The sequence below is a fragment of the Lygodium microphyllum genome, chromosome 14 (assembly GCF_053477565.2).
Source record: "Lygodium microphyllum isolate KBCC chromosome 14, Lygodium_microphyllum_v1.1.10, whole genome shotgun sequence".
NCBI classification, from domain to species: Eukaryota; Viridiplantae; Streptophyta; class Polypodiopsida; order Schizaeales; family Lygodiaceae; genus Lygodium; species Lygodium microphyllum.
The window spans coordinates 46,317,677-46,461,855 of NC_141148.1; the positions used below are offsets into that span (position 1 = coordinate 46,317,677).

A 144,179-nucleotide genomic window follows, 5' to 3' on the forward strand; every position below is an offset into this window, starting at 1 on the left:
AACCCCTTTATATGGATGAGTGGACTCAATTAGATGGATGGCTTGCTAAGTTATTGTTTAGGATTAGAGCTAACTAACCATAACTACCAATGTAGTAAGATAGGATCCAAACCAATGTTCTTTTAGAGGAATCGAGAGTGACTATGTCATGGAAAAGGAATTGACATATTTCTCCCCCTTGTTTCACTCTCCTTAAACCAAGTCTGGTCTTGGCCACTCTCATCCTTAAGACAATGCTAAGTGCTCTCTTTAGGAGGAGCATTAGACTTCTATTTTAGGATGACTTTAGAAGTCAAGAACCTTCAAGATTGATCCTTTGATGAGACCTTTATGTTTTGTTGCAAGATAGAGTTGGAGACAACATAGCTAACTAAGTCTACATATTGTATGGGTTTGGATGGTGCCACTCCTTAAGAGAGTTTTGACTAATCTCACACACATGCGCTTCGCATGTGCTATTGGACCAAAACGAAACAAGCAGTGTAAGAATAGAGTAGAAATTGCCTTAGACATTGAGTTTACATACAAGTCAGTTGGAAAAGTAATAAGATTATCAATTTCCATGGCTTTTATCTCACAATAAGTTGTCAAACATATCCCTTACTTAGAGTCCTTAAGGAGAGGAAGTACATGCCCAAGGAAGAGCATTAAAATTTCCTAGACCGGTTAGATTGGATGATGAAGATCTAGGGAGAACATTATTGATTAAATCAACATGGTAGACTTGAGTTTAGTAACTTGTAGTAAGGATTTATCAAACCATTTCCAAGATTTTAGGATTTTAGAGTTGTAAGTTTCTTACTAGATTTGGAATGAGAATGTTTAATAAAGAGAACACTTCTAGGAAAGAAAGATGAATAAAAGAAATGAAGTTTCAAAATTAGTTTTGATGGTTTACTTGAAATAAGATCATGTGTTTTCATGGTCACGCGAACTAGGTTGTCTACACATGAATAACCAAGATTTGGTTTGTGAAGTACTTGCAATTTTTTTGATAATATTTATTTTTTCCTATGGAGCAAGGGTTTTCTGGATACTTGTAATTGGAGAATGTTTAAACCCTATCATTTTTAAGTTTTATTAGAGGATGTATGACTGTGTGTCAATAGTATACTGTTAAATTGTGAATAATTTTTTGATAAAGGAAGAGTATAAGGATGGTCATGGAAATAGGAAACCATAGACTAATTAAAATTAAGTAGGCAAAGTGAATACGAGAAATTAGATCTAGAATGCTTGTGAATAGCTAATTTTTTTGTAGAGAAATGATAGATATGGAAGAGGCCACATAACTAGTATGCAAGCTTATATTAAAGATCTTACTCTAGAAGAAGAATTGATTAATCCTTGGTACATCCTAGTTAAATAATAGTCCTTAGAAATCCTACCCTATGTTCTTTCAAGATAAGGACATCTCAATTTTTTCAAGGGGGAGTATATGTAGTGTATCCACCACCTTTGCACTTTAGAAGTGATGTAATGCTTAATACTTATAATAAAAAATGGTATAAAAAATGTTGCATGTCTTGTTGCAATGAGCATGTTTTTAGAGTGAGTATTTAGGAATTTGAAAAAACCTAGTTTTTATTATTGAAATTCTTGATGGAAAAGGATATGGAGATTAAATATTGACTTTCTTACCAATACTTGAGCACTTAAGAAGGTATGATTGTAGAGCTCATCACTAAGATTCAATGTTTGCATCCAATCTAAGTTTCAGATTTTGGATCAAAAGTTGTTTGAAGTTTTGTCCTGAGTGTATCATATGCCAGATGTGTGTGAGCACAAATAAGCACATTTTTTTGCCTTTTGGGTTTTTGGAAGATGCCACCTTACTTTTCCTCCCTCTCACAAACCCAAAATATTTTATGGGCCTTAGAGCTCTCTATCAAAAAATGTATAAAGGACCCTTGATGTTGTATATTATTTTCTCCTAAACAGGTGCCTTATAGGCGTTCTTGAGGCTAAGCCTGAAGAATAAGAGCTTGAGCGCATGGTATAGGAGACCGAAAACAAAAGTAATCAATGTTGTGGTGTCTCTTTTCAACTATCTTGAAAAAGCTCTATTGAATATCCACCTAATTGTTCTTTTGAGTCTTCCCTTGGCAAGCCAATCCAAGTGAGATCATGGCTATCAACTAAGAAGGGTACATTGCTACCTCACTTAGGTATTGTTATTGTGAGTGCCACAATCAAAAAGGAGATGGCATACATCAACATGGAGACTACCAACCTCGATCTTGTGAATGGAATGATCAACATGCAAAGTAACCAAATTATGAAAGCCCAAGTTAAGAATGGTTGTCATGTGCTAACAATTGAATTAAGCCAACATTCAATATTATGTGGAGAAAGGATGATCTGATGGAAAGCAAGGAAAGTACATGATTAATTTCTTTGACAAACTTGGAAGTCTATTTGAAAGTACATGATTAATTTCTTTAGTGTACTTGGAAGTGCATTTGATGTCATGAAAAGCAAGAAAAGTACATGATTAATTTATTTGATATACTTGGAAGTCTACTTGAGAATATTCTCTCTTCTAGCTTCCTCCCCTATGCTGATGTAGCCAGGAAGAGGCATCAGTAGGAAGTATTTAGGGTACCCTCATAACTTAGAGAATAACATCATTGGTGGAGAAAACCATGATCACCCTAATGGAGTCCCTTACGACCAAGCTACCAATTAGATAACTATTCTATAATGAAGTTGGCAAGCATTGCGGACATACACAAGATGGTGATTGAAACCCTCCTCACCTCCCCATGTCCAACATCTCTCGAATGAGAAAAAGAATCAAGGTTGAGTCCAAAGGGGACAACCAACCAACTTGATGCATTGTTGATTATATATGATGAGGTGGAGAGTCCCTTACAACATTATCTAATTAGTGGAAATGAAAGGTCGAATCACTTGTTATCAACAAAAGTAAGAATCAATCACCCATGAAATGAATCAAGCTATCAATTGGGCAACACAAGTTGAAGCTAAATTTACTTGATTTTTTATTAATACTAGTGAAAAGTGCATTATTGATTAAATGATGTGTTGTACTTTTTGAATTATATGTAGATATAGATGTATGGTTCCAACAACTCCATCTTATGGATGGGTGAAATCAACTTGAGTGGCGTTCTATGGTATTATTTAGGATTATCACTAATTTACCATGACCACACGTATAGTAAGATACAACCCAAACCAACATTATTTTAGGTGACGAAATGTGAGTATGCTATGGCAAAGGGGTTAATGCGTTGCCTCCCTCAATACATTCTCCTTGAATCAAGTTCAATGATAATTACTCTCATAAGAGCCAACCGAGTGATCTCTTTTAAGAGAGGTGTAAAAATTCTTGCTTTAGGATGACATTAAAAGCTAACACCCTTTAAGCTCAATTTTTAGGATCAAGCCTTACATTTCACTACAATATACCCTCAAAGATGATTGGAACTATTGAATCCATGTGTCCTATAAGGTCTGAATGATGCTATATATGGAGAGGTGTTTAAACAACTATTGAAGGTTGTTTTGTTGCCTACTGGCTAGGGACAAATACCTCACATAAGAAGATCCAACTACCATCATCATTATAGATTGGAGCCATTATTCCCACCACAAGAGAGACTTAGCCAAGACACTTCAAACCTCCCATGCTAGAGCACTTACTACAACAACCAATGAGAGAGATACTAAGATGAGCAAACACTACATTAGACATAGACATGATATCTTTACTGTCTTTTAGAATGTAATTCTTTCAGCTTCTTAACTTTTCATATTTTCCCACTTTTCATATAGCCATAGACTCTTTTGCTGTAACCTTTATTCATACTTTGATTGTATTCTTATGACAAGACATCACTACATTGAACTATATGTTGAGGTTTCAAAATGATCTTTTGCAACTCTCTCCACTTCATTTTGTGAAGTGTACCAAATTAAAAGAGTGATGTGACAAAGTGTCTCCACACACACACACACAAAAAGTGGCTATCCTAGTGGTAAGCAACACATTTTATTAACCCATTGACCTAGGTGCAAATCTCCATTTTTCTACACCTATACTAGATGACCGTGCAAAATGTAAGAGTGGAACCCAATACCTCGTTATCAAGAGTTCAACTTAACCCATTGAGCTACATCAATTTGGTCGCTCTCTCTCTCTCTCTCTCTCTCTCTAGGAGGGCGAATGGGCACTTTATAAACAATGGCAAAGTCATCAAAGAGTTCGTAAGGCCTATATCACCAAGTTACTTTGGGTCATAATGCATTAACTTATAGCTTGAGTAGTTGGATTTCTTTTTGGTGCTAATGGCACCTTGCCATGGGTTTCTTTTTGTGATGATAGCTCTCCGAATTGCATTGTAACTAAAAACTTGGATTTGTGTCTGTCCTATACTCCTTTAAGGGATCTAAAAGGACATTAATACAACTCTCTCTCGCTTTTTTTCATAAACAACTCTCTCTCTCTCTCTCTCTCTCTCTCTCTCTCTCTCTCTCTCTGAAATTTGTGTGTGTGTTATGACAAAACCAATTGTCTTCATGAAAACACAGTTCCAAACTCCCTTCACTGTCATTATCATTGCCAAGTACTGCTGTCATCATGCTCAAGTTCTTTATTTGGACAAGACGACATTCATGCTATATTGAATTTTTCATTATACAGTGTCAGACTTCCTGTGATTCTCCTGCTAAAGAACTCATTTAGGTTCAGTTAAAGAAACCAATAAAGCCCTCCCTGCTCAAAATTTATAATACAAGGGAACGTGCTCTTGATAAGAGATGTGACTGATGTCATGTAGCAGGCCTCATAACAAAATCTGATCTACATGAGTTATGCCGGAAATTTGTTGTACCAAACTGATGCCACTCAAAAAAAAACCTATAGCTTCTACCAGTTAATGAATAGTGATCATACAAGCCTGCAACTACCGTGCATCAATACTTTCTTCGGGAAGATGCTGCTGCTGTTGTACAAAGAATGCACCGCATATTTGATCTCTGGTATTCATTTGCATATAAATCACCATTGTCTTGTGTACTTCTTGAAGTTTGTGTTTGAACACCATTAGGTATAAAATACTCTTTTCTAGTTCTTGGCTGCTCAGGCTGTAGATTATCAGCTGAGTCAGCAAGGCATGTAACGTGATATACATGTGTGCAGAAAAAGGCAACCACAGAAACATTCTGCAGTGCAACTGGATCAAGACATATACAACATCTTCCACTCCCCCCAGTATTTGATGTCACTCTACTTCCTTTTGACCCTTGGCTTGTCGAGCTTACAACTGGCTGAGCCTTGTGTTCTGCATTTTTTCTTCCATTTGCACTTGATGTCATGCGATCATCCCTGCTTCCAACAAAGATAGCATGTCGTGCTTCATCATAATACTTAATCAGCAGATTAACACAATCAGCCTGTGAATAGAAAAAACTGAAGTCAGCAACATTTACTGAAACAACTGGAATACTAGAATTCATGTCTATATGCTTATTGCATGTAACAGTGCAAACAACCCAAGTAGCTGAAGTAAAGAATAAATCTTGTATACCTTCAAGATATCATTACAGCCATGCCGAAGAGAGGTCTCTGTTCTGTAATCAGTAATAATTTTTACCAGACGATTACGCAATCTGCACAGAAACAGACAGTGGGTTTGAAGTCATAAATGTTCAGCTGTAGAGGGCCTTCTCTTAAGTTAACTCACCGTGGAATGTGCATCCCCTTTGGTAATCTGTTTACTAGGTGCAAGGGATCAATATTTCCCACCGTAAATTCAAGCAGAGCACCTATCTGCAGGTCACCTAAAATACATCAGAATGTTGTAACCAGAAACTCTAGAAGTAAATAGCCAAAGAGTCTGGAACAAAATACCATTTCTGGGCTTGGTAAACTCTGAGTAATCAGTTCTTCCCACAAATCTTCATCATGTTGGGAAGCAACAAATTCAATAGCCTGCAAAACTCAGCTGAGTATACAATCAAGTTTCTAAAAGGAGCTCGTAGAATTACTTGTGATGCAGGAAAGTTACCATGCTAGAGAAGGTATGGGCACATAATACACATATATAGTAACTATGTACTGAAGTGACTCAATTGTAGAAATAACATGTCATATTTTATCAAGACTATGCACAAGCCTTTCAAGTTTAAGCAATCTTTTTGAAATCAGGTTTCTCTGACTCGGAACTTACTTTTTGCCAGCCATAGACACCAGCAAGAGGGGGAGGAAAACGACAGGCGCATTCATCTATCACCACATTTGGCAAGCTATCATTGTGATACACATTGTCTTTTTTAATTTATTTCTTTCATGATTGAGTTTTGCATTATAGATTATAATTTAATGATCATGATTCATGATTTGTGAAGCCTTTCTCTATCTCTCTTCCCCCTAGCCCTCTCGCTCTAGATTCTTGAATCTTTTGAGGCTCAACTCTCTCTCTCGCAATATTACAAACAATCCATCAAATTGTCGGCACATGGGCCATTTTCTTGAGACAGTTCCCGACGATTGTGTGGACTCCATGTGCAAGTCATTGTTTGAACTTGCTCATGGAGGACATCCAGAAGCTCAAGTGGGTGAAGAGGGTGGTCCACAAAGCTACATCAATTGTTACCTTCTTCACAGTAAAGGTGAAAGTGCTTGCGATGTAGCACAAGCATAGCACACTTGAGATGAAGAAGCCTTCTTCAACTTGGTTTGCTTGCATATGGTTGTTGCTTGAGTGCCTTTATGAGGTGCAGTCCACAACATAGTGGTGTCCATCCTATGGAATAAGTGTGATGAGCATGAGACAAAGACCAAAGCCATGCAATGCTTGTGCCTAAATGAACAATTTTGGCAAAAACTTCACACCGTTCTCATTGTTGTGACTCCCCTTTATAGGATGTTGTGTATGAGTGATTGCAAAGAGCCCACCATGGAGCTTCTCATTCACTTCTTTAGAGCGCCATTGGTGGAGGCACGTGCTTGCACAGTGATCACCGAGACACAACGTGCATATGTTCTAAAGATAGCACAGAGGAGATGCATGGATACATAAGCCCATCCATGGTTTTGTAGCATTGTATATTCGACCTACAAGTCATTGGCGATCATGGACAACAGAGAACTCTATTCGGACCAACTTGCATATTTGACTCGTACGGTCCCCATGGATAACCACAATGCAGTGTTGCAAGAGCTAGGATGCCATGCAGACTAGAGAGGGCATGTGGCATTTGCTTTTCCCACTTGGAGGACAAAGCCACTTGTGAAGCCTCTATTTTGGTGACAACACTTTGGATACATATTGGAGACCCTTCAACCCTTAGCCATGAGAGTCCTTGCTCAAGATTACTCTTCATGTACATACGAGAGAAACTAGAGAGCTTATTCTCTCATTTACGCAAAGATTCATGATCAGCTTAGCACATGACAGTTAGAGCATCCAGACTATATAAGCCATCTCCTAGGCTACGTGTTGATGCCCTTTGATCCATGATCCGAGCTCCCTAGACATTTAAATTGTCACTAAATGCAATTGTTGCCCCTAGTATCCTAGCCACTAGCTATTGCCATCGCGCCAGTTTTCATTGCCCCAACGAGTGGTTGTCAACAGTTGGACGTCACCATTTCAACCATTGTCACCGCCACTCGGTCATATCTTCAACACTTTGTCAGGCTAGTCCGGTACCCCATCAATCTAATCGTTGCCTTGAACCAACTTACTACCAATTCTCAAATCTTCTCTACCCAAGCTCCTTGGTCGTTGTTGATAGCTCTAGCATCTATCCAATTTGCCACTAGTGGTCCCGCCTGCCTGTCGATGATCTGCTAACTTGTGCACAGGAGCTTGTTGAGAAACCCTTTACCCGCAATTTGCGTTTTTGCGTTTCTACGTTTTGCGTTTAGGGTTTGCAACCCCAAAAAGGGACGCCATCCTAGACTAACTGTGCCTATTTATAAGCCACTCTCTCATTCATTCCTTACGACTGATTCATTCAATCTGTCACCTCTTCTCTCCTGCCTCTCCACTACCCTCACACCTCTTCAAGAGAACATTGCAATTCGTGGTTCATGGTTTTCATCATCTTCCTTGTGCCATGGCACCCTTGTTCCCTTGTATCACATTCACTCCATGATTCAGATCTTCATCATTCCATTCATCAGAGTTTCTTCTCTCTTCTCTTCTCTTCTCTTCTCTTCTCTTCTCCATGTTTGCCAACTTCACTCTGTGTTCCTCCCCGCAAACCCTACTGTCTCGCTCGTATGTCATCTTTTGACATGGTATCAGAGCTCGATTTGCTCAAACAGCGGTAAAGATCCTCCACTCCAGTGACGGCAAAGACTGGTGGCGGGTTCGGCATCCACTTCTCTTCTTTGTCCGCTGCATCAAAATCTTGTTTCTGCAGGTTTTAGGTGTTTTCAGATTGCTGCTCACACCCCTTTCGTGGAGGACATTGCAGTCTCAACTGTCCCTTGCTGTCATCTACAATCTGGCACCTATTTCCAGCCTTCCACCCGCAGTTTGCAGCTATTTACAACAGAGCAACTGTTGCTGATCACTCTCCATTCAGAAAATAATCTCGTTTTTGCAGATTTCAAGTATTTCAGCTCGCTGCCCACACCCCAGACGCAGAGGACATTGCGGTCCAAGCTGGCCATTGCTGTCTACAACAGTCTGGCGCCTGTTTCCAACCTACCACACACTGTTCGGAGCTGATTTCAGCATACTGATTGCTGCTGCTGGTTTTTTCTGCGTTTTTAGTCTTTCTCTCTCCTCACCTGCGTTTTTCTACTCGTTGCAACCTCTTACTGCTGGTAGCATCCTCCTCCCACTGCCAGTTCACTTTCAGCCCTTCCACTACCCTCCCACCCCTTGAGACAGATATTGCGGTTCATGCTTTGCATTACCCTCACACCCCTTGAGGCGGATATTGCAGTTCATAGTTCGTGGCTGACCTCTTCCTTCTTCAGCAAGGCACACTGGTATCCATGGCTTCTTTACCAACAAATGACCAGTTTATTAGGTGTTCCTACTGCAGCACGAACGGTCATCCCACCAGAGACAGTCAACATCGACCTTTGCTTCCCACCCCTCTGGAGTATATGCGTCTTCCACCAAGCACTCCTTGTGCCACCTCTCCTTTCTGGACCACAAAGATCGTTCTGCATCGGCTATTAGAGTATTATGCTCAAGCCAATAAGCTACACCCAACGCGCACTAAGTCCTTTTAAGCACATGGAGGCTCTAAGACCTTACGAGGTGATAAGCCCTCTCGGAGACCACCCCATTGCGAGGAGGTTTCCCCCACGCACTTCCGAGTACAGTGGCTTCCACGGCCCACATCTCCTCCACAATCCACCCTCTTGAGAGCGCGCGACTATTCCCCACCCTTGGCTCCTCCTGAGCCTCCTTCCCCACCCTCTTCCACTCAAGTTCGAGAGGCCACTTCTGGGTGCTTTCCGGCTTCTTCTTCCAAGCACCAGATACCTTCTTCAGCACAACCGGCCGCACTTCGTCGTCATCAGATACTTCGCAGTCCATGAGCCATGAGTGGTTAGACTCCCTTTCTCTCTCAGACTGAGATTCAGAGGGGGATTTTCTTACTTCGCCCTCAGAGGGGGCTTCCAGTTCTTCTTCGGCTTCAAAGAGGGCTCCTACTTCTACTCCTTCCAATTCAGAGAGGGACCCTATGTGCAATGAAGTTCTTCACACACCACTACCTTTCACTTTTGAGGAGTGGCTCTCCTTTGAGCAATCATTTCCTCTACTCATACCCAGGATCTAGAGGATCTACCTAGATCGGGGCCCTTGGGCCTTCAACAGCGACTTGTTGGCTTGGCCTTTGTATTCCTTCTAACATGGAGTCACGGAGCTAGTGGTTTCTCTCCCAAGGTTGAGTTTCGGGTTCTATAGCTCATCCAATCTCCTAACTATCTTCAAAGGTCTCCTTTCAAGTGGTATTCTCAAATTACAGGGTGGATCTTCTTTGTCACTTGGTCAACATGGAGCCACCTCCCGAGATCAAGTACAAGCATATCCTTATGGTTCTCGACACCACACAAAGTCCGACATTCCTCCTATGCATTGCATGTTTTCATCATCTTTGTACTAGGGTGCTTGGGCAAGTGAACAATTTTCCTACGAGGGACACTGTCCAAGTGGCACCTGCTACATGAGCATTCTTCAACATGTAGCATTGTATCTCCACCACACTCTTCTCTTGTTCCCTTTTTTGGGCCTGAGAGGGGGTGTTGAGAAACCCTTCACCCACAATTTGCGTTTTTGCGTTTCTACGTTTTGCGTTTAGGGTTTGCAGCCCCAAAAAGAGGCGCCATCCTAGACTGACTGTGTCTATTTATAGGCCACTCTCTCATTCATTCCTTATGGCTTATTCATTCTGTCCGTCACCTCTTCTCTCCAGCCTCTCCACTACCTTCACACCCCTTCAAGAGGGCATTGCCGTTCATGGTTCGTGGCTGTCATCATCTTCCTTATGCTATGGCACCCTTGTTCCCTTGTTTCACATTTACTCGATGATTCAGATCTTCATCATTCCATTCATTAGAGTTTCTTTTCTCTTCTCTTCTCTTCTCCATGTTTGCCAACTTCACTCCGTGTTCCTCCCCGCAAACCCTACTATCTCGCTGATACGTCATCTTTTGACAGAGCTGCCTTGTCATTGCCCTATTAAACTGCTGCTAACACTAATACCTTGACCACCATGTTCCTACTGCTACTAACCCACGCGTCTTGGAGCACCGCCAAATAAATCGACATCGTGTTGCATGTCCGCCTCATCATCAACCTATCACGTCCCAATCAACACACACTCCACATCAACTGAAAAGTCTTTTGAATCCCCCCACCTCCCCCCCGTGCGGAGGGCCACATCATGCTGACCTACCATCTTGCTCCCTAACAACATTAATATCAAAATCTTTAGGGAAAAAAAACATTTGTATTCTTTTAATATTTCAACCAGCAAGCCCCAATTCCCTACATCTAAGCATACATTTGGGTAAATTTGGGCATTTTCATCAATATCACAAAATCTCGTCCAAACTTCATTAGAAATTTGGCAGTTGTCATCAATTTCCCCAGTTTCTTTATCAAATTGGAAAAGTTAGATACCCATCATCAACACACTTCGAGCTTTTCACTGAGCTGGTCAAAATTTTCCAAATTTCACTAAAATTTTTGGGGCTTTTCAAGAATTTGGGACTCCTCATAAACATTGAAGCTCAATTCATTATCTTGCATGACATTTGACACCATTTGGGTAAAAATTTCACAAAAATGTTTGAATTCCTCTTCAATTTCCTAACAAAATTTGGGGTTTTTTAATATTTGAGCTCAGTCTCACCCCAACTTCTTCGGAAAATTTGGGGCTCTTCTTAAATTCATCACATTTAATCAAAATTGAGACTCAATTTACCTTGAGGCGTAGCATTCAACAATAATTGGGTAATAATTTTATCCAATTTCTTCAAATTCTCTTCAATTTTCTGGTTAAATTTGCGATTTTTGCCCAATTTCACCTCCAAGGCACTCGAATTTTGGGGCTTTTGCCTCAAATCATTTTCTTTGGCCTTGATATGCTAAAAAATCATATTATTTAGCTGCTAGCCCTAATTTTTCCCCAACATTGAAGACAAATTATCTTATTTTGGCACATTTATTGGGTGAATCTACTCAAATTCTGCTGGTGTCCACATTATCGGAGAGTCTCAGCCACTAATCTCTGATTTCAGCATATTGCTGATTGCCGCCTTGATCGGGTAATATTTTATTTCTGAAAATTTTTATTTTCTGCATATTTTTCTCTCTCCTTAGCCGGAAAACAGCAAGGAAAAGTTATTCTTCATCATATTATTTGACTTCATTGAGATAGGCAGCATCTCTTCTATCAATGGCTTATTATTATTATTCAAGTATCTATTTTCTCTCTCTTCACTTGGAAAATAGTATTTTATTGCTGATTTCCACTCATGGCCAACAATAATAATGATTTGTTGGGCATGCTTGGCACCGACAACAAGCTCAACAGCACTAATTGCCCAATGTGGGCTCATATGATGCAACAAGTTCTTGTCGCGAAGAATCTATGGCATATTGTGAACAGCACTGAGCATAGGCTGGCTTCTCCAACACCTGCACCACCTCCTGCCTCTGCATTGCGAGGTGGCTCTCATGATGCCGAATCATCTTCCTCTTCCACAACACCTCCCACTCAAGATCAAATTCGATGGGATGGACATGACGCCCAAGCGTATGCCTTAATTGCTTTATGGGTGAAGAGAGGCATCATTCCACACGTCTCATCATGCAAGACAACCAAGGATGAATGGCAAAAGCTTGCATCATTATATCAAGTGCACAATGGAGCACGCATTGCTTACCTACATAAGCAACCAGGAGATTGACCCTTAAACACCCCTTCCCTAGCAGAGTTCCATAACCCTCATCAAGGTGCCTAAAGGAGCTTTCTATATCATGTTTTTCTGTAAGTGCATTAGTGGTCTGTCACCTCCAATTGGCCTGCCAGAGATGATGCCTCCAAGGCCAGCACTGTCTTTGATGTTGAACTCTACTCCACAATGTACAGGAAAGTATTGGCTGTGGAAGCTGTGGGTGCTGCATTCAAGTCCCTTGAGAAAGAAGAGGGACTGGCTACTGTGTAACAAATTCAGTTTTCTTCATTCTGCTGATGGCCAGTTCTTGTCTCTAAATTCTCTAAACCTTGCTAGTCTTATGCTATCCCTTGTGGCGAAGGAAGAACTTAAGAAGAGAGGGCAGAGCCGCCTTGAAAGTGTTATGCCAATGCAAGGGGAGTGGATTCCATGGTGGGCCTGGCAGGAAAGGCAGGCAGGACAGGCGGCAGGGGACATAGATGGACAGGACAAGCAGGCGGGCAAGATGGCATAGCAAGCTGGCTGGAGTAGAAGGAAGGGAGGAGGCAAAGCAGGAAGAGAAGGGCAGGCAGGCAGGAGTAGAAAGGGGGGAGGAGACGAAGCGGGAAGAGCAAGAGCACGTGGAGAAGGAGAGGAAGCAGAGGCATCTGGAAGAGGGAATGGGGAGGAGGCCGGCAAGGCAGGAGCAAGCAGGGTCACAACGGGAGGAAGGGGCAGCTGGACCAGTGCAGGGGGGAGGAGACGCAGCTGACTGGGGCAGCTGGACTGGAGGAGACGGCAAGGGGAAATGCAGGTAGCAAGAGTGGCACTGGTGGCACAGGAGTTAAGCTACAGGAGGCACACGGCAGGAGCAGGGCCACACCTCTTCAGAAATCAAGAAGGATGGCAGGCATACAAGGGAAGCATTTGAATTAGCAGACTATGCTGCAAATTAGCACATTGGAGCCTGGCAGTTTTAGGCTAAGGAATGTCCTAGGCCTTTCTGATGGATTTCTAGAGGACATTGGAGGATAGTTTAAGGCCAACGAAGATATCACTATTCTGCCGGCTATGAATGCATTCAAGCCTGGCAGTAGGCAGTTGGCTGGAAGTTGGCAGAGGCCTGGCCGCATGCTTGAGAGGTATCTCAATGGTGACTACCACAGAGGGGTTGTCCATAGAATTTCGCTTCTTCGGGAAAAATAAACTAAAAGTAAGACTTGAACAAGCTAAGCAAAACTTGGCATGTTAATAGTCTGTTGTTTCAAACTTATTTGACTGATATTCTATGATTGATTGAGAAGTTCAAATCTAATCCTTAAGTTCTGAAAGGAAATACCTCTTGCATATCTTTTAACTTTGTGATTATAAGAGAAAGGGCCTCGCGACTATTCCCCATTCTTCCAAGAAGATAAACTCTTTCTCTTGTCAGCGAGCGCCTGGTGCAAACTTCATATGCCTGAAATGCCATGGCTCTTTACTAGCTATTTCTACAACACATGAACATTTACAGTTTGAAAGAAAAAATATTTTTTCCTGACACAATAGTTACTACAGTGCAGACAAAAATAGGTGATGTAGTTTTCTCATCGCATTAGTTACTACAGTGCAGACAAAAGTAGGTGATGTAGTATTCACACCTTATCAGGTGGGTAATTCTGGCTGCTACGAAGGAAAGGAAGAAGCAACCGAGGTTCATATTCCGCATAAAGCTCCACCTACAACAGCTTATGTTAGAATTTCAACCATATGCAACTGGTTGGTATCTTGTTACAATGGTGCCTTGTATTCTATCATAACTTTCTAAAGGACTTCTGAAGCTGCTAGTACTTATCTTAAACCATGATAAGATTTAAATTCATAACCTGCAATCCGTGAAAACTCTCTCCAGCCTTAGGATCATTTTCAAATAATTCGTGTAGGTATAGATGCAAGAGGTGTCTGCAATCTGTCCCAGCATTTTGTAGCTGAGAACAAACATCGGCAGGTGAAACTTTGTCACGGTGTTGCACAAGCAAAGCAACTCCTTTCTTCCCATCCAAAAGCATTAACTGTAAGGCCTGCAGCTCATGCACAGAATGTCACTTTAATAATCTCCAAGAATTACAACTGCAGGCTTGTGTTCTTTGATGGTTCCACAAACTTGTGATTTGGGCAAGGCAAAGATGAAATCAATAAAACCAAAGATTTGATCTGCAGTGCATTCAATGAGAGACGCAACATGTTACATGAATAAAAGGAATACAAGGTCAGCAATGAATAAATGTTTCTCACTTCTGAACAGAGTTTTCAAACCCTCATGATACACAATATAGCTCTTTGTCAAGAGGAAAAAGCAAAGCATGTCTCAAGAGAACTTTCTTTCTTTTCAAAGGGAAACAATTAATCATATATAAACATCCACACATGCTCATTTTTAAGCACACAAGTAATGCAATTTGTGTTTGCGGACAATTACTGCAAGTGACGGATCTCAATAAGTAATGTTGCCTTTTCAGCTATTTCTAGCATAAATGTTCATGAAACCTAAAATGTAACAATGTTGCTCAAAATCAAGAAGGGTAAAAGGCCTCTGGAACAGGATGTTACTATGTTGACAAACAGCTATATTTGGCACAATCACAAATGAATCAACCATAAAATCCAAAGAAACCCAAGAAAATCTGCAGCTCTTCCTAGTTCTTGGAGGCGGCGCTTTTAGAATTTCCATACTTCTCTAGATCCATCTTGATTTCATATTGAGATGTGGCATCAGAAAGATATTTGACCTGTTCTGCAAGAATCACACTCAGATTTTTTGTGTAAAGGAAACTCTCTTAACAACTGAAGCACCTTTCTTCAGGTTCCAAATGTTCCTTAGATTTGCCATAGATAAGGATATAAAGAAAGACTACAACAAATTGGACCAAAGATGTCTAGGTCTTTTCGTCTTGGAGCTCCAAAGGTGCCCCATGGCACTACTATGAGACAGGAGATCAGCACGCCTAGAGGGACCCAAGCAGAGAGCAATGACGGATTTCTTCCACAAACAAGATTCCACAGGCACTACCAGTTTAGCAGATACAAAGTCATCCTGCCAAACTACACCTACCCCACACCGTGGAGTCACACTAGACAAGGCCATTGCACTTTGCCAAGCACAACCACCTTGACCACTTTGTCAACGACTAAGGGGGCCATACTACAATCAATTTGCCCCGCCATATTCAAAGTCTAACAACATCTTGTATAGTGAGATTTAGAGTAGTGTTGAATTTGTTAAAAACAAAAAATATATATACAGTTTGTCAAGAAAAACTAAAGTTTCACATTTAAAAAAAGAAATTTTTGCATATTAAAAAATGATCAAAAGCAAAGTTTATGTAGAGGTGAATTTGTGCAAACCCCTCCTCTTCCCAATGGATTACACGACTTCTAGGATTGTGCAAGGGGGGTCATGGCAAGAATTTGATTGTGAGGTGCTAGCATGTATACAAGGGAACCCTCGACCATTTTTGCAACCATCAATTGTAAAACAATGGATTATATTCCATGGGCATTGCAAGGCCCCAAAGACCCACCCCTCAACACATCAACAAAGTGGCCCTGGACAATATTGTAGATGGGATCATGTGCTAACCTTGAGACTTCGAGAGGAGCTAGTGTAGCTAGACATCTTGTACATATACTTTTTAGACTTTTTAGAATTTTAGACTTAGATCCTTAGATGTTAACCTTATACTAGGATGCATCTCTCTTTTTTTCGTAAAAGGTAATTGTATTAATTACGAAAAAAAGTACAAGATTACTTGATTACAAGATACATGACGACAATCTAAGCCATCATGTGAAGAGGTTCTAAGTACTACAAGTTACAACGTCATGGCAAAGATGCAGAGGAAATTGCCATATGCCAGGGACGTAAGTCCTCCCTAGAGAGCAAATCAGAATGCTAGCGATCCTCCGCTGGATGCCACTGAGCCTTCTGGAGGACCTGTTTCCAGGAACATACCAAATGAGTAAGCAGCGACGAAGAAGAACTGGAGAACCGCGAATCAACATTAAGAACATGCCACCGAGAACTCCGGATTTGGGTATTGCCATACAGAAGCCCATGGCCCTCAAGGAAATAACGGACTATATCAACCCATGGATGATGATCCGAGCACATGGCGCGGAAAAGAGACCAACGGAGTGCCTGCATGGCTCAGTAATACCTCCGTTCAGCATGACTCGCGAAGACGCTGCAGCGCTAATGGTGTGTATTAGACGAGACATCCGAGGACCAAAGCCCATAGCAGACATAAGTTCAGCAACAAAAGACCAGTCCAGATAGTCAAAAGCCTTTTCCAGGTCCAGTTGAATCAGTACTATCTCCTGATTAGAATGCCTTGCATAATCAATTGCCAGTTGAGCATTCAACACATTGTGCAGAATATTTCGGCCCTTAATGAAACCATACTGTAGAGGGTGCACAATGGCGGGAGATGCTTATGGAGCCGATTCGCCATTACTTTGGAAAAGATTTTGTACATTGAACCCATCAAAGAAATTGGGCGCCACTGTGTCAACTTAGATGGCGAAGGAACTTTTGGAAGCAGTTTAATAAGGCCTTCTTTCCATGAGGAAGGCATGATCCCTGTTTCCCACACCTGCTCAAACAAAGCTTGCAATGGTTTCGCCAGTTGGGTAGCAAAAGCTTCAAAGAACTCATTGGTGAGACCATCCCAACCCGGACTTTTATCCTTGGGCAAGTGTAACAAGACGTCCATAACCTCTGCCTCACAAATATCGGACTCCATAGTAGCTTGCATGTCCTGCGGAAGCTGATTGCGGACCAGGTCATAAAAAACCGAACGGGCCTGAGTAATTTGGGCTGAAGGTGGAGAAGTGGAACCGAAAGGTCACGGAAATAATTCCTGCACATATGCACAATAGTCTGCGGATCCAGGATAAGGTGGCCTTCTGCATCCTCGAGTCTGGTCATATTCTCTCGAGCAGGAGAGGCATGGAGAGCTCGAAAGAACTTATGGGTCTGGCATGCTCTATCTTGCAAAGTCTCCATCAGATGTTGCAGTTTGGCCTGCTGATATGATTTCAACTGGAATTCTTTAATAAGATCAGCCACCCGCATGGCCAGTGCGAGCAGAAATGCATCATCCGGAGTGTCCACCAGCAGAGAACTAACCAAAACCAGCAGGTCCTCTGCTGCCTTGCGACGCTGCCGACAAAGAGAGGCATGATAGATCCCATACTGCCGAGCAACCCGCTGCACATTAGAGAGCAATCTTTCAAATGACGCAGTGCCCTGAGAAGAGGAGTCCAAGAAGAATCTGTCAATCAATTGCTGCATATAGCCCTGAAAGATTGCATGCTTCAAGTAAAACGAGTTGAAACGCAAAGGGAGTCTCTCCAGAAATTGCTTGAAAGGTGCAATGGGTTGTGCAACGCTGCCGACAAAGAGAGGCATGATAGATCCCATACTGCCGAGCAACCCGCTGCACATTAGAGAGCAATCTTTCAAATGACGCAGTGCCCTGAGAAGAGGAGTCCAAGAAGAATCTGTCAATCAATTGCTGCATATAGCCCTGAAAGATTGCATGCTTCAAGTAAAACGAGTTGAAACGCAAAGGGAGTCTCTCCAGAAATTGCTTGAAAGGTGCAATGGGTTGTGCAAGCAGCTCGAGCTGCAGAGGGAAATGGTCCGACAAGGCATATTGCTGCAACACTTTTATTTCGAGCATCTCGGGAAGAAAATCATCATTCTGCATGATATATATACGCTCCAATCGCGACCATGTTGTTGCATACTAAGCAGAATGGAAAGTAAACCCTGTAGAAGACGGGTGTAGCCAGGACCAGAGATCTTTCTTAAGAACAGCAAGAGCCAACTCATGCCACATACGACTTTCCGGCGCATCCATTACCGAATGCTCCGATGTGGCCTGGGAAGAATCAACACACATTGAAATCCCCCATGAATAAGCCCCGTCTGCCAAGTGACAAGGAGGTCTGCAAAGTCTGCCAAAGCTCCTGACGAGATAACGAATCATTCGGAGCATAGAGGCCAAGTAACCATAAGATTTCCCCTTCGAATAAATTTTCAATCACCAAAAAGCGGCCATGAACATCATTTTTAATAAGAACAGGCTGATATTTGTCATGTACAATCATGAGCACACCCGAATAATGCATGGCCTGTGTCCCTGCATAAAACAATCGAAAGCCATGGCAATCCACCACTTTTCCGGCTTCACCGTGACTCTTGTGCTCAACAGCGCACAGGACATCCCACTGATTTTCATGCAATACAGTCCACATGGCATGTTGCTTGTGTCGAGAACAAATTCCTCGCACATTCCACGTAGCTATTTTCATGTGTATTTATAACAAAATCAGGTACGAGGCACAGCTTGCCTCAATTTGACTTTGTCGGCGAGAATGTCCAAGACTCCCTCGTCCAAGAAATCCGCCAACACCGCAAAAGAGTTCTGAGGACCAGATTTGGAAGTAGATGGCATATCTGCTGGCTTGGGGTTGGAAGGGGGATAACGACGGTCCCACGGGGTAATGACGTTACCTCTGGTATCAAATGCCAGCTTAGCAGGGGGACCCTTTGGACGATCCGAATACATTTGCAGAGGAAACCATAGCAGGAGCAGAGCGCTCGGAAGACAACATTTCCTTCCTGCGCATATATGTACGCATGGAATCTTGTGAGGTAGTAGGCACAGTATTCTCCATGCCAGCAACAACCTTGTTGCCTTTTTTTGCACGTACTTCAACCCAATCAGTGGCACGGGAATCCAGGGGACCCGAAACCTGTTGTTTACCTTTGGCCAGAACTTGGGGCTGGTGGATAGTATCCAACGACGGGGCATCACACACCATATCTTCCATGGGCGGCACAACATGGCCAACATCGGAAGTGTGTTGCTGTTCCGGGCATTCGGCCATAAAATGCCCCAACTGTCCACAGGAAAAGCAATGCCCTGCAAAATTGCCCCATTTCAAACGAAAGTGTAACGGATGCATGCCAGAGCAATTGAGGCGTAACCAAGCAGGCCTTTTTCTTGCAGTGTCCCATAGCATACACAAGCAGTTGCGATTCATAGCCCTGAGACTGGGAGGGACCAAAACAGTGCCCACAGCCGCCATAGCATCCTTCAATAGTGGCCAATAAACAGCCGGACAATTTTCCACTTCTACCCACACAGGGCATTCACGTTGCAGCAGACGCTGAAAATCTGCCATTGGGCACCATGGAACCACATGAACCAACCGGCGTTCAAAAAACAAAGGCAATTTAGACAGGAGAGCAGCACGGTGCGTCTCCGATTTCAACAAGACCTCAAAAAAACCTCGAGAGCCAACAAAAATCTCTTCAACACATTCCCCTTGTAGCAGACTGTGCAGCCACTGGCGAATACGGGAAAGCAACGGGATTCGACCAATGAAGAAGAGTATCACAGCGCGATCATAAAACATCGAAAAGGAGCGTAGGACAGTTTTTGGGTCCACGGTGGCTTCCAGAACATCGTCAGGTGCAGAGTCAGAAAAAACTTCATGATTATGTTGAACATAATCGCCAAGCAAAGTGTTGGCAAATTCTAGCAAATGCTCCCAGTTAACATCCTGAGAATCCACAGAATCCAAAGCAACCTGAGCATAGGAACGATCCTGATGAACACCTATCTCTTCCGAAGTATGCTTGGTACGTTTACCCGCAGGCTGGATGTCAGGACCAGGGGGCATCTCTTCGTTGCACGGAACCATATCCTCAGGTTCCTCAGCATCAGAATCCGGGCCAAGTGCTGCCACTGTTTGGTCTATGAAATCCAGATCCAAACCAGCCATCGTGTATGACGATTTGATCTCGAAGGAGGACTGACCCTCTCTCTCTCCCGCTCTCTCTCTCTTCCTCTTTTCTGTACAGAGGCGCTGTCCAGGGGTGTACTCTGCAAGGACAGCTAATGAAAGCGGAGCTTTACCTGTCACCGTGCAAGGGCAGAAGGGCGAAACAAAGGCCTGGCGGTCTCAACGGCAGGACGGGACAGGCTGGGGCGCCGGGCAGGGATCCGTCAGCAGCGAAACCCTAACTGACAAGGCGAAGGGGCGAGAGGCAGGCGCAGAGGTCGCAGCGCAGGTGAGTGTGGGGCGCAAGCGATGGACCGTCCAAACGCAGGGCGGGGGACGCAGCGGCCGTGGACAGGGCATCAGGGGCAGGCGACCGTGGACAGGGCATCAGGGACAGGGCGTCAAGGGCGGCCGTGGACAGGGCGTCAGGAGCAGGGCGTCAAGGGCGGCCGTGGATAGGGCGTCAGGAGCAGGGCGTCAGGAGCAGGGCTCTAGGGTTTCCGCTGGCGGCACAGGGACAAGATGCGAATGGCGGGCGAAGACAGGCGGATCTGCAGGCGTCGACGGTGCGAACAAGACGCGAACGACAGACGAGCAGAGGCGGAACGTCAGGCGACGATGGTGCGGACGCGAACGAGAGGTGAAGACAAGCGGGTCTTCAATCTTCGACAGCGCAGGTCGAGGCGACGGCAGGGCGTGCAGTACCAGGCGATGGCAGGGCGGCACGAAGCAAGGGCACCATCGCGCTCCGACAGGTCTCCTCCCTTTAACAGCTCTCTCTCTCTCTCTCTCTCTCTCTCTCTCTCTCTCTCTCTCTCTCGTTGCATTGATTCCACCAGGATGCATCTCTCTCTCTCTCTCTCTCTCTCTCTCTCTCTCTCTCTCTCTCTCTCTCTCTCTCTCTCTCTCTCTCTCTCTCTCTCTCTCTCTCTCTCTCGTTGCATTGATTCCACCAGGATGCATCTCTCTCTCTCTCTCTCTCTCTCTCTCTCTCTCTCTCTCTCTCTCTCTCTCTCTCTCTCTCTCTCTCTCTCTCTCTCTCTCTCTCTCTCTCTCTCTCTCTCTCTCTCTCTCTCTCTCATGATGAGATGACATTAGATACATAAATATTTTAGTTTTATCTCACAAGCCACATTGGCTATATATATCACAATGCCTCGTTGGAGTTGCAATGGAACATTCTTACTTGTCATTCATGATACATCTCCGATTCACCCATGAACAATCTTTACACAGCCACAAGTCAGCCTCCTCTCCTTGATCCACCAACACCTTGCCCAAAGACATCCACTTTCTTTACAAAGAGCAAGGTCTGGAAAGCTATTGGCAAACTCAGTAGAGGTAAGACACAAGATAGTGATAGTTTAGAAGCTAAGCACTTGATACATGCTAAGGATTTATTGGCAGGTTACTAGCATACATGTTTAACAAAGCCATGTATGAAGGCTTTCTAGAGAGCTAGAGTACTAATATTATTGTGCCCATCCTCAAGGCAGGTGATCCTACCCTACCCAATAACTATCAGATTATTATGGATGGTCACACATTGGCCAAGTTATATGCCTCCATTCTTGAGCATTAGTTGAGTGGCTAGGCAGAGAGATGGGATCTCAGAGCACAAGGACATGATAGTTTTAGGATTCTTCTCTACACTGGATCACATCCTTACACTTAGCGATTATTGAGGAGAGCAAAGCTCATAGTCGACTAATCTATTGTTGCTTTGTGGACCTCCACAAAGTTTTTGATCCGGTAGAGACAAGTTGCTACACACTCCATGATATGGAAGTGCCTAAGGACTCATTTGGGGATTTGGTGCTATACAAGAGAATTATTGGTAGAGTAAGTACCCCTGACGGCTTATCAACACTAGTTTGCTCCACCATTGGGGTGAAGCAAGGATGTTCTCTTTTTTCAACACTATTTGGCCTATACATTGATGGGATTTTTTATTCTCTCTCTCACAGAGGAGATAAAGGAGCTCCACTAGCTAACACTTGAGTGAACCTTGGTTTTACCAAGGTTAAGGTGCTTAATACCACATCACAGTGGGTCAAGAGATCAACAGCTAGGTTCACTTATGGATGGTGGGAGAAGATGGGGTCTGTACACATATCGGGGAGTTCTATTCATAGGCCCCACTCTCTCTATGAGAGAGGTAGCAAATACTAGGTTGACATGAGGATATACAGCACTTGGTGAGGACGTACTCACAAGTACAATTCCAAGAACCTCACACTAAGATGTGGCTATTTAATAGATAGGTCACATCCACATTACTCTATGGACTCCAAGTACGAGGGCTTGCTCTTGATCCCCATGACCAATCAGATCATACTTATGATGGATGGAGATTGGTGGAGAGACCCCTTGTATCCATGATCTCCATGATGATCAGATGTAAGGCCTCATTAGATGAGATCATCAGAGTTGAGTTAGGGGCTACACCAATTGTAGTAGAGACCCTCACCCAATCAATCTAATTCGTGCACAACCTATGGGATCTACTCAAACATAGATATGCATAACTGGCTCTTGATTCCTCTGGACACCTTGCCAGAGAGGGAGATGCCTCATGTTGGTATGCATAGATGTCAACCTGGTTTGAGCTACATTGCTTTAGCATGGATAGTTTAACCCCCTTTACACATTCCCTTGATGCACCATCTCTTAATCTGAGCTACTTAGAGATTTCTAGGATCACCAAAGTGGACCTCACCCAAATGGATATTAGGAGGACATGACTAGCACCAGTACAAGAGTTGGGGATGAAGATGGATTTCTAATGAGAGCATCTTCTCCAAACCACAAATGATGGCTTTATCATTCATCCGAGAGACATGGACACTCACCTATCCCATGAGATTAGATATGCTATTGGCCAATTGCATGTCTCTTCATCTTGGCTAGAGATTGAGACTTGCGGATATAGCTCCATATCCCCAACGGAATGCATATGTCAAATATGTTAGTTGGAGCCAAAGAGAAAGGAGCACTACATTTGCTATTGCCTCTTACATATAGCTCCATATACTAAGAGATTTGGGGCCACGTACGTTGTCTCTTCAGAGAGGGATGTGGGCCACTATCGCCAGTCATAGACTACACTGATCAACAATATGTCTCCTTCTAATACGACAGCTTAGAGACTTCTCAGGAGTAAAACCCTAGGACATTGAGCAGCTATCAAGCAGCAGTTTACAAATTTCTTTATGAGGGAAGCCCAAAGGGGCTCAAAGTAGTCCAGTCCCAATCTACCACCGAAGGAGCATTGAGGAGACTTCAACACAGCCACAATCTACACCTACACAAGGGATACTAATTGATTGACACGTTGAACTTGGCCTATCTAGACATCCTACGCTCTAATGTAGGCATCGATGACACACGCATATAAGGATACATGAGATCATTAATTAGCCTAGAGCTAGGCCTCATGTACCTCCTATTAAGCTAAAAAAGATGCATTACACATCAAACCTTTGTTGGTTCATTAAAACAGCCCCAAACTCAAATTTTACAAGAGTTTCTATGTCCCATAAGCAAATATCTAAACATTGGAAGAATCTATATCTATAAATAGGGGCTACCTAGCCATTGGTTCATTCCTTGTCTTGCAGATTTCAACCATCACCTCTCCTTCCACTAGTTGTCCAGCCCATAGCAACTATTGCTACATCATCACCAACCACTAGCACCCTATCCACTACTACCACCTACTACCTTCAATCGCTAGTGACCTAATCTGGAGCCATACAATAGTTGTGTTTGTAGTTTATGAAAAATGCCCTACTGATCACCCTCCTCCAAAGCAGCTAGTGTTTTCTACTGTGCAAGCCCAGTCTACATCATCTTCACCTTCTATAGCTATTGCCCAGCCTCCTACTACTGTCAATGATCGGGTGACTTCATCCTCGGGTAGTTACATTGCTGCATTTACCAATTCCACCCTAGAGACTGATGTGTTTTGGTTTCCAGGCTATTGTCATTCACTTTAAGCATCATCTCAACTCTGACTAGTGGTTATAACACTTGGCATCGGTCTCTAGTGGGCATCACTCTCCAACTACTTACTCCCTCATCCCACTCCCACAAGAGTCATCGGATGTTGGAAGCTCTACCTTTGAGCATCTTATACACTCTTTCCTTGATTCAAAGCATTCATTCATTCACTTCAAAGTTATCTTTCTTCTTTGTTTGTGTTTTGTGTTTTGCATTTTACATTTTTGCATTCATTCACATCGTTCATTCATTCACTTCAGGCTTGTCTTTCTTCTTTATTTGTGTTTTATGTTTTGCATTTTACATTTTTGCATTTGTAGTTGAGTTCTCTGTGTTTTATGTTTTGCATTTTACATTTTTGCATTCGCGGTTGAGTTCTCTGTGTTTTAGTTGGTGATCATACACTTAGTGTTTTCTTTTGCAAACCCTAGCATATCACCACACTTCCATGATGTAACTAGTCTTGGCCCATGTACACAAGGCTTTAACACTCTTGACAGTATCAGTTAGGGCTTTTTGTTAGCTATTGTAATTCATGGTCTCATAGATCACTTTGGCCTTTTGCAAACATTAATAAATCATCTTACACATCTCTCTCTCTCTTTTTCGTGAAGATAATTGAATTAAGTAGCAATATTTACATCAGACCATCACATCAGCTAAGAAAAACAAAACAAACACAAATTAAGTTGAAAGGCTACTAAGACCCTAACACACAAATATCACATAGAAAGGACAGCTAGAGTGGAGCGAACAATATCCAGCCAGGAAGCAACAATGTCAAGAAGAACCAGATCAGCTTAAACCATAGAGGAGATCTGCCATAACACTAAACCACAAACACGGGACACATGACCATGGATGCCCGAGGCAAAATAAAAAATAAAGGCATTCTGAGTACGCCAAATATGCCAGAGAGCTGTCCATCAAAGGAAATAGAAAAGGAAAGAATAATCTGATTGCAACGCGGGCATAGAAGGCACCCTTCCCATAATCCACGAACAAGCTGAAATCCGTTGCTAAGCTGCTCAGGACCACACGGGAAACAAAACTCCAAATCTGTCAAGCAACAGGGCAAGAGACGAAGAGATGAAGCAATGTCGCATCACATGTAGTGCAAAATAGATAGGGACCACGACAAATCTTGCAAGCACACAACACATCCCCAGTTGAAAGACCCCCAATAAACAACCTCCACATGAACACTTTACCCTTATAAGGAACCTTAGACTTCCAGAGTTAGAGCAATCTTTCCTACCACTTCTTTTTGTTATCTTGAATATGCCATAATTTATTGGCCTTTCCAGTGACCCATCTCTTGGCCCTGGACCATCTAATGATAGATCTCATTAGCTGACCTTTTCTCGAAATCATCAAGAAGCACAAACATCCAATCCTACCAAGGAGACGATGGTTGTAAAGCGGGCAATGGAGAGAACCTCAAAAGCTTCTCCTGTAAGGATGACCAAATGTCATGAAAGTCACTAGGCACTGAAAGTGCTGACGAATGCACCGTAAAGAATAAAGACAGGGCTTCCCAAGAATGACACCATCATAAACTGTCTGCAACCCCAAGCGAGCCATCCAATTAAACTTATGTCATTGCAAGTCTTTATTAAGTCAATCCAACAACTTAGAGGTAGCCAACACTTCTCCTTGCAACGAATTCTCCTCCTTACGAAGATCAGGAGGGCGCCAAACTGCAAAACGCAAAATCTCCTGCCAGGATGCAATCAAATGAGAAAGGAGAAAAGACTAGGAGACCTTAATAGGCCTCATGGAGTTTAGCACATGCCACCAAGAAACGTGAGTAACCATGCGACAATGCGAGATACCAATCTTTTCAATGAAAATTTTTGCAATATCTGACCAAGGATGACTCTGCACACATAGTGCCTACAAAAGTGCCAATCTCAAAGCAACCATATGGAAATTAACATCCAATAAAGCTGCTCCCTCCATCCTTTTAGTAGTCACATGGTACCAAGAAATCCACATCTAGTCCAAACGATTCCCTTTCTTTTTCCACAACAGAAAGCGGATAGGCTGAACCAGCTTCAAAAGAGACTTCTTAGTCCAAGGAAAGAAGGGCAAAAAAAAAGAGACCATACTGATCATGATGCATTGAGCAACTTTACGTCTAACATGAAGAGGCCAGCCTTGAGATTTCCAATACATGAACCAATCATGTATACGGGATGACATCCAATCAAGCAAGGCACAGGAAGCTACATCCACACCAATAGGATAACCCAAGTGTCGCGTAATATCTCCTTTAGAAATCACAACTCCTTGCCAACACAGCTTGCAAATCACTCTTCGTACAAGAAATCAGGGTAGATCTTTTAGCATTAATATAAAGCCCTAACACTAAAGCAAAAAGATTCCACATAGCCATTGCCCGATTAACATTAGTGCAATCAACCTTAAGAAACATAAAGGAATCATCAGCCAAAGATTGACCCAAAAGTTGGGCACCACTGGGAAGAGACAAACCAACAATCTCGCCTTGATCAGCCAACTTATCTAACAATGAGAGAATTGAGTGAGTGACCAAGGCTAATAGCAAAGGACTGAGAGGGTAGCCTTGCTGAAGAGAACAAGACAAGGCGATTTCATCTGTGATCCGCCCAGAAGTGCAATACGAGCCACAACACCCTGACTAATGGTAGCAACAAGAGAGGTCGTGCAAGGACCAAATCCCACCGTAGATATCAGCTGCCGCAAGAAAGACCACCTGACATGATCAAATGCCTTTTCAAGATCAAATTGAAGCATAACAACCTGATGGGCTAAGGCTTTGGCATAATCAATCCCCAGTTGAACACTCAAAATGTTATGCATTATATTCCGTCCCTTAATGAAACCATATTGGCATGGGTGAACCAAGTGCAGGAATACTTTCTCCAATCTATTGGCAATGATTTTTTCCAGTTTGAAAGCATCCTACTAGAATTCCAGATTTGCTGACACAAGCGAGTTAATGGGTCCTTAGGCTGCTCAACATGGGTTGCAAACAACTCATTAGGAAGCCCATCTCAACCAGGGCTTTTCCTACGTGGTAAATGGGATAACACATCCTCCACTTCAACCTTCAAGATATCAGCCTCCATCAAATCAACCCATTCAAGCTTAACCTAATTACTAACCAAATCACAAATGTATCAACGGGCAAAGTGAACAGCACATCAAAAAGAATCTCATGTGGACCCAACAAAGATCTATAATAGTCAATGCACATTTGAATGATGGAGGTAGGTTCAGGAATCATAATACCTTGTGCATCCAACAAATGCACAATATTTTCTAGAGCATATTTCTGGCGTAAACAAGCAAAGAACTGATGAGATTAATAGTTATAATCATGCAAAGCTTCCACTCGGGCTAGCAATTTTTATTTAGCATATTCCTCCTTCTGAAGAGATTGCACTCTACATTTCAACCATTCAATGCATATAACCAAGTCATTAGTAGTATCCCCCTAACTGATATATAGAGACAACAAGTGAGCCAACAAAGTTTGAGAACGTTGCAATTCAGCTCGAAAAGCAGCACGTTGAATACCATACTCTTGAGACAACACACGTGCATTATCCCTAAAGACAGTCCATGCTTCCATACCTCCAGATAGGACCCTTGAGCTAAAAGAAGTAATCAATTGCTGGATATATTCCAAAAACTGATTTTGCAATAGAAAAGATTGATTGAAACGTAGAGTTAAACGAGCATGCAAAGCCTTAAAGGCATGAACCGGCCTATGAGTCAAATCCAAAACCAAGGGATAGTGGTCTCACAAGACATGCTGTCGCTCCACCCTTATATCAATCACTGTAGGAAGAAAAGAATTGCTCTAACAAATGTAGATCCTATCAAGTTTGGCCCAAGTGTTTGGATGCTGAAGAGAACGATAAGTATATCCAGACTTTGAAGAATGCATCCAAGACCATATATCTTGTTTCAAAGACACAGCTGCCAGTGTATCCCAAGCCTCCCGCTCAGGACCATTCATCACCGAGTGCATGAAGTCGCCTGATCTGCAAATACACATGCATTAAAATCACCCATAACAAAACCTTGACAAGCCATGGAAAGGCAATGCAAGTCATCCCAAAGCTGATAGCGTTCCCAAGCAGTAGAAGGAGCATACACATCCACCAACCACAAAACCTCACCCTCATATATAATTTCTAGCATCAGAAATCTATCGCGGCCGTCCTGAGAAACCAAGGATGGTTGCAAGGAAGATCTAGCAGCCAACATAATGCTAGATTTATGTGGAACCTGACCACTAAAAAACACTGTATAATTCTCGTATACATAAGAAGAACCTCCCAAAGCATGTTGTTTATGCTCCACAGCACAAAAAACATCCCAATTACCAACTAACACAATTTTCCACAACCGATATTGCTTACTGCCCGAAGAAATGCCTGTAACATTCAATAAAGCAAGTATCATGATAAACCACAAGAGAGAAAACTATTGAATCACCACTTTCCCTTTTCCTTTAACATCCGTAGCTTTAGCAGCTTGAAATCTCTCCATCTCACTATGGATCACATCTACAAGATCCGCCCTCTATAAACTAGCAATTGAAGCATGAGAAAGGAACTGCTATTGCTAAGAACAAAAAGCATCTAGAGGAGGTAAAAGCCTCCTGCGTATGTCAAAGCGCAAAGCTGAATCAAATACACTTTTATCATCCACACCACTTGTAGGTATACGCGAAGATTGAGGTTTCGTGTAAAAACCCCTACCTCTGCGTTGAAAAGTTTGAGTATTAGGGTGAGGAGATGAGTGAGCAAGAGTAAAATGAGATTCTATCTAACATTATGTCTAACCACAGTGACCTAGGAATCATCCTGACGAAGAAGCTGTGGGAGGCCGGGCACCTAGAAGGCCAAAATTTGGCCAAAGTCCAAATGGGCATGGGCCTTATCCTTTTGCAAAACGGCGATGTCCTCGTGCATCACATCAATTTATGGAGGTGGCAGACAACAAATAAGCTACCCAACAAATCAACGTCATGAAATCCTTGAATTTTTTGCTCTCCATTGCATGCTGTATCATGTGAAATGGCTGCCCAATTTGAAATTGCAGAAATCTGTCTTTCTCTCTCCTCCCCCTCTCTCCTCTTAGTGCTCAATTCTATGCATCAATCTATGTGAGAAGGGAGTGGGCTAATTGAAGAGATTTCGATTGGGAGATGATGTTGAGGCATGATGGAGCGTAGATCGATGTTTGGTGGCGCATCAACAGCTGTTAGTAATCTTCAACGGCGGCCTTCCAAATATGATATATGTGTAAAATAATGCGCGGTTTTGTGAGTAAGTCATAAATTTCATCGTTTTATGATAAATCTCGATTGCAAATGGTTGGAAATGGCTGTTGTTGATTGTCAATGATCTATTCTATGAGAAACATTAAGAAAATCAGCAAGAATCAGTCGTCTATTAATTTTTCTATAAACACGTAAATTGTAGTTTTAAGGTAAATCATAGATTTTGGGGGTTTTGCTAAGTCAATGGTGTTCGCATGGAATGAAATGAGGGATAAAAATAATTCTCAACAAGTTTAATCAAGTCATATTAGAAAATCAGGAGATATCAGTATTTATTGATTTAAAAATAGAAAAAATAGAGAAAAATAGAATTTTTACACTTTAAAATAGAGAAAAATAATATTGTGCCCGTGGATATATGGTATGGCTGAAGCATGAGGTTTAGCCTCACTTTAGCCCTATCTTTATGTTAAAGTGAGTATTTATCGCTTTTTATGAAGAAAAATATATCAAAACGCTCTCTAAACCTACCACCAAATGCACAATCTTAAACGATAGGGAGAAGAGGGGGTAATAAGTGCGTATTAAATGCTGAATCTGATTTTTTCTGATGCACTTTGTATATAGGATACATGTGGTTTGAGCATTAAAGGGTTCAATAGCACGAGCATGCTCAATGTTGACCCTATGCAATGGAGCAATTACGTTTAGAATGAAAGCATGAAAAGAGATAGTTTTGCACGGTCACAATGCTGTTTTAAATTAATAAAAATAGTTGTATCAGTTTTTCTTGAGCCAGGACTCTAGAGAGGCTTGGAGGCTTTTCGGAGAGCATTGCCCGACCACACCTATTACGTCCACCTCTGTATAGGAGTATGCAGCTAGTCTTTATACTCTGGAGGGTCAGCCACCTCTTCCTGACCCACTTGAGCCTTGTCCAGAGACCACCACTTTCTTTACAGAAAGTAAGGTCTGAGAGGCCATTGACAGACTTAGCAGAGGAAAAGCACAAGATCATGATGGATTAGTAGCTGAGCACTTGATCCATGTTAGAGATTTGGTGGTAGGATTCCTAGCTTACATGTTTAACAAAGCCATGTGTGAAGGCCTACCAGAAAGCTGGAGCACGAACACTATTGTGCCTACCCTCAAGTCAGGGGACCCTACTCTACCCAGTAACTATCGGACTATCATGGTTGGGCATACATTGGCTAAGTTATATGCTTCCATCCTTGAGCATGAGTTAAGCAGGTGGGCAGAGATGTGGGGTCTTAGAGCACAGGGACAGGCTGGCTTTAGGAGAGGCTTCTCCACATTGGAGCACATCCTCACACTCAGAGCAATCATTGAGGAGGAAAGGGCCCATGGCCAACAGACCTACTATTGCTTTGTGGACTTCTGCAAAGCCTTTGACACAGTACCAAGAGACAAGCTGATAAATAGATTGCATGCCATGGGAGTACCGAAAGAGCTCAATTGGGGTATTTTGGCACTACATGAGAGAGTTGTGGGCAGAGTCCAAAACACCTGAGGGCCTTTCGACACCTATTTACTCCACCATTGGGGTGAAGTAGGGATGCCTCTCTCTCCGACATTATTTGGCTAGTACATCAATGGGATTGCTGATTACATTTCACAAGAAGGAGATAGAGGAGCTCCACTAGCTAGCACTTGGATACCTCACCTATTGTATGCAGATGACATTGTATTGATAGCAAACTCTCCAGAGGGTCTACAGAGACACTTGGATGCACTACACTCTACTTTGGACAATGGGCTTTCAGTGAACCTTGGTAAAACCAAGGTGATGGTATTTAATACTACACCACAGTGGGTTAGGAGATCAGCACCTAAACTCACATATGGATCAGAGGAGCTCGAGTATGTGGATTCTTATACATTCACAAGGCCCACCTTTTCTATGTGAGAGGCAGCAGACACTAGACCGACTCGCGGATACACAGCACTAGGTGGTTTGGAGAGGATGTGCTCACAGGTGCAATTCCAAGAACCCCGCACCAAGTTATGGCTCTTCGATACACTAGTCACATCCACACTACTTAATGGAGTACAAATATGGGGGCCTAGTCTTGACCACCATAGCAGATCAGGGCACACTTATGACAGATGGAGGTCCATGGAGAAACCCCTAGTGTCCATGATATCCAAGATGATCAAATGTAAGGCCTCAGTGCCACATGAGATTATCAGAGCCGAGCTAGCAGCTACACCGATTGTGGTAGAGACCCCCACACGATCGGTCACATACATACATAGCCTATAGGAATTACCCAAACATGTATGCACGGTTGGCCCTTGAGTCCTCCAAGCAGCTTGCCAGAGAGGGTGATACTTCATGTTGGTATACACAGATGCGGCCTGGTTTGAGTTGCATGGCTTTAGCATGGACAAGTTACCCCCCTTCCAGTACTGCCTTGATGCACCATCTCTTGATCTAAGCAGGTTAGAGATCCGCAAGATCATCAGGATGGATCTTACCCAATTGGATATCAGGCGGACATGGTTGATGCCAGGGCAGGAGCTAGGAACAAAGATGGCTTTCTACCGTGAGCATTTCCTTCATACTACAAATGAGGGATTTATTGTTCGCCCGAGATACATGGACACCCACCTTTCCCATGGGATCAGACGTACTATTGGACAGTTGCGCACCTCCTCACATCAGCTAGAGATTGAGACTGGCAAATATAGATCCATCCCACCAAAGGAGCGCATATGCTAGATATGCCAATTGGAGCCAAAGACAAAGGAGTATTATATCTGCCGCTGCCCACCATATTATGAGGTCTGTGGTCGTTTCCACTGTCTCTTTAGAGACGGATTTGGACCACTATCCAGAGTCATGAATTTTACCGATCAGCGATGCCTTGGCCTCTTTCTTCTTGAGATACGACAACTTCGTGACATGCGTCTCACGAGTACAACTGCTCCAGGACATCGAGGCCCTTCACAAAGGCAGCTCACATACTTCTTTGCAAAGGAGACTCAGAAGACTTCAATACAGTTACAACCACAGTGTCCACACAGGAGCCTCTCTCATTGCCAGTCCACACATAGACAAGGAAAACTGATTGGTCGAGCCGTTCAGCTTAGCCGATCCAGACGTCCTAGGCCTCGACACAGACACCGACGACACCTTCATAGGCGGATACAGGGGATTATTGCTCGGGTTAGAGCTAGGTCCTCCATACCCACATGAGATTGTACCATTTGGAGCTCATTCTTACTAGATAGAGCTCTATGTTTTACACATAGCCATAATTAGTTTCCTTTCTTATTTTGCTTTGTTCTACATACATATTTTGCCCAAACAATTGTACCATCACACACATGACTGTAACTCATGGTCTCATAGGCCATTTTGGCCTTTTGTAGACGTTAATATATCATTCTCTCTCTCTCTCTCTCTCTCTCTCTCTCTCTCTCTCTCTCTCTCTCTCTCTCTCTCTCTCTCTTTTCGTAAAAGGTAATTGTATTAATTACGAAAAAAAGGTACAAGATTACATGATTACATGATTACAAAAGACACGAGGGCCCTAGACCAACGTGTGGAAAATCCCAGTACTAATCCACGAAAAAGGTTACACCAATCATGGCAACGACCCAGAGGCAATTGCCATATGCCAGGGAAGTAAATCCTCCCGAGGGAGCAAGTCCAAGTGCCGGATGAGATCTATCTGCCAATGCAAGAGGCCTTTAAGCCTGGCAATGTGTCTCGGTACATTAGAGGCCGAATCAAAGAGAAAAGCATTGCGCGTGGTCCAAATGTGCTAGCATCCCCAGTATCTAAAAAAGTGAAATAAGATCTTCATATGTAACTGTGGCGGTGTGGGGTACTTTGGGCACACAAAAACCCAATCAAAAGGAGTTAGTGAGGACCCCACCACTGCGCGCCAGACTTGCGACAAGAGTGACCAGATATTCTTGGCGAGCGGGCAAGAAAGAAATCGATGTTGGGCCGATTCCGCAGTAGTGGTACAGAAGAAACAATTGACATTCAAGATTCTACGCTTGGAAAGGGCCGAGGCAAGAGAAAGACCACCAATCATTACCCGCCAAAGAAAGACCTTGCATTTGAAAGGTGTCTTATTCAGCCAGCCCTCCATCACAGTTGCCTTCCACCATGACTGCGATTTCCGCAGTCCCCAAACAGTATTAGCTTTCACACCCAGCCATTGATGATCTTGAATGAGAAGATGATACACCTGATTAGTAGAGGCCTTTTCCAGACTCAACCGGCCTGCAAGGTCCCAGTCCTGCCAAGGACGATCCACAGCCAGGGCAGGAAAGGGTTGCCTACCCTGAAGCTCCGACAAAAGCTGTTCCCATAAACCACGGTATCCGCGCGGGATCCTGAAAAGTCTCCTAGCAGTCCGAAACGATGCGAGGACATTGCGAGTGGCAAGGGTAGCATCCGCAATCGAAGTCACACCTAAACGGGCCATGCGGTTAAATCTCGGTCTGAGCTGATGTTTGTCTTCCCATGAAAGTAATCTCGATACTGCCAACAATTCCAGCTGAAAGGAGTTAGTACGCAAGCGGTCCCCCACTGGATGCCAACGGGCCTGTTGGAGCACCACTTTCCAAGAGCCCACCAAGTGCAGTAACAGAGAGGAAGAGGGACTGGAAAATCGAGAGTCAGCATAAAGGACATGCCACCAGGAGGCCCGAAGTCGTGTATTACCATGGCGTAGCCCGCTGTCCTCAAGAAAATAACGGGCTATAATGGTCCACGGGTGATGATCCACACACATGGCGCGAAAAAGAGACCAACGAAGAGCCAGCATATGAGTTTTAGCATCCAAAATAGCTCCACCACCCATGCATTTAGGGGTACATGTATGTGACCATGAAATCCACGAAATACCTGCCTGCAGTGAATCCTTCTTCCATAACATGAAACGAATGGGATGAGTGAGAGCCTTCAAAGTAGTAGGCGTCCACGGCAACAATGGCAAGAAATACGTTAGCATTGGCAGCATAATTGTCTGAGCCACTTTGAGGCGGACATGAAATGGCCACGCTTGCGACTTCCAATACATAAACTTCGCCGCCAGTTTTTGTGAAATCCACTCCAGTAGTTCCTTTGGCCGTACATCCACCCCCAATGGGTATCCAAGATGCCTTACAATGGAGCCACGGGAAACAACCTGGCCCTGCCAGCCTAATGACTGTAAATCAAGCTCCGTGCAACTGAGTATGGCTGATTTAAAGGCATTGATGCGAAGACCAGAAGCCTGACCAAAGAGCGTCCAAACATCTAATGCCTTTCGAATGTTGTCCCTGTCCGCCCGCAAAAATCATAAAGGTGTCATCAGCCAAAGATTGGCTAATGAAGTGCTGCCCCAAAGGAAGAGACAATCCTGCCAGCTGAGCAGAAGCCGCCATCGAGGATAACATTGAAAGGACCGGGTGAGTCGCCAGAGCAAAGAAGAGAGGACTCAAAGGGCAACCCTGTCTGACCGAGCGTGCAAGGACAAATAGCTCTGTAACCCCACCATTGAGCATAGCTCTTGAAGAAGCCGCAGCACTAATGGTGTAGATCAATCGGGACATCCAAGTACCAAAACCCATAGCAGACATGAGATCTGCAATGAAAGACCAGTCTACATAGTCAAAAGCCTTTTCCAAATCCAATTGAATCAATACCACTTCCTAATTGGAGTGCCTCGCATAGTCAATAGCCATTTGCACATTTAAGATATTATGCAGAATGTTGCGGCCCTTAATGAAACCATATTGGAGAGGATGCACAATAGCTGGAAGGTGCTTGTGAAGCCGATTCGCCAGCACTTTGGAGAAGATTTTATACATCGAGCCCATCAAAGAAATTGGTCTCCAGTGTTGCAGCATTGACGGCGAAGGGACCTTTGGAATCAGTTTGATAAGGCCTTCTTTCCATGAGGAAGGCATGACCCCTGTTTCCCAAACCTGCTGAAACATAACCGCCAATGGCTTCACCAGCTGCGTGGCCGAGTTCTCAAAGAATTCATTAGTGAGACCATGCCAACCAGGACTTTTATCCTTAGGCAGGTGTAACAAAACATCCATAACCTCCTCCTCGCAAATATCCGCCTCCAAAGTAGCTTGCATATCAAGTGGAACCTGTTGGCGGACCAGATGATAGAAGACCGAGCGTGCATGCGTAACCTGGCTAGAAGGTGACGGAGAAAAACCAAGAAGTTCCATAAAATAATTTCTGCACATATTGACAATGGTCTGCAGATCAGTGACCATGCGACCTTCCGAATCCTGGAGTCTAGTCATATTTTCACGAGCAGGAGAAGCATGCAAGGTGCGAAAGAACTTATGAGACTGACAAGCACTATCTTGCAATGTGTCAGTCAAGTTATGCAGCTTGGCCTGCTGATAAGATTTCAACCGAAACACTTGAATAAGATGGGTCAACCGCATCTCCAGTGACAGCAGAAAATCATCATCTGGGGTGTCCACGAGCAACGAACGGACCAAAGCCAGTAAGTCCTCTGCTGCATGTCGACGTCGCCGACAAAGAGAGGCATGATGGATCCCATACTGCCGAGCAACCCACTGCACATTAGAGAGCAGCCGTGCAAAGGAAGCCAAGCCCTCAGAGGCGAAGTCCAATAAGAACCTCTCAATCAATTGCTGCATATAGCCCTGAAAGATTGGATGCTTCAAATAAGAGGAGTTGAAACGTAAAGGGAGTCTATCCAGCAACTGCATAAAAGGTGCAATAGGTTGTGCAAGCATCTCAAGCTGGAGGGGGAAATGGTCCGACAATGCATATTGCTGTAAGACCTTCATTTCCAACATCTCGGGAAGAAAATCATCCCCCTGCATGATATACATTCGGTCCAACCGCGACCAAGTAGTTGCATATTGTGCGGAATGAAAAGTAAACCTGAAAAAGAAGGGTGAAGCCAAGACCAAAGATCTTGCTTAAGTACGTGCAAAGCAAAGGTATTCCACACCCGGCTTTCCGGCGCATCCATTACTGAATGCCCTAAAGTGGACTGAGAAGAGTCAACACACATATTGAAATCTCCCATCAAAAAACCCCTTCGGCCAAGTGACATCGAGCTCTACAAAGTCGACCAAAGATCCCGTCGAGATGCGGGATCATTCGGAGCATAGAGGCCCAGCAACCATAAAATCTCTCCTTCAAATAAGACTTCGATTACCAAAAAGCGGCCCTGTACATCATTTTTAACAAGAACAGGCTGGTATTTCTCATGGACAATCATCAGCACGCCCGAATAGTGCGTAGCATGTGTCCCTGCATAAAACAAACGGAATCCATGACAATCCACAACTTTTCCTGCTTCACCGTGACTTTTGTGCTCAATTGCACACAATACATCCCACTGGTTCTCATGCAAGTCAATCCGCATGGCATGTTGCTTATGACGAGAGCAAATCCCTCGCACATTCCACGTGGCTATCTTCACATATCTTCAAAAAAAGGAAATCAGGAACGAGGCGCCTGTTGCCTCGATTTCACCTTTTCCGCGAGAGCATCCAGGACACCCTCATCCAGAAAATCAGCCAATACTGCAAACGAATTCTGGCGGCCTGCTTTAGAGGTAGATGGAAAATCCACTGCCTTGGGAGTGGGGCGGGGATAACGCCGATCCCAGGGTGTAATCACATTACCTTTAGTATCAAACGCCAGCTTAGCAGGTGGGCCCTTGGGACCGTCTGTATAGACTTTCCTTGTAGACTGATTACGGGGGGTAGACGGGGCCATAGTACGCGCAGCATGCTGTGAAGTGAACATTTCTTTCCTGCACATATACGTGCGCACGAAATCCTGTGAAGCATTAGGCCCAGAATCTGCCAGGCCTGCATCCAACTTTTTACCTTTTTTTTAACGTGCCTCAATCCAATCAGTGCTACGGGAATCCAAACCCAGGACCTGTTGTTTGCCTTTATCCACAACATTAGATGGCTGAAGGGCCTCCTGTGCCGGGGCATCAAGCACCATGTCATCCTTAGCCAGCACAACATGCGCATCCTCGGAAGACGGTTGTCTTTCTGGGCATTCGGCCATAAAATGCCCCAATTTACCACATGAAAAGCAGTGTCCTGCAAAGTTGCCCCATTTCAAGCGAAAATGCAAAGGATGCATACCAGAGCAATTGAGGCGAAGCCACGCAGGCCTTTTCCTGGCCGTGTCCCATAACATGCATAAACGGTTTCGATTCATAGCCCTTAGGCTTGGGGAAACCAACACTGTTCCCACAACTGCCATCGCATCCTTCAACAATGGCCAATAGACCGCCGGACAATTTTCCACTTCCACCCACACCGAGCATTCTCATTGAAGCAGACGCTGGAAGTCTCCCACAGGGCGCCATGGTACAGCATGGACCAAGCGGCGATCAAAGAATAATGGCAACTTGGACAAGAGCTCAACCCGATGTGTTTCTGATTTCAACAGTACCTCATAAAAGCCGTGGGGTCCAAGGAAGATCTCCTCAACACACTCCCCTTGCAATAAATGGTGCATCCACTGGCGAATATGTGAAAGCACTAGGATCCTGCCAGTGAAGAAAAGTATAACGGCACGGTCATAAAACACCAAAAAAGACCGCAAGACTGATTTCGGGTCCACCGTGGCTTCTAGCACGTTATCAATTCCCGAGTCGGAAAAGGTTTCGTTATTGTGTTGGACATAATCGCCAAGCAGAGTATTAGCAAAGTCCAACAAATGCTCCCAGTCAATCTCCTACGAATCCACAGGATCAGAGGCAACCTGTGCATAGGAACGTTCCTGAGGACCCATTGGCTCGTCAAAAGTATGCTTGGAGCGTTTGCCCGCAGGCGGCAGTTCAGAACCCGAAGGCATCTCCTCTGTGCATGGCGCCATACCCTCCGGCTCCTCTGTATCAGAATCAGGGCCAAGGGCTGCCACCGTCCAGTCTAGAAAATCCATATCCAGGCCAGCCATTCTGCTATCTTCTCTCTCTGTTAGGGCGCACAGCCAAGAGCAACTCTCTCTCTCTCTCTCTCTCTCTCTCTCTCTCTCTCTCTCTCTCTCTCTCTCTCTCTCTCTCTCTCTCTCTCTCTCTCTCTCTGTGTACAGGAGCAGATCCGCTCACTGATCTGCGCAACGTTGCAGACACATACTGCCAGGTAAGGGCTCCCTGTCTCTGTCACGGCCCAGCAAGATGCACAGGGCAGCCACCCGCGGGAAGACGGCGTGCAGATGACTAACAGGGCGGCAAACGAGATGTACCTGATTCTGCAAATGCCGTGGCCTGTCAGACTGTCCTATGAACCCCGTCCGCTCTGTGGACGCCCGGCACTCCTTGCACTGCACCCCCGTGGTCACGAAAGATAGGCGAAAGTGAAGCAGACTGCAGGCGGCGCCTGCAGACAGGGCAGCAGGTCGAGGTACAAGCGAACGTGAGGCAGGCTGCAGGCGAGAGGGACGCAGACTGCAGGCGGCGCCTGTGCAGACAGGGCGGCAGGTCGAGATACAAGCGCAATAGAGGCACACTGCAGGCTGCGCCGGCAGACAGGGCAGCACGTCGAAAGAAAAACGGGCACAAGAAGAAGGTTGAAGCAGACGGAAGCGCGCCCAGGATAGAACTCCCGCCCACCAAACTGGAATCGCGTCGCAGTCAGGGGCACCAGATCCGCCATCGCCCACGCTCTCGCCCATCACCGCCATCCTCTCTCTCTCTCTCTCTCTCTCTCTCTCCAAAGCTCTCTCTCTCTCTCTCTCTCTCTCTCTCTTTCGTAAAAGGTAATTGTATTAATTACGAAAAAAAGTACAAGTTTACTTGATTACAAGATACATAATGACACTAAGCCATCATGTGAAAAGCTTCCAGTACTAAGAGTTACAAAGTCATGGCAAAGACGCAGAGGAAATTGCCATATGCCAGGGACGTAAGTCCTCCCTAGAGAGCATGTCAGAATGCTGGAGAAGATCTAGTTGCCAATACAAGAGACCCTTAAGCCTAGCAATATGCCACTGAACATTATAGGCGGAATCAAAAAGAAAAGCATTCCGAATGGTCGAGTTATGCCAACAGCCCCAATATCGAAAAAAGTGAAACAGGAGCTTCATATGTGGTTGTGCCGGAGTGGGGTATTTGGGCTGCACAAAAACCCAATCAAAGGGGCGTAGCGAGAAACCAACCACCGCTCGCCAAACGGCTGACAAGAATGACCAGATTTTCTTAGCGATGGGGCAAGAAACAAATCGGTGACGGGCGGATTCCACACTAGTGGTGCAAAAGAAACAGTTGCTGTTGGAGATTCGTCGCTTGGAAAGAGCTGAAGCAAGTGGAAGACCATCAATCATCACCCTCCAAAGAAAGACCTTATATTTGAAGGGTGTCTTGTTCAACCAGCCCTCCATCACAGTTGCCCTCCACCATGACCGGGATTTACGCAATCCCCATAGAGTATTCGCTTTTGTAACCAGCCATTGATGATCTTTAATCAGAAGATGATAGACCTGGTTAGCGGAAGCTTTGCCTAAATTCAGCCGGCCTTCAAAGTCCCAATCCTGCCAGGGATGATCCAAAGCAAGGGCAGGAAAGGGTTGTCTGCTCTGAAGCACCATCAAAAGCTGTTCCCATAAATGCCTATATCCACGAGGGATCCTGAAAAGCCTCCTAGCTGTACGAAACGATATTAGCACATTGCAACTAGCAAGGGTGGCATCCGCGACTGAAGTTAAGCCCAAACGTGCCATCCGGTTGAATTGTGGTCGAAGCTAGTGTTTACCTTCCCATGAAAGTAACCGCGAGACTGCCAGCAATTCCAATTGAAAAGAATTAGTAGCTAAGCGATCCTCCGCTGGATGCCACTGAGCCTTTTGGAGGACCAGTTTCCAGGAACATACCAAATGGGTAAGCAGCGATGAAGAAGAATTGGAGAACCGCGAGTCAGCATTAAGAACATGCCACCAAGAACTCCGGATTTGGGTATTGCCATGCAAAAGCCCATGATCCTCAAGGAAATAACGGGCTATAACGACCCACCGATGATGATCCAAGCACATGGCGCGGAAAAGAGACCAACGGAGTGCCAGCATGTGAGTTTGGGCATCTAAAATAGCCCCTCCACCCATGCGTTTGGAGGTACAGGCATGCGACCAAGAAATCCAGGAAATACCTGCATGCAAGGAATCCTTTTCCATAGCATGAAACGAATAGACTGAGTAAGAGCATTCGGAGTCGTAGTAGTCCAAGGCAGCAATGGCAAGAAATATGTGAGCATTGGCAACATAATTGTCTGGGCCACTTTGAGGCGAACATGGAAGGGCCAGGCCTGAGACTTCCAATACAGAAACTTAGCCGCCAGTTTCTGAGAAATCCACTGCAAAAGCTGCTTTGGGGGAACATCAACACCCAAAAGGTACCCAAGATGCCTAACAATGGAGCCACGAGGAACAACCATACCCTGCCAGTCCAATGACTGCAAATCCGACTCCGTGCAGCTGAGAATTGCTGATTTCAACGCATTGATGCGAAGGCCAGACGCCTGACCAAAGAGAGCCCAAACATCCAATGCTTTGCGAAGGTTATCCTTGTCCGCACGCAAAATCATAAAGCTGTCATCAGCCAAGGATTGACTAATGAAGTGCTGTCCAGAAGGAAGCGACAATCCAGCCAACTGAGTAGAAGCTGCCATATGAGATAACATCGAAAGAACTGGATGAGTCGCAAGGGCAAAGAAGAGAGGGCTCAAAGGGCACCCCTGTCTGATAGAGCGGGCAAGGACAAATGGCTCGGTAACGCCTCCATTCAGCATGACTCGCGAAGACGCCGCAGCACTGATGGTGTAGATCAAACGAGACATCCGAGCGCCAAAGCCCATAGCAGACATAAGTTCAGCAAACGAAAGACCAGTCCAGATAGTCAAAAGCCTTTTCCAGGTCCAATTGAATTAGTACCACCTCCTGATTAGAATGCCTTGCATAATCAATCGCCAATTGCGCATTTAATACATTGTGCAGAATGTTTCGGCCCTTAATGAAACCATATTGGAGAGGGTGCACAATGGCAGGGAGATGCTTATGGAGTCGATTCGCCATTACTTTGGAAAAGATTTAATACATAGAACCCATCAAAGAAATTGGGCGCCAATGTTTCAACATAGATGGCGAAGGAACCTTTGAAAGCAGTTTGATAAGTCCTTCTTTCCATGAGGAAGGCATGATCCCCGTTTCCCACACCTGCTGAAACAAAGCCTTCAATGGTTTCGCCAGTTGGGTAGCAAAAGCCTCAAAGAACTCATTGGTGAGACCATCCCAGCCAAGGCTTTTATCCTTGGGCAAGTGTAACAAAACGTCCATAACCTCCGCCTCACAAATATCTGACTCCATAGTAGCTTGCATATCCTGCGGAACCTGATTGCGGACCAGGTCATAAAAAACCGAACGGGCCTGAGTAGTTTGGGCTGAAGGTGGAGAAATGGAACCAAGAAGGTCGAGGAAATAATTCCTACACATATGCACAATAGTCTACGGATGAAGGACCAGGTGGCCTTCTGCATCCTGGAGTCTAGTCATATTCTCTCGAGCAGGAGAGGCATGGAGAGCTCGAAAGAACTTATGAGTTTGACACGCACTATCTTGCAAAGTCTCTGTCAGATGTTGCAATTTGGCTTGCTGATACGATTTCAACTCAAACTCTTTAATAAGATCAGTCACCCGCATTGCCAGTGCTAGCAGAAATGCATCATCTGGAGTGTCCACCAGCAGAGAACGAACCAAAGCCAGCAGGTCCTCCGCTCCTTGTCGACGCCGCCGACAAAGAGAGGCATGATGGATCCCATACTGCCGAGCAACCCGCTGCACATTAGAGAGCAATCGTTCAAACGAAGCAGTGCCCTGAGAGGACAAGTCCAATAAGAATCTATCAATCAATTGCTGCATATAGCCCTGAAAGATTGCATGCTTCAAATAAGACGAGTTGAAACGCAACGGGAGTCTCTCCAGAAATTACTTAAAAGGTGCAATGGGTTGTGCAAGCAGCTCAAGCTGCAGAGAGAAATGGTCCGACAAGGCGTATTGCTGCAACACTTTCATTTCGAGCATCTCAATAAGGAAATCATCATTCTGCATGATATATATGCGGTCCAACCACGACCATGTTGTTGCATATTGGACAGAATGGAAAGTAAACCCTGTAGAAGACGGGTGTAGCCAGGACCAGAGATCTTGCTTAAGAACAGCAAGAGCCAACTCATGCCACATACGACTTTCCAGCGCGTCCATTACCGAATGCTCCGATGTGGACTGGGAAGGATTAACACACATATTGAAATCCCCCATCAAGAAGCCCCGTCTGCCAAGTAACAAGGAAGTCTACAAAGTATGCCAAAGCTCCCGGCGAGATAAAGGATCATTCGGAGCATAGAGGCCAAGTAACCATAAGATTTCCCCTTCGAATAAAATTTCAATCACCAAAAAGCGGCCATGTACATCATTTTTAATAAGAACAGGCTAATATTTTTCATGTACAATCATGAGCACACCCGAATAATGCATGGCCTGTGTCCCTGCATAGAACAAACGAAAGCCATGGCAATCCACAACTTTTCCGACTTCTCCGTGACTCTTGTGCTCAACAGCACACAAGACATCCCACTGATTCTCATGCAATACAGTCCACATGGCATGTTGCTTGTGGCGAGAACAAATTCATCGCACATTCCACGTGGCTATTTTCATGTGTATTCAAAACAAAATCAGGTAGGAGGCATAGCTTGCCTCGATTTGACTTTTTTTGCGAGAATGTCCAGGACTCCCTCATCCAAGAAATCCACCAACACGGCAAAAGAGTTTTGAGGACCAGATTTGGAGGTAGATGGCATATCTGCTGGCTTGGGGATGGAACGGGGATAACGACGATCCCACGGAGTAATGACGTTGCCTCTGGTATCAAAAGCCAGCTTAGCAGGTGGACCCTTTGGACGATCTGAATACACTCTCCTAGTGGGCTGAGGACGAGGGGCTGAGGAAACCATAGCAGGAGCAGAGTGCTCTGAAGACAACATTTCTTTCCTGCGCATATAGGTACGCATGGAATCTTGTGAGGCAGTAGGCACAGTATTCTCCATGCCAGCAATAACCCTGTTGCCTTTTTTTGCGCGTACTTCAACCTAGTCAGTGCCACAAGAATCCAAACCCGAAACCTGTTGTTTACCTTTATCCAAAACTTTAGGTGGATGGATACCATCCTGCGACGGAGCATCACACACCATATCTTCCATGGGCGGCGCAACATACCCAGCATCTGAAGTGTATTGCTGCTCTGGGCATTCGGCTATAAAATGCCCCAATTGTCCACAGGAGAAGCAATGTCCTGCAAAATTACCCCATTTCAAACGAAAGTGTAAAGGATACATGCCAGAGCAATTGAGATGTAACCAAGCAGGCCTTTTCCTTGCAGTGTCCCATAACATATACAACCGGTTGCGATTCACGGCCCTTAGACTTGGAGGGACCAGAACAGTGCCCACAGCGGCCATAGCGTCCTTCAACAGTGGCCAATAGACAGCTGGACAATTTTCCACTTCAACCGACACAGGGCATTCACGTTGTAGCAAACGTTGAAAATCTGCCATTGGGCGCCATGGTACAACATGGACCAAACGGCGATCAAAAAACAAAGGCAGTTTAGACAGGAGAGCAGCACGGTGTGTCTCAGATTTCAATAGCACCTCAAAAAAACCTCGAGGCCCAACAAAAATCTCTTCAACACATTCCCCTTGTAGCCACTAGCGAATACAGGAAAGCAGTGGGATTCTACCAGTGAAGAAGAGTATCACAGCACGATCATAAAACACTGAAAAGGAGCGCAAGACAGTTTTCGGGTCCACAGTGACTTCCAGAACATCTTCAGGTGCAGAGTCAGAAAAGACTTCCTGATTATGTTAAACATAATTGCCAAGCAAAGTGTTGGCAAATTCCAGCAAATGCTCCCAGTCCACTTCCTGAGAGTCCACAGAATCCGAAGCAACCTGAGCATAGGAATGATCCTGATGATCCATTGTCTCTTCCGAAGTATGCTTGGTGCGTTTGCCTGCAGGCTGGAGGTCAGGAGCAGGGGGCATCTCTTCAGTGCACGGAACCATATCCTCGAGTTCCTTGGTATCAGAATCCGGACCAAGCGCTGCCACCATTTGGTCTATAAAATCCAGATTGTATCACTGTGTATACCGGACAGAGGCCGAGTGAAGATCTCACGGGAGGCAGAAACGCGCAGGCCGCTCTCTCTCTTTCTCACTCTCGCTCACTCTCTCTCTTGCTCGCTATACCGGGACAGGTCAGTTCTATACTCTGTGTCGAGACTCCGTCGCGTGCTCCCTGATTATGTCTCTCTCTCCTGCACGCGTCACCACAAGATGGTCTTTACAAGCTCCCACCAGCAACAGACCGAGAACGGAGGGCAGACGTGACAGCAGCGAGAGCGTACCGTGTTTCAGGATAGGTGGCGCCGCCTAACGAATCGACCTGTTGTGCAGCAGGCGAGCAGAGGCGACGGGACTGCCTGACGGGCTCAGTCGTGGCCAGAGCCAGGCGCCAACAACGCGCAGCAGACGAATGAGGAAGCGGGGTGCAGGTCGCGACGGCGCAGGTCCAGACGACCTGGCGTGCAACAGACGACGGCGGCGCAGTACCAGGGGTCAGGGGAGAAAGAGGCGCAGGCCAGGAGGCAACGAGGCAATGGTTCGCGAGCAGACGACGGCAGGAGTCAACGAGCGTGGTCAACGGCAGGGTTCAGCGCAGGCCCGATTAGGTCACGGGGACGCCAGGGTCCGACATCGCGACCTTCTCTCTCTCTCTCTCTCACTCTCTCTCTCTCTCTCTCTCTCTCTCTCTCTCTCTCTCTCTCTCTCTGTGCACTGTGGCGTGACGAGACTAGCATGACGTTGGCGTGATGGAGGCTGGCGTGACAGAGGCTAACAAGACTGGCGTGACGCTGGCATGACGGGCATGACGGGATGAATGCTGACGCGATGGGCGTGACGGGACGGATGCAGATGGGACAGGTGTGACACCGGCATTCATGTCTGACGTGTTTGGTGTGTCAGGGACGTATCTGGCGTGTCGGGGACACTTGTACTAACTATTGACAGACGTCACATGAGAACCTGACGTGACATTCCTGGCGTGACGTCAGACCTCTTTGGCATGAGGCAAACTTGTCGTGAGAAGGAATGTACTTGGCGTGAGGCAGACCTATCGTTAGCAGTATAGTGTTGCAGAGATGTACCGAATGCATCAACGCAGGCGTACTGTATGCAGTAATGTACTGACAGCAAGGTACTGACACAGACCCAGATGCCAATGCACTGAGGTTGCAGATGTAATTAGATTAATATGACACGAATGTACTCAGAATGACATGAATACAGACCTGGGTGAATGTACTAATACACTGGCTTGTGGACCAGGCCATGATGCATTGACTTTGATTTTGATCATGTCCTGGAGTATGCAGTAATGCACTGACTAGGGCTACAATCTGTATTTCTGCAGTGACTGTAAACAATGTGAAGGCATTTGGGCTCGTAAAAGATTACTCGGCTTTCAAAATTTAGTGAAGGGTTAGGGAAACCCTGGAAATTTGCAAGAATCACAGAAATTGCTCTGATTTGACAGTACAAAGTACAAGTTGAGTGGCTTTACACACAGAGTGTGAGAGATGGATAATGTAGACAAATACAAGCATCAAACCATGGAAAATGAGTATCTGGGAGACGAATCTGATCAAGAACTAACACAACCGTCCATGGAAGCAATGTTCAACACCCCTTCTAAGAACACACGGTACAAGACGTATGGCCGTAGGGTCCGCCGCGATTGGACCATCTCCTCAGCATCTAACAGGCATGGAAAGACCTTACGCACTATGAATGAAAAGAAATACAAAGAAATTCATCTCATGATTCGCTCTGAGCTACGAATTATGAGACAAGAATTGGAGAAAGAAATACGAGAGCAGATCAAAGCCGAACTGATGGTAAATCAGAGGGCAGAAATGCAAGACATGCACATAAAGATTAAGAATGACTTGTAGGCACAATTGCTGTCTGAAATGCACACGCTGAAAACTGAAATGTTGAATGTTGTAGATGCCTACAAATCTGAAATCTTAGAACTGAGGGAAGAATTGAATATGTTTAAGAAAAAAGAAATGAACGTGCAAGAAAAATTACAAAAAGAGAAAGAGGCTTTGAAGGCATGTGAAAGGGAGGTTCACTCATGGGCAGAAGTGGTAAAGACAACACAGAAGCAGATAGAAGAAGCCAGTCCATGGATTGAGGTAGTAAAAAAGAATAAGGGAACATCCGTGAACAAAACTGAAGTAATGAAGGCTACCTTGGAAGAAGAGGCTAGGAGACGGGCTAGGGTTTTACATATACGGGTGGTAGGCTGGGAGGAGAAGAGCAGCCCACAGGAAGATGCTAAGACACTTGCTGACAAAATTGGGGCTTCTGACGTACCTATCGTCAATGCTTGGAGAGTGGGAAAAAAGGACTCTAAGTCCAAGGCTCTAATCCTTCGCTTTGGAGACAAAGAAAAAAAAGGCATTCCTCTCCAAGAGGAGAACCCTGCTATTTCTTTCTTTCTTGCTCTTTCTTGAAGTACCGGCAATCAGGCTTTTTATGCCCTTTACGCCCACACTGATAGCATGTGACATCCTGCTGTTTGCTCTTGCTTTTGCTTCTGCTTTTCCCTTTATTGGGGGCTGCATTACCCCTCTTTTCAGACCTGCCTCTTACATGGTAAGCTGAGCCACTCCTTTCACCACTAGACTTTCTTCAGATTTCTTCATTGAGAATTGACCCTCTAACACCATCAAAAGTCAAAGCGGGGTTGTTGCTAAGTGACACAACCAAAGATTCCCAGCTGTCAGGCAAAGTCATCAATAAGAAAATAGCTTTCAATTTATCATCGAAAGCAGTCAAGATTTATTTGGATGAGGACCTTACCCCAACACAAATAGCGCATCGCAGAGAACACGTGTCCAAGGTATTGGAGGCTCGCAAAGAGGGAAAGTGGGCTGTTTATAGGGATGGACAAGTCATCATCACTGACGAAAGGACTTCATTACGGTAGGAGGACTATGGGACACTTCGAATGTCAATATGAAATTGTAATGGAGCCCTACGCTTGGATGCTTGTTACTTTGAAGATAGCTTCCGAAAGATAGATATAGCAATGTACACAAAAACACACCAATGTAAAGGTAGCCGACTACCAAACGTGCGGGGATACAGGTGGGAAAGTGCATTTCGTCCAACAGCTAGAAAACCAGGAAGCACTAGGGGTTCTGGATGTGCGGCCATACTATAACGGGAAGACCTCAAAGGGATAGTGAAAGTAATGAAAAGAGATGATGATGCACGATAATTTATGGATTAGGATACATGTAGGAAGACCACGGGATATATACATCGCAATATGCTACTTTCCTCCTGCAAATTCTACCTATGCCACACGAGATGGATCTCCCTTTGATATACTTTATGAGGATATCATGAGATATGCTAGCATTGGGAACATATTATTAGTAGGAGATTTCAATGCACGCACCGGAGATAGACAAAGTGACTTTTATATGCATGATAATGCCATGTTCCAAGAGATCGACATAGATGAAATAGGCCTACACAGGAGAGCCCAGGATAAAGAAGTGAGTACCTATGGAACACACCTATTGACTTTGGGAAGTGCACATAGACTAGCCATCTTTAATGGTCTGCCACAATGGCCAGGATCTAACAATTTGACATGTTGGAATCACAAAGGAGGGGCAAGTACTGTGGACTACTTGATAGGCTCACCAGCATTGATACCAAACATCCGAAACTTTAAGATATCTAAGAGACCAATTGGCATAGCAGCAGATCATGCTATTTTGACACTCATGCTCTCTTGTGTACATATGAAACATAAAACACCATGCCTTCCTAAACATCCCAAATACTACTTTACAGAAGACACCTCACACATCTACAGTGGTTCTCTGCAGACCAGTTTACATACATTGTGGACTTGAGTAGATCGTTGGAAGAATGTACAAGGGATTTAGCAGAGGCCATACATGGATCAGCCATGTATGCATTCCCACACACCTTGCCCCGATGTAGACCCACACGATCTACTGCTCCCCAAAATAGCTGGTATGATGATAAGTGTAGAGTCACACAAGCTCGCCTACAGAGGGAAGTCGAGCTAGGCACTCAGACACATCGCCAAGCAAAGGCGTTCTTCAAACGCCTTGTACGGAAGAAGAAACAAGACTACTTAGTGAAAGCAGAAGCAGAGATATATCAGCTATTTTTGGGGCGAGATAGCAAAAGCGCATGGAAGATGTTCCATGAAAGACAGCTCCCCATACAGATTACGTCACCAGATGCATAGCTTGACTATGGGAGACAGCTGTATAACCTGCCAGGACAGCCATCGATGCAGCCCCCACAAGCTTGTAGGCCAACACAGTGGTCATTCTTCACATGGAAAATGGTTAGGGATGCAATTTATAGATTACAAAATGGGAGGGCACAGGATGAAGATGGACTAGTAGCAAAACATTTCTCACATGCTTGTGACATATTAGCACCCATATTAGCACATATGTTCAATAGAGCAGTATGTGAACGTTTCCCTATGAGTTGGTCAGACAATACTATAATCCCGCTATTTAAAATTAGTGATCCCCTAATTCCTAGCAACTACAAGACTATCATGATCGGTCATACTTTGGCCAAGATATATGGATCTATATTGGAGCATGAACTCAGTGAGTAAGCTGAAATGCAAGGCAAGAGAGCACAAGGACAGACAGGTTTCAGACGAGGATATACCGCATTGGACCATATTCTCACACTAGAGCCATTATTGAGGAGGGTCGAACCCGAGACAAGAGGATTTATTGTTGCTTTGTAGACTTTCGCAAAGCTTTTGATACAATGCCTCGTACATGCATCATGCAGAGATTGCAGGACATTGGAGTACCAGAGGGTATACGATGGGGTGTCTATGCATTGTATGAGGTAGTGACAGGTCATGTACGAGCACCTGGGGAGCTATTAGAGAGGATTGACAATACCATAGGAGTGAAACAGGGATGTCCACTTTCACCCACATTGTTTGGTCTATACATAGATGAAGTGTCTGATTACACAGACCGAGGAGGAGGAGCTGGAGCCAGCCTGGCAGGGGTGCTGATACCGATATTACTTTATGGAGATGATATTGTTCTCATTTCAGATTCACCGGAGGGATTGCAGTGCCATCTAGATGCTTTGCACATCTTCTATAGAGATAAAGGCCTCATTGTGAACCTTGGGAAGACCAAAACCATGGTTTTCAATACTTCAGTAGCATGGGTGACTAGATCTATGTACCAGTTCACATTTGGGGGAGACATACTGGAGCATGTGAGGGAATATGTCTATTTGGGAGTCACCTTCTCTTGCCCACGTTTTTCGTTAAGAGGGGCATCAAAGGCATGTTTGGCACGTGGATATGCAGGACTAGGGACACTCGAGAGTCAATGTGCTCACATACAGTTCCAAGAGCCCCGCACTAAACTCTGGTTGTTTGACACCCTAGTCACACCTACATTACTATATGGAGCAGAGGTATGGGGTTGCAGCTTGTACCACAGGCATCTTAGCCCACTCACTTATCAAATTGAAATAGAGAGGGATTATTATGATGGTTGAGATAGCGTGGAAAGGCCATTGATCATGATGATAGCACGCATGATTAGGAGTAAGCCCTCCACCCCACATCCCATTGTCAGAGCAGAGCTAGGGGCAACACCTATAGTTACGGAGGCACTCTTCAAGGCAGTGACCTTTTGGCATAGACTATGGGAACTTCCACGCCATAGATACTCTAGATTGGCACTAACCTCATCTAAACAACTAGCAACTGGAGGCGAGAAGAACTGTTGGTTTTCATAGATGACTATTTGGATGAACCTACATGGTTTGGATATTGACTGTCTTCCACCTTTGGATTATAGCCTTGACTGCCCTACACTTTCTCTCAACCGGGTGATCAGAGCTGATATCTTGAGGATTGAGACAGCAAGGACATGGATCCATCCACCACTCCCTCTAGGATCGAGGATGGAGTTCTAGAAGAGTCATTTCTTGTGTCTCTCTGATGATGGTTTCACTATTCGGCCAGCATATATGGACACCCATCTCTCCCATAGCGTACGGGTTGCTATCGGACAGATTCGCACCTCCTCACATAGGCTTCAAATGGAGACAGGAAGATGGACAAATACCCTAGCAGAGAATAGGACTTGCCAACTCTGTGGTCGAGAGCCTAAGACGGAGGAGCACTACATATACAGATGCACAGTATACTATGACATACGAGGACGGTACCATTGCCTCTTCCGTGATTGATTTGGACCCCTTCGTCGCGTCATGGAATACGAGGACCAGAGATGCCTAGGTCTTTTCCTCCTGGAGCTCGAGAGGCACCGAACTGCACTACTACGATACAGGAGGCCAGCTCACCCAAAGGTCCACACAGAGAGCAGTGACAGACTTCTTCTACAGAGCCGACCCTACTGACACTACCAACCTAGCAGAGATAGAGCCACCCCGCCAGACACCTTACAGGCCACACCATGGTGTCACTTTGGATAGAGTCACTTCCCTTCGTCGAGCATGACGACCCCGTCTACCAGGACCACGTCCGAGGAGGCCACACCATAGTCGGATCAGAGCCGTTATCACAAGACACCGCAGACTCACCACCAGGCATATCAGTGAAGCAGCTAGGGACCGCATCATAGCTGAGATCATGTGCAAATCTTGAGATCGGCTACAACCCAGTCCCCACCACACTTTTGTACATGGTTCTATCAGATCTAGTTCTCCTTTCCTTTCCTTTTCTTTTCTATCGATGGAATAACACTACACATGGTTCAACCCTAGTATAGTCCCATCATATAGTTATTTTCAGTATTGTTTCATAGGCGACCCACTTATTTGTAATGTTATCTTTACCTTACTAATGAGATGACATTAGACATGGATGTACTCTGGATTTAGTCTCATAGGCCACATTGGCCGTATGTAGACGTTAATCTCTCTCTCTCTCTCTCTCTCTCTCTCTCTCTCTCTCTCTCTCTCTCTCTCTCTCTCTCTCTCTCTACACAAAAATGCGAGTACGGGACTTGTAGGCGGCCCAAATAGGACTTCATAGTCTATAGATAGCCTGTGCAAAGCTACACGGCATGTAGATAACCTAGGGTAGGCTCTTGCAGGCAACCTATTTCTGCAAACAGTATAAGAGCAGGAAGAGATCAAAGCTCAACTAAGTAGACAATGTAGAGTGTGAGAGCATGATACCCAATGCAATAATCTGAAGTGTAAGGTGCAAGTACAAAGTACAACCCTTAAACCTTAGGGTTGTAAAAGAGTGTTCACACCCCAAGTGTGTGAAATACAATAAGTGCCTAAAACTGAGTAACACTGGGAAAAAAAACCTCTCGTACGGAGAGTAACAAGTGCCCTAGTGTCCTACTGAAGATCACTGACACTCCTCTATGAGCGTAGATGTGAGTCAAACCCAACAAACCCCCCTGGAGTGAAGAATGATCAAGATACAAGGGTCATGCACCAAAGGAGATCAAATTTAAAGCATTGCGAAATGCTTCAAATTTGTCATGAGAAAGATCTTTGGTGAAGATGTCTACCACATTATTGGTGGTAGGACAGTAGACAAAGCTGATATCACCTGTGCGTAGTCTCTCTTTGACAAAGTGATAATAGATCTCAATGTGTTTCGAGCATATGAAACACTGGGTTCCATGCTACTACACTGGCACTCTGACTATCAGCGAACAAAGGAGTAGGCTCCATGACAAATACATCCAAGTCAGCTAATAAGCGTCTAAGCCATATGCACTCAACTGTGGTAGTGAAAGTTGCCTTGCATTTAGCTTCGCATGACGATGTGGCAATAGTGGATTGTCTCTTGATAAGCCAAGAGATGCAAGATGAGCCAAGAAAAAAACAATTGCTACTAGTCAACTGACGAGAATCATAATCACCAACCCAATCAGAATCACTGTAAGCATATAAGTGCAATGGTCCCCCCTTGGCATAAAGCAATCCAAGAGTCCTAGTACCCTGCAAGTAACGTAAAATACGCTTGACAACTTACCAATGTGACATGCGTGGCTGATGCATATATTTGCTCAAGGCTGAAACTCCAAATTGTATGTCTGGCCTAGTGTTGCATAGATAGATAAGACATCCAACTTCTAGAGCATATGTATGGATATCAAACAAGTCACTATCATCATGCAATGACAACTTCAGTCCACGTTCCATTGGTGTACAAACAGGCTTGCAATCCTGTAAGCCAAACCTCTCAAGAAGTTTACCAATGTATCTCGACTATGACAATCCAATGCCTCTAGCATCATGAATGAACTCAATGCCCAAGTAATAGTGCAAAGGCCCCAAATCTAACATCTCAAAAGTTTGCTACAAATTTTGTTTGAATGCTGAAATCTGATTAGCATGTATCCTTGGAAGCAAAAGATCATCAACATATAGACATATGACCAGCAAGGATCCCCCCTCTTTACATACGTAAAGGGTAGACTCTGATGAGCTGTTTATGAACCCTTGCTGAGTAAAAAGCATCAATCTTTGTATATCAAGCTCAAGGAGCTTGTTTCAAATCATATAAAGCCTTTTTCAGCTTACAGACCAAGTGTTGGGATCCCTCAACTGCAAAACCAATGGGTTGTTGTACATACACTTCCTCTTGAAGTTCCCCATGTAAAAATGCAGTATTTATATCAAGCCGATCCACAGTCCATCCATAATGGGCAGCCAAAGCAACCAACCTAGTGGTAGTCATGCGGAAGGTAGGAGCAAATGTCTCCTCATAGTCAATGCCTTTCTTCTATGCATAGCCCTTGGCCACAAGCCTGGCCTTATATTTGTCAATGGATCCATCTGCTACCATAACAAACTCCATGGTATGTGCACCATCATGCATATGAGCTTGTCTTCTAGTACGACCAACAATAGGAGCATCCAAATGACTATCTTTCATAGTCTACAAATACCATCTAGGCATTTGTCTAGCCTCTCGATTGTGTACAACCTCTTGCTGAATTTCAAATTCAGCACTTTGTTAAGTATTCAGATCAGCCATGGGCTGATTTTCTGCATTACCCAATGGAGCAGCTGGCTGAACATTAAGTTCACTTGCTGAAGCTCCAGTTGTATCACCGAAAGAAATGGGCAGCAGCCCTTCAAATACATCACTGGCAGCCTAATATGTGTCTACCAACAAGGGATAATTCTGTTTTTTCATTGAAAACCACATCCCTGCTGACAAATATCTTTTTTGAGACAAGATTATATAATCTATATCCTTTGCTCTCACTGTTGTACCCCACAAAAATGCATTTAATAGCCTTGTTATCCAACTGCTTCCTAAGTACCTTGGAAATGTGTGCATATGCAAGACACCCAAAAGTATGAAAATGCCCAACATAAGGTTTCTGGCTGTTCCAAGCCTCAGAAGGCATGACATTCTTTAATGCCTTGGTGGGGCACCTATTCAAGACATGGCAAGCACACACAATTGTTTCCATCCAAAAACTATGTGGCAAGCTCTTTGCTTTTAGCATACATCTGGCCATCTCCATGAGTAACCGATTCTTCCTCTCTGCAACCCCATTCTGTTGTGGAATATAAGCAATAGTGTACTGATGAAAAATGCCCTTCTACTTCAAAAAAGAATTCAACATAGAGGACATGTATTTCCCCCCCTCAGGTCCGAACAGAGAGTCTTCACCCTGCAACCAGATTGATTTTCTACAAAAGTCAAAAATGCACGATACACTTCTGACTTTTTCACCGAGGAGTAGACCCAGCAGAAGTGAGTAAAGTTATCAAGTGACAAAATAGTAACAGCCACCCAATGACTTTGTCTGCATAGGGCCACATACATCTGAGTGCACAATCTGTAACCTGGCAGTTGCTCTAAAAGCAATATCATGGGGAAACAAAAAACGATGCATTTTCCCGAACACACATCCCTTGCATAAGTGCTCAAGAGGTCTCTCCAAGAGAGGTAAATCATCAAGTATATGTGTACACTGCATAAGCATCAAGCTACCATAGTTTACATGCCCCATGCGAGCATGCCATAACTCTGCCTATGACATAGGCGGAGTAAGAGTGGACGCTAAATAGACCAACTAATCAATTGAAAAAGCATCCAACTCATATAGCCCACGACATAGAGTGCCAGTCAAAACCAAAGTCATGTGTTCCTTATCTCTCACCATGCATTTGTCATCATCAAAGGTGACTTGCAAACCACACTTTGCCAAAGAAGAAATAGGTAACAAATTCTTCCTTATACCTCGCACAAACAAGGCATCATGCAAGCAGAAAATAGAGCCATCACTGGCTGTCAACACAATCTCCCCAATACCTCTAACAAGTATGATGCATTGTTGGCATACTGTACAAACTTACCAACCGGGGCTGCAATAACAGAAGCAAACAAATCTTTGCGAGATGTGATGTGCTTAGAAGCACCACTGTCAAAAAACCATGTATCCGCATCCTCAGTAGAGCTAAATGCTTTATCAGCCCAAGAAGAGTCATAACTGCATGTGTAAAAACAATAGTCCCTGTCTACAACAAAGGACATGGACTCGATAGCAATAGAAGGTGCATCAGAAACAAACATTCCTGACTCCTTCTCCTTAGCTATGCACTTTCTACACTCAGTGATGTAGCGGCCTGGCTTCTTGCAATAGCGGCACTTGCCCTTCTTGGCTTGCATGCCCCCTATTTCTTAGGGCCCTGTGAAGTGCCTGAAGTCCCAAAGCTTTGCAAAGCATTCTTTGCTTGGCTGCCCTTGCCCTTTTTCCTTGCCATAAAAGTCTGCTCAAAGGCTATAATATCCACACCACTGTTTTTTCGTGTCTGCTCTTCCTCTAAGAGCGAACTGACCAACTGAAGAAAAGTGAGTGGCTATGGCAAGGTTGTCCACGTCCAACGGACGGATCAACTTGTCTGACCCGTCCAGCCCCGTCTGCCACATCCGATCCTGTCCAGACCCGTCCGGTTCATTCCTTGCCATAGTCGCCTGATTGCGCCCTATCCGCTGACCTCAGACTCCTGACGATCGACCATTACACACACAGCAAGTCCCATATGCCTAGGCCTTGCAGCGAACAAACAGTCACTTTTTTTTACCATTTTCAAGTCTCATAACCCGTTTTTTCTTTTCTTTCTTACCTTTCTTTTCTTCTTTCTTTCTTGAATCTTCTCTATTCTTCTTTTCTTTCTCTCTATTCTTTTCTTTCTTTCTTATATTTCTTTTATTTCTCTCTATCTTTTCTTTCTCTCACACAAAGACTCAAGAGAAAATATTAAAGATTAAAGTTTTAAACTAAAAAATTCACTCTCCCTTTCTATAAAAATCTCCCCTCCCCCACCATCTCATTCATTCTTTCAAGTTCTCCCTTTAAAATTATATGTATTTTTTATTTCATCAGACATAGGTCCAAGTTTTATTAGTCTGATTAGTATCGTACTAGCATCGGACTGTACTAATCGGACGCCATCGGACGTGACAACGCTGGGCGATGGGGCAATCCTCATAGTGAGATTCAAGGCCGTATGAAAGGTCAAGTATGAGGGGGGCATTGAATTCAATATAATAAATATCATCTGCGCATTTGAGTAATACTCATCTACATTCATAAGCTGCTCACGCAAGTCCTCAATTTTATATAGATGATCGTGTATAGAATCACCCTCATCCATCTTCACTGACTCAACCTCTTTCTTCAAGAAAGAGATGTGCATCTCATTCTTTCCAACAAACATCTACTCTAAGGTCAGCCAAGCTTCTCATGAAGAAGCTACAGACCAAATGTGAGGGATAATAGACTGCTGAATTGCCAATGCAATCAGCAACAAAGCCTGTGCATCCCATGTATCCCATGCCTTTTGTGTTGCTGATCTCTAGGGAAGTAGCTAAGCTAGAGCACGCTGAATAGGCTAAGTTGCCCGTTGTCCACATCCTCCTAGAGGAGTAGTAGGAGCCACAACTCCGGGCCTAACTTCTTCACCGCTGACATAATCCCAAAGATTCTTCACAATCAGCACATTCTTCATCATGAAGGACCAAAGGGAATAATTGTTACCATCCAACCTATCCTCCTTGGATATGTAAGTAAATACATCACCTATCTGATTTGCCATGATAAATGATGCTGATCAGAGAGCAAAAGAGCAATGTCTCAAGCTGGACCAACCTGGAAATCTCAAAATCTAGAAATTACAGCATGTACTTTGCTGTAATTAGCAAATTTAAGCACACACTGTCAAAACTGTCTAAAATGCATGCTAACCAAGGTGCAATATATGTTCAGCAGCACTAAAAATGCAAAAGCCCCAAATTTTCTTGTCCCAAAATGCACAAAATCAGTCTATTTCAGATTGTCACAAATGTACATGTGTCAATCATTGAGCTAACTGCAAAAGCCCAAAATGCATAAAATCTTTGCTGTAATCGTGTCTCAAACACGTACAGAAGCTGAGAATGCCTGCCTGGGCAATAGGCCCCTTCCCGAGAAGTGAATCTGAATTAAAAATGGGTTTTTTGTTTTTTTTTTTTTGTACGTTTAACATCCAATTGTTGGACTGGCAGGCACAGCTTAGGTGGATTTGGCAGACGGACTGGTGGTGCTCAGCCACAGCAGGTGGAGACTGGTCGTGCAGGTCGAGGCTAGGCAAGTGGCGCACTGGAGGCAGCAGGAAGCACCTGTCAAAGCTGCAGCAGGTCGCAAGCGGCATCTAGGCACAAGGGGCGGGCGCAGCTAGAGGCTGGTGCCTGTAGCACTAGTGGCCGGCTGAAGGCAGACTCGGGCTATGCGTTGGGCAGTGCATAGGACTGGAGCTCCCGCAAGGAGGACAAAACGCTGCACTGGTAACGGCGCTAGCAAATGGCACTGGCAAGCTCACTTCTCTTGTGCAAGCGACTGGAGCAACAGCCCTTCACATGGAGCTGTGGAGGCGGCTCAATTGGTGGAGCTGAAATCAGCTCTGATACCAAATGTAAGAACAAGAAGAGATCGAAGCTCAGCTGAGAATGGAGTAGACAGTGTAAAGTGTGAGAGCACGACACCCAATGCAATAATCTGAAGTGTAAGGTGCAAGTACAAAGCACAACCCTTAAACCTTAGGGTTGTAAGAGGGTGTTCACACCCGAAGTGTGTGAAACACGATAAGTACCTAAAACTGTGTGACATAGGCACATAAAATAAAAGGAATAAATCTAGGGGAAAAAACCTCTCGTACGGAGAGTAAAAAGTGCCCCAATGTCCTACTGAAGATCACCGATGCTCCTCTGTGAGCATAGGCGTGAGTCAAACCCAAAAAAAAGCGTGGCCTGTCGAACTGCCCTGTGGACACTTGTTTGCCAGCTGGACTGAATGCCACGTCAATTGCCTCTTCTCCTGGTGACTTGTGTCGTCTCCACTATCCAGCGCCCAGGCATCGCCCCGTCTGCTCGTTAAACTGAAAGATCTGTTGTGCCCCTGCTCTAGGCAAGGCTAAAACGGTACATGGATGTCTCTTTTTGAACACACAACATTTTTTCAGGGCCGAAAAGATTCCATTATGTCTGGACCTAACCATCTTCAGTTTTTCCAAAAGTGTGCACATGTTTGCCTAGCCATGCATATGGTTGTGATAAACACTATGTTCTCTATGGTGGAAGTACCAGCTCTCTTGCATTTGATACACCTGCTGGAGAACACAGGCATATGCTCAACAAAACTAGCCATTCATCAACCCTCAGCACATGATATAGACGATCCAATTATAGCAACACACTCAAACGACTAAAACGGCAAGCTTTTTTTCGAGATAACAGTATAGATCATTTCCCTTTGAACAGAATCAGTACAAACTTATCATAGACTTGTCAACTCATGTCGCATTTGCAATTTTGCAGCACTTTTTCAATTGCAACCATATGAATAGATTTATCATTTACAACATCCTTCTAAAATATATGTGAATCATTAGAGAGTTCACCTTGTCTGCCAAACAGTCATACAAGTGGTTTTGTTCAATGAAATCGAACACCTTCGGCTGCATTAGCTGTTCACAAATGTCCAGGAGTAAGCCAAAATCCTAAGAAAGAATATGACAGAATACATTCGGTGTTGTCTCATACCTCAACAAAAATTGTCAAAGCCTTATCGTACTGCTTGTTCACAAGGTACAGTTCAGCCAAGGCCTGCAATTTTCAGCATACTAGCTCTAAGTTGAAACAACAAAACAGAGGATATGGGTATAGAAGTTAAAACACATCCATCACTGTAGAAAAAAATTGCAACCTCCTGTAGTGCAGCTGTTTTCAAGCTTGTGCTTAGTTGGAGCTCAATGGCTGTCATGATAGCAGGAACAGAGTAAATAGAAGATGGCCAAGCCTTTATTAACAGCAATAACTGCTCGTGAAATGTAGGATTGGCAATGAGAGCATTCAATACCACCTGTCAGAAAGATTAAAACAGATCAGATATTAAGGCTTGATTCTGCACAGAGCTTGAAAGAAACACCCCAAAAGATAGTATCGTTCTGCTTCAGGTGTCACAAAACCTTAGTATGGATCTAGAGATAGAGGATCCTTTCTGAAACTGGGGCAGAGCAGCAAGTAAGGCTTTACACTGCTGTTGTTATGTAATGTATCAGTTTTAAATTGATTATTTCCTGCATATGAACCCCCACTAGCACTATGAGGGAGATGTCACCATGCTGCAGACCCATGTGGGGAGAAACATCATCAGTGGCGAAGGGGAGAGCGTCATCATGGCACCCAAGGGAAGGGAGACAATATGAACCCCTCTCCCCGCCTTCTCAACTAGAGTTGACAAATAAGGAAGTTTTATGGGGGAGTGGTGATGGGGTGAAGACAAGGGGGACTGATGGCGGTGATGACAGCACCTCCCCCTCCCCTATATAAAGTGAGCCCTGGGAGCTTAATGGCTGTATCATAGCAGGAACAGAGTAAATAGAGGATAGCTAAGCCTTCATTAACAGCAATGCATGCTCATGAAATGTAGAATCGGCATGAGAGCATTCAATACAATTTACAAACTGTCAGAAAGGTTAAAACAGATTAAATGACAAGGCTTGATTCTTCACAGAGCTTGAAAGGAACATCACCCCACAAGTTAGTATATTTCTGCTTTACATGTCCCATGTCCTTATTATGGATCTAGAAAAACAGAGGGCTCTTTATGAAACTGGGGCAGACCAGCAAGGCTTTTTCACTGCTGCTGTTATGTAATGTATCAGCTTTAAATTGATGCTTTCCCACATATTCACCCACAACTAAAAACCCTTTTTCAAGTCTTAAGACTCTAAATGTTTCAAGCAACCAGCCTGTTGCCACTAAATAGCAGCACAAGGGAGAGGTCACAATGCAGACTAACTGATAGAGGGGGAGGGAGTCATCATGGCACGCAAGGGAAGAGAGACGTCATGCCCCCCCCCCCCCCCCCCGCAAAAAAAAAAAGAAAAAGGACAGAGGTCTCCATACACAGAAAAGCTAGCCCTTCGTTTCTAGGCTGCACTTAAAAAAATGGTGGAAGAATAGTTCGCCCATTTTGAGCCCTCTATTCCAAAATTTAGCCGAAGTCAGGCCATATTTAGTTTGGATTACCAAAGAGTAGGAGGAAGAAACATAAGAGAGGATAGAGAGAAGTTATTCCAACATAGGGAGAGAGGAATAGCAAGAGAGAGATTTCAAGAGAAGATTTGAGAGAGAGATTCTACTTCAAGTTGAAGGAAGGTTAGACATGAGAAGAGCAGTTCCAATTTCTGTCATGGGCCCAAAGAGATGACAAGCCTGCAAGCAATACAATTGAACAATCCACCTCAAGTCCAGCTAACCAAGTTCATTAGAATTAGGAAATTGTGTTAATTATTATAGTAGCATAGGGCAATTGGAACATCCAAAAATTAGAAAGAATATATTCTCAAGTTAGCCTTTTTCCTTGTTATTTATCACCTAGAGTAAACACAAGAATGACCCTTACCAATAAGAAAGTTTGAATAACATAAGGAGCCAAGAAATCTCATTTGTAAGAAAAGGTAGGAAACTATAGACCCTAACTGAAGCATTAGATTAGTAATTATAAGATGATTAAAGCAATTAAGAATAACCGTTATCAATGAGAAGGATTGAATAACATAAGTAACCAAGCAACCTCATATGTAGAATATGTAGGAAAATGTAGACCCTAACTGAAGCATTAGTTTAATAACTGTGCAATAGTTAAATTAGGATAGTATTCATTGTGGATTGATTGCAATGCTTGCATATGGTTTTTTTGTATTTCTTGCTTGAGACCTGAGAAATCTAATACCTTGTTCCACACATGAACAGTTGGACAAGGAGACCACTAAAGAATGGGTAGCAATTGGATCCTCCCCAAGATCCAACGGTGTCATAAAGGCAAAGAATAATGTTCCCTGGTACCCTGGGCATGGACCAGCCCAATATGATGACACTCCGTTCTTTAGGCATGGTCAAGGAGGCTGTGTTTCAGAGCTGACCTAGCTCCCCAGCTGTCATACCTCTTTATGCAAGCTAGCAACCATCATTCCACTGCTGGTAACAGGATTTCAGTGCTGTTTAGACCTGTGCTTGCAGTCTGAAGCACCTGTCAAACACCTCTCCTTGATCCTACTGTTGTCACCTGAATCTGATCATCTTTGTGTTCAGTGTTGGAGCCCTCAACCATCTGTTACAGGCCATCAAACTTGTGTTTTGACTGTTGGCGACATTTTCTCCCCTCATTTCTCCCGAGTCCTCCAACAGCTATGATTCAGATGGACAGGTCCTTTCCAGAAGCTGCACAGGCTCCAGCGAGCAGACATCCCATCTGCCCTTGCTCAGATCTGTGTTTATGCTGCTAGTTACTCTGCATTGCTGCCATTTTCATCAGAGCAGCTCATCTTCGTCACCAACAGCTCCTGAGGACTGCCTCTATTGCTTTTCTTCATCATCCACTATCTTCTCCCACAAACCCCTACTACATAAGCTAAGCTCTTGCAAGAAAATAAGAGGCTCTAAGGCCTCACAAGCTGATGAGCCACTTTGAAGGCCACCATAACAAGCTACGAAGATTCCCCCACCTACTTTCAGGTCCAATAACTTCCACATCTATTGGCTCTGCAATCTGCTCCACCTTGAGAGATAGGCTATTGGATAACACCTTTTCGGCAATCCACTCCACTGAGAGACAAAGGCTATTTGACTTCTCCAGATTCACAAATTGCTCGATCGAGAGAAAGATGCTATTAATCCGCTCCACCAAGAGACAAAGGCTGTGTTGGGATAAAGGCCCTTTATTCACCTCCGTGTATAGTACACGTGTATTATTTAGTTGTACATGTGAATGCACCGTTACGTGCCCTAAATATAAATACATTTTATTCTTTGTGTACCAACACATTGTTGGTACACCCAAAATCGAATCGTACTCTTTGTCACTCTCACTCGACAGTTCACTCCTTCAGCTGCTGCACATCCTCTCTACAACTAGTGTAAGAGCTCAAGGCTCTGCACATTTCCCGAGACCAAGGGCAGCTGACAGTGCAGGCAGCTTGCGAATAGGTTGTCATGGCCTGTGCAGCACAGGTGCTGAAAATGACCGGCGGGGAGCAGGCATCACCAACAACTGACCAGTTGCCAGCGTGCAGGTGTGACGGACCGAGGCGGCAGGTGCTGCACACGTGGCAACCAGTATGACGGCGTGCAATGGGGACCATGTGACGGCTGCGCGTGGGACGATGACCACCATGATGGGTCACAGGCAGGCAATGCCAGTGGGCAACGAGACGAGCAAGGTCAAGAGACCCCCGCCCCCGCGTCATTTTTTTCTGTTTAGAAATCAAAATTTCTTTAATTTCCTAATTATCCCCTTGCCTTAACAGGGGTTCATGCATGGTAGAACAGATTACAAATCCGTGCAAATCTGGCCTAAAAATTTGGGGCTTTCCCAGATTTGATCCCATTTGTTCCTGGCAGTAACATCTGTGTCAGAAATTGCAGACATTGTGCGTGTTGACCTCAATTAAATTGGGGATTTTGCCAAATTTGTCGGAATTTCGCTCATTCGAGTAAAATTTCTTGACATTGGACCCCAAAAATTTGGGCTTTTCATGTTTTGCTAAAGTTTTGCTCAGCTGGGTCAAATTGGCTGACATTTATGCACTGTTGGACCTGGAATTTTGGCATTTCGTGCAAAATTTGATAAATTCTGTAGTATTTGCCCCTGTAGTGGCTGTTTTATGTAAAAACAGTATTACTGTTTGGGTAAGAACAGCAGTGTATTTTGCTAGTTCAGCTTATGCTCCTGCAGTTCAGTGCATTTCCTCTTGTGTTGGTAATAAAAATGGCTGCAACTTCTTCCAATTTTGACATTAAGAGTTTGATGGAAATCAAACGGTTTGATGGTCAGGGCTTTGACCTCTAGAAAGACCATATGCAATGCATATTGTTCTTAAAGGATTGTGAGGATGATTTGCAGGAAGATAAACCCGCACAAATGTCTAATGCAGATTGGGTCAGAGTTAACAAAAAGGTTGTGGCTTACATTAAGATGGGTGTCACTGATGACATTTTGACAGACATTAAGAGCTTAGATACTGGTTATGCGATATGGAAGAAGTTGAAAACTACCTATGAGATCACCACACCTATTAATCAGGTGCATTTAATGCGCAAGTTGGTGAATATGCGGCTGGATGAGTCCAAGCCTGCAGCTGAGCACTTGAGTGCATTTACTTGCAATTTAAATCTGCTCAAGGATGCCAATTTGGATTTTGATGATAAGTTGAGGGCAATCTTTCTAATCATAACAGTGTCTGATTCTTGGGAGACCTTGGTGGTTTCTCTCAACAATAAACCCAATCTCTCATATGATGGTGTGAGGGGTTCAATCTTGAATGAAGAAATTAGACGTAAGTCTAGTGGAGAAGACAGCAATTCAGCTTATAATGTTAGAGGCAAGACTGAAAAGAAAAATGCAAATGCTGGATAGAGAAGCAGAAGCAAGAGCAAAGGAAAGGAAAAGAGTGATATTACTTGCTATCAGTGTGGTCCGAAGGGCCACAAGAAGCCTGCTTGCAAGTACTACAAGAAGGAACAAGAGAGAAAGAAGAATGCAAGAGACAAAAAAAAAAGAGGATAAGACAGATGCATCTGAGACAGCCAAAGGCAAGGAAAAGGCCAATGTGGCCTCCAGTGTGGTCATAGAGGAGCTCTTGGATACAGAGGCTAATGTATTATGTGCAACTGATTATGATGCCCTTGTATATCACATGCAGGATATGCAAATTACCAAGGCTGATGTGATTGATGCACTTTTGTCAGTTGATGATGGTGTCATTCAAACTTGGATTGTAGACTCTGGTGCCTCTTTCCATGTAACTCCTTGCTTGGAGTGTTTCACTATGTTCAATGCACGCACTTATGAAAAAGTATACCTTGGAAATAACCATGCTTGTAGCATTGATGGGATTGACACTATACACTTGTCTTTAGATAATGGGCAAGAGCTTGTGTTGAAAGATGTCAGATATGTGCCTGGCATCAAGAACAGTTCACTATTTGTTGGTCAACTTGACTTGCATGGTTACACTACACTGTTTGGTGGTGATTTGTGGAAATTGAAAAAGGGTTCCATATTGATTACAAAGGAACCAAAAAGGGCACTTTGTATTGTTTGCACTGTAAAGCTTTGAATGGCAAGTTTCTTGCAGTTGCTGAAATTGGTTGTCATTTGGAGTTGTGGCATAAGAGATTGGGCCATATGAGCCAAAAAGGACTTGATGTCCTTACCTCTTTGAAGAGGGTTGATGGAAAAGGCTCTAAACTTGACTTTTGTAATGATTATCAGTTTGGAAAGCAAATCAAAAATTCATTTTACTCTAGTGTCTCTCGTAAGTCCAATGTCTTGGACTTGGTGCATTCTAATGTATGTAGTATACCCGTGAAATCGTTGGGTGGTGCTGCATATTTTGTCTCTTTTATTGATGATTGTTCCAAGAAGATTTGGGTTTATCTATTGAAAAAGAAAAGTGAAGTGTTTGCTATTTTTAAAACTTTTCATGCATTTGTAGACATGTAGAAAGCTGAAATGCTTGAGAACTGATAATGGAGGTGAGTTCACATCTACTAAGTTTAAGTCTTTTTGTGACTTGCATGGAATTAAGAGGGAGCTTACAACTCCTTACAGCCCTTCTTCAAATGGGGTGGCTGAAAGATATAATAGGACTTTATGTGAAAGAGTGCGGTACAAGTTGTCCATTGCTAATCTCCCTCATGAATTTTGGGGAGAGGCACTTAAAACCACAGTTCACATTTGCAACTACTCTCCAAACACGTCCTTAAATAATGGCATCCCTCAGGAGATTTGGTTTGGCAAATCGGACTCATATGACCATTGACAAATATTCGGTTGTGATGCTTTTGTGCATGTTAGAGATGAGCTAAGAAGCAAACTTGACCCAAAATCCACCAAAGGCATTTTCATGGGCTATGGTGATGAGGGTGAATTTGGCTACAGAGTGTGGTTACCTCAATCCAAGAAAATTATTCGTAACCATAATGTTATGTTTAATGAGGTAAAATTGCTAAAAGGTTTTAGCCTCCAATGAAGACATGAAAAAGGTCAAATTTCAAAATTTGCAGCCATCTATTACTTCAAATGATGAGCCTCATGATGATGATCAACCGGTTATTTTTGAGCCAGATAATGATGGACAGCAAATAGAAGCACAAGGAGGTCATGGACAGCTAGATAGACTTGCTGATTATGAAAATGCAGGCGCTGGTAATGAAAATGAAGGTGCTGTATAGTATGAACAGCATGCTGAAAATGGCTTACAACAACCAATAAATGCTGAAAATAACATACCTCCAAATGTAGACCAGCCAACAACCCAAAAGATGACGTGGAAGCCAATGCTATGAAGGGAGTTCCTTATGCATCAGCTTGTGGCTCTCTTATGTATGCAATGGTTGCTACTCGTCGAGACATTGCTCATGCAGTGGGAGCTGTCAACAGGTTTATGTCAAATCCTGGCAAACCACATTGGAAAGCTATTAAGTGTATTTTTCGATACCTCAAGGGTACACAAAGAAAGTGTATTTGCTATGGGCAGGGTGCACTTAGTTTGCAGGGTTATAGTGATACAGATATGGCAGGTGACTTGGACACTTGCAGGTCCACTAGCGGGTATGTCCTTTACAGTTGCTGGTGGGGCCGTTTCTTGGTGCTCCAACTTGCAAAACATCCTAGCACTCAGTACTACTGAAGCTGAATACATATCAACTACTGAAGCTTCTAAGAAAGCTATATGGTTGAGTAGACTTGCAGAGGATCTTGGCATGTCTATGAGTACTCCAGTGTTGGGATGTGATAGCCAGAGTGATGTTTATCTAGCTAAGAATGCCATGTATCATTCACGCACAAAGCATATAGATGTGCAATATCACTTTATCAGACAGATTCTGAAAGATGGTCTAATCACATTGACCAAGATCAAAACACAGGACAATCCTGCAGATGTTCTCACTAAAAGTCTAAGCAAAGCTCAGCATGAGCATTGCATACGACTAGTGGGAATTGGTTAGAGGTTCACCTCGGACCTTTACGTGGGAGGTTGTTGGGATAAAGACCCTTTATTCACCTCCGTGTATAGTACACGTGTATTAAATAGCTGTACATGTGAATGCACCCTTACGTGCCCTAAGTATAAATGCATTTTATTCTTTGAGTACCAACACATTGTTGGTACACCCAAAATCGAATCATACTCTCTCTCTCTCTCTCTCTCTCTCTCTCTCTCTCTCTCTCTCTCTCCTGTTCACTCCTTGAGCTACTGCACACCCTCTCTACAAGGTTGTTCAACTCCTTTAGCTTCCCAATCCACTCCATTGTGAGAGTGCTATTTGCCACCACCTTTGGCTCCACACTCCACTTGATTGAGAGACAAAAGCTATTATCGACACCCATGACTCCACCAGAGCTACACATTCCCACTCCCTCATATGACTCCATAGACATCAACTTTGATATGGGTATCGAGGAGATCATTTGTGATACCCTCCCTCACTTTTTGGGTGGATCCACGCTATTCCTACCTACCATCCCTCTTCTACTCCATTTCGGGTGGGATCTATCTGGCCTCCGTTCCATCGCAGCCTTGAATAGATTCAATACTACCAACAATCCTTTCCTTCGTCATCTAACACATCAAAGGCTTTGATCCGTGAGCTTCAAGATTTCCTCTCTCTTTCGTAAGGGGCTTTAGAGGGGAATTCAAAGGAGGATCTCTTCCTCCAATTTTAGAGGGGGTCACTATTCTCACGCCTTGCCAACAAGCTTTGGCCTTTTTCTCTACTATTTATGACACTGACACCCAAGAACTACAAGCTTTGCCCACACCATAGCCTTGGATGTTTGAGCCATGACATGGTGGCTGCACCTTTGAATCTTGTCCAGCATAGATACTAGGATAGTGTCATCTATCTGGAGGCTCACAATCAAGCACACCTTCCCATTCTTACCAACGTGGATACATAGCTAGTGGCTTCTATCCCAAGATCAAGATTCAAGCACCCTAAGCCATCACCTTGTCCACTAGTCTTCCTTACAAGTTTCCTTTGAATTGGAAATCCTTGTGAATATATGCTAGGTTTTGCCCTGAGAAACACAAAATGTACGAAGACAACTAAAACACAATAATGGCAAAAACTCAAAATGCAAAACACAAAATGCGAAAATAGGAAGAATGGCAAAACAAATGAATGTTAAATGTAAATGAGTGAATATGCAAAACACTTGACAACAGAGTAGTCCAACATCCAATGGCTTTCAAGGTCATGGGCTGAGGGAGGCATCAATGTGGATCATCCACCACTGATAAATCCTCAATAACCACTGGTCAAAGCAGAGGATGATGTAGAAAGGTGCCCAAAATTCAAAAACAACCTATTGTAGAGGCAAACATGGATTTGACCAATGTTGAAAAGTGTTGTAAAACTCAAAAACGAGCTATTACATATGCAAATGTAGATCACACTAGTACTGAAGAAAAACTCAAGATAATGAACAGCAAAAGGACAACCTGTAGAATGCAATAGTCCACCAAATCATAACGATCGAGACAACAGTCAAAAACACTAGAACAAGGGCTGTAGTAGTTGAAAAGAGGGTTAGAGTGATGGCAACAAAAAATCAAACCAAACAACCATTGGCAGCCTTCAAATGATCACTAAAACATCAGGCTAGAGATGATGGGCAAACTAGGGAGACCAAGGATGCGAAAGGATTCAAGACATGCAATGGCTCGACAAATCCCTATTTATAGAAACATGAGCCAACCATCCACAATGGCTCCCAAGTTATCTCTAGTGGTGTCTAGACACCTTGGATGCATTAAATGTGGACATTTGAATACTTTAGATATAATTGATATTTGAGTTTTGGGAAAATTAATTTAATTGGACTAAAAATTGCAATTAGAAAGCTACCACTTCGCAAAGCCTTTCCATGCAAGTGAGGAAAAGGCTACTAGAGGCTGGTGGAGACTCATTCCAACATTGTGGAGGGTGGGAGAGGAGAGAGAGCTGTTGTTGCACTTTTCCAGCCATTGATAATTAGCCCAACCATTGGAGAGCTGCAATCAACTGATCAAGAGACCACTGGAGAAAGGTGACAGCCCCTAACAACAATTTTGGGACCCACAAGGATAGGCACTGCATGTGGGCTCCCATTGATGGTAGGCTGCAGTCAATCAGCCATTCACAACAAGGTAGCATTAGCCATTACCAACAAGACAGCATTAGATTTTAGCCAATTTTGGCTATGAAAGTCTGAAATTTCTCTCTCCGCCTTGCTCTCATTCTCTCAACCAATTCACAACTTCCCTTGGGAGATCTCAACCAAATTCATTCCTAGGGGGTGCAATTGAAGAGTTTCAACTGTTAAGCCCTAATTTACAGCAGAAATTAGGATTCACCAACCATCCTGGAAAGAGAGTTCAAAAATTGGGGCCTAATACTTAAAATTCAGCAATTGAAATTTGGGGATTTCAAAGAATTTCAAGAGGCTAACCAGCCTACATTGGATTTGGGACAAAATTTGTCATCCAAGGAGAAAATTGAAGGCCAATCCCCAAGCAAACCAATAGGCAAATTAGTTGAAGGCTTGCTAGTTGCTATGGATAACGAGACGTATTGAAGATTGAATGAAATCAAGCTCGATCTCAATGTACTTTAACCTTTCTCAATATAAGTTAAAGAAATAACACAAGGTGCACTAGTTTTGGGGTCAACACTGTGTCCATTGTCCAAAATTAAGTGGTAACTATTGCATTTTCAGTTTATGTGAATTTTATGCTTGCTATAATTAGTGTTGAATCAGGTTATTCACCAACCTTTCCAAGAAGGAAATTTAGTTTCAAGGTCTCCATGGTGACTTACAACAGGACCTTGCACAATAGAAAGAGTAACAAAGAAGAGTTTTCTTCTTTGTTCATATGAATCAAAGGGATTACACAAACTTGATATCAAGCTTGATTGTGATGAAGACAAGAGTTCACTAGTTGTCTCGAATGTGGCATATTATGCCTAAGTGTAGAGGTAGCCCACCTCACCAATTGTGAATTCCATGTTCGACATTTGCTCAATATCTATTGAAGATAAGGGAAAAGATGTGGTGTCCTCCTCATTGAGACCATAATGCTGTCTCATGGCCTCCACTAAAGAAGAAGCCTAAGAAGGCACCATAGCTTCCCAAGAGTAAGGTATCTCAAGCATTGTGAGTTGGTTACATGTCACTTACACACATCAAACCTTTACGATCACTGCACAATACTCTTCAATAGAGCACTTGCCACCAGCCCTAATACCATGTGAAGATATGACAGGGTTGTACTAGAAAACATAGAATGTACGAAAACAACTAAAACACAATAATTTAGACAAAAACAAGAAAATGCAAAAATGGGGAGAAAGGTAGAAACTAGTGAACGAATGGATGTTGAATGTAAATAGGTGAATATACACAATGCTCAAATGCAGAGTAGTCCAAAAGCCAATGACTTTCAAGGAAGTCGGTGGAAGGACATGTCAGAGTGTATCATCCACTAAAGACAGATCCCAAGTGCAATAACTACCAATTGAAAGCTGAAGTAGAGAATGATGTAGAAAAGCACTAAAAACTCCAAAACAGCCTATTGTAGATACAAACGCAAATCAGTCCGATGCTGAAAAGTGTTGTAGGACTCAAATGACCTATTGTTTGCAAATGCAAACATAGATCAGGCCGATGCTAAAGAAGTGCTCCAAACGACGAACAATAGCAGGGTAACTTGTAAGTACGAAAATGCAGCAGTCCATTAGGTCCAGGGTTGTCAAGTACGAAAGGTACGATACGGTATAGTACTAATTAGTACCTTATGATTTTATAAGGTACGGTACGCTATTAGAATGGAAAAAAACTTGGTAATTTTGGATTATAGATTATAGAGCACATGTTTAGAGCTAAAATAGCAATGTCACTTTAGTTACTAGGATGAATACATGAGGGTGACAGGGTAAAACCTCATGCACAACATGTGCAACGCACTAATAAAAGATAGATAGGAGTCTATATGTAATACATCATACAACAATCAAAGTGTAGGGTGGATGGACAAAGAGGCTCTTCGTTCTTTTGTGTGTGTGTGTGTGTGAGTGTGAGGGGGATGGTGGTGGGGGGGAAAGGCGGAGGGGGGGAAGGGGGGGTATGTATGCTCTTGGAATTGCATATTCATCTTGGAAGTTGGGAGAGAGAGAGAGAGAGAGTGCACGTGCGCGCGCGCGTGTGTGTGTGTGTGTGAGTGAGAGAGAGAGAGACTTGAAATAATGATAATAAACATAAGGCTTAGGAGTTGGAAGATATTGTGCGGCCTCGTCTTCATAGGCCAAAAATAACCTTTTTTTGGTATGAATTGGTACAGATACGTACCGTACCACATGGTACAATATGAACCGTACGATACGAATTAGCCTATACGTAGTACAAATGCAACTATGACCAGGTCATAGTGATCAAGGCAATAGCTCGAAACACTTGAATAGGGGCTGCAGCGGTCGAAAGGAGGATTGAAAGTGATCGCAACAGCAGCTGAAACAAGGCATAGGTGTGGGCAGCCTTCAGATGATGATTGATCACTATAGCAATTGGAGTTGATGGGCAAGCTGGAGAGACTGGGGATGCAAAAGGATTTAAGATGGGTGCAATGGCTGGACATGCCCCTATTTATAGACACATGAGCCAACTGATTGTCTAAGGTGGCACTAGAGGCTATCTTGATTGGCCCATGGACCGTTTGGGTGCATTAAATATGGGCACCTGAACAATGTAGGTACATTTAATACTGAAGTTTTAGGTATGTTTAATGAGCTGAAAAAAGGGTATTAAAGTTAATTAACCCTTTATTGCTTAGCACTTCTTCCTTTCTTGGATTACAAGTGCTTCCATCATCATCAACTATCTTTCCCTTCATTTTCCTCAACTAGGAATCCTATTTTGATTTACTTGATGCACACTTGTTAGCCATACATGGGTGGAGAATGTCTCTCCTCTTAGGGCACCTTTTTGGGCCTAAGAGGGGTTGTTGAGCAACCAAAGTCATTAAGTGCATTAACAAATAATTTCACTTCATTAATTTCTATTCTTGGTCTCCAATTACAGCCCCAAAAAGGCTTTATTGTATTATTTGATATTTACTATGCACGGTAAGACAATGCCCAAACTTTCCCCATAAATAGGGGTTGGGAATTATTGTTCAAACACTTCTACCATGTCTCCTTCTCCAGCTGTTGGCACCATGTTCCCAACACCCTCAAGCTATGTCTCTACGCTAACCTTGCCGCCCAGCTGTTGTATCTCTTGGTGCAAGTGTTAGCCTACCTTATTTTGTCAATCTAGCATCTCCCGGATGTGAACACTAGCCAAAGTCTGATAGGGATATTTGGAGCTCTGACTATGCCTTTCTTCACAATTTAGGTGTGTCTGTCAGTTGTGCTGCCCTGTTAGATGTTTTCTAGCCCCTGAGGGTGACAGCAATTTTTTTCGGACTACTTGCATGCCACATCATCATTTTTCTCATTATTTTATTGCTGCCAACTGCATTAAATGCAGTCAGCCAGCGTCAGGTTGGCCAGTTTTGCTGATTTTCAGCTATACATAGCTAGTCACATAGTTGGGGCAGTCATTCACTTTTCCTTCTCCGTCACCATCAAAGGTGCTGTCATCATTATTCAGCCTGATCTGGTACCCTCACTAATGCCTTGGGCTATGTGTAGGGACTGATCGGTCCTCATTGAAGCCTTCTTCTTTGTTCAATGCAAATTATTCTTCTTTTCTTTTGTGAAGAAGCTTAAGTTAAATGAGTTAAAGTACATACGTCAGGCCTTGTGGCCAACCATAAAAAATCCAATGCAAATCATTCTTCTCTTCTTGCTTTCTCTTCTTCTCTCCCTTTCTCTCCATGTTTGTGATTCTCTTCCATTGCACTCTCTCACATGATATCATCCTCTATGTGAGGACCCAGAATTTCCAACCAAAGAGAAGACCACTATTTGCTGAAAACTCAAATTTCAGCAACCTGTTTGCTATTGAGAGCCATCTTCTGCCACGTCAACAGTGCCATGTGGCTGCAGTTGGGGACTGTCCGACTGCAGTCGGCAGTCAACAAGCTTCGGCAGCTTCAGATACAAGTTCAAAATGCGAGGAAGCCCATTTCCTCCGAAGACATGGTGATCACTTTATTGTCCCAGTTGCCGCCACAATTCAGTACTTTTTATTCTACTCTTATTGCTTCTGCGTAGGAGTCGACTCTTTGTTGGGAAGAGTTAGTTCCTATGGTCTTGGACCAAGAGGAATAGTTGAAGGAATAGAATGCTTCCAAATCGGAGGCATTGATTGGTCAAGCCTCTCAGAAGAAGGGAAATGACCAAAAGAAGAAGGAGGACAACAAATCCAAGAAGGACAAAGAGAAAGAATCGACATGCCATATTTGTGGTAAGACCGGCCATTGGAAGAAGGATTGCCCTGACAAGGACAAGAAGGACACGAAAGATTCTGAAGCGGTGGTTGTAGCCTCATCAGCTACTTTTCTTCACTTAGCGGTCATTGAGGACTCTACACCGAAGACATCTGATGTTGCGATGACAACTCTCCAAGCTCGAGAGTGGATCGTGGACAGTGGTGCCTCACCGCACACGACTCCTTCGCCAGTTGGTGTTGCCCATTTGCAACCCTCACGTGGACAGATTCTCATAGGAGACAGCTCTTCTATGTCTATTGCTGCACAAGGTAAGATGCAACTGATTCCAAATGGACGTGGTATTACCCACACTTCCAATATGTTGCATGTGCCAGGTTTAGGGTATCATTTGCTTTCAATGTATGAGATTTGTTCTCTTGGTCTCTTGGTGGAGTTTGACAGTGATGTTCAAGTTCTTGATCGTGGATCGAGGAAGGTTCTCTCTTCAGGGTATGAGGAGAATGGCATCTACAAATTGAAGTCTTCTTTCACTCTTACCTCTCAGACAACACAGTCCAAGCTATGGCATGCTCGGTTTGGCCACCTGAACTATGAGTATCTTCGGAAGGCGTCGCGAGGATCGCTTGTTCAAGGTTTGCCAGTGGTGAGCCAACAGCCATGTGTCTCCTGTATTCGTAGAAAGCAGCATAGGTATTAGGGATGTGATTCCCAACAAAGCTTTGAGGTGGTCTACTTCACCTATAGAGCTTGTATCTATGGATCTTTGTGGCCCAATGAGGGATGAGTCCTTGAAGGGGAGCTTGTACTTCATGTCGATCATAGATGACTACAGCAGGATGACATGGGCCTACTTATTGACGCTCAAGTCGGAGGCTTTCTCCCACTTCAAGTCAAGATTGGCTTTTCTTCGAGGAGAACTGATCGGGCCGGAGATTGAAGACCTTGCGATCAAACAAGGGTGGTGAATATGTTTCTAATGAGTTTGCTCGTTTTTGTGCAGATTAAGGCATTCACCGAGAGTTTGCTAATACCAACACTCCTCAAGAGAATGGCATTTTGGAGCAGAAGAACGGAAGTGTGATCGAGGTGGCACGCACCATAATGGAGCACCGACAAACACCTTAGTTTCTATGGGCCGAGGCAATGGCTATGGCAATCCACATCCTAAATCGATCCTCCACTTCGGCCATTGACAGGATGACACCTTTTGAGGCTTACTTTGGGACTAAGCCCGATGTCTCTTATTTCAGGATCTTTGGGTGTGACGCCTATGTGCACATCCCGAAGACGCAACGTGACAAATTTGAGGCAACTTCCCGACGACGAGTCTTTATTGGCTATAGCTCCCAGTCCCAAGGTTATCGCTTTTATAATCCCGTAAAGTGGGATATCTACACAAGCCAAGATGTGCGGTTCGTGGAAGTTCCGGCCACAGAGGGGGATGAGGAGCACCCCGTACTTGGAGATCCGGGGGAGAGTTGGGCTCCCGAGACAGTTCCTTTGGAGCCAGAGCCTCTCGATGGAGATTCTTCTTCAAATTCCAAGTCTTCTCTTCCACCGACTACCCCAGTGGAGTACCGGCCAATGGATGTACCTGAATCTTCAATAGATGGGAAGCGCTAAGGAGAGATCCAGCCTCCTCCTCGTTGGGCCTGTGACACACTCCGTGATTCAAGGATCGAGGGGGTCCCCACAGGATGGACCACTAAGGTCACGAAGGCACCAAGCACATTCTACAAAGCTTGTTTGCTCTAACTATTGTTTGATGTCCCGTCTTATGCAAGATAGAGAGCCTACATCAATGAAGGAGGCTTTACAGTCTAATCATTGGCGGAAGGCGATGGAAGCTGAGTTGGAGGCTATTGAGTGGAATGGCACTTAGTTCCTTGTGCCTCGTCCCTCTCATAAGAAGGTGATTGGTGTCAAATGGGTGTTCAAGACCAAGTATCATAGTGATAGCTCATTGGACAAGCACAAGGCTCGCCTTGTTACTAAAGGTTTTGCACAATGCCCAGGTGTTGACCTCCATGATACTTTTGCCCCTACAGCTCGCATGGCGACTATTCGTGCTGTTCTTGCCTTGGCTGGTCATAGGAGATGGCATGTTTTTCAGTTGAATGTAAAGTCAACCTTCTGGAATGGTGATTTGAAGGAGGAGATCTATGTAGAGTTGCCTCTTGGCTTTGGTTCCTCAGACAAGAAGGTTTATAGGTTAAAGAAGGCCTTGTATGGCTTGAAGCAAGCTCCACGTGCTTGGAACAAGAAGATTGATTCATTTCTCCAGGCCAAGTTGGAATATCGGCGCTCTAAGGCCGATCCGCGGCTTTATGTGCACACTTCTGAGGGAGGTCGTGTGTTGTTTGTTTTGTGTGTTGATGACTTAATTATTACAGGTACTCATAACCAGGAGGTCAAAGAGACGAAGGCAGCCCTACACCAGAAGTTCGAGATGACGCATTTTGGACTTTTCCATTTCTTTTTGGGCCCTGAGATTTATCAGTCTTAGAGGGAAATTTTCATCTCTCAGCAGAGATATGTACAAGAGCTCTTAGTGACTTTTGAGATGGAGAATTGTCGGTCCATTTCTACTCCTATGGATCTAAATTGGAATCCACTTCACACGCAGATTCTCCTTTGGCGAATGCCACTCGCTACAGTCAACTGATTGGATCATTGATTTGGCTCCTCAACACACAAGCTGATCTATGTTTTGCTATAGGTCTCTTGGCTAGGTTCAGGAGTACACCTCAACAGATGCATTGGTAGACTGCTCAAAGGATACTTCGGTTTCTGAGGGGGACCTCTGACCTCAAGATTTTCTATCCATCAAGTACAAGTGCTTCTGATCTTGTTCTTGCAAGTTGGAGTGATTCAGATTGGGCTGGCGATGTGGATCAAAGGCGGTCTACTACATGTTATTGTTTTACATTGGGTGCTGGTGCTATCTCTTAGAGTAGCAGCCCACGGTAGCCCTATCTTCGACTGAGGCAAAGTATCAAGTTGCATCTTCTACCACATGTGAGACAGTGTGGCTTCGGCGATTGTTGGAGGAGCTTGGTTGCCCCCAGACTCGTCCTACTATCTTGTGGTGAGACAATGAGAGCTGCATTGCCTTGGCACAGAATCCCGTATTCCATGCCCCGACAAAGCACATAGAGTTCCAGTATCACTTCATCAAGGGAGAAGCTTTTGGATGCGACCATTGATATGAAGTACTATAAGATTGAAGACAATCTTGCATATTTGTTTACAAAGACACTTCCCCATGCTTTACTTCATCGACATTCTAGATCCCTACATCTGTTGCCTTGTCCAGGATCTGAGAGGGGGTATTGAGAGTCATCTCCTGCCACGTCAACAGTGCCACATGGCAGTTTTGCCACGTGGCTGCAATCGGACTGTCCCGCCAACCGACTTGGCTATTTCGGGTATTTTTTCAAGCATTCTTTTCGGCCTTTTTAAGGCTGAGTTTCCAGCAGACTTCCACACTTGTATTTGACATATTTCAGCCTGCTGGTGATGGAGACAGCACTCGGAGCTGACAAAGATCGAGGTCCTCAAGGCGGAGACATACACAGATATTCTCTCTACACCCGTGTATAATTCTACATCCTTATACAGCATTCTTCACTGCAGATTTTCTATGTTTCACTGTCTCTTTCTCTCTCTCTTCTCTCTATGTTTACTCTTTGTCACGGTCATTCGCTTCCGCATTGCTTCACTTTGACATTTTGCTGCTGTAAACGCAATTTTTTTGTGTTTTCCAAATGACATTCAATAAAGACAGGACATCCAAAATGCAGCACCCTTTGTGTGTTTGCAGGTTATACAAAGATGTCCGATCCCCAATTTACAAGCTTTGATGATTCGGACAAGGAGGTTTCTCTTCACTCCTCTAAATGGCGGCGTGATTATCTCAGGTCACCGGACACTTTTATACAATCTCATTATTCGGAGTAGCCTTCTCCTTCTCCTCCCCCGTCTCTCCATGTTTCCCATAAAGCCCATTCTATTGGCTTTAAATTGCCTAACATGGCACCACCTATCTAGGTGCTAATTCTCCCTTCTTTAGCCAAAGAGGACTAGCAAGATGGTTTCAACTATAGGGAATAACAATGGATCATGCAGCCTTATGGGATCGACCCAACTCTCGAGTCTACGCCGACCCTTCCTTTTCATGAGCATACAAGATTCTGTCCTAGTACATGTTCATAGGTTCACAACAATAGCAGAAGTATGGAAAAAGTTCGCATCTTTGCATCATCAGAAGACATTTACCCACAGGATTTCTCTTGAGAAAAAACTTCGGATGCTCAGTGTCAATGACTCTCCTTCCATGAAGGATCACATCAACAAATTGGAGGACATAAGGAATGAGCTTGCATCCCTCAAGAGAACTATATCTTCATAGGATATGGTAATGATTTTCTTAACTCAAATGCCATCTCCAAAGTTCGATGTATTCAACACCAACCTTCTAACATCAAGGACCAAGAGAGTCTTCTTGGAAAGGAGCTTGCCCCACTCCTCTTGAAGTATGGGAAGTGGCTTAAAGAGGTTGGTACTAGTGGATCCGGCTCCACGAGAGCTTTTTACAACAGGTTTGGGAGGCAAGAAGGAGAAGGCAAGGCCAAAGGCAAAGAAACAAGATGACAAGAAAGAGCACACGAAGGATACTAAGAAGAAGCCCAAGTGCCTACACTATGAAAAGGGCACTCATCTGGAGGATAAGTGTTAGTTGAAGTATCTGCTGGAGCGCGCGGGTAGCAGAAGCATGAAGATTTGTAGCAGAGAAAGTGAACAGGTGAGTGAGAGTGAGAGTAAGAGTGACGAACTGATTTGGGTGTACCAACAATGTGTTGGTACACAAAGAATAAAATGTATTTATACTTAGGGCCCGTAAGGGTGCATTCACATGTACGACATAACAATACACGTGTAAAATACACGGAGGTGAATAAAGGACCTTTACATCCCAACAACCTCCCACTTAAAGGTCCAGAGTGAACCTTTAACCAACTCCCACTAGTCGTATGCAATGCTCATGCTGAGCCTTGCCTAGACTTTTAGTGAGAACATCTGCAAGGTTGTCCTGTGTTTTGATCTTGGTCAATGTGATTAGACCATCCTCCAGAATCTGTCTGATAAAGTGATATCGCACATCAATATGCTTTGTGCGTGAATGATACATGGCATTTTTAGCCAGATACACAGCACTCTGGCTATCACATCCCAACACTGGAGTACTCATAGACATGCCGAGATCCTCTGCGAGTCTGCTCAACCATATAGCTTCCTTAGAAGCTTCAGTAGCTGATATGTATTCAGCTTCAGTAGTACTCAGTGCAACAATGTTCTGCAACCTGGAGCACCAAGAGACGGCCCCTCCAGCAACTGTAAAGGCATACCCGCTAGTGGACCTGCGAGTGTCTAAGTCACCTGCCATGTTTGCATCACAATAACCCTACAAATTAAGTGCACCCTGCCCACCATAGCATACATAAGAGAGCCACAAGCTGATGCATAAGGGACTCCCTTCATAGCATTGGCTTCCATGTCATCTTTTGGGCTGTTGGCTTTACTAAGCTTAAGGTATGGAGGTAAGGGTACTCCAAGAGGCTTAGCTTCAGCCATGTTAAATCTGTCCAGTACCTTTTCAATGTACTTTTCTTGAGATAAGAACAGCAATTTCTGTGTTCTATCCCTACGAATCCTCATGCCCCATATATGCTCTGCATTCCCCAAATCTTTCATGGAAAAGGCTGATTTCAGCTGATCTTTGAGAGCATCCAAGCTAGTCATTCTCTTCCCAGCTAGCAACATATCATCCACATACAAAACAAGTATGATAGGGCTGCCATTTGTATCCTTTTTCATATACAAACAATGATCTGCATGGTTGCGCGTAAACCCATGAGAGAGCATCCAGAAGCAGTCCATGGGACCTTCATCCGTGAAGTAGAAGGTGAAAGGCAGTTAACCTTTGTGGATGCAGATGGCACTGAACGCCACTTGAAGGTGGGTAGCAGCCTCCCAGAAGAGGAGTTGTCAACCTTGTACAACTTATTGAAAGAAAATTTGGACGTGTTTACGTGGTCCTACAAAGACCTAAAGGGGATTGATCCCACAATATGTCAGCATCATATTGACTTGGAGCCTAATGCCAAGCCAGTACGGCAACGACAGATGCGAATGAACCCGAATTATTCCACATTGGTAAAAGCAAAGCTGCTGAAGCTTCTGGAAGCCGAGTTCATCTATCCAGTGGCAAATAGTGAATGGGTTTCGCCCATCGTGGTTGTACCCAAGAAGAATGGCAAATTGCGAATATATGTTGACTTCCGAAAGCTCAATTCCAAGACAAAGAAGGATCACTTCCCTATCCCTTTCACAGACCAACTGTTGGACACAGTGGCAGGACATGAGCTTTATTCCCTTCTGGATGGATTCAGCGGATATAACCAAGTCCAAATCGCAGAAGAAGACCAATCCAAAACAACCTTCACCACAGAATGAGGGACCTAGGCTTACCGAGTGATGCCATTTGGGCTCTGCAATGCCCTTGCTACTTTCCAGCGAGTCATGATGACCGCATTCCAAAATCATCTGCACGATTTTATTGAGGTATATTTGGATGACTTCTGTGTCTATAGTTTGATCCAAGAACACTGGGGACACCTGGAACAATGCTTTGACAGATGCCGGGAGTATGGGATTTCCCTCAACCCTGACAAATGCATCTTTGGGATCTCTTCTGGAGTTCTGTTGGGCCACATTGTCTCTGCACAAGGGATATCAACAGACCTTGCAAAGATCGAAAAGATCACAGCTCTGACAGCACCTACCAACCTCAAACAGTTGAGGGGATTCCTAGGCCATGTGGATTACTACAGAAGGTTCATAGCTCATTTTGCAACGAAGGCAACCTCCTTGCACAAGCTTCTGAGGAAAGATGCAGAGTTTACTTGGACTAAAGAATGTGACAAAGCCTTCAACACTCTGAAGCAGTGTCTGATTGAGGCACCCATTCTTCAACCTCCTGATTGGATGAAGGAGTTCCATGTACATACTGATGCATCGATCAAAGGCTTAGGCGCTGTCCTCTGCCAGAAGGGCTCCTCGAAGCTGGATCAACCCATCTATTATGCAAGCCGAAAAGTCACTGATAGGGAACGGAACTATACAGTGACAGAGCAGGAGTGCTTGGCAATGGTGTTTGCCTTAGAAAAGTTCCGCCACTATCTCCTATCCACCCACTTTAAATTTTATGTGGATCATGAGGCCCTGTCCTTCCTGATGAACAAAGCTGATGTGAAAGGACGAATGATGAGATGGCTCCTTCTATTTCAGGAGTTCAACTTTGAGGTGATTACTAAGCCTAGTCGTTCCCATGTTTTGGCTGATCATCTGTCGCGTATCCCACAAACTGCAGACGAGGAGCAGGATGATCCAGACCTCCCTGATGCTTCCCTATTCCTGGTAGAAACTGTAACTCCCTGGTATGCAGACATTGCCAATCTGCTAGCAACCCAATAGTATCCTCCTGGCATTTCTAGTCGAGAGAGGAAGAAGCTTATATTAGAATCAACCCCCTACACCCTGTTAGGCGGTGCACTGTACAAGAAAGGCAAGGATGAAGTGCTTAGAAGATGTGTTGCAGGAGATGAGATTGGGATTGTTCTGAAGGCTTGCCATGACGAGCCACGTGGAGGTCACTTTACAAGAGAAGCTACAGCCAGGAAGGCTTTGCTAGCAGGACACTGGTGGCCTACCATTCATAAGGATGCCTATGATTACTGTAAAAGATGTGATGCTTGTCAAAGAATGGGGAAACCCACGAAGACAAGTGCCATGCCACTGCAGCCTATTCTCCCCTTAAAGCCGTTTGAGAAGTGGAGCATCGACTTCGTAGGTCCGATCGATCCTCCTACCAGAAGGAAACAGAACCGATACATCCTCGTATGTACGGATTATGTCACAAAGTGGTGTGAAGCTAAAGCCCTAAAGTGGGACGATGGTAACAGCGTGGCCCTATTCATGTACGAGAATATCATCACCCGTTTTGGCAGTCCCTTAGAGCTAGTAAGTGACAGAGGCACTCATTTCCTTAACAAAGTCATGGAAGAGTTGACAGAGTTGTATAAGATCCGCCATCGCAAGTCCACTCCTTATTACCCCAGAGCCAACGGCCAAGTCAAAGTCACGAATCGCATCCTCTGCTCGATTCTGACAAGAACAATTGCCGCACATCGTCATGACTGGGACGATCGACTTACAGAGGCCCTCTGGGCGTACAGAACCTCCCATAAAGCAGCAACAGGACAGACACCCTTTCAGTTGGTGTATGGTACAGAAGCTGTTTTCCCTGTTGAGCTGGAATTACCCTATTTGAGAGTGGCTATCAAAGAGCGTTTGGGGGACAATGATTCACTGCAACGTCGTCTCCTGCACCTGGAATGTTTGGACGAAATTCGCAGGATGGCTCTACAATGCATGGAAGCCACGCAAGCTCGACGCAAGGCTTACCTTGACAGCTTCATCAAGCACAAGGAGTTCAAAGAAGGTGATTTGGTCCTAGCCTATGATTCATGATTTGGCAAGTTTCCTGGCAAGCTCCAACAACAGTGGATGGGCCCATATAAGGTAATTGCTGTCAACCCTAATGGCTCTGTCCAAGTGCAGACCGTTGATGCCTCTGATGATCCCTTCCTGATCAATGGATATCGCCTGAAGAAGTATTTCCCTCCTTGGGGATCCTGACAATCATGGTCACTTGATCCTTTTCCTCGTTGGCGCGGCACTGTACTTCTTATGATGCTACTTCTGATAGCCATTCTTCAGCTACTCCTGATGAGGTGGACACAACCCTCTGTCCCCTCAACCCCACCTTCCAGCCTTGATCTCTTATCCTCTATTTTCCACCAGCAACAGTGGCGAGGTGGGGTCTGATAAGTGGTATTTCTACCATTTCCTTGTTTAATTCGAAGAGAAAAAAACAAAAGAAATAAAAAGAGAAAAAAAAATACATATCGATCATGGGAGAAAAGGACTTAGGTCCCTGTCATGCCGACCTATTCTTCGAGAAAAGGTGGAAACACCCTCGGGAATAGGGGAAAACAAAAAAAAAGAAAGAAAAAAAAAACGAAAACAAGAAAAACAAAACTGTTATGGGAGAAAAGGAAGCAATTCCCTGTCATATCAGGCCTCGTTCCAAGAAAAGGTGGCAACCACCCTTGGGCGAGAAGCTGGCTGTGGAAAAGGTGGCAACACCCAGCAGTCCAGGAAGTGGATTCATCAATTGATATTTCCAGGATCCAATTCCCAAGCTACCTCCCTTGGTACGCTGTTTTCCTGGGTCTTTTTGCAGAGTGTCTAACTGTCCTCTAGCAGAAGCCATGTTCCTATCCAACACAATGTTCGATTTGATGGCTACCTCCCTGGGTACGCCTCTTCAACAACTAACGACGCGATCTTCATCGACAAACAATCGAGTGACGTGAGCTTTCATCCTAACCGGATGGGAAAGTGAGTATGGTTGCCCTCTGTAACTATCAACAGAGTGTGAGACAGAGGGTGGGGCGAGAGATCAGTCTTTTCCCTTCAAATCAAATGAGAGGTGAGTAGTGTGAATGAAGTGTTACACGCACGGGACGGGGGCCTCAATGCACAAAGCACAATTTGTTTCTGTGCACTGCACTATAAGGCTCCCTGGCCTTCCTTCTCGCACCGTATGCCAACACAGGCCAGGATGCACAGTTGCACCATCAAATGCGCACAAGGCATACAACATTTGCACACGTGACCGTGAGGATTACATCAATGGGTTTCAGGATATGGTTGCCCTCCTGTATCTATTAACAGAGCGTGGGACAGAGGGTGGGCTGAGTGTGACTGGAGTTTCTTCAATCAATTACCGAGAGGTGAGATTGAGGGACGTTACGACACTTGGAGTAAGGTATGTTTCCGTTTCCCTATGCACCCACGGGATGGGTCTTTGCCGTCAACACAAGACACGTCACCCTGTTCTGTACACTGCACTGTAAGGCTCCCTTGCCTTCCACCTTGCACTTATGCCAGATGGGTTCGACGCACTAATGCACCATCAACTGTGCACCTTGACATACTCCTTCTACACCATCCCCTTGATTCCTAAACCGGGTATGCGATATGGGTTTCAATCATTCTTCCCCGAGTGATATTAGTTATGGGGTGAGTGACAGTTCTTTCATTCCATTTGAGTGCCTGTGAGTTGAGTGCAATATCCCTCATCATCGACAAATTTCCTGCGATTCCTTCAATCAGCTACCTCCCTGGGTGCTGCTGCGTGGTCTCTACCATGACGGATGTGTGCTGTGAAGATGCCTTGGTACCTCCTGCAGCCGACAACAACACAGGACGTGCCATTGACAATCAACCGTGATCCTCAACAAAATAGGCCAAGTTTTTGTAACCCTACAACTTTTGTTTCTCAGTGGCGTTCATGTTTTAAGTGTGGGGACGTTAGTGGTTGGTCTGTTACGTGGTCCTAGGTCCCTGTTGCTCAGTTAACCCTGTCCGTTAAGGTTTTAAGTGTGGGGACGCGTCCCTGCGCGTCTACATTGCATACCCCTCTGCATATGCCTTAACCTGCTAATGCATCTATGCCATGCCTTGCTGTTACCCTGATGAGGTCCCTTCCCACCCAACCGTTCATGTTCCACCCACCCTTGGGGCTATTCCCTTGCAGTTTTCCTTCATTCCCTGATTTTGAGGTCCTGCCATGTAAACGCACCCTACGTTCACCGAAGTCCACATCCAACCTTATAGCCATGTTCCTCCCTTTGAACTGACCATTTTTCCTTTTTACCTACCCCTGTTCCGGTGCACGGTTTTAGAGTTATTAATTTTTGAAGCATTTTGCGCAAATTAGCCGGTTTGCCAATGAACGCGCTTTGCTTGCTTCGGAACCGTGATCTGACGTCATAGCCCTGACAACCACTTTTCCCCTGACATTTTTCCTTTTTACTCCGAGTCATTCCGATGCACGGTTTGTCCAATATTAATTTTCCGGTTTTTTGAGACTTCTTCATGCGTCTTTTTGACATTTTTCCATGTGAACCTGCCCTGTTTGCATCGGAATTCCAATTTGATTTGACAGCAGTGTCCCCCGTGCCTTCCCCTACCTTTCTCCTTTTTCCTTCACCCTCTTTCGACTTCTAGATTTTTACTTATTAATTTTTAAATGAGTTTTCAGGCGTATTTTTTGTGTCTTTTGCATGTGAACCCCTTCTACTTCCACCGGAACTGCGGTTTAACGTGACAACCCTGTGCCACTCCTTCCTGCGAAGATTTTTCCTTCTTACTGCATGTCATTCCGGCGAACGGTTTGGCCAATATTAATTTTCGATCCCATTTTCGGATTTGTTTTTGGGGTTTTTCCCATGTGAATGCGTCTTATCTCAGTTGGAACTCTGTTTTGATGTGATAGAATTGTCGGGCACGTCTTTTTACACATTTTTCCTTTTTCCTGCACCTCATTCCGATGCACGGATCTTCCGATATTAACTTTTAATTGCGTTTTTTTGGTCCGTTTTTTGTGTTTTTTGCATGTGACCGCTTTTTAACCCCCCGGAACTCCCGTTGCATATTTTTCCTGTCTTCCCCCTGCCGTCCTGCCCACTTTTTGTTTTTACGATATTTCGTTTTGACGATCGGATTGGGAGTTATTAATTTTTATTTCTTTTTATGTGTTTTTACGCGCCCCATTCTGCGCGTGAACACGCCTGTTTTCGATTTTCCGCGTCTTAACGCACCCCGGTCGCATCCGTGTGCCTCGTCCCCGCATCCGGGCGCCCTTTCACTCCTGTCACGGTAAATTTTTTTACCCCCGCCCCGCGCACGCGGGACCGGGGGGGGTACGCCTCCTTTGTGGACATCCCGCCCACTAACCCCTACCCCATCCCCCTATAGGCACCCCACCATGGGCCCTGCCCCTTCCCTATGCCCCTCATCCCATGGGCCCCTGCCCATACTCTCCCACCTTTTCCACCCTCCCCATGTCCTTTCCTATCCCCTACCCTACCCTTCTCTCTCCCGAATCCCTTCCCACCCCAACTGTCTCTCCCTTCGCTCTCCCTCTGCGTGTCTCTCACTGTCTCCATCTCCTACCCTACCCTTCTTCTCCCTCTCCTCCTTCCCTCCTCTTCCTCTCCTCCTTTCCTCTTCCTTTCTGCGCCTTCCCCTCCTCCCCTTCTGCTCCTTTCTCCTCCCTCTCCTCCTTCCCTCCTCTTCCTCTGCGCCTTCCCCTCCTCTCCTTCTGCTCCTTTCTCCTCCCTCCGCTCCTTCTCCCTCTTCCCCTCCCCGTCCTCTGCAGTCCAGTGCCCCACCCCTGCCCCTCGTCGCCTGCCTGCCACGACTGCCCCGCCCGCGGCTTCGTCGCAGCACCACCGAGCCCTTGCCCCTCGTCGTCGCAGCGCCGCCGAGCCACCCCTTCGCCGTCAGCGCCGCCCGCGGCCACGTCGCAACTCCAGCCCCTGCCCCTCGCCGTCAGCGCCGCCCCCTGCAGCGCCACACGTCGCCTGCTCCAGCCCGCCTCCGCTCGCGACGCCCCCTTCGCCAGCCCGGCCGCCCTCGTCCTCGTCCGCAACACCGTCTGTTCGCCGCTCTTGGCCCCGCCTCGACGGCCTCCCGTCTTCCCACACCCATTCAAACCCACACACCGCCTCCCGCCTTCCCACACCCATTTAAACCCACCCCCCTCCTCTCTAGCTCCCTTTCCCCCCCAGTTCACACACACCCCCCCACCCCCCAACCTAACCCCCATTCCCACCACTACCCCCACCCCCACACTAATCCCTTGTTCCCACCCTCCACTAAGCACATAACCTCCCCCACCCCATACAAGCCCCTGTTCCCACCCCCCACTAAGCTCACTCACCTCCTATCAAGTCCCTGTTCACACCCCCCACTAAGCTCTCACCTCCTATCAAGCCCCTGTTCACACCCCCTACTAAGCACACACACTGCCTCCACACAAGCCCTCTTTTCCCCCAAGAAACCCGCTGAACCGCAGCAACCTCCCCGTAAGCCCTATGTCACCCGCGGAAAACCCTATTTACGCCCCCCTTCCTCTGCCGACAACCAGCAGTCCCACGCAGAACCCGCAGATACCATTTTCCGTCCTTCGACACGCGCGTAGATCTGTACGCACGTGGCTGTTCGTACGCGTATGATTGCTCATGATCGTGCGCGGGTGGGGGGCTTTCATCGTCGGTTGCTGACACGCAGCTGCCACACAACCTATTTCTGGGTATTTTTCTAGATTTTTAATTCACACACCCACAAACCCTTTTAAAATTCAAAAAAAAACAAAAAACATTGAAAAATTCAAAAAAATCATTAAAAAACACTTAAAATTCTGAAAAATTTTCCAAAAAAATCTCGAAAAATTCCTACTATTTCTGCAACCCATGGCCATATTTTTCTAAACCTGTAAATTTCAGAAAAAACATTTCTGCCCATTTTAAAATTCCCAAATCTTTTCACAATACCCAAAAAAATGAAAAAAAATTATTAAAAATGCTAAAAAAATTTAAATTAATTTTCAAAAAATTCCTAACACTTTCATTAACATTTTTATTTATTTTTGGCATATTTTTCTCAACTGTCACAATATTTCATTTCACACCTAACTTCCTTAAAAATATAAACCAAAAAAAAACCAAAAAACATAATTTGAAAAACAAAAACCTTTTTCATCCAAACACAAACTAAACATCTAGAAAAAAATCCAGATATTTTTGCATTGAGGAGAGCGCATTCTTTGCATTTCCATATACCCACTACCAGGTTTTTTTTTTTTTTCCAGCTACCCTAAAATCCACGATTAATTCAAAAAAAAAAAAAAAACAAAAAACAAACATACAAATAATAAAAAAATGAACCCTCAACCCCACCATTTAGAGACCCAGTCTGGGTATCGAAGTCCGGGATTCGAATTAAAGCACCGCTTTCACCTAATAATTGATAATTAAATTTTTAAGAAGGAACCGTCGTTTTCTTGCTAAGGTTTATCACTTAATAAAACTTTACCCATTTCTTAATACTTTATTAAAATGAATCTTTCATTAAATTAATTTCCCCTCACTGCACTTAATTCCCCTTTTTAACGAACCCGTTTCGTGGGATGGGTATGCGCAGTCTTTGGAGTTCTTTCCATGGTCCAACACTGGTTTATCAAAGTTGTGGTCTTGATATGTGTCGGTTGTGGTGATGTTTTGGTTTAGTGTCTTTGTTACGGTTAAAGGTACGGTGTGTAGTTTTTTTTTTTCTTGCCTGATACGGGGTTTTGGGTGTTTGTATGATGCATAGCATGAAGCTTTCGGTCGCATATGTCTAGAGGTCATGTCGAATTTTTTCTAGGTTGTGGTTTGCTTGGGATTAGTTGGTCGAGTAACGTTTTATTGTTTTGGTTGTTCTCTTATCCTTGGTTTTTTGTCTGTTGCTTTGCAGGCATTCTCCTTGATTGTCTGTGTTTGTGGTGTGTGTGTAACCATCTGAATGGCGCCTTCTCATGCTCCTCCTCCTATCCAGTATGTCCCACTAGTTAGTAGGGATTACTCTTCCCTACTCACTTTTGAGCCTCTCATGAAATGAGTTTTTGGCCTCCTACAACAAGAAGTTGGGACTAGTCCAGGGTATTTCTATGACTTTGACACCTCGAGGTCTAGGAAAGGCTCTGTCTCTTCTCTCCAAAGGTGAATCTTTTGTTACCACTCGTCAGCTTTTCTCTAATGAAGAGATTTTGAAGCTGTTACAAAAACAAACGAGGGAAATGCTGGATGTTAAGAAGGTGATAAACGCTTCACGAGTTTCCTTTTCCATGATCACTGATCCCGTATGAAAGATGGTCTGTCAGTTTCTCCAGGACAGGTTTATGCCTGCCAAAACGCCATCCCAGTACTTGTCCAAAGAGCTTTTCACAGCTTTAAGGATGGTGTTGAAAGGAGTCGCTATTGATTGAAGCACTTACCTCCTCACTAAAATGGATCAACATTTCGTCAAAGTCACCAGAGGTAATGTTACCAATGTCACCTATGAATCATACTTGTCTGCCTTCTTGACCTACTCAGATTTACAGAAGAGTGTGCCTCCACCTCCTCCATCAGATCCAGTACCTCCTCCTCCACCTTCAAATGAGTCAGAACCCATTGATATAGAGGATGATGATTCTCCGCCTCCCCTGGTCATACAGCGCAAACGCTTGAAGCGGGCAGCGGATAAAGCTCATTCAGTACTTCCTTCAGTGCCCATTCCTGCTACCTCTGGCAGTGATCTCCCTGGGTATCTCACTTGTAATAACCTGTTCAGAGCACATCGCGAAGGCTCGTTGGACATATCAGTTCCCTCACTGAACAGTCTAGTCTCAGGAGATGCAATTCCTTTCCTCTGTAAAGACATTCAGAGTTCCATTGAATTGTCAGTGACAGCCTGTGTTCAACAGTTGTACGCTTCCTTTTATGAAGAGCTGATGCAGTCTAAAGACCAGTTGCATAAGGCAACATCCGAGTTAGCCTCTGCTAAGGATACCCTAGCAGATTTGTTTAAACAGATGGAACAACAAACCCAACTGGTTACAACCCAAAGAGATGAGATCTCTTCTTTGAAGATCCAGTTACTAGAGGCTCAATCAAAGGTTACTAGCCTTTCAAAGGAGAAGGAGAGGATGTCCAGAGAAACGCAAGAGTTCCAAACTCTTTTAGATGACAAAATTTCAGCCTTACAGACTGCTAATGACACAGTGGAATCCCAAGCTTCCCAAATCAAGCAGTTGCAAGATCAACTGGCAAAGTCACGGTCTGTTCCTCCAAGCCCTAATATTCCCTTGATTCCTTCTTTTTCACAGCAGGACTTGGCTGCTCTTCAAAGACAAGCTACCTTGTGTCCTCTATTCCAAGATAAAGTGAAAAGATTGCAGTCCAGAATGGACTTGTTATGGTCTACATTTGAGCAGTTTCAGGAATATATTCCACCAGACCATTCTTTCTTTGTCCACTACCACTTACAGAAGTTGGTCTTCTACATGAAGCTTTCCACGATGGATTTACCTCTTCCAGAGGATAGATGGAGTGGGGCTTGGTCTACTGAGTTGCTGACAGAGGTGGTAAGGATGGTGTTTGAAGATTCTGTCACGACAGATACCATGTTGATGTCATACATGTATCTACGAGGAGACTTGTTAATTCCAGATGAGGTGGATATGGCATGGCATGTGGGGGACGTGGTTCTACAAGTTGTTTTGTATGTCAACCATTTGGAGTTGCGCATAGCTAACATGTTCCAGAGTTACTCCTCCAAAGTGGCTGATTGTCATGATAATTCCTGGCATCCCATGATTGATTCGGTGGTCTTGAATCAAAGACAAAACACAGCTCCTACCTATGCCCAGAGTACTAATCAACTGAGGGTGGATCTCTTAGCTTATCTTTCAAAATATAATCCGTTTGATTCTACCATCTTTGATGCCTATCATAGAAGATCTCTCTTAGGACCTTCTGTTCCTACCCTCTTATATTACCAACAAATGGCTCACCGATATGATATATATCTTTCCCTTTGTCAATCTAATTCCACAACTATTTTACCCCTTCTTTTCCAACCTTCCTCTTTCCCTCAAATTTCCATTTTTACATACTGTTCCTTTATTGAGGATAGATTATTTTCCCCTTCTCTGCCATGTCCTTCTCCATCCATTCATGTACCTTCCACATTTCCTATTTATCAGTTAACACCCTTTTTAACTGATTTCCTACCAATTTCTGCCACTCCTTTAAATTATTCTTCCTTTTATGATTTTGCATATCCCTCACTTCATCCACTTTTCCTTATTCCACTTCCCTCACCTAACACTTCTATATCTCAACCACCTCAGTTGGTTAGTGACTATGACGGGTTTGATCATCAGATTTCTAGAAGAAGGGGATGGAGCTCGAATGAATCCCTTACAGGACCTCAGATCAATTGGCCAGTATTCCAAGAGAATGGACAGCTGTTAGTCAAGCTTATTAGAACTATATTCATTTTGCTCAGCAGTATTCACAGTCTGCAGATCCTTCACTGAAATTAACTGCTCACTTTGCTTGGTACTTGGCGTATACGCATAGGCACTCTCATAATGATTCCAAGCCTATTCCAAAATTGTGCATGAATGTCAATGTGAGCATTGATTCCCAGCAGCTGGATATATTGTATTTTCATGCCCTTTGTTTGCCTAGCAGATACCTGGTCCTGTTGGAAAGGATGTGTTGTCTTCAGTTTTTTCAGAATCCTCCCAAAACATTTGTAGATGAATACTTGTCTATGGATCGTTTCCGAAATCATCAATCTTTCAAGAGGAATCATCTTCATTGATACCTTTTCCAATGTATGGTGGCTGATTTTTTAATGAAAATCTCTTTTTGGAGCAGTCATTCAGATGGTTGTGTTGTGTGTAGTGTTTGTGTTGTGAGTTCATTTATGTAAAAAGAACGTTGTGATTTCCTATTGGATTGGATTTCGTCCGAGCTACATTTTTTGAGAATTGTGGTGATGGGGTCGTGGTTGGAGAGTTGAAGATGCTGATGCAGAAAAAGAAGAACAAACCTCTTATATCCTTTACAAGTTTGTTGTGATTTCTAGTTTGATAAGAAGTGTTAATGTATAAAGGGTTTTCCTTTCGTAGTATTTTTATATCAGATACAGGTGATAAGTTGGGGTCATGGTTGAATGGATTGTTTTTGAAGAGATATTGAAGATCAAAGTTGAGCTTTTAAATGAACTTGTATTCCCTTTTTCCTGGGTCGCGAGAACGCTTCCTTATTAAGTGTGGGGATATGTTGAGTGTTGAAATGACTTGTTTTTTGACTGATTTTTGTTGTTTTTGAGAGCTGAATGGTTGATTTTATGAGATGATTGATTGGTTTGGAAGTGGTTTGAGAGTGTTTTGGATGATATTGATTGTGTTTTGGAAGTTCATGATGTTTATTAGTGGTTCTGTGATGTTCTGATAGGTTCTGATTGGTTCTGTATACCTTCTGTATAGCTTTTGTTTTGTTCTGTTTTGTTCTGATTGTCTTCTGTAAGGAGGGATGGAGTATTGATTGATGAAGATTGAGATCTTGTGAAAGTTTATTGAATGGTTTGTGAGAGTTTGGAATGGTTTGAGTATGAGTTATGTGGTTTTTATGACCTTCTGTAGGTCTTCTGTAGAGCTTCTGTCTCTGTTCTGTTCTATTCTGTACTGTAGCTGTTCTGCTTCTGTACTGTGACTGTTCTGTATGCTTCTGTATGTATTCTGATGGATGAGAGTGTAGCTTGGGAAAGTTTTCTAGCCTTGGAAAGAGGTGAATACAAGTCCAAAAGAGCTGAAAGAAGTGAAAGAAGTAGCTGCTGAAGACTCAAGTGAAGACTGAAGTGAAGTGATAGTAGTGAGCTATGAAAGGACAATGTAGTGGCTCTGGTGACTCTTCATATCAGACATACCTCTTGGGAGAGGTATCCACGACCTAAGAAGGATTATTGAGAGTGATTTTGAGAGATTGTAGTGAGGATATGATGTATTATTGATAGAGAGAGAGAGAGAGAAAGAGAGAGTCAAAGATAGTCAATTCTACTAAAACAGAGTGATTGTATATGAGAGATTGAGAGAGAAGACTATGAAGATATTGAAGATGAATACTATGTGATGTATTTCCATTCAAAGATGGTGTATTCCTTTGCTTTCTTTGTTATATTGATGGATTTTGTGAAGATATTGAAGAATATGGTTGATTCTATCAAATCCGTGGAAGATCTACATGATGCTGCATGAAGATTTGTTGTGCCTGGTGTTCTTTTCTTCATTGTGATTATATGAAACCTAATAAACAAGCTTGTTGATGTTACAAGATAGATTTTCTTGCAAGAGAATTCACTTTTCCTTGGTGTTCCTCTTGGGGCTCCATCCTCAATTGTTGCAGCTTTACCTAGACGCCTTTCAATTAGAACCGACTTCAGTTCAAGCTCAGTCAGGTTTAGTAGAGCAAGGATCCAAAGTATTACCTGATGCTTAAGGGAGAGGTAGCACTTCCACTCCTCCAAGAGAGGACAACTCTCATATAGTGAGAAGCTTAATGAGAACAATTTTCCTGTATGGAAGTTCTGGATAATAAATATTTTGAAGGACAAAGGTGTTTGGAATTACATTATAAAAGACATGGTAGTAGCACATGAAGTTCTTGCACAAAATACTACTAGAGAACAACTAAAGACTGAGAAAGATTGGGAGTAGACAAAGAGTAAAATTATATATTGGCTATCTGTCAGTGTCACAAGTAGCATGATGGACTATTTGCAAGAATCTAAAGCCCCTGTTATTTCATGGAAGATTTTGGTAAGGCTATTCAAAGTAAAGACAAGGGCCAGAAATAGTGAATCTCGGATGTATTCAGCATGCATCGAAGATACAATGCTAACAATATGTCTACCATAAGGTCACTACTCAGTGTACTAGTCATTGTGAGATGTGTGCAAATGAGTATGGTTGTTACCATGACTCTGAGACTATACTTTTGCATCAATTTGGGATCAGTTCATGATCAATTGGGCATGAGCTTTTGCCTCAGTTTTGAGATCAATTTCTAATCAGTTTTAGCTCAATTTTTTGTCAGTTTGAGAATCGTTCATAGTCACTTTTGGGATTAGTTTTGCATCAGTTTTTGCATCAATTGTGCAGATCAGTTTTTGCAATCAGTTTGTGATCAATTTGAGGTCACATTTGCTGCAGTTTGTGATTAGTTCTCAAATCAACAAATGATCAATTTATGATCAGATTATGCTCAGTTTTCAATGGTTTACAGCTGGATCCATGGACAGCAACATGTTAGTAGATGCCATTGACAGTTTCAGCCATAGTTCATGCTAAGAGTATGCTTTACTATGGTTGTGGAGTCAAAACACTTGATAAACATGAGTTATGGATGCATCCAATGGGTTTCCAGCAACATTTCTGGGCTAATTCTCAGTATTATCTCATGTTTATGCTGGCTGGAATTTTTCAGTAAGGTTTGGGGCATGTGGTATGGTTAGACATCAGTGGCTAATGTTGTGACTATGATATCTTATGGAAATTCCAATGCAATATGCTTTTCTTTTGGCACAATGCAGCGCAATCAAGGACGATTGCAAGGATTTCAAGGGGAAGGTCTATCACGAGGACATGAAATTTTAAGATGCATAAATCTTGTTGATAACATTTGATTAAGTTATTAATCAAATGTGCAAGTTTGTTTAGCACATGTGATGCACACGGTAGTTAATTCATGGTAACAAGCCAAGGATCCCTAGGATACAATGGGTGTCAAAGGAAAAAATTGTGATAAGTTATGCCAACTGGGCTTTCGGGGTGGGTTGGTATCAGTTTTGACCCTAGCACAATTGTTTGACCAATAAATGTCAATGACGACACAAGGAACTAGTATTAACTAGTTAGCTAATGCCAGTCTAAGGGTAAACAAAGGTTGGGGACCACTCTAGGTTAAAAATGGCCTAGCCAATTTAATTATGGATGGGCACATTTAATTTTGGGCAAGGTCAAAAGGGCTGAAATTAATTTTCAAGATGATTGAATTCTAAAAATTAATTAAATGGTTGGATAATGTTGAAAAATGAGTTTAGAAGGCTACCACTTGGCAAAAATACCCATGCAAATCGAAAGAATGTTTTTGGAAGCTCAGTCTCAGTCATTCAGTTAATTTACAGCCTATTGGGGGGGGGAAGAGAGAGAGAGAGAGGAAGCTACTAGTCCATTTTTTTATCAAAGAACAACAATTTGGTACAGAAGACAATCATCCAGGGGACAGCAGGGAGACACCTTCCAAGGGCTAGCAACAACATTGTTGATCAGGTGATAACATTGTGGAGGTGACTAGCAATAGGTGACTGCATTAAATGCAGGTTAGAGCAAGCAACAAGACAAATTTAGAGTTTTCTCATGAAGAAAATCAAATCTCTCTCTCATCTTGGCTTTCTCTCACCTTCTCCAATAATTTCTCAAAAGATCTCAACATTTCTCAACCATTCTCAGCAGATCTCAACCAAATTTGGTGGACAACAAGAGGATTTCTGCTATAAACCCTAAATTTTGCATAGGGTTTGACAGACACCTTGGGACCCGTGCCAACAAGAATAGATATCATACTCCAAAATCAGTATTTGAAATTCATGGAATTGACAAGTATTTCAAATGCCAGGTTATCCAATGTAAATTGGGGTAGCATTTGGCAAGTTCATGGTTCCATTTGTGCAATTCCTAAGTGAAAATCAAGGGGCAATTGGCCCAATTTTCTTGATAATTGTATGTACAGCAAGGGGCTTTTGAATCAGCAAAGGAGATTATGGAATCTCAACTTGTACATTGTCCACTAGCAATCAACGATAATGAAATACCCAAAGGATGTCAGTTTTAGAGCCAATTGGGTGTCTATTGTCTAAGATTGTTAAGGTAATGTGTGCATTTCAATTTTTGCTTAGTTATTAATTGATGTAATTAAGTGTTTGATCAGGTTTTACCACCCTATCGGAGGAGGAAGGCTAGTTTCATCTACCTTGCATGAGTTGGTTCACGCTGACCTTTGTGGACCTATGGGCACGGCCTCCCTTGGAAAGGCCAAGTATTTGATGCTGATTATAGATGACTTCAATCATTATGTATGGCCTTATTTTCTGGAGTAAAAGAGCGAGGCATACTCTCATTTCTACGAGTGGAAGGTGTTTGTGGAGACATAGGCTCCTTCCAAAGTTCGTGGCATATGAGCCGATCATGATGGAGAGTTTACTTCCAACCTCTTTTTTCAATTTTGCATGGATCACAGCATTCGGGTGAAGTATAGCCATTCGAACACACCTTTAGAGAATGCTATGATGGAGCATGCAAATCGGACCATACTCAAGATGGCCCAATCAATGTTGGAGCATTCGGATCTTCCTCATACCCTTTGGGGTGAGCTAGTGGCTACTATGGTTCACATCCGCAATTGCTCCCTGACTTCTACATTACAAAACATGACTCCCTATGAGGCTTTCTTTGGTCAAAAGCCCTCCATGTCTCACTTTCACATCTTTCGATGTGATGTATTTGTCCGTATGGACAAGAAGAGGAAGACGAAGCTTGACTTGAAGTCTAGGAAGTTCATTTTCGTAGGCTACAGTACTACCACAAAGGGCTATCAACTCTACGGCCCGATGACCAGATGTAATCTTCAACAAGGTTGCCGCCTTTGACGATCCTATTGATAGTTCTCTTACACGTCATCCTTCATCATCAACTAACCCTCCCCCACCCTCAATTCCTCTATTTCCTTCCAGGTTGCCTCTTATCACCCCTTCTTCGTCTAGGGCTCCTCCCCCTCCTCCACCCTCTACCCCGACTTCTCTATCATCTTTGACAAATGCAACTACTACTTTGTCGCATACTTCCACCCCTTCGACCTCCCCTTTAGAGGCTTCTAGGAATGCTAAGCCGTTAGAAGGAAAGCCTTCTTCATATGATGAGGATTTACCTTCCCTTGGTGAGGGGGTGTCCCTACCATAGATAGGTGCATTACAAGTATCGAAGGCTACTCGTCTCCTTCGCAACAAGATGAGCCTATTTGAATTCCTCCTCGCTACCATCATCTCATGCACGATTCAAGTGTTTCTCACTTTCCTACTTCTCCTACTAGTCCATGCAGATCAGCTCCTTACAAGCCCACTAGAATAGTTCGCTTTGTGTGAACTATGCTCTTACCTCATAGATTCTTCATGATAGTGAGCCTACTATAGTTGAGAAGGCTCTTGCACAGGTTTGGCGTCAATCCATGCAAGAGGAGCTCAATTCTATTGAGTATAATCCGACTTGGGAGTTAGTTCCACATCCCCTGAAGTGGAAGGTGATAGGCGTGAAGTGGGTCTATAAGACCAAGAATCTTGCAAATGGTTCCTTGGACAAGCACAAAGCTAGGCATGTTGCCAAGAGTTTTGCTCAGAGGGCAAGTTTGGACTATTTTGAGAATTTTGCACCTACGGCTCGAATGTCTACTATTGGGGCTATCTTGGTTCTTGCAACCCACCACCGCTAGTCTATTTATCAGATGGACATAAATCTGCCTTCTTGAATGGTGTCCTCGAGAATGAGATTTATGTTTCACAAACTCCTAGTTTTCTTGTGCAGGGGAAACACGACCATGTCTACAGATTGCAGAAGGCCCTCTATGGCCTCAAGCAGACTCCTAGAGCTTAGTACAAAAGGATTGATTGATTCTTTCTATCGAGTGACTTCCATCCATCTCACGATCCCAACTTATACTTCAAGGCTAAGGATGATAAGTGTGTTTTGCTCATCTTGTATGTGGATGATCTTATAATTACAGAGAGCTATACTCAGGAGGTTGATGGTACTCGAAAGATTTTGTGACAAGAGTTTGACATGATGGCTCTAGAGATCCTTCACTTCTTCCTTGGATTGGAGATTTATCAGATGGCTTGGGGCATTTTTATTTCACAACACAAGCACATTTCTGAGCTTCTCTCAAAGTTTGGTATGGCCAATTTCAGCCTATTTCTTGCCCCATGAACCTAGAGTCCATGCTTTTGGCAACCCGAGCTCCCCTTCCAGATGCCACCCGTTATAAGTGTCCTCTTGACTCCCTTATCTAGCTTATTCACACTCAACCAAATATTTCTTTTGTTGAGCTCATGAAGAATCCCACTCACAAACATTGGAGAGTGGCCTAGCATGTTCTTCGTTATTTATAGGGGACTCAATCCTATGGGATCACGCAAGATTTTTACCAAAGTCTTGGCTAATAGATTGCACGAATACCTTTCAAATCTTATTCACCATGCACAGTATGGATTCATTAAAGGAATATTCTACACAACATCTTGAACATCCAAATGGGGATAGACTATGCTCACTACAATCTACACAAAGCTAGAAATGGTGATCGTTCGATTCGATCTAGAAAAAACCTTTGACCACTTGGAATAGTCCTTCTTGGCCCATTGAGAGTTTTGCTCAATGGTGGTGTCACAGAACTCTTTCCTTTGCATTGATCTGTTAGGCAAGGTTATCCATTGAGTCCTTTGTTCCTTGCCTTGGCCACTCATCCCATTTTGAGGATGTTGTTGAGCCCAGTAGCTAATGGCGAGACGGTTGAACTGTCACTCCGTTCATAGGAGCAATTGGTTGGCCAAGATTTGGCTAATGACACTTTCATGTTTTGGTAATTAATGAAATTACCCTTTGAGAGAGAGAGAGAGAGAGAGAGAGAGAGAGAGAGAGAGAGAGAGAGATGAAATCTCAAGCATGGCCTTTCCATGTGCATCTCAAAGTGGCACAGATAATCATACTCCCCATACTTATTATCTATGGCTCTTGCCTTGGTCCAATAGTAGTTTGAGGAACATTACTCATGCTATTTGCTTTATGCTTTGAAAAAAGGATTCCTTGAATGCTGGTATTTCTTGGATTTCCTAAAGCCATATTTGCACTCCTAAAAACATGGGCAGTGGTGTTGTTTTGGATGTGGAGACTCACATGGTTGCCCTCTGTTGATCATTGTTCCAAGCCATGTGTGCTAGTCATCAGCTTTGGGTCTCTATTGCTCACTATTTTCTCAAGGACCCGAGTGTTGAGTATGGAAGCACTGGAATCCAAGGCTCCTAGTGGCATGTGCTTAACATTTATCGATCCATTACTATACCATCTTCTCTTCTATTAACTCATTTCATGTGCTCATGGAAGGTTGTGCTTCAAAAGGTGGCTTGGCATCCAATGGAGAATCAATTACAGACCAACTCTTTGCAAGCTGAATTGTTGGCTGTTTCTAGGCTAGTCTCGTAGGATGGAAAACAAGGTGAGCCACACATAAAGAAAATGTTCCATTTGCTCAAATTCAAGAACATTGCCATGTCCATTTCTATTCCCATTTCCATTTGAAGTTTCCCCTCAACTTTTTTGAAAGTAGTTCAAGAATGTTGTGAGAGGAAGAAAACTTCCACCTTTGTTCAAGACTTTGAGGATGAAAGAATCCTTTGGAATTCATTAACTTGGTTTGTCACTTAGAGGGATACTACTAAAAGTTTGTCACTCTTTGCAAGTATGCTTCTCAAATGTCTACCGCATAGCAAGTTGCAACATTTTGCAAGGCTTGAATCTGCCTCTCAACACTCGCCTTGAATCAATGAGGCTAATTTTATTAGAGGATGCTCTCATTCAAGCTAAAACCCTAGTAAAAGAGCTCAATAGAAACAACCAAAGAATAAGAGTCCTAACAGACAATCAAAAGAGAATCCATGTGAATTACCGTTGCACTGACCCCCATACACGGGACCATCATGTCTATACCACAACACCAGCCAAGAGAAATGCAAATAACCATCGATGCTCGGGGTACTTCAAGGTAGAATACCCTAACCTAGCAAAGATTGCCAACTTAAACAGCCCTCCAACTAGCCAAGGGAGAGGAAACCCAACAGCAAACACAGTTGTGGAGATCATGGCCATGGAAATAAGGGACATGACAAAAGTTGTGCAACTGAAGCATGAGCCTTCACCATGATTGGAGATCAAGAAGTTGACTAGACCTTGGAGGAAAAAATCAAGCATGTCACAATTCCTGCTTCAATTGACAACAGGAATCTAAATCATCAATTTTCAGTTATCTGGTCTCCTAGTACAAGCTAGCATGAGGTATTGAGGCACTAGGCCCTAGGGGCCCTGGAGAGACAATGCACATATGTACAATTCCAAGAGCCACACACCAAATTATAAGTTTTTGATACCTTTGTCATCAAGACACTTCTCTACAGCAGAAATCTCGAGACCTAGCCTCTATCACATGAGGATAGGACTGCTTGCAAGATAGGATGGACCAAAAAACGTTTTCTATGGTGGATGGCAGCCTATAGAGAGAGACTGGTGACCATGATAGCATGTATCATCAGAAGTAAGCTGTCAGTACCCCATGAGATCATCAAAGCAAAGCAAGACACCGCACCTATAGATACAGAGGTCCTATTCAAAGTGGTGATATTTCTTCAAAGACTTCAAGAACTCCCATAAGTAAATACCCCTGCTTAGCCCAAATATAGCTAGGAAATGCAACACAAACATCAAAAGAAGCCTCAAAGCCTGTGTCCAAACATGTTTTGATCGTACCCCGTCCATACCCAGACATAGCTAGAAAATGCAACACAAATATCAGAAGAAACCTCAAAACGTGTGTCCAACATGTATTACACTTACCTCATAAACAGTGTCCCGCAGTTGTGGGTTACTAGTTGGAATATAAGGAGCTAAGATTGGAAGTTGTCTCAAATGTGCAAAATGGAAAACCCACCTTCACCCATGAAATATCGCAAATCAGACCAAAGACAAGTCATGCTGATAAAAGCCAGAATAACAAAACATAACAAACAGCTGAAAAGTAACCTTTCCCATGCTGCAGCAGAGCCTCGTAGCAGTTTCGGACACAAAGCAGCAGCTTGTGCATATTGTCTTTCCAGAACCAGATGATCTAAATACCTTGATCCTACCTGTTCATATTCACCATCAGAACCCATGTTATTACAAGCACACTGTTTCACCAGAGAGATACAAAAACAATGATGGGATCATGCATGCATGGCTATAGTTATGCAAACAGCACTGTGGATAAGCTGTTTCATCACCAATTGAGAGACCAACCCAATTCTAATCAAAGAGCATGCAACACATTGTGAAAACTTTTATCAAAAAAGATGGATCTAATGTCAAACAGTTCATAGATCTTTAGTGATTATTGTCAAACAGGTGTCCATCCATCTGAGAATGTTCTAAAGATTTCAGCACTATGAATAAACAGTTCATACATTTGTTTGTGAGACAGCTTGAATACATAAAGCCTTGTAATTTGAACCTTTGAAAGCCCAAAATCCTCTTACCAAATACCCTCTTGCCTAAAGAACAGAGTTCTAGTATGATTATTTAGGTAACAAAATCGTGTCATCAATATGTTTGGTCCGCATAACATTTTTCGGTCGTTTTTACTTCAATAATGCAAACATGTTCACTGATGTTAAATTCCAATCCATAAGTATGTGATGGACTCAACCTCCTCTAGCAGCTCATTCCGAGCCTTCCCAGCCTGAACAGCTGCCAAAGCCTTTTCGTGCCAGCCATGCTGAAGTAGCCAATTAACATGATCATCGGCATCCCTGGAGAGAACATGCAAAAGGAAACAAGAACCATTTCACAAGATATCTTATATCACCTAATCTAAGATGCTCTCACCATAAACATAGGCATTTATGTGATCACAGACACATCTTAATAATAAAACCATAGTTTCTATCACTTGAGTATAGTATAGACAAAGAAAGGCCCTCAATTTAAGATGTCCCCCAAAATCATTTGAGAAACAGTGGAAAAGTGACAACAAGCACCATCTAATTGGCAGGGAGAGTGCATGAGTTGCCAGATCTTAGGTTCAATTCCCCTTTCTAGGCAGTTCTATGGCACATTATCCTATCAAACACTTCCATTCTTCAAGATGATGAACAATCTATCCAAATATATCTCATATATTTAAAAACTGTGGAAAATTAAATACATGAATCTAAATATTTCATACAAAGTGTTAGAAAACGGTAATCAAACCTAAATGTGCATGAATAAAAAGATGCAGTAAAATGTTGGAAGTGGTCATTTTGTAGTTTCAGACCACTTCATAGTTCACATACACCCAAGGTTATGTTATGGCCAGCTTCTTTATTTATTATTTAATTCTCAGCCAACCTACTTCTCGTAGGTCATCCCTACTTTTTGCCTGTGAAAGGACGGTGTGTGGCTGCATCCAAACTCTTTTACTTGAGAATTCTTGGTATGCAGAGAGGGCCCCTCTATAGTGTTTGTGTTGGCACTCTGTGTTGTACGTTTGGTTCTCATAGAGGATACCAATTCCCATCTCCTCTTAGCTTTGCATTGACAACTTATGTGCAGAGCCTCTTTCAATATTCCTTTGTGGCATTCCACTTCTAACATATATCAAATTCTAAGATTGGAAGCGTTGTGTAGTTGTATTGAATTTCTTATCCTAACCTAGCTTTGCACACTTGGCAAGTTCAGCTGTAAGATTTATTGTTTGGCTTGTTTGACAGCATGCATGCTATCCAGCTAGTGCTGACTACGCTACTATTGCCAAAAATTGATCTAGTCATGTGCTGTTGGATTGATATCGCACTCTTTTGATGGTATGTTGTGACCACCTTATGCACATGCTTTGATCATCTTAGGTGCTTTTGTTGACCATAGAAATCCATCAAGTGACTCTTTGACAAATCTTTGAGTCATATTGAGCTGAACAGCTACATTTTTTTAAAAGTGTGCATCCACAAGCAACGAATCACAAGTGCAAGTGTAGGTTTCACAAGCCGATTGTCCACAGATAGATAAGCAAAGGGCCGAGATGGCCAAGATTCCCTATGCATCAGCCATGGGCAGGTCTATTGACCTTTTCAAGATTGGGACTGAGCAAAATCCTACACACTTGCTCACGAAGAGCCTCACTACCGAGCGCTTTGCCTTCCTCAGGAGATTGATGGGCATTGGATGAGATGACGTCTTTTTCCTCATCATGTTGTACATGTGTACATGTTGTACTATCTTTTCTTTTTTCTCTCTCACTAGGGCAGATTCGCCTTTAAGTGGGAGGTTGTTGGGGGTAAAGGCGCCTCCGCCTAGCCGCCCGTGTATTACTACACTGTTGACAGTACCCACCACTACACACTGCAGGTGGCGGGCGCCCATCATAGTTACTTATTCTTTATTATTTTAGTGACAATTTGAATAAAGGAAGGCCTAACCACACATTGTGGTTATTGGAGTTTCCACTTTTGAGTCTCTCTCTCTCTCTTGGCTCTTGCTCTCCATCCACCATAGCTCTCACCACCAAGCTTCTTCCTCTTGGGTTCCACTTCCCTTCCAGCAATGAATCACACATGACTGCTGCAAATCTAGTGCAACTAGACTAATGATGGTGTCTGCAACATTTGGGTGATCTTTTATGTGAAATGCCTCCATAGATCACACAAAGCATGGCACAAGCCAAAAAGCACAGAAAAAGACATTAAGGAATGGACATCAGATTCAGCTTCCAATCATAGAGCCAAACGGACTCACCCTCCAAGCTCCCATTGCAAGATTGATGTCCCCTACCATCAAACCACACCATCTTGATGTGTGAATGGAGCAACCTAGGGTCTAGAATCCAAGTATGATGATCACATGAAATGTGGCCTAAATGAATGCATGAGTCCTTTTTATAGGACTCTCACCAACCACTCAAACCAAACAACACCAAAGAACAAATTCTTAGAGAGGTTTAAGGCATACACATGCATACTATGCTCGAGGACATAAAAACCAACCCAAGGATTCGCTTCCTAATATTACAAAAAGACTACAAAACCTAGGAAGGCGCAGTATATGAGGGCATGCTTACTTTACAAACGATTTCGGAAGGAAGATGACATCAATGATGCCATTGGAATAAGGATTTGGGAGGGCTACAATTTGAGGGACTGTATAAACAAAGAAACTCTTATATTCAAACTAAACTACACCCTCATAGACCCAGTCAGCTTAAAAAAGAACAATGCTCTCAATCCAAGGCTCGCACACAATTTGCATCAGCATGAGAACCAACTAAAGCAAGGTTAAAAGATCCTCAATAATTTCTTTTTGCCCACACGTAAAGTGGTTAACGCCCAACCAAGTGCAAAAGTATACTCTCATAATCTCCTCGAGAACAAGATCTCACTACCTCTTATAGTGCCAGCGAGCTTTTAATGCTAGAATTGGCAAGCTCATTATTGTGAATCCAAATAGTCCACATATCACATGAATGGCCTCTTGGAAGTTTTTTGCATATCACTCGGTTCTCTCTGCCTATGTACACCTCAAAGCTCTGCTTCAGCTTTGCAAAACGGCCTTCTTGTCTTCCACACCAAGGCTCCAACTCCTCAGCATCGCTCCCATAGGCTTGTCTTATCCTTCGCTATGTTTCTTTGCTAATTATTCCTCCCCACAGCATTCAATAACCACCTTAATGGCAAAGTTGTCTTACAGACCAGCACACCTCCACACTAGCTTATCCACTTTCAGACATCTGGCTCCAACTCTAACAGAGTTCCACTCGCAATTTTGTACTCTTCTATGGTTATGAAGCTGTAAAGAAATATTCAAACACAAATGTTCACCAAAGCACACAATGATAATAATGGAACTCAAAGGTGAAGAGTAACTTAGAGACAATGAAGATGGAAGAAGACTGAATAACGAATAATACGATGCTTGAAGAATGAATAATATGATGCTCAATGCCATAAACACACTGTGCAAAGTGAATACAAGACCTAGAACTCCCATGTTTGTGAGGGACTAGGACAAAAACATGAGTTGGTGTGACAAGGATATGAAATTTTTTTAATTTAGTTATTAATTGGAAGTGCAAATGTGAGATGCACATGTTATGCAAGTCAATTAATTCACCACGATGGGCCAAGAACCCCAAGATATCACTTGGTGTCAAATGTGAGATGCACGTGTTGTGCAAGTCAATTAATTCACAATGATGGGCCAAGGACCCTAAAATATCAATTGGTGTCAAAGGCAAAAGTTATAATAAGTTATACTAGATGGATACTAGGTGGTGCTTGGTGTCAATTTTGGCCTAGGGCCTCAATGGTGACACTAGGAACTATGCATTAGTCAATAAATTGATGCTAGTTCAAGGGTCGTTTCAAACAGAGGACCACTAAGGAGTCAAAATGGCCTAGTCAATTTAATTGTGGATGGACACTGCTAATTTTTTAAGCGGGGACAAAGGTTGAAATTAATTTTCAAAACTATTAATTCTGAAAATCAATTGAAATGGCTGAAAAATCTAATTAGAAGGCTACCACTTCACAAAACTTGCACATGCAAGTGAGGGAAAGGCTATTAGAGGCTGTTGGAGCCTCATTCCAACATGATGGTGTTGAGAAACCACTTCTTCAATTCACACACTTAATTTAGGGTTTCACACTAACAGTCCCAAAAAGGGCTGGTGTCCACATTTTGGCCACTTTTTCAGTGGCCACCCACACAGTGGTGTGCCACACTAGACATCTTATGCCTATAAAAAAGCAGTCACTTCATTCACTCCCACTACCCCTCTCTTCAGTCATTCTTGACCACCTTCAATCACCACCACCACTTCCCTTCTTTCACCAGCCCCTTCCACTGCCCTCACACCCCTTCAGGAGAACATTGCAATTCATGGCTCATGGCACTCCAGTATTTGCGTTTTGCTACCCAGGTCACTCCCCGAAATCAAAGGACTGCAGTTCGCTCCCTCCACCTCCAATGACTAGATTGCTGTAAAACTTGGAGCAAAGCTAGGAAATGGCTGGAGAAAGAGAGAAATTCAAAGATCCACTGCGATAATTCAATGAAATTGAGCTGCTAACCTGGTTTTCCAACCCCATATGGATTCACCGATAGTAAAGGGAGCATCAAAGGCTGTAATCTTCAAGAGAAAGTGCATCAACCACAATCATCACCTTCCCCTAGTCAAGAATATGCAACTTGCTTCACCAATATGGTCTCCAATGGTTGAGAAATGGCCCCAAATACAAGCAGCAGCAGCAGTCAAACCTCTCTTCCCAACAGCTCCAAAATGAAAAAACGAGATTTTCTACTCCGTTTAGCCCCAATTCAACTTTTCCAAACTTACATGGGCAAGTCTTGCCAAGTGGTAGCCTTCTAAACCGAATTTCTAAAATTATCTAGTCCATTAAATTAATTTTCAAAATATAAACTCTGAAAATTAATTTAATAAACATTTCTGTGCCCAAAAAAATAATCTAGCCAACCAACAATTAAATTGGCTAGACCAATTTATCACCCAAGTGACCCTAGGCACTCATTAGCCTAGAACTAGCATTAATTAATTAATTAATGTCAATTCCCTAGTATCACCACTTACGCTAATGGCTAATTAAATGTTCTAGGCCAAGTTTTGATACTCGTACCACCTAGTACCTATCAACCATAACTTATTACAACTTTTGCATTTGGCACCAATTGATATTATGGGGTTCTGGGTTCCAAACTGTGAAATAATTGACATGCAAGTCACATTTACACATTTAATTAACTTTTGATCAAATGCTAAGCAAAGCAATAGAATTTCACATCCTAGTGATAGACCATCTCCTTAAAATCCTAGCAATCATCCTCAATTACACTACAATGTGCCAAAGCAAAGCATAATACACTGGAATTTTCCAAAGGCATCATAGTGAAAATAAAATTGGCCACTGCTCCTTAATCATACTAATACCAAGCACTTGCTGAAAATTTCCAACCAGCATAAATAAAACGTAAGACTCATAAAGAATCCAAGACTACTACCAAGAACCCATAGAATACATTTCTCATTAGCATATCTCAACTATTCTGGAAAAATAACCATAGCAAAGTATAAACCGAGCACAAACCATGATTGAACTCTCAATGGCATTCATAAAACAAGATGTCCACAAAACCAACTGAATACCACTAAAAACTGATGATCATCATTGAAAACTAGCAACCGATAATCAATCTTTTATGATCATAGACTGATGCATAGAGATGCAAATATATAGTTTCAAAGCTGTAGTGAAAACCATACCCATCTGCATAGCAATGACAATGACTAGCATTTGCATAGCAATGACAATGACTAGTATACAGAATAGTGATCCCATGGTAGATATACTATCAACACAATATCCTGGATATACACTAAATACATCCAGGATCCACTATCCATGAGAGTTGTCCATTACTAGAGGAGTGAAAGTGCTACCTTCCCCTTGAGCATTAGACAATGCTCTAGACCCCTGCTCTACTAAATCTGACCAAGTTCAATCCAAAGTCCGCTCTAACTGAAAAGCCTCAAGGTAAAGTTGCAACAATCAATGATAGCTACCAAGTCATCCTCCTCTGTCCACTTAGCATTCATTAGTAAATAGTTCTGAAACTTCATCGCATACCTTCTAGAAACTATCTCTAATCTTTCTCTCTTTATGTGCCAAAATCTGCTCAGGTACCAAAATCTAATCTAGCTCCTCAACCTCTGGCTGAATTTCAATAGATACATCCTCATGCACATCAGAAAATGCCTCAACAAGCTCACATAAAAGGCATTGTGTATCCGCCAATGTAGAGGTAATTTCAACCTATAAGAAAATATCGTTGATTCTCTCCAATAACTAAAAGGGCCCATAGTATCTCATACTCAAATTTGGATACAGCCTCTCTCTACATTTCATCTTTTTTAACCTTGCCTTTTCAAAATGCAGCAACACATAATCGCCTTCTACAAACTGCAAAGCACATCTATGATGATCACAGCTGCATTCTTTTGCATCTCTTAAGACCTCTGAAGAGCATACTTAACCTTTGCATAGACTACATCCATATTTTCTACATACCAATTAGCCTCAAAGATTTTTCCCTTTGTGTACAAAATAGAGAACACTTTCATGCCACCTTCCATAACCTCAAATGGAACTTTGCCTATGAAACTATGCATTGTATTATTGTACGCAAACTCTACCAAAGAAAAATACTACTTCCACTGTGACTTATGCTCAGATACATAGCATCTCAAGAGATCAAGCATTGTAGAATTTGCCTCTTCTGACTAACCATCTGTTTGCAGATGGAATAACAATAAAAATTTCAGCATGGTATCCATATTTTCAAACAACCCCTTCCAAAACAAACTCATCATCTGAGAGTCTCAATCACCAATGATCAACTCTGGCATGCTATGATACTTAAACACGTGCTACAAAAATAAATGTGTCATGATCATCCTTTATCTTCTTCCTCACACCAGAATGAAATGGGATTGCCTATTGAACCTACAAATAATTATCTATATCCCATCATTCCCTCTAGGTATTCTAGAAAGCTCAAAGATAAAGTCCATAGCAATGCTTTGTCAAGGCCTATCTGAAATAGGCAAGGGTTGCAATAAACCTGACATCTTTTGCATATCATACTTCACTTTCTAATACAATACATGTCTTGACAAACTACTCGACATCGTGTCTCAAAGAAGGTGAATAAAAGAAATGCTCCAATGCTCTAACAGTAGTATCAATCCCTCTATGCCCTACATCAAGAGGAGCATGACTCTCAGTAGTCACTTTAGACCTCAACTACTTTGTGACACACAGTCATCTATGCATTATCAAAAAACCATCTCTAAGCACAAAGTGCTCATGCCTTTGGCCATTGCAAAGCTAATTAGCAAAGTTAGGATCAACAACATACTGATCTTTCATGGCATCCAACTCAATGTGATATACCTTAGTGATAGCCGAAATTTGAGGCTTACATGACAACACATCAGCCACACCACATTCTTTTTCCCATCTACGTGCAGAATCTGAGAGTAAAACATAGATAAGAAGTTGGCCCATCTCATGTCCTTCTCAAACAACTTAGTCTGAGTCAAGAAATAGCGCACTGTTTGATGGTCTATCTACACTATGAAATCAACCCCTAAAAGATAGTGTTTCCATATCGAAAGTGTATAAATTACAACAAGCAATTCTTTCTCATAAACCTACAAATTCCTTTCATCTTTTTGAGATAAGCTCATATATTTATATTTTGATTTATATACTAAGGGCATACAAACTTCTTATACAGAGCTACTTACACCAGAACTCAAAGAAACTTTATACAGGATTTTGAATCTAACGAAACCTAAGATGAGTACATATCATTATCATAAAATTCTGATGCAGCAATTCAAAAATAAGTAGGAGGTTCATTCATAGCAATGAGTCTTAAGTATTCCCAAGGTAAATCAGGGAGCTGTTGTATTTCATAATTGTTGGCACGAGCTTGACCTACATGTGAGCCTCAATTTGAGTCACATGGGGACATTAGGAGCTCTGACATTTAGTCTGTTATGTGTTTTGACGGAGCACGCAGCTCTTTCTAGAACATGCATGTCTTTTTCAGTCAATATAGGTGCGTTCACACTGTGCAGTGTAGGCAGCCAGCCCAACATCAGCAATTTTGCTCAGGTTGGCCACAGTTTATGCCACATCAGCATTTTCGTCCCCTGCATGGGCTGGTCGACCAGTTTTGACCAGGCCAACTGCACTATTTTATTATGCAGCTGCTGGTCAGCCACTTTTGGCTATTTATAGCTGTCCTCTAGTTTGGGCAGATCATTATTTTTTTCCTCCTGCAAGTTTTCAACTAGATTGCAGTGAGGACTTCCGGCTGCACACTCCATCTCCGGTGCTGTCATCATTTTCCAACATGATCCAAAGCCCTCACTGACACTTTGGGCTGTGTGTAAGAACTGATCAGCCCATCAGTGTATTCAGCATTCTTCCCATATTCAGTGCAGATTTCTCTTTCACCCCTATTGTCTTCTCTCTTCTCCTTTTCTTTCCATGTTCATGTTCCTCTTCGTTGCACACTCTCACAAAATGCTCATGAGCTCATTAAACAGTCTTAAAAATCAGTCAATAAGTGTGCTTCAATGTCCCTTAAGCAAAACCCTAATCTTTGCTTGGTTCCATCCCTATTAATAAAGAGTATCATAGGTCACTTGCATCCCTTTTGTCATCTAGTTTTCCCATCATCACCCACTGCTGTCATGACCATCCAGAGGCTGCCTGCACCTGCTCTTGGTTCCAGCTTCTGTCACCATGGCATCATACCCCTTTATGACTGCAACCCTGTCTGATCGATTCCAGCTGCAGCCCATAGTTCCACCAAAGTTTCAGAAACCAGGGAAATGGAATTGACAAAAAACGGAGTTGTGAAGTTTAAGCCAATTGTGGAAACAGGGGGAGGAGTTTTGGGAACTTCATAGAGAACCAAGTTGGGGGGTGACAAATTCATATGACAACAGCTCAACATGCTGTTAGAGATAAGCATTTGAATTAAAAGGATAGGCAGCCATTCAGAACACAAATGGTAATTTCATAAAGAACCAAGTTGCATCGTTTTAGAAAGGAGTGTAGATGATTGTGTTAACTCAAGTAAAAGCACATTGGCACCTTGGCCTTGCAATGACCACATCTTTGGGTGAAACAATGTAGTATAAAGGCTCGTCTCCAGCTGTCCATTGGCCACCAGCAAAGCTGCTACCTGCTTAATCATACACAAATTCAAGGTAAAATACAAATACAGTTTAAAGAAGCACATTTCTTAAATTGGAAGAACGGATTTTTACCTGAAAATGGAGCATGTGCGAGTGCATAATCTTTTGCTTTGTAGTGCTCATAGCCATAAATAGATAAGGCATCTGTTGTCAACTCTTCATTTTGCCATGTAACAATGCGCACTTCTGGACGCTGAGCATGTCCCTGTGTGCACACAAACAGCAACCAAGTATGTGATCTCCTAAAGAGGTGAAACCAGACAAACAAAGAAACACATTAGTTCTTTGTGCTGTGTATATAGAAAGCCTCAAAAAATGTATGCCTAGAGGCTCTGCTACATGTGAAAAAGACTTGGAAAACTCTAATCCACCTTTCACAACTTGAAAGCATCTAAAGGCACACAGCAACAAATTGCGTCCACTGACATGGTAACACTCGCATTCAAAATCAAGCACAGATGTCCTAGCCCCCATAATCAGTTTTTTAGTGCTGCCAGATTTAGAGACCCTAGGTAAGTATAATTATCAACTTCATCCATAGGAGCATTCACACAACCAGTTGAACAAACTTTACAACCAACCAAAAGCTCCATCGAAAGTTTGTTCCCTCTGACAGACTATTCCATATCACAAAAATTAGGGATGCAGCTCTAGAAAAGGAACCTTTTCATATCCCTCCATATCATGTTCAAAAGCATGTGCGAATTGGCAATCCAAGTGGGTGAATCAAGCAGCAGATAGTGATAAATCCCAATTTTACAAGAAATGCAAGATTGAAATCACCTGCCTAGAAGGGATTGAATCAGACATGTCCAACAGCTTGTCTTCCTTTTCAGGAAGATAAGCTAAGATGACTAAAGTATCTCCGTAAGGAGCAATTCCTGAGATACAATACTCTGTCTGAAAAGCACCAACTATCTCAACGTATTTTCCATCTGCATTTGACGTACTTTTCCTTGTTGCAGACTTTTCAGTGTCTTTTAAGCGAATTGCTGCAATCTTCACAGTGTCTGCCCATCCGATTATGAGAAATGTGTCATCCTGATAGCTCACAAGCCAACAGAAAAGAGTCAGTTCACATGTATGCTAGATTAAGAAACACATTCACATAAGTTTGAGTGTTTTGATACAAACCTGCCAGACCAAATGTGGGCGTAAGAGTTCAGCACCTGGACTACCTCGAGGTCGCTCTATGTATGTCAAGCGTTGGTTACTGGCAGTATCATAAATCTTTACACCAACATCGTTAGCCCAAGCTATAAGACTTGTCCTCCACTTCACTGCATGGATAGGACCCTCTTGTGAATGCAACACCTGTGTCAATCATACTTCAGGATGCATTTCAAAGATAGCCTACTTCCAACACAATAAGATATGCAAAACAGCCATGACAGCTGTAGTATGAGCAAAAACTTGCCTGGTTTTTATAGCCAAACCAGCCCTTTGTATTGAGAAAAAGCTTTTCAGCCAAACCCCCAGTAACAAACCTTCTTGAAGACTTGCGGGAATAGTCAGGGTCAAGAGCAACAGCTTTCATGGGCCGATGGTATTCAAATCTCTCCCTTTCATCACTGTAAAGACTATTCACAACTACAGATCCATCATCTGAACAGCTTCCAATATACTCAGCAGCCCCATCAAAGCTAAGTTCATTTACAGTAGCTGAATGAGCAGCAAACTCCTTAACCTGCAAAAAGTTTTGCCAATTTTTCGAAAAATACCATCACATAAATTAGTCGAAGCATCCAAACCAAGCTGTGCTAAACAAATAGGCCCCAACTAAGGGGACCTCAACAAAAAGTGCAATGGTATGTAGATATTTTTTCCCAAAAAGAAAAGATCAAGGTCACCAAGAAATGTTTTAGCTGGAAAATATGACTGCTGAACTTTGGAACATGTTCTTTCAAAATAGAACATATGGATCAATGCCACAAAGAAAGGTTTCATAGCTGAAAAAATGCGACCGCTGAATTTGGAAAAGTATGTATCAATATTAAATCGTGCAAACCCAAAAGGATGGACTTTAGAAAGTTGAAACCAACCCATAATCCTCAAAATAATAGCATAGTACACATACAAATCATAGGGTACCTGCAACATTTACATTGAATACTGAGCGAGAGAGTGTTGTACTCTTGACGGATCCCAAAACGCAGCAAAGGTGGCCTCTAAGAATTGAACACTAACAAACACAGCCGAGGAGGCCAGATCTCATGCAAACAAGCAATGAATGAGAGAGAAAACTGCAAACGTAGACTCCAAGAGCAGGGCAACAAGCAAAAGGGCACCATGGAGTGATAAGAGCATGGAACAAAGTCAAACGCAGCCAGCTGTATCAAATGCAGCCTTCTAGAGGACTTGCCTACTGATGGGGATGACGTATGAGCAGCAAATGCAGAGTGTGATGCCACCAGGCTGCAAATGCAAGTGTTCGAAGGTGGATGTTGGCGACAACTTCTGGAGGTGTTCACTGAAAAGATAAGGCTAGAAACAAGCGCTAATGCATGTAGATAGCAAGGGGCAACTCAGACTGAGACATCCTCCACGAGCGGGGTGTGGGCAACAAAGCTAAAGGGCCTAAAACTTGCAAAAATGAGATTGAGACTGAATGGAGGGCAACCGGCCTATTTATAGAAAGTTTTGGGACCTCATACCACGCACCATTTTAAAGCTCTCTCATATCGCATATCAAATTAGGGATTTAATTAATTAAGCATTGTTGGGGCTATCTAAGCGGCTGATTCAACAATATAATGCTAATTTTAGCTCAACACTCCCTCTCAAGCCCGAAAACTAAGCAAGAAAGGAAGCCTAACCCAAAAAAAAAAAAAAAAAAAAAAAAAAAAAAAACACCCAAGGCATCCCACCCGGAAGTAGCCAAGGCCTCATACAAAGGATGCACGGTATGGTGGCTGCCCAGTGGCCTACCAAGACTACAAAGGCAACGATATCACAATAATTAATCATTGTTTCAAAAAGGAATATGGCATTTGATTAAGTAACAGATGGAAGACAAGTAGCCAGTCTCAAAGGCTTTCATAAAATAAACAGGCTATCCCTACCACTACTGGATGTTGATGATGAAGTAATAGGCTAGGGGAATGTGCAACAAAAAAGCAAGCTAGCGAGGCTAAGCAAGCAAGGGAGACTGCCATATGCAATATCGCGAATATGGTGGATCCAAAGTCGACCACTCTGAAAGACAGAAAAGGGATAAAAGCGCACAAATGCATGTTTACAAAACAAAATGCTAATACACTGGAGGTATGCAAGAGGCAATACAGGGGTGATTATGTTCATGCAAAATGCATGCAATGATGCCACATGGACAGTATCCTCTTAGGAAAATTGTTCACTTGCCCAAGTGTCCTTTTACAATCATGCCATCCTGATAGTACAGATAACGATACAATGTTCAATAAATAGAATGCCTGAATCAAAAGTTGTAAGCAGCATCACTATCACTATCAAGAGAAGAAGTCGTCCCCTCTCAAACTAGAAGGAAAAGCCATAGGGAAATACCCTTCCCCCGTCAATCTAAAGAAGTAGAGGAGGGTATACCCAAGCCGATCCTAAGTAACAAATACTGCAATATCGGCCGATAAACCACCTTGGTCAATATATCTGCAAAATTATCGAAAAAAAGCACAAATTCTAAATAGATGGTACCTAGCTCAACTTGCTCTCTAGTGAAGTGATAGTAGAACCCCACATGCCATGTCCATGGTGTGATAATCGGATTGCCCACAAGGGCAATGGCACTCTAGTTGTCGCAGTAGATAATGGTGGAAGAGTCGCATGGAAAGTATAGCATCGTCAGTAAGCTTCTCAAGTAAATGGTCTCTGTGGTACTATCGAAAAGAGCCCAATACTTAACCTTCGTCGTGTAAGCCACCATTGTCTCTTGCTTACAGTTGGGCCCAAGAAATAATTATTGTGCCCAAGGTAAAGAGGTAGCTACCATGGAAACAGTAGCTATTAAGATCTCTTGCCCAGTTAGAGTCAATGCGCCCCTACAAACATAAACCAGATAGGTACACAACAAATATCTCAAAACACACAAACAAGCAATCCAATGTAACATCCTAGGTTAATTGAAATATTGACCAAGCAAACTAACTGAGTAAGCTAAATCTAGCTTAGTATGAATCAACCAAAGAAGCTTCCCTACAACAAACCTATAGGTGTACTCGTTGAAGGGCTGACCAAGGATATCTTTGGAAAGATGAATGGTGGGATCAAGAGGTGTGGCCACAGGCTATGTCTAATCTGTGCAATGTTGATCCACTAACTGAAGAGTGTACTTCTACTGTGAAACAAAAATACTATCCTCAGATCAAACTACCTCCATCCCCAAAAAATAAGATGACAAACCAAGATCTGTCATCTCAAAAGTTAAGCAAAGCTCGGCCTTTATCTTTGCTATGGCGACAAAATTAGAGCCAGTGATAAGTAAATCGTCTACATATAGCAGGATATAGCTAATTCCCTCTAAAATAGTACGGACATATAAGTTCGGGTCATAGGGGTAGAATGGTATGTGTGAGTCCTAAGGAACTTGTCCATCCACTAGAACCAAGACTGCAGTGCTTGCTTCAACCCATAGAGAGCTTTCCGCAATCGAAAGGCCTTATCCTTCCAATCAGCAGAAAAAAATCCAAGAGGCTGCTCCACATAGACTTCCTCCTCTTTTAACATCCATCTAATAGATTGGCCAACCATGGTGAGCGCCTAGCACAACCAACAAACAAAATGAAATCAACCATGCTGTATGAGCAAAGGTCTCTTCATAGTCAATACTTTGCTTCTATCGAAACCCTTGCATCACAAGGCTAGCCTTGTATTTGTTCAAAGTCCCATCAACTTTTAGCTTAGTCCTGAAAATCCACTTTGTCCCAATGACTTTATTGTAGCTCGGACAATCCACCAAGGTCCAAAGTCTCATTTTGGTTAATACTCTCAAGCTCCTTTTCCATGGCCTCTCACCATTGGGGGTGTTGAAGGACCTCCTATCAACTATCCAACTCAAAATGCACAATACAATCAATTATAACTTACTAGGTGATAGCCTAGCTAGGATTGAGACTGAGTGCTATGCAAACTGAGTATAAAAAGAAGAGTAGAAAGAGTGAGCATCAAGAGTGAGAGAACAACACAATCAGTATTTAGTACAATGACAGGTGTACCACTTTAGGTTTAGATAATATTAAAGTACAAGAGTGTAAGGGTGTCTTCACACACACCCGAGCACCGTAAAAGGCACAATGAGCCTTTATTACCAACAACCTCCCACCTAAAGGCAACATGCCTGAAGGTAGAGAAAAGAATCAACTAGGTCTATGTATGTACAAAGCTGAAATACACATATACTATCCAAACCCCATCATCTGGCGGCAATGAGCAAACCGCTCTGCTAGAAGACCCTTCATGACAAGGTCTACAAGGTTATCTGTGTGTACCTTGACAGGCTCAATGCTCTTGTTGTCAAGTACATCCCTGATAAAATGATACTTCACTTGTATGTGCTTTGTCTTTGCATGAAAAACAGGATTCTGTGCCAGCATGATAGCACTCCGACTGTCACAATGGAGGATAGGAACCTCTATAATATCAAGCTCTCTCGCCAGACATGAAAGCCATAAAGCTTCTTTGCATACCTTAGTGGCAGCCACATACTCTGCCTCTATAGTAGACAATGCAACACTTTTACAACCTGGATATCCAAGAGACTACTCCACTTGTGAACATGAACATATATCCTGAAAAATACTTCTTGCAGCCAGGATAACTAGCATAGTCTGCATCCGTGAAGCCAACAACAAATAACTTCTACTTACCAAAGCAGATACACAAATTCTTTGTGTCCTTAAGGTATCTCATGATACCCTTCACTTCTTCCCAATGCTTTTTACCAAGATATGTCATGTATCTGCTAACCACTCTCACCGCAAATGCAATGTCAGGATGTGTAGCAACCATAACATACATCAAGCTACAAATACCTGAAGCATAAGGTATCTTGGCCATTTCAGCCTTTCCATCATCAGATGTAGGATTGTCATCTGCACTAAGTTTCACATATGGAGGCAATGGTACACCAATGGCTTTTTCCCCCTCCATATTAAAACACTGCAAAACCTTAGTGACATACTCCTGCAGTGATAGATAAAGAAGATCCTTTGATCTATCTCTTCTGAGTATACACATGCCAAGAATGTGATTGGTCTCACCAAGATCCTTTATATCAAAGCTATTGTGTAAACTTTGCTTCAAAGAGTCTAGGGCATGAACATCCTTGCCTGCAATCAACATGTCATCCATATACAAAACCAAGAGGATAAGACAGCCATCTGTTGCCTTCTTGATATATAAGTAATGATCAACTTGAGAGTGATGAAATCCCTGAGATTGCATAAATGTATCAAATTTATGATACCATTCTTGTGCTGCCTGCTTCAACCCATACAAACTCTTGTTGAGCTTACATACCATGTGCTCTTACCCCTATGCAATAAAACCCTGAGGCTGCTGCATATAAATCTCCTCATACAGATCACCATGTAAGAAAGCGGTTTTCACATCCATTTGTATGAGCTCCATATCTTCATATGCAACTAAGCCCAAGATGGTTCGCAACATAGTCATTTTGACTACAAGAGAAAAGATTTTATCAAAATCATTTTCATGTTCTTGCTTGTACCCTTTAGCAACCAGTCATGCTTTGTACTTTGACAAAGAACCAGAAGTGACTTTCATTTTGTAAACTCATTTACATGGTAGCACTTTCTACCCTTTAGGCAAATGCACTAAATCCCAAGTGCCATTTTTCAAGAAAGATTCCAACAGCATAGCCTTATGCCATTTCTTGCGATCTTTTCTGTCCATTGCTTCCTCGAAGCATGATGGCTCACCACAATCTGTTACCATGACATAATCAGCCCCATAATTGACACCAAGAACAAACCTATCTAGCTGTCTTTGCACTCTAGTCGGCCTACGGACCCAATGGTCAAGATTTGCTGGTTGTTCAACTTGCAAATCTGCATTAACACCTTGCTATTTTGCATGTTCAACATATTGTACAGTCGGTTCTGGTTATTCCAAAGGCATCTATTCTTGCTGAATTTGTGGTATATCATGGGCAAGATCTTGCTAATCATTTTCAACATCATTCCTGCATTTTTAGGGACATTTAAATATAAGCGACAATGCAAAGAGATAGTAGGGTTTGCAGGGAGTAACCGTGTATGACAAACACTAAGAGAGAAGAAAAACTCAGAAACACAATAACACGGTGATGATGTGCTGAATCATGCTGAGTAGAAAAGTTGATACAACGAAGGCGAAGCTCAAAAGATAAATGCATTGTCCTATCTGAATTAGGCGATGGCACCTCTGCAAATCTGCACAGTGAAGGGAGCGAAACATAGTCCACCGAGCAATGGTCTATCGAAGTAATCACTGGAAGGTAAAGAACATCAATTGAAGGAGTGAACTATAGTCCTCTAATGCCATTAGAGATATGGAAGATAATCACCAACTCTCAAGAGAGCAAACCGCAGTCCTCTGATGCCAAGGAGTGACCTAGGCAGCAAAACGCAAATCCCAGAGTGTCGGGGCTGTCAAATGCAAGGAGAGCAGCCCAGATGTTGACGCCAAGTGGATAATGATGACACTAGATGATGGAGGATGAGTCAAGCTGCAAAACGACGGGTCCCAACAACCTCTGTGACAGACAGTGACGCTAGGTGATCGAGGAGAAGCCAGTTTGCAAAAACGCAGGTCCCAATAGCCCTTGTGATAGACGGGTGATACCAAGTGATGGAGGAAAAGCCAGGCTGCAAAACACAGGTCCCACCAGCCCCTGTGTAACAAACAAGGGATGAAATTACTAACACTTAGTGATGTAGACTGTCACTTGAGGCTAGGATGCTAATGCCAAGCTAGATAATGATGCCAAGCAAGAAGGCCTCCAAACTGAAAAACACAAGTAAAGATAGAGCCTGAAGGAGAAGGGTGCTAATGCCAAGCAAATGATGGTGACACCAAGTGAAAGATACTCCAAACGCAAATCCTAATGCTGGAACAGGGCGCCTGAAGCAAAAGAGGAAGTGTGAAGGCAACCACGAGCCATGAACCACAATATCCTCCTGAAGGGGTATGAGATCAATGGAAAGGACTAGTGAGAGAAGGGAAGTTGTGGTGGTGACTGAAGAAGGTGGTCAAGAATGATTGAAGAGAGAGGGGTGGTAATAAATGAAGTGGTTGCCTACTTTTAGGCATAAGCTATCTAGGGAGGCACACCACAATGTGGGTGCCCACTAAAAAAGTGACCAAAATGTGGACACGGCTGCCCTTTTTAAGGTTGTCAGTGCAAAACCGTAAATGCAATGTGTAAACGGCAGAAGCGGTTTCTCAACATGCTTGTGACTTCAACTATAAAAAGAAATCCCACATCATCCCACTAAAATGATTGACAATGAGCATAAGAAATTTACTCGCTTTACGAGATCTTGTCGTAGAGGCCCACATAAATCTGTAAAGACTAACTCCAAGGGGGTCTTGGACTATCGAAATTCCTTGTTGGGCGATGGAATCTCATTGCAACTTGAGAATCGAAGTTGAGATGGCCGTAGCAAGCATTGCCACAACGGCTCCAACTCTGAAGTAGAATGGGTCGCTACGGTAATGAGCTTGTATAAACCAACCTCTTGCAACTTAAAACTCTATGACACAAGCCCAAGAGTTTTAAGACCTAGTTTCTCATGTGTTTAGTAACAACATCATTTCTAAGGGGGGTTCATTGCACATACACATGCAATGGTCAATGTTGACTTAGCCAATCATCTTATTCCTTTTCAACATATGTTTAGAAGTCTATGGTTAGTCACCATCCCAAGGTTGATATTCTAATTGAGGGGAGTCCAGATTGCTTCATGTTCTTTGGTTGATGTTATAACTACTAGTCATGGCCATATTCCATCAAGCTGCTCCTTTCCATGGTGATCACATTTTAGGATATGTCTTATTAGATTGTGCTAACATCTATTTCAGCAATGTTGTGGAGCTTGGCATAGGGATGGCAAGACTTCTTGTATGAGAAAGTATGATTTCAACTTATCTTCCATTTTAAGAGGGTGACCATTCACAAGACTTCACAAGTTTACTAAGACACCACAAGATATTTCAATGAGAACACCAGAGTCTGACAAGGAGACATTCATACTCCATGAGGGGTCATTTTTATTCCAAAGGGGGACATTAAGGATCCTACAAGGGCTATTCTGATCCCAAAGGGAACCACCCACATCCTAGAGGGGACCACCTACTTGCAGGTCCTAGAGTGGGTCAGCCTAGTCCCACAATTTCTTGGACAACTTCATGTACTTTTTTCAGGTTCAAGACTTCAAGGTGACTGCCGGATAAAAACACTTTGGTGGTAGCAAGAGTGAAAAGTCCTGAATTCACAAACGAGTTGTGCCATATAAGGGCTAGTTCTTCCCACAAACCGTTGCTCCCATCCAATGTTTGTCGATGATCTCTATGGAGCCAATTGTTCATTCCTTGGAGTTGGTCAGAGGCAAGTGCTCTAATTCTTTCTTACATGCCGAGCTTTCGATGGATCAGAACCTTGCAAAAAGACGATAATACCACATTCATGTGAAGGAGACAAAACTAACAATGTATGTACCTGATTGCCTTGGAAATCCAGCAGATGTACAGTTCCATCATGCGTCCCCAGTGCAATCATCCTCTCTGCAACAGTGATGCAGGATGCAGCATCACTCGAAAGCAATGAAGGGACGCTGCCTGCCATTCTCTGGTACTTGAGGCGAGGTTCTTCCTCATCGGACGACTCTTCCTCTTCTCCATCTTCTGGATCTGAGCCGGCATCCTCTTCCTCGTCGTCATACTCATCGTCTCCTTCGACGCCATCGACGGAGAGGGCGGGGGCGGGGGGGTCCATGGAAGGATCCACAAGGGGAGGTGTATATATATATAAATTGGATGGAAGCTATGCCATGCGATGCATGAATCCTGATGGCAGCTGGGACGGTGCCTGATGGCGAGGCCCGGAGAGGTCGTTGATGGCAAGGTGGGTTGGAAGGAAGGCGAGAATCTGTGCGTGTCTGACCTGATGCTGCTGCCAGCACACACCCGAGACCGCAATGGTGTCAAACTCCAATTGCCTGCCCGCGCTGACGGAAACACCTGCAAAGAGACGCTTTTGATGTGAGCTCCATTTATATTTTATTAACAATAACAACAGCGACAATAATCGCAATAAATAGCTTGGAAAACATAAGAAAGAAAGTGGATATGCCTGTCTTTTTCTTCTCAAGGACCTGTTCACACTTGCATCCGCTTGTGACTTGTCGCACATCTATACTATTAGTTAAGGAGAGGTGAGGGGCGGGTGCCACGTGGCAGCCCCCCACCTCCCCCACAAAAAAGAAAGAGAATGCGGGGGTGGGTGCCACGCGTCCAGCACCTGCCCCCCTCCCAAAAAATCGCGCCCGCTCCGACGCTAAGCGCCGGGACGAGTCTAGGCACGGAGCGCCTAGTAGGTCATGTATGGAAACAGTGCAAGCTCGTCTAACGCTGGGGGTCATAGTTCACAATAGGGGGAAAAAAAAGGGAAGGGGTGTCATCCAATGTGTGTATGTTTCATATTGCATTGGGTGACCTATTTAATGGTTATGAATCTTGCAAATTTATATGTTGCATACATTTTGTAACCTCCTTTAAGACACAAAACAAGTCTGAATTTATGTCACTTGAAGCAATGTAACACCATATCGAGCTCTATTGACCATTACATGTCACACAATTAATCTTATACTATTGATGCTTTTATCCCTACCAATGCCTATTGTTATGCAATAAGGGCATGCCATGGGAATGACTCCTTTACCCTAGACTATCAAGACAAGGAGATGGATGAAAGATTGAAAGAGGCATGTATATACAATAGTGGGGTTTTGATTGGATGAGCGAACAATCACTTGTGGATGAATTGGTTGGCCAATATCAATTCTTGTATGGTAAGCTTTTAAGGACATGGCCAATGCCAAACTCAAAGACCCAAAGGAAATGTTTAGGATTTGAAAGCCTCTCTTTGTACTCAAAGGGAGAATAGAAGAATGCAAAATGTGCATAAGTAATAGAATGAGTATAATCCACAACATGTACTACTATTCTACTAGCAAGGCTAGTCATTGTGGTCATTTCTCTATTTGGAAAATGAATTTTTGTGATTTTGCAAAATGTGTATATGTTAACTAGTTGGATATAATCAGGATCTTATATGCAAAATGTGTATATTTTACTAGTTAGATATAATCAAGATCTTATATGCAAAATGTGTATATGTTAACTAGATGGGTATAGTGAGAATATACAACTTCCAAAAGTGGTTATGTGTGTGATAAAGCTGAAGATTCCTATTGTTGACTAAATAATGGTTTCTAGAGAAAATGATCTCTAAGCATTTAGAATTAACTTGCTATTGCCCCAATGTTTACACAACCTTGTTCAAAGCAACCATATGAGCATGTATGAGTTAAACTAAGTTCTATTCACTTGAATTGCTAACTCGCAGCCTATACAAGTCAATTCAAATGATGCCTCCTCTTGACTTGCCCCAAGCACCATGACACATGTAAAGCCTTCATGTCAAGTACAAAATGGCCACAAAGTGCATCCAAGAGTCTTGCCTTGGTTATATATATACCTTGCTAAGCACAGTTGGCAACTTGATTAGGTTATGCCTATAGAAACCAAACACAATATGACAAATGACCTACCAGCGAGAACTTAGAATTGGCCATATGACCAAGCATTATGTTAAGCAAAGAGCATGGATGCTAGCATGAAGTATGAAGAATGTTTGCTTCCTTCGTACATATTTACGACATCCTTTATATGCAAAGATATACATGCGGATGCAAAGATATGCATACATTTACTTAACTAACTTTTTAGCATGGAACAAAAGCCATTCCTTTCTTTTCCCAATCTAAAAGTTTGGTACAACATTAACAATCACCTATTACTTTCTTTATAATTAAAACACTAGATCTTTCCTCCCCAAAGAACTAAAAGAGTGATTGCATATTCCTTTCTTTAGCATGTTAATTGAACAATAATTGAGCTTCTTGCACTATTGCTTAGCTAGACTTCAATCAAGTTATAAATTATAAACCATGTTACTAAACATATGTCAATTACTTAGATATTTTTTGGAAACACGTGATTTGACAATTTGTATCCTATCTTTCACTATGGGGCTCTCAATGATTTCAAAAAGGTTGAACTACTCCAATGGGACAAACCAACCTTTACATGTTGTTCAGTAAATACTCCAGAAAATTGATAGATAATGAAATGGAAAACTAAGAAGACAAAACATGAACAATGTCAAGTCCTATTTATGCAGCATTTGAAGTACATCTTTATGTTATTTGATAGCATGTTGCATCTTTCTAAGCATATAGATAATGCCACCAGTTTCAATTCTTATGAGAAACCATATCTTTATAGCTTACTTCCTATTTTTAGGTCACCCCCCTTTCCATTCCTTCATGTGGCCTAAGAAATGGATTTAGGCCTAGTATCTTACCCTCAAAACTTCACATTTTCAAGTAAATGAGCCCAAAGGAACTTTTGTTATGTGGCAGTATGGAAGGTAGCTAAATCAAAGAGCAAAAATAAATGTGCAACATGTGAACATGTGCTCCAATCATAGAATTTTTGTTAACACCTATTAAATTAAAAAGAGCCAAAGATTGGCCATATTCCTACCAAAATAGACATGTGGCTGAATAAGAGCTATATCATTTTGAACATCCAAAGGATATCATTTTCAACATTTGAAGTAGCAATTAATGTATAAATAAATAAACGAACTGTGCTAAAGTAGAAAAGAATGTAAAACATTGGTATGAATAAGGGATACTTGTTAGCATAGTCCATATTGCTAGGTCAAAATCTCATGAATGTAACTCGCCAAATCAATCCCATGTCTATCTTTTTGTATGTTATTGACATTGTGATGCCCATCTCTAATATTTATGGTAACTAAAGTTGATGTGTATGATGTATTCACTACACAAGTTTTTAATAGTTTCACGAAACTCTGTTAAGATTTAGAATTCCTTGATGTACTCCCCAAAATGAGTGTATGCACATGAAATCCCATCTCATAGAAATCTAATTAGCAAAGATTGATATGGCCCTATCATCATAGATAGAAGGAGAGAATAAAGAGGACATGAATATCATGTGAACAAGTGTTACAATCCATCCAACTTGGAGAAGTAAGAAGTAAACATGTAAACCAGAGAGGTATAATAAAGGAGAACTTCTAAAAAGCATTGATTAGAGCGGGAAGTGAGCAAGAAGACAACATAAAACCACTCCATGGAAGAGCATTAAATGTAAATGAGGAACAATCTTGGCAATCCTATTAAAAGATAACTTGTCCAATTAAACAATTAATGCAATAATAGCAAACAAGTGAGGACCTAAAAATCTTGAGTGTATATTATCTAGTTCACACTAAATGACTTTTTCCAAACAACACCTTGTTTTGCCAATTAAATTGAGTAATATCATTTACAATCTTGTTATTTAGGGACAACTTAGCTCACTAAAGAGCCTCTAAGTTTCCTCAAAACAACTTTGGAACTATCAGATTTACACAAGTGAGTGAGAGTGTTAAAATTATTGATACTTAATTTAACAAATTCTCAAGGAAGGTCTCAAACTATTTCAAGTTATGAGAAGTTTTGGTATGATTGATATGTGGCATGATACATTGATCATACCAAAGCAAACCTATATTTATTTATCAAAACTATCACAACATTGCTTTTATAAGGTCACTAAAGGTATAATCTTGTTATGTAATATGACGAATACATGCAATTATTCTAACTAGCTCATTTTTTATGATTTGTGTATGATAACTTGGCCAATAACTGTCACATACAAAAATGCTTCTAATCAAAAGGAGGATTGAATTTATTCAATAGGATGCTTAATTTTTGTAAAAAGTCAAACTCACAAATCAATCATTGATCACCAAATGAAATGTCCAACAAGATCATGCATAATTAATTATGAATTGAAACATGACACATGGAGCCTGCACCATCAAAGTAGTCATACTGTTTTACATTTGACACCTCTATGTTTGACACTTTTATTAGTCAAATTGCATGTAGCCTTTTGGTCATTGCCATACAAAAATTGAATTCTCTAACTTGAACCAATCAATTGATGGAATATTGATACCTCATTTTCAACATTCATGAATAAGTAATATTCTTGTGATATTTAAATTAGAAAAAATTACAGATTTTGTTTTGCATGCAATGATGTGGACGATAGTTCTTCATCATCTTGTTTGGACATGTCATATCTTATCACAATGTGCACCAGGAGTTTGCCTTCAAATATATTCCTACACTCAAATGTTAATGAAACAAAATAACCTCTAATATTCCATTAGTTAAGACAGTGATTACAAAAGCATTCAATGACTTAACGTGTCCCATACCCAACAAGATCAATGAGCAGTTGCATGCACACCACTCCCATTTATAATATTTTTACCTTGCCCATTGCATCCATGTGTTTCAACTATGGGATTATAATAGAAACTAGAATAGAAGCATCTCAAATGAATGCTATTTTGCTCATGTTCAATGAAACTAAAGATACAAAATTATCTCTTGCATGTGTGTGTGCGCGTGTGTGCGTGCTTGTGCACTCGTGCGTGCCTACCATGATCATGTTGTGTGTTCACATTGGTCCACTCAACATTAATGATATTATACTTAGTCAATGTTAACGTATCATGCCACAAATTAACCTAGAGATTTGCTATCTAAAAAACTCTCAAGCTTCACCTTTTATACAACTATATTGCCATCGATATTGTGATCCTCTTGTCTAAAATTCTTTTTATATTTAGCTATAAATCACCCTTAAGTAGCAAATCGAAAATGATATATTGATTAGGCCATTTGTTCTACTATTAGGTTCTCTTGGTCAAAGATGCTTTGTTAATGAGTGTTTTTGTGTTCTTATGTTCTATGTCGATCAAGCTATTTGGCCTTCCTTGTGTGTACATGCCATCATGTTGTATTTTAATTCAGCTATTTGTCATTCATTGGACAATTGCGTGTCTTAATTTACAATAACACTTGGGCATTTGATGCTCATTAGGGTTATGTGAAGCTTTTATCTAGGTGTTGGGTTATTCTACTTTGATCAATAGTAGTCCTTCTAAACACATGATTACGTGCTTCTACATGCATTGTGACCCTTATTGTTTGAGCTTGAACATCTATTCTCTTTTTGTGCAAAAATAGTCATGATGTGTGGGATTTCTTTTGTTTTCTTTGGAATGTTTATGGCAATTCCTTTGGATTTGTTGCAGTAAAGTTGGGAAAATTGATCCTCAAAGAGTCCACTTATATATCATTTCACTTTGTTTTAGACATCCTATGGAAAAGATAAAGAATGACAAAGTAAAATGCAGCTAAGAAGGATAGTTAGTAGCTTCAAAATATGGTAATGACTAAAAATGGCAAATCTAGTGGGAGCTCAAAGTTGTCTCTCATGGGTTTTAATATATGTTAGATCCATTTTTATGAAATGCAAAGTCTTGCTTAAATATTTAAAAGTCTAGCAAATAAAGTCTATGAATTGTTTAATTTGCGTATTCATTTTGATAATAGGTTGATAGATTGTCATATTATTATATGTATCAAGGTATTTATGAATACTATAAAGTCATTGAGCTCATTTAAGTGTGTGTGTGTGTGTGACATTTTCTAATAGTATATTAGAATTTTTATTACGATGTAAAAACAAGAAATATAGTCCCATTTTAGCTTTACAACTCTTATTTGAGATTTTGAAAATTCTATGTGGTTGATCGGATATTTTAGCTTTGACATGATTTGTGACTAATTTTGCTTGTGATAATTAGAAAAGTAGCTTAGATTCAACTTTAAGATTTGTTTTTTGTTTTTTGTTTTTTTTTTCAAAGAGGGTATGTAACTTAGTTCCTATTGGCAAATTTTCTAGGCTTGTTTTACTCAAACATGTAGAACTAGAGATACCTCATAAGGATATATTTGGTAGAAATTTTTGTAATTAAGGGCTTTTTAGTTTTGACTAGCTTAATTAGATGGTCATGCATTTCATTCAATGAAAGGTAGACAATTAGTCTTTGTTCTAACTTTGCTTTCATAGATTAGTTGTTTATGCAACCTAAAGTTTTCTTATGAGCTTGTATTAACTAATTTTAAAACAAGTTTAAATTTATATAAATTTGATTTAGTATATAGACTTTAGCAATCGTTTTAAATATCTTAGGGCCTTCTTATGTGAATAGATAAATTTGTGCATTTTCTAGCCATTGAAGATTATACATACTTAATATATCTACTTGCATGATTTCTAGCCCTTCTTATCTTTGAATGTGTTTATACAATATGTGTTACTACTTACAATTGGCCCATGTTAAGTCTCTCTTGAGTATTGTATTTTCACATTTGTAAGATACTCCCACATATTAACTCATACTCTTAGTTTTTCTTCTACATTTCTACTTATATAACTTGCATAGCAATTATAGACAATTGCTATACCCAACCAAGGGCATGTTGCCAACGTGCATTTATTCAAACTATGAGAGGCACATTATTTTGTCCATGTGAGGTGTATTTGTTAGCCCATGAGAGAGTATTTATTGGCCCATGGAGGCACACTATTTAGCCCATGAGAAAAGTATTACTCAACCTATGAGAGGTGCATTATTCAACCCATGAGAGGTGTATATATTGGCTCATGATAGGTGTATTAATTTGCTTTTGTGAGGTATTTATTAGCTAGAGGCTTAGTGTAGAATTCACATGCCAAGGACTAGACCATAAACACCCCCTTATTGTTTCAAGGGTTTGACTCACAAAGTCACAGCTATCTCTCACCTAGCCTACTCACACACATATGAAGCACAACTAACTAACCTACCAAATCATAGATTGATTTGAGCAATTTGAGGTGGCTATAGTGAGAATGATTACCAATGATTATCATGTTGTGGTTGTAAAAAAATTAACAAGCATCACTCCACAATCCACACGTATGCCTATTTACTTGCGTTATTGCAACACTTGCACAAACCACCCTAGATAGCTAAAGAAAAATAAGAAAGATGGAAGAAGCCTCACTAGCCATGTTCCTCACTTCCTTGCTCTCCCTCCTTAAACCTTCCTTGTATGCACAAATGCATCTTTCTTGGATATAGTGATGCATGTGAGATGGAATATCGCCTCTAGGATCTTAGAGGTGGGTGACATTACAAGGTTGGGATTCTACTATACTAGAAGCTATGAGGAAGCTACAAGGTAAGAAATTAACTTTACAGTCCCTATCCTAGTGACATGCACATTATAATTTACAAATCCATGGGTAGTATAATTTTCCAAAGATCCCCAATGTCAATTCCATGGTATAAGAAAAGTTGTGCTTGTTCTAGCCTAGAGACTTGTTGATAAAACTTAGGCATGTGATTAAGTGAAATGTTGGTCACTTTAGTAGAAGTTTGTAGGCCACACCTTTCTAAAAGTTTCCTAGCCATGTGTGAACCAACTCCTCAAAGCTTTTAGTGACCTAGAATTTAAGATCATGGACCTTATATGTGGGTTATATGTTGTACTTGTCGCATTGATCTATGATAACGACATTTTTTTCTTGATCGTAATCTAGATTTGACAGTTAACAAGTTGTGAGAATTATGAGAACAAAAGGCAATTCAATATGATTGACAACAATGACTTGCCATTACAACACAAATTCTCATGATTTAATATGGTTTCCCTCCTATAGCACAATTTTGAACAATTCAATAAAATTTTGGCGACTCAATATGTTGCCTCCCCCCCCCCCCCCCCCCTGAAGATAAATAGCTTCCTAGTTGTATATTGGTTGGGTTTAATACATGTGTGTGTGTGTGTGTGTTGTGCATGTGTAAATAAATAAATATTATGCTTTGTATGTATAAAAGTTGTGTTTTCTTAAGAAGTATTGTTTGATATATGGTTTGAGTAAGCCATCAATCAAAGAACTTGGGATTGAACTAGTGTTTGCAAGCACATCTAAATCAAATGGTTAGCATGGAGTTTGTATAGGTAGGTCACTAAGTCTGTGAGAACAACCAAGTTCTAGTTGGATTGCTACATGAAGTAATTCTTCCAACAACATTCTTTCCAAGAGGGGATGTTGTTCTAGTTTAGAATGGTATGGTAGATCTTAACAATGAGAATGGTGTGAAGTAAAATCCATTGCAGTGTATAGGGCCATGTTGCATGGTTTTTACCAAGCGTTGTTGTTCCACATTGCTCATTAAGCAATTGCCATTAGTGGCAATGTCAAGATGATGACTACACCAAACCCTTAGGAATAGATGATGTGGTTCACACTTTTGTTGGATTTTAGTCAATTCAACAAGGTTATTTGCCTTTGTGACTCAAGCCCAACTTGAGATAAGGTGCATGGTCTTAGCACTTTTCTCAGAATGCCTTGGAGGAATATTTTTTTTAATTGCTTCACACTTGCAAAAGATATATTCACTATCCTCCCAAGTAGTATTCCAATTGGGAGACAAGCTCCATTAATCAGCTTGTTGGCAAATCCTAGGTCAATGGTTTTATATACACAAGCATGCATTTCAAATGTATAGTCAAGTTGCGTAAAATACTCTATTACTTGAAGAATGATCTTATTAGCCAATTTTGTGGCCATTTGATATATCAATCGGTGAGTGAAAGATGGCTTTAATCTAGTTTGTGGTCATGGCTTTGTGACACTTGTCAAGGGTACTATAGTAGTAGTAGTAGTCAATGATTTCTTCTTGGTCCTAGCTTGTTTTTGTCTGTAAGTCAAGTGAGCTTCTTGGTTGTGGGCTTTATTTATTCGTGAGTGGGGTTCTAAGATAATTTCTCTTTAAGGGATTCAAGCACAGTCTTCTTGGGCACAGAGGGTGGAGTTGTAGATATGCTTTGGGTAGCCTTGGATATGTATACCTAGATAGTTTATTTAAGTACAATTTTGGTATCATAGGACTAGATTGATTGGTTGCATTTCGGTTGCACTATGTGAAACTTTGTTAGTTAATGTCGGAAAGCATGAGTTGCTCATTTTGGAATCCAGATGAAGTGATTACCTTGGTAGTAGCCTTGCACATTTAGTAATGCCTTGGGTAGCCATGTGGGACTAATGTAGGATTTAATTCTATTTTGTTGGTAGTTCTTCTGTGGCTTATAGTAAGTTCTTGCAACTATTTTGCATGGATTGGTGTGATGTCGTGTAGATTTTGAACTACTAATCTTGGGCCAAAGAAACTCCTTTCAATAGACTTTTTGTTCATTCTATAGGCATCATTGGTTGGCTAGGTCTAGTAGGGCACAATAGTCTATCAACTAGTTCTTTTGTTGAAGGTAAGGATAATTCTAGCCCTAGGGAGATTGAGGGCACAATTGTCTATTAGTCAATTCTCCCTTACTAGGGCTACAATCATCCTTACTAAAGGCAATGATTCTAATGCTAGGGAGATTGAGGTGAATATGTTGCTCCATAAAATCAACATAGCATTTTGTTTATAACTTGAATGGACATCTTAGCAAGATTTCTTGTCCTACATTGTTTTGATTTGTGAGAGCATAAAAAAGCATTGGGATGCTTTTGGTGTCAATGGTCACCATCAACTTGCACTTGTCTAATATTGAGTATGATGAGCCTCCATATGGATTTAATTTTACATTGGATGGTATCAACTAGGATTGTCCAACTTTCTACTAGAACTCGTAATGCATGATATTAAAGTTTAATCCCTCATCAATGAGAGCATTGACTAAGTTCTCTCTTAAGGTAGTCATCTTGAGGCACATGTATGCCAATGGTATAATTATTTTCTTTTCCTCATCCAAGTTAGTGATTGAGATTGCTTGAACATGGAGAGTATATTTTTGTTTTGATTTTACACTATTTGTGGGTGCTACAAGTTTCTCGTTTTGACAATGTCAAGGAGAGTAGTATTTCTTGATGCAACTTTCATTAAAGTGGTAGTTGTCAAGAGTTTCAAGCTCCACATTTCCTGTTTAGATGAGGGTCCAAATGTGATAAGGCTTTGATCCCCTAAATTTCAACTTTTGTTTGCATCCCTTGACTGAATAAAAGAGGACCAAGTCTTATTTTTCAAATGATTTTTGTTACACATGCTTATCAAACCAAGCCTTCTTGCGAGCTTTTTTATATAATCACACGTGGCTAAAAGTCGTGTCTCTATTAGTCACTCTAGCTCAGAGACATGCTTAGTTTAAGCTTTGCTTCCTTCCCATTGTGCTTTGTGTTGGGGCTTAGGGACTCTACATGCATGATAGCATTTTACCATATGTTAACCTAAAATGGTTTGTTGTCATGTGGCCATTCAATAGGTAGTATAATGTGCCCAAAGAGCTATCATTAATTTACTATCCTAGTCTGAACATGATTTAATTAGTATGTTGATCAAGGTTTTGCTTGTTTTTTTGGTTGAACTTGGTGCGCAGATCGGTCGCAGTATGCTCACGTAGTGAATCCGGGAAGGTCCCCAAGAACAATGAACTCTACCTTTTTGCACAAAAAACAATGTAAAAGCATGAACGACAAGAAGCAAGAGACCAATTGGGTTCAATCTCCCCCCATGCCTTGTGTGAGCGCTTCACAAAGCATGTATTTTATGTATATTTCCATCTTCATGCTCAATAATAGCCCAATTTACAAAAATATGACAAGCTTTTAGCTTTTGAGTTTGCCTTTTACAAAAATAGGAAATAAAGCTAATGGACGGTGCCCATAGAGTTTGGCACGCCCAATCTCAACGTCCAAATAGAAATAACATATTCGTGCGCATAGGCGCATACAAAATAATAATCAATAATCGATGTCTCAATAGACATAACAAAATATAGGCGTGGCGCCTATCAAAATATAATCCATAGGTCGAATACTCGCTAGACTCCAATGCTTTCCTCCGCCACTGTTGCTATCTCTACACATCAACTGAAGCATTCACAATCGTTAGTAAAATAATATAATTAAATCGACAAAAGTGAATACCTAGCAGTCTTCAGCTACATAAATAAATCAACTGGTTAGAAATAAATCCTAACCTTAATTTAATACGAATGCGCACTCTAAACTCATAAACGTTTATTAATTTAATATGCATTTTGCGGAATCACCCGCTATGGAATCATCCATGTACACACTAAATTAATGAAACGCCCGAAAAGGACAGGCGTCCCCATCAACTTCTCGCACAAAGAATCCACTTTGTGTATGAGCCCCGGTCATCTAAGTTTACGGAATCCACCGTAAAACCTCACGGAATCCACTGTGGCACGGAATCCACCGTGGAATATGCCTCCTGGCATCATACCCCCGGGGTGGGATAGCAATTGACCTCAATTGCTATTAGCTCAATGTGGAGCTAACAGAGTGGGGAAAGCATTTAAGTCTCTAGCGTGCATCCATTGTGCTTCCTCTACAGGATGGTTCTTAAATTTTACTAGATATCTAGAATACCTTCGGCCAGTTCTAGTGGTCATATAGTCAGTGTCTATGATGGCTTCTGGTTCAAATATTTCAGTCTCTTCCTCTAATAAAGGTGGGTTTTCATAAACAGGGTGGATAGGTAATTGACCTCTAAATGGTCTCAATAAACTAATGTGAAATGTATTGTGAATTTTCCAATGAGATGGTAATTCTAACTTGAATGCATTATCATTAATTTTATGAATGATTTTAAATGGTCCATAGAATCTAGGAGCTAATTTGATAACGGGATGTCTATCTACACTTTGCAGTCTACGTTTTTCTATTCTCAGCCAAACATAATCATCAACTTTGAAATTCATGGCTTGTCTTTTCTTGTTGGCTTGTTTGGTATATGATTGTTGGGCTTTAGCAATCATATCCTTAACCTCATCAAAAATACTATTATGCATACTAGCAATATCATCAGCACTCTGAATTCTATTAGACAAAGATGCAACAGGTGTAGATAACCTATATCCATAAATGACTTCAAAAGGTGCTTTCTTTGTAGATGTGTGCGGTGTATTGTTATATGCAAACTGTAATAAATGCAAATGAGTGTCCCATGTCTGAGGTTTAGAGATAGTATATGCACGTAAAAGATCTAGAATGGTGTTGTTTGTGGCTTCTGTTTGTCCATTAGTTTCTGGATGAAATGCAGATGAGAAATCAATCTTTGTGCCTAGATTAGCAAACAGTGTAATCCAAAAATTGTTACAAAATCTAGAATCACGATCTGAAATGATAACTTTGGGCAATCCATGGTTAGTAAAAACAGTTTTCAAAAATAACTGTGCTGCTTGTGATGCTGTTAAAGTTTTCTTACATGGAATGAAATATGCTTGCTTACTAAATCTATCTACAACTGTCCAAATCATATCATGGTTAGATTTAGTATTTGGTAAACCAGTAATAAAATCCATAGAAATTTGTTCCCAAGGTTTAGATGGAATAGACAAAGGCATTAGTAATCCATACTGTTTACCATGATGTCTTTTTATTCTTTGACAAATCAAACATTCAGAAATGAAATTAGATACATCTACATCCATATGCGGCCAATAAAAATCTTCAGTTAACATACGTAATGTAGATATGATACCTCTATGACCTTGATATGGGGGACAATGAATTTCATTCAAAACAAAAGATCAGAATGGAATAGTAACACACAGTCTCTTTTCATAAAACATAAATCCATCATTATATGACAATGAATCAACAGGAATGAAATTATTTTGAACTAATTTGTTCCAATCAGAATGAAAAGTAATATCCTGGTGATATGTATCTTTCATAGCAATCAAAGAATCAAAAGATATGACATAAATATTATGAATTGCAGGTCTTCTACTCAATGCATCAGCAACTACATTTTCTTTTCCAGGTTGGTATTGAATGATAGGATGAAAACTTTGAATAAAGGAAGCCCATTTGATATGACGGTCAGAAATTTGAGGTTGGCTAAGTAAATGTCTAATGCTTTGCTGGTCGGTCTTTATCATGAATTCTGAACCCATTAAGTAGTGTTTCCACTGTCTTAATGCTTGTACAACTGCTAATAGTTCTTTGTCATAGGTGGAATATTTCAGCTCAGAGGGTTTCAGCTTAGAACTAGAATATGCTATTGGATGATTGTCTTGCATTAGTACGGCTCCTATTCCTGATCCGCTAGCATCGGTCACAACTAGAAAGAATGGTCTATTAAAGTCAGGCAACTGTAAAACAGGGGCATTGGTTAATGCATGTTTCAGTAAGTCAAAGGATTTTTGCTGATTTTCAGTCCATTGATAAACAATTCCTTTCTTGAGAAGTTTTGTTAATGGTAAAGCAAGTAATGAAAAATTACGTACAAACTTCCTATAGAAACTAGCAAGACCAAGGAATGAGCGTAACTCATGCACGTTTTTAGGAACAGGCCAATGCAATATTGTATCAATTTTCTTAGGATCAACTTTAATTCCTTCAGATGATACAATATGACCTAAATACTCTATTTCTGTCTTAAAGAATTCACTCTTTTCAGGATTTGCAAACAATTGATTTTCTTTCAGTAATTGAAAAACTAATGACAAATGCTCATAATGCTCTTTCTCATTTTGACTAAACACCAAAATATCATCAAAGAAAACAATCACATAGTACTGATATTTCAAAAAGATACAGTTCATCATTCTACTGAAGGTAGCAGGTGCATTAGTCAATCCGAATGGCATGACTAAGAATTCGTAATGGCCAAACTGTGTTCTAAATGCAGTCTTAAATATGTCAGATTTATCTAGCCTCACCTGATGATATCCAGACTTAAGGTCAATTTTACTAAATATAGAAGATCCTTGCAGTTTGTCCATATGGTCATCAACTCTAGGTATAGGATACCTATTCTTTACAGTGATCTTATTTAAAGCTCGGTAGGCAATACACATACGATAGGTATTATTCTTTTTCTTGACTAAGAGTACAGGTGCACCGAATGGAGAACTGCTAGGTCGAATTAAGCCTCTATTTAGTAATTCTTCAACTTGACTCTGGTTTTCTTTTTGCTCTATCTGATTGTGCCTATATGGTGCTTTGCAAGGTGGTTGTGTGCTAGGGATCAAATCAATCTTATGGTCTTCTGGACGTGAAGGTGGTAAACCTGGTGGTAGGTCTTCTGCAAAACAGTCCTTAAAATATGCAAGAAATTCCTTATGCCTAGGGTGCATATGATTTTCCTTTACTTGCAATTCATTCACCCAAATGAGATATGATTTACTACTCTTGCGTAATGCACGTTTTGCTTGAGTATGCGAAAGTAGTGGAAAAACATTAGATGCATGCATACCATATAAAGTAATAGATTTTCCTTGAAAATTAATATTCATTGTGTGTGTGGAATAATCTATATCTGGGTTATGTTGGTGTCGCCAAGGCATTCCTAAAATAATGTCGCTTGACTGTAATGGAACAACTAAGAAATTTCTTCTTTCAGTGTATGAACCAATTTGAATCTCTAAATCTTGTACTTCTTGTGTACCATTATACCTAGTGCCTAAGAATGCAGCTTTTATGCGATAATGCGTAGGTACAGTCTATAATTTCAATTCCTTTACCAATTTTGCTGAAATAAAGTCATGAGTACTACCGTCATCATGCAAGATAGTCTTTTTCTTTCCATGCACCAAACATTTCATAGTCAATAATGAATGTGGAGTAGGCATACCTGGTAAAGTGTCGGAAGTAGTAGTAGTGTCATCCTCATCTTCAGTGAAATCAGGCATATCCTCATGCTCGTCTTCATCCATGGCTCCAAGATAGTTGATATGTGCTGGTGGCTTCTTTGAATGACAATTTGCTGCGAGATGCCCAGGCTGGTGACATTTATAGCATACTATTGGCTTGGCTTTGGTTACATTATTTGCAATGGCTGGAAGTCTGGGTACATTTGGATTTGCTTGTGGAATAGGCTTAGGATTTGGATTGACATTGGATGGTAATGCAGGTGGTTTAGCCCAATTCTTGCGGAAAGATGATGAAGAGAAACGACCTGGATTAAACCTTCTAAAGTTGGAATTGAATTGTTTAGATCCATAATTACCATTGGCTTGGAATTGCTGTGGTCGTCTGTCTCTATCGCGTAACTTATCTTCAGTGTCGTGGGCTAGTGAGATGGCGTCTTCAAGGGTAGCAGGCTTGAACATGTTCACTTCAGCGTAGTAATGCCCAAGAAGTCCAGACATATACTTCCGCTTATGTGTCGTCTCTGGTACGTCTTCAAGCATGCGTAGCTATAGGAGTGCATTCCAAAAACGCTCTATATATTGAGGAATAGGCTCACGATCCCGTTGTTGAAGTAGATCCCATTGCTTGATAGCCTTCTCATGAAATTGCGGTGGAAGGAAATTCTGCATGAACTTCTTCTTGAAATCTTCCCAAGTAGCAGGACATTCTATGCTCTTGCGTACTACAGTCCACCAAAGTGATGCTCTGTCTACCAAATGATTAGTGACACACTTGATTTTATCTTTTTCTGGATAGGTTTCCTTATGGAAATAGTCATCAAACTGGCTAATGAATGATAAAACAGTCTTTCCTTCTCGTATGCCATTGAAAGTGCGGAATTTGAAACTTCGTTTACTTATCTTTGATTCCTTGCGAATGGTTTGAGCTTCAAGAGTGGCGTCGATAGTACGTCGAATCAAATCTTCAGCTTGAGGTTCTTCTTTGTCGGTAGACGCTCTTTGTAAATTTGTCAATTGCGCTTGCAATGCTTGCCTAGCCCTTCGTTCTTCTTCCAATTGCAGCATGATTAGATCCAGCTTTTGTTCCATGGTAGGCTCAGGTAGGTCGTCTTCAGCCATAGGATCATCCATATGTGGTGTCGTCATCCTGTAAAACTCAAAAGACCTTTCTCACTCAAAATCAGGTTAGCGGGATGAGCGTAGCTCAAATTCGGGGTTACAAGGCTATGTATTTTTGGGTATTTCTTTCTTAATTTTCAGAAAATCTGCAATATTTCCTTCTTTGTATGCTGAAAATACTTCAATGGACCTACGTATAGGTAGAATACTTTGCCACGAACAACTTTGCAGTTCAGAGTTTTTGCGCAGGAACAACCCTTCTAGGAGTTTTGAGCACTAGTCAGTTCTAACTCCAATTGACTAGTCTGACTTGCAGAGTTGTAGACTTAGCCGACTTGCAAAGTTGCAGACTTAGCCGACTTGTAGAACTTAGTGAACTTGCAGAACTTGATTATAGTCGACTTGCAGAACTTGATTTCTGGTGCGCAGGACCTGAAGTTTGTTGACTTGCTGGAGTTAAAAGCTTTGATTGACTTAGTGGATTAAGAAGCTTTTAGCTTCTTAATCCGTCGTGGATTTTTAGGACAAAAATATGTCCTTGACGGATTCGCGCCGCCTTGGACAGCCTCACGCCGCGTTGATTTCGATTTGCTTAAGAGAAGCCTTCTTAAGCTTCTGATCAAATTGATTAAGTTGTAACTTGAAGCTTTGAAACTTAATGAAGAAAAAAGTTACTCTTTTTGTCTGTTATCCACGATTTTGGTGAAGGAGATGATTGCGTGGTCCTCCGCCTATACAGCCTGGTCCTTCGCGATCTGACAGTAGAAACAGGGGTTCTTGATCGCCAGAAGTCTGCCTGTATCGACGGTTTGCGACGAGATTGACTGTAGAGCCCGATCGTTCCAGGAGCTCCGCCTTCGCACAAGATGGGTAGCGATTGGAAGCTCTTGATCTCAGCTCTGCTCTGATACCACTGGTGTGCAGATCGGTCACAGTATGCTCATGTAGTGAATCCCGGAAGGTCCCCAAGAACAATGAACTCTACCTCTTTGCACAAAAAATAATGTAAAAGCATGAACGACAAGAAGCAAGAGACCAATTGGGTTCAATCTCCCCCCATGCCTTGTGTGAGCGCTTCACAAAGCATGTATTTTATGTATATTTCCATCTTCATGCTCAATAATAGCCCAATTTACAAAAATATGACAAGCTTTTAGCTTTTGAGTTTGCCTTTTACAAAAATAGGAAATAAAGCTAATGGACGGTGCCCATAGAGTCTGGCACGCCCAATCTCAATGTCCAAATAGAAATAACATATCCATGCGCATAGGCGCATACAAAATAATAATCAATAATCGAAGTCTCAATAGACATAACAAAATATAGACGTGGCGCCTATCAAAATATAATCCATAGGTCGAATACTCGCTAGACTCCAATGCTTTCCTCCGCCACTGTTGCTATCTCTACACATCAACTGAAGCATTCACAATCGTTAGTAAAATAATACAATTAAACCGACAAAAGTGAATACCTAGCAGTCTTCAGCTACATAAATAAATCAACTGGTTAGAAATAAATCCTAACCTTAATTTAATACGAGTGCGCACTCTAAACTCATAAACGTTTATTAATTTAATATGCATTTTGCGGAATCACCCGCTATGGAATCATCCATGTACACACTAAATTAATGAAATGCCCGAAAAGGACAGGCGTCCCCATCAACTTCTCGCACAAAGAATCCACTTTGTGTATGAGCCCCGGTCATCTAAGTTTACGGAATCCACCATAAAACCTCACGGAATCCACCGTGGCACGGAATCCACCGTGGAATATGCCTCCTGGCATCAGAACTATTTGCTTATGAATAGTAGGGAGCTAACTTTCAGCGAGTGATTAAAAATGTAGAGAGTAGGTGTTGCACTATCTTATTATGAAATGGGTACTTCAATCACGCACAATTTCTATTGGCATCCGAGCCTTGATATATCACATGTTTTCATAGGATTTTGGTTGTCATTCTCACATCATTCTTTTTGGTAGTGCATGCCTTAGCCCATTTTGTGATATAGTCAATAGGTGACTATGATTATTTTGCTTGGAAATACTATGTAATAGGGCTGATGGATTCCATAAAGTTAAATTCACATTTTTCAAAGGATTGACGAGCAAGCATTGGTAGTACAAGCTTCACTTTATCCTTCTTGATAGGCACTTTCATGTGCTGACATTTGTCATAGTGTTTTATAAACTTTCATTCATCTTTGAATAGGGTTGGCCATCATAGTTGGAATTGTACAACTTCACATGCCATTGTTGTGGCATTGAAGTGGCCTCTAACTATTCCAACATGTGCTTCTTACAACACTTCTTTGCTATACAACTCCTGAGCAATCCATCTTACCCTAGCATTTACAATCGTCTTACAATTAGCTTTGATAAGGTTTTATTATTAAACTTGTGTTCCTTGTTATAGTGCTTAAAAGTTGCCTTTCATTATAGAATACATTTTTATTGTCAAATCAATGCCCACTTGCATGGATAACAATTGATGGCTATGAAAATGGTGAGTAATCATGTAAGGCGAGTCTTTCCTATCGAGTGTTTAAGTAGTCCATTTGTCAATATCTCAACAATATCATTAGCCAAATAAGGTATTAGGTTAGCTTCAAAAACCTGAGCCTCTTGTTGGAAAATAAATAATAGTGAATCTAGGAGATTATAATGAACTCTAATTGCTTTCTTTCCACTTGTCACTCTTAACATGTGGTCTACAATGTAATGCTACTTGCCCTTCTCACAACAACATTAAAGTCGAATTGTAGCACCAACAATAGTAGCATCTAGCGATGAATCCTGTGGTATGTAGATTATTCACTAAATATAGCAAGGCTTGATGGTCTATAAAGATGGTGAAAGGGGCGGCAAGGAGATAATGTTGGAATTTTTTAATAATGTATACCATGCCAAGTCCCTCTTGCTCCATGGTTGTATAGTTCATTTCAGTTTACGTAAGTTATTAACTAGTGAAGGTCATAAGAAAATCCATGTTATATTCTCTCGACTGGCAAAGCACAACCCTAATAGCAATGTTGGATGTATCAAAGTGCACATGGAATGCTAACTTCCCATTAGAGGTTGTAGGATAGGTATATTGATTAGAGCCTTTCTTAGAGCTTCATAAGGTTTTTGGCATTCATTGATCCACTTTCAGCTTACCAAGAGCCCATACAATGATCTCTCAATGGATGTGTAGTTGAGCATGAAGCATCCATCTATAGTAACTTATGTATCCAAGAAAGCACTAAACTCCTTTAGCATTTTCTAGCGGTGGTGGTTTCACAATGACTTGAATCATTGAAGTGTTAGCTGCTATTTCCTTTTTAGACACGACATACCTAAGAATGATGCTATGTTTTATCTTAAATTGGTATTTAAGTGGACTTAAGGATAGATGATACACCATTTGAAGATAGGTCAAAGATTCTCTAGGAGTTCATCCCATGAGGAATTGATATAGAGGTCATCAAGAAGGACTTTGAGATATTTGTGAAGCGTCTTTAAAACGGTGCACATTAGGTATTGGAAGGTCATGTAATGAGTAGGACATACAGGAATTACGGGGAAAATACTAGTCACATTGACGGTATTTAAGGTGTAAGAGGTTTAGGTTAGTCATCAATGAATTAATCAAGAAACTCTCCCTTCACCTTGACAACTTCCATGGCTTCCTTCCTCTTCTTTCTCTCTTTCTCTCTCTTTCTTTCTTTCTCTCTCTTCTGCTAGTATTTCTCTCTCCTCCTCACTCTCTTTCTCTCTCTTCTGCACTCCTTCTCTCTCTTAGGTCTTGTTAGGTTCACTTCATTATAGCTGGTACCAGAGCCTCGGTCTTTGATCCTTCTTTTCTCTCTCTTCTGCACTCCTCTCTCTTAGGTCCTATTAGGGTCACTTCATTACAATTGGTACTAGAGCCTTGGTCTTTGATCCTTCTTTTCTCTCCCTTTTCTGCACTTCTTCTCTCTCTTAGGTCCTATTAGGTTCACTTCATTACAGTTGGTACTAGAGCCTTGGTATTTGATCATTCTTTTCTCTTTCTTTTGCACTCCTTCTCTCTCTCCTTCCTTTAGATTTAGTTTCTTTTCAATCTTAGGAAACCCTAATTACTCAGGTACATAGGTACATAACGAGTTGGAGGCAAGGAGACAAAGATGGCAACTTGCTTTTACTCTATAGCTCAAGTTTAGAGGTGTTTTACCCAAGGAGGACTCTTAAGACTTGGAGGATGGCTAAACTATGACTATTGTTCTCAAAAGTGAGTTTCTCTCTTCTTCCTCATAGTTTCTTGAGGCAACCATGGAACCTCCAACCTAAGAACTCCCAAGATTTTCCTCCTCTCTCTTCTCGAGTGGCTTATAGAGCACCCATAAGCCTCATCTCACCTAGCTGGAGCCTCCAAGGATAGCCCCACATTTTTCATGCATTTCATGTTGATGCATCTAGTCCTTCTCCTCCTCCTCTAACACACGGCACTGACCTCTAGCTTCATTCCCCAGTTCTTAGCACTCATTTGAGCAAAAGTCAGCTCTCTTGACTAAGATATCTGATCTTGCACTCTCTTAAAACTATGGAGTGGACAACATCAATGGCAGCTATGGCACCTTCCTTTCAGCTCAAGCTCTCTTGAAGAATATTTAATTTCTTGCCCCAAGAGCCATTGGTAGCAGCTTAAGTCTCTTTCCCTTGAAGATTTAATGGGATTGAAGGCCTTCTTCCATCCACCATAGGCTGAATTAGAGGAGAAGCATGGGTTCTTGATTTGGGCAACCTACCACCACTTCTTCAAGCATGTTTGAGGTATGTCTCATAGTTCTTGAACTCTCTTTTCATCCATTTGTTGAGCTTCATCCTCTTGTTTGAGAGAGATTAGAGAATCACCCTTCTCTTGGCTTTGATTGAATCAGGGGAATGTATTGGCCTACTCCTTCATCTACTCAATCATTTATGAATGCATTCATGTTTGTGATTCAATTCATTCTTCTCTTTAGCTAAGCATCATGCTCCTAACCATAACCATCTTGTTGGCTGTGATTTTGAAAGTAAACCCCAAAAACAATTGTAAAAGGGGTGAGTTAAGTAGTCATTGAGTCATTGAATTGTTGAGGTAACACACTTCCCCATCCAATTTTTCTATTATACCCCTACATCTCATCGAAGTTGAAAGTCTATTTCCAAAATATACATTTCATGTTGGTTGATTAACTTAGAATGCTCTTGCCATGGCTCTTTCAAGGTTGATGCCATATGAGATGGCAAGCCAACAGCGGGGTGATCCCCCCCTTGCCATTAACAACCCTAAAGGGGTGTACAACCCGTCTTGAGGTTGGGGACTTTGCACACCCCTTGGGTCTCAAAGCCCAAGAACTTGTTCACAAGTGTAGGTACAATCCATCCCTACCCGAAAGACCATTGGAAGAACATTAGAAATGTATATGGGGTGTATGTCACACATGTATTGGCAGTGACTTGAATGTGTGCTACTTGAAACTCTTGTTGAGTTTGTCAAATCATTATAGGCATTCACAGGTTGTGTATGGATGCTATGGTATTCTCCAAAGGTTATGTATATGCTATAGTTAGTTTTCTAAGGCTTTTGCATCATAAAAGGTCAAACTAATTTGATTTGGACCAAGACAAGTTGTGAGATAGGGTGCATGCGTTTAGAGATTGCTTCAAAAAACCTATTAAAGCAAAAGGGACTTGGAGGGCTAAGCTAAAATCCCATAGCTCATTTCAAAGAGGCTTTGTTCCCTTTGAATAGAGTCAAAAAGCTCCTCGATTGGATTTGCATTGGAGAGTTACAACCACTTTTGTGTGCAGCAGTCCTGTGGGATAGAGGTTGCAGTCCCCTTCTATATAGCCACAGAAAGTTACTCACAACCAACTTTGAAAATTTTCCATGAGAACTTTTTGCATAGTAGAGGGCACTCTCCCCACCGTTTTGAATTAAAAAGTTCCTTGATTAGAGCTCCCTAGCTAAAGATATCTCAGATTTTGTGCCAGATGGTTTGTTTGGAAAACACTTAGTATGGCAGAAAAAAGAGGCAAGGCAAAGGCCGAGGAGGAGTTTCAATATGAAATCAAGGACTCTTGAGCATCAATAAATGACCCTAGCTCCACCCAAGAGGACCATGTGGAGATGCTTAAGAAATATCCCCAAAATTGGACCATTACTCTATGCTTAATCACACATTGTGCCAACATGAGAATCATCATGCTAAGAGACATAAAGAGATGATGGCTACGATGATTGGGGTGATGGAGCAGTGACAACTCTTGCCTCAACATTGGCAGCCTCCTCGATGCAAGCAAAGAAGCATTAGTCCAATCTTGAGACCAACCAGCCCCCTCCCTTGGAGATCATGCATGGACAGTAAGGCATCATTGGGACACACGGTATTCCCTTTAGCACCTATGAGACGGGTGAGCCCTCATCAAGGCATGATGAGCCTATCCTTCCATCTGCCATTGCCAATCCATCCAACCCTTCCACGCGATAGCTAGCCACTAGAAATGGTAGCTACATGCCTGCCCAAAATCATGGACATCACACTCCACAAGGTACATATGGATAGCATGGCACTCATGGGCATCATGCACATGGTACTTTTGGGTAGCAAGGCCCTAATGTGTAGTTTGGGCAACATGGGATTTATGGGCAACATATCCCACATGGTAATCATGGGCAACAAGGCCCTTATGGACAATTTGGTCAGCATGGCCCTCACAGACAACATACGCATGGGCAGCATGGAACACATGGAATGTATGGGAAATAAGGCACTAATGAGCTGCATGACAAAGTCATTTTTACCAAGTTTAATGGACAATCCCCATCCTCGACTGACTTGGAAGAGTGGACCTCTAAGCCAAAGGCTTATTTTCATATCTACCCATGCACTAATGAGGCAAAGATTCTTTTTGCCTCTCTTCATGTAGAGGGCTTTGCCCATATGTGGTGGCATTATATACAAAGGAAAAATAAAAAATTCTGTGATTGGGATGACTTTAAGATGCATATGGTACAAGTATTTGTGTCCCTAGTAGACAAGATATGGTTGGCAAGAAGATGGTACCAACTTGATTAGCGTAATCTCATCGTACGGGAGTATACTTATGGGTTCGAACCAAGCATTTTAGCTGATGCAATGTCTCAAAAGCCATATAGCTTGTCTGAGGCCATAGAGTTGGTTGAAAGATATGGTTGGAAGCATTGCAAGAGTGACAATTTATAGCATGGTTTTGGACAGCAAAGAACCCCCATAAGGCAAGGCCAATATGGCAAGATTTATTGCAACGATAACATGCCTAGTGGCAACCCCAAAATACCTACTTTTTCCACTTTTAATTATACTAGAAAATAGGGCAGTTTTGGGACAACAACCACCCCAAAGGGAGAAACTAAGTATGTTGAAAACAAACAATGCAATGCATCAGTCTCAAGTGGTTAGAAATTTATCCCACTAGAAGTGGTTAAGGAAAGAAAAGCTAAGGATTTATGTTTTAGATGGGGGACAAATATACAACCAATCATGCGTATAGCTAGTGTCAAGTTTCACAGCATGTATGTCTTGGAAGATTATGAACATGAGGATGAGGGCCCGAATGCTATGTCTCCTATTGCCCCATATGCTAAAATTATTGATTATGAGGAGGACCTTGACCATGAGCAATTCTTTGACTCCCCATAAGGATTCCCTTTGACCCTAATGGTTGTCTTCCTCATGAGATGGATGGGGGTGATCATATGTCACCCCTATATGCCACTACTTCCTCTTGTTCCATATCTCTAGATGCATGGACGGGCTTTAGAAGCCTAAGTACACTATGCATACAAGGAAACATAAATGGGAAGCATGTATTTATTCTTATTGATAGTGGCATCACGCACATCTTTGAAAATAAATTAGCCCTTGACCATTTGAACTACTTTCCCATAGAATTACATTAGCCCCTTAAGGTGTAGGTGGCTAATGGCAATGAGGAAATCAACACCTACATGTGCTCTAAGGTACCACTCAGCTTGGATATAAATTATGAGGCAATTGTGAACTTGATTGCACTTGATATGGGATCCATTGATATTGTCTTCAGATGCAATTGGCTGAAATAGTTGGAAAAAATTGCCATGGATTTCTCTTATCTGTACATGGAATTTGTGATGCATGGATAGCTTATAGGATTAAGGATAATGTAGATTTTCAATTGATTACATCAAAGCAACTAAAATGGGAGTTTAAGAAACACTCAAAAATCTTTACCTTGCATTTAAACAAGGATGTTTTAGATCAGTCCACTAATTTGACCAAGGATGTAGCCTTGAGAGATCTCTTGGATGAATATATGGACCTCTTCAACCACCTATAGCTCTCCCACCAAAAAGGCAAGTGGATCATCCTATTGACTTGAAGCCCCACTCAAAACCAATCAATAAGCGATCTTATAGGCTCTCTAAGTGTGAGCATGAGGAAGTTGCCAAGCAAGTTAAAGAGCTCATTGAGATGGGATTTATCGAGCCTAGCTCTTCCCCCTATGCATCCCATGTCTTGTTGGTTAAGAAGAAGGATGGCTCCTTTAGGATGTGTATTGATTGTCGTGACCTTAACAAGATTACAATCAAGAATAGGTACCCCATACCTAGAATTGACGACTTATTGGATGAGATCAAGGGTTCTTGCTGCTTCACTAAGATAGATTTCAGGTTTGGCTATCATTAGATATGCACGAGGGCAAGTGATGAAATCAAAACAACATTTAGGACTGATCAGGGTTGTATCACTTTCTTGTCATGCCATTTGGGCTAACAAATGCCCTAGCACTTTTTAGAGTCTTATGAACAAGATCTTGCATCCCTTCCTTTTCAATTTGTGCTTGTCTTTTTTGATGATATACTCATCTATAATAGGGCATTAAGAGAGCACTTACACCATGTACAACAGGTATTTGATGTATTGTAGAAGCATATGGCTAGATTGTAATTGCCCACACCTCCTCTTTCACACAAAGGATCCTAGAAGAGATGCATTCTTCATCGATTGTTGCTCACCTAGGGGTGTTTAAAACCTATGATCACATCTCAAAGAGCTTTTATTGGAGAGGCCTATGGAAAGATGTTAAGAACTTTGTATCTTGATGTGTGCCTTGTTAGCAAAATAAGGATAGTAACATTAAGCTAGATGGATTATCGCAGACCCATTGCCCTAAGGCAAGTGGACCCACATTATGATGGATTTTATCACACTGGTTTGCCCACTACCAAGAAGGGTTGGAACATCATT

The 144,179-nt window shown here is 42.3% G+C and overlaps 1 protein-coding gene and 1 pseudogene across 2 annotated transcripts; one reads left to right on the forward strand and one right to left on the reverse strand.

Moving 5' to 3' along the window:
• Positions 1-4,719: 4,719 nt before the first annotated feature.
• VPS41 (vacuolar protein sorting 41) lies at positions 4,720-119,131 on the reverse strand. 2 transcript variants are annotated; one of them, XM_087692791.1, is made up of 19 exons: positions 118,596-119,128; positions 110,322-110,591; positions 110,039-110,218; positions 109,688-109,945; positions 108,977-109,109; positions 108,801-108,891; positions 99,788-99,890; positions 99,127-99,230; positions 98,941-99,034; positions 58,919-59,074; positions 58,756-58,818; positions 58,614-58,679; positions 14,251-14,445; positions 14,026-14,103; positions 13,725-13,844; positions 5,879-5,959; positions 5,712-5,797; positions 5,556-5,637; positions 4,720-5,421 (listed from the first exon to the last, which is right to left on the reverse strand). In XM_087692791.1, exons 1-19 carry the CDS (start codon positions 118,869-118,871, stop codon positions 4,942-4,944), a joined length of 2,916 nt encoding a protein of 971 aa, XP_087548917.1. In that variant the 5' UTR covers positions 118,872-119,128; the 3' UTR covers positions 4,720-4,941. The 2 variants fall into 2 exon arrangements, 1 of the variants encoding a protein (XP_087548917.1); XR_015693123.1 differs by lacking the exons at positions 4,720-5,421; positions 5,556-5,637 and having other exon boundaries at positions 5,783-5,797; positions 5,879-5,972; positions 118,596-119,131.
• LOC148025568 (uncharacterized) lies at positions 31,898-32,724 on the forward strand (annotated as a pseudogene).
• Positions 119,132-144,179: the final 25,048 nt, after the last annotated feature.

Excerpts from the sequence above, each read along its gene's own strand:
- VPS41 (XM_087692791.1), bottom strand. The coding sequence starts at position 118,871 with ATGGACCCCCCCGCCCCCGCCCTCTCCGTCGATGGCGTCGAAGGAGAC. Across the intron at positions 109,110-109,687 it reads ATTCAATCCCTTCTAGGCAG|GGACATGCTCAGCGTCCAGA; the intron begins GTGATTTCAATC and ends GTGTGCACACAG. Across the intron at positions 59,075-98,940 it reads TGCGGGACACTGTTTATGAG|GTGGTATTGAATGCTCTCAT; the intron begins GTAAGTGTAATA and ends TCTTTCTGACAG.